Source organism: Capricornis sumatraensis, chromosome 5 (genome assembly GCF_032405125.1).
Source record: "Capricornis sumatraensis isolate serow.1 chromosome 5, serow.2, whole genome shotgun sequence".
In the NCBI taxonomy this organism is placed as follows: Eukaryota; Metazoa; Chordata; class Mammalia; order Artiodactyla; family Bovidae; genus Capricornis; species Capricornis sumatraensis.
The window spans coordinates 28,928,226-29,072,404 of record NC_091073.1 but is presented as its reverse complement, the minus strand read 5'-3'; positions in this window follow the sequence as shown (position 1 = coordinate 29,072,404).

Here is a 144,179-nt window from a genome sequence, read left to right as displayed (position 1 = left end):
CTGCGGCCTGCTGGGCTCCTTTCCCCGTGGGATTTCCCAGGCAAGCACACTAGAGTGGGCTCCCAATTCCTTCTCTATCTTCTCAACCCAGGGTTTGAGCCCGTGTCTCCTGCATCTCCTGTAATGGCAGGATGATTCTTTACCACTGAGTCACCTGGGAAGCTAACATTTATCCCTAATTAGTAATAAATATATTGTCTACAATACAGTCATATTGAATTCATACAGTGTCAGTGAGGTATTCCTCAAATCTGTAGTCACAGAAATCACTAATGCCTAATCACTACATAATGAAAACTAAGATTTTTTTGACTCATGTGTTTATTAGAAGATAAAAATAATCTCATTGAAACAAACTATAGTTAGAAGGGAAATTTAATTTAAAAAAAACTTGGCATTGCTTTAACTCCTATGATAACAGAAATAATCAAGAAAGAGCATAAGGTTAATTGCTAACTGCTAGTTAACAGCATAGCCTTCCTTTCATTGTACTGCACTCCATCAGCTCTCTTCAGCCTAAAGACATTGTCTCTACTACAGAATAAAATACAAAGCCTTTACTTTGAATATTTTACTGTTAATATTAAAAGAGAGTTTGTGCATAATACTCATTTTGGAGGCTTGAATTCTTCATTAATATATCATTTGGAATTTAATTAAATTTATTATTATATAGATTCACAAACTTGACAGAAATTCAGCTGTTTCACAGAGGTGGAAATACTTTAGTTTGGAAGACTTACCCTATTATATTGGCAGGAGGTATTCTGATAATTTAACACCTATGTATAATGAAAGTTAAATAAAAATCTCCAAATGGCTTGCCAGAAAGCATTAATATATGCTGTCCTCTTTCTTCAACTATTGCTAAAGCCAGTCAGATTGGTTTTACAGCTTTCTGGTGGCTTTGAAAATGCGCACCTTGATGTGCAATGAGCAATGTAATGCTTTGGCAGGGATGTTATTTGCATGTTTTCAAGATTCCCATGTAACTGCCGGCTGACCCTCAGAATACTCCTAAGCCACTCATCAAATTGGAGTCTAGGTAGAAACAGAGGCAGCTGCTTTCAGCTTGTTAATCACACCACTTATTGGCTATCATGGCATCACTGTTCAATGCACATGAGTTTGAGAAAACTCCAGGAGATGGTGAAGGACAGTGAAGCCTGGTGAGCTGCAGTCCCTAGGGTCGCAAAGAGCCGGACACGACTTAGGGACTGAACAAAAAGAAATCAAATATAATCTCTATAAAAACAAGTAGTCTAATTAGTCTGCCTTCCAAATGCTAAAGAAGTATGATAAGGTGATACCTGTAGAAAAGGAAAGTCAAGCATGAATTTGGCCTTTTCATGGACGTTTTCCAGTTCTCATCTTATTCTACCAACTAGTGGTGTTTGAAGCACTTGCTCATTTTTTCCTCATTAAAGCACATTCTTTATCGACCTCTGGATCATCCTTTTCTTTTTTAAACTCACTGGTCTCCTCTTTTAATCCCCTTCTGTCCTTTCCCGGGTGATGCTCATATTCCCTGACTGCTAAACACTGATGGGCTCAAGAATCGTCTTTATCTGCATTCATTCTCCAAATGATTTAATTTTGTCCCACAATTTTCAATACATTTGGATTCAGACAACTTTCAAATTTGGGTCTTTCATCTTAACTTTCTTTTCTGAATTTTAGTGCTGGATACCCAGCCTGTACTCAACATTTGTCTATGAAAGTCTATAAAAAATCTAATTTTTTTTCACCTATTCTGAATTTGAAAATTGCTACTGTGAACTTGTAACTCTACCCACCTCCACATGAGTAGTCTATCATGAGTTACCACCATCGTAGAAAAGAGATGATTCTATTTTTTCAGGTCAAAATCATGGAATAATTCTTGATGCCTTTTTTCCTCTCATACTATATAGTCAATCATTCAGTAATATTCAGAATATATTCAGAATCTGGCATTTCTTACTACCTTCATGTCGTCTTCCAAATTCAACTCATCATTTTTTCTCGTTTGAACTACTGCATTTGCCTCCTAACATGTCTCCCTACCCCCAGACCTCCTTAGAGCCTGTTTTCTCCCTGCAGTGAGAATGTGACACGCCACACAAAGCTCTTGAAAAAAAGAAAGTCTGAAGTCTTTATTGTGGCTAATGATGTCCTATGTCTGCCTACAAGTTCTGTGTCCCCTCTCTGTCCTCATCTTCTCCCACTCCCCTCATTCATTCTATGATAGCCAAATTGTTCTTCTTGAGAGTCTTCTAACACGCCTGGAATGGTCCTATTTCTGGCACTTTGTGTTTTCTGTTCTTGCTGCCTGGGAGACTTTTCCTCCAGATAACTCCATGACTGCTTCTCTCAGTCTTTGGGGTTTCTGCTTTCATGTTATTTCTTTGGAAGATTGACCCTTAGCTCCTTGTATCAAATAGCACTCCCCATGTGCACAGCCATTTTCTTTTACTTTTCTTCACAACACTTTCTAATATTTACTGAGAATCTTATTTTGCATTGGGATGAAAATATTCATGCTTTTTTGCACATTACATACTTATTGACTGATTTGTTGATTGGTTTTCTCCTTCTTTAAAACTGTGAGTAACTTGTTATTGGAGATTTTTCTTGCTTTTTGTTATATTTCTACAGCCTCAAAGAGTGACTGATACAGTGGAGATGTTCAACTAACTTCCTATTGTGTGATCCTAATTCTGGACATCAGTTTCCTGGAAATGATTTCCTTTGTACTCATTCTTTCTAAAGCAACACCTGAAAGGCAAGGTGGAACAGAAGGGCTTCCACTCAGTTCAGGTCAGTCGCTCAGTCGTGTCTGACTCTTTGTGACCCTATGGGCTGCAGCACACCAGGGCTCCCTGACCATCACCAGCTGTTGGAGTCAAACTCAGGTCCATTGAGTTGGTGATGCCATCCAACCCTCTCATCTTCTGTTGTCTCCTTCTCCTCCTGCCTTCAATCTTTCCCAGCATCAGTCTTTTCAAATGAATCAGTTCTTCGCATCAGGTAGCCAAAGTACTGGAGTTTCAGCTTCAGCATCAGTCCTTCCGATGAATAGTCAGGACTGATTTCCTTTAGGATGGACTGGTTGGATCTCCTCGCAGTCCAGGGGATTCTCAAGAGTCTTCAACACCACATTTCAAAAGCACCAATTCTTTGGCACTCAGCTTTCTTTATAGTCCAACTCTCACATCCATACATGACTACTGGGAAAACCATAGCTTTGACTAGATAGACCATTGTTGGCAAAGGAATGTCTCTGCTTTTTAATATGCTTTCTGCTGCTGCTGCTGCTGCTAAGTCACTTCAGTCGTGTCCAACTCTGTGTGATCCCATAGATGGCAACCCACCAGGCTCTGCCGTCCCTGGGATTCTCCAGGCAAGAACACTGGAGTGGGTTGCCATTTCCTTCTCCAATGCATGAAAGTGAAAAGTAAAAGTGAAGTCACTCAGTCATGTCCGACCCTCAGCGACCCCATGGACTACAGCCTTCCAGGCTCCTCCATCCATGGGATTTTCCAGGCAACAGTACTAGAGTGAGGTGCCATTGCCTTCTCCTTAATATGCTGTCTAGGTTGGTCATAAATTTCCTTCCAAGGACTAAGTGTCTTTTAATTTCATGGCTGCAGTCACCATCTGCTGTGATTTGGGAGCCCCAAAAATAAAGTCTGTCACTGTTTCTATTGTTCCCCCACCTATTTGCCATGAAGTGATGGGACCAGATGCCATGATCTTAGTTTCCTGAATGTTGAGTTTTAAGCCAACTTTTTCACTCTCCTCTTTCACTTTCATCAAGAGACTCTTTAGTAGGTTGGTGCAAAAGTAATTGTGGTTTTGCACTGTTGAACTTTGTGGTTTGATATAGGAATACAGTCTTAAATGAGTGTTATATTATACATCATTTTAATGTGCATTTCTTGTGATTTTTTTTTTTTTTTGGCTAATGACACTACTTGCTGTGTATTTTATATTTATTTTAGACTATGGAAACGATGTTAGACAAAAAGCACATTTGAACGATTTTCTTATTTGCGTTCAAAATGGGTTGTGAAGCAGTGAGACAACTCGCAACATCCACAACGTTTTTGTCCCTGGAACTACTAATGAACCTACAGTGCAGTGGTGGTTCAGGAAGTTTTGCAAAGGAGATGAGAGCCTTGAAGATGAGGAGTGCAATGGCCAGTCATCAGAAGTTGACAATGACCAACTGAAAGCATCACTGAAGCTGATCCTCTTACAACTGCATGAGAAGCTGCCAAAGAACTCAACCATTCTACGGTCAATTGGCGTTTGAAGCAAACTGGAAAGGTGAAAAAGCTCGGTAAGTGGGTGCCTTATGAGCGGACCAAAAACCAAAATTTCATTATTTTGAAATGTTGTCTTCTCTTATTCTATGCAATAACAATGAACTGTTTCTTGATCAGATTATGAGGTGTGATGAAAAGTGGGTTTTATATGATAATCAGTGATGATCAGCTCAGTGGCTTGACCAAGAAGAAGCTCCAAAGCACTTCTCAAAGCCAAACTTGCACCAAAAGAAGGTCAGGGTCACTGTTTGGTGGTCTGCTGCCAATCTGATCCAGTACAGCTTTCTGAATTGTGGCGAAACCATCACATCTGAGAAGTACACTCAGCAAATCAGTGAGATGCACAAAAACTGCAAAGCTTGCAGCTGTCATTGGTCAACACAATGGGCCCAATTCTTTTCCAAGACAATGCCCAACCACACATCACAAAATCAACACTTCAAAAGGTGAATGAATTGAGCTACACAGTTTTGCCTCATCCACCACATTCACCTGACCTCTCACCAACCAACTACCACTTCTTCAAGCATCTCAACAACTTTTACAGGGAAAATGCTTCCACAAACAGCAGGAGGCAGAAACTCTTTTCCAAGAGTTTGTCGAATTCCGAAGCATGGGTTTTTATGCTATAGAAATAAACAAACATCTTCCTAATTGGCAAAAATGTGTCAATGGTAGTGGTTTTTATTTTGACTAATAAAGATGTGCTTGAGGTTAGTTATAATGATTTAAAATTCATGGTCCAAAAACCATAATTTCATTTGCATAAATCTAACAAATAGTAGAAGTCCTGGATAAACACCAGAACCAGTGTTGTAGTAGGGTTCCTCTTAAGCCTTTTCCCACTTATCTAAAACTTCTGTATCAGGCGTGAGCTTTTGCAAAGAGCCAAATGTGCAATAGAAAAATCCAACTCGACCTGACTTACTGAGAGGACATCCAGAGTTTGGACATGCAGAGGTAGGACTGGTCGGCCCTTAGCCCCACTCTACCTTTAGTTCACGAGTGCTGTCTATCTGCTCTGTCCTAGGCAGAGCTGGTTTCGTCCTGAGATTTCTTTCCCTTGCATTCATGCAGTGGCTGCCTGATGCATTAAGGTCCGAAGTGTTCAACATGAGAGGTTTTCTGTATTCCTTTTAGCAGATCTATGAAAACTTCTCTAGAACCCTTCAGAAATCTTTATTTTGGTGTGTTTTGGGGGGGGGGTGTCAAGATAAAGCCACATACTCATACTTGACTCAATTACTAATCACGAAGAGCAGGACCTTTGATAATTCAGGCTCACTCATGAGCAGAGGGTGGTATGGTTACCTTTCTCTTGAGTCATGTAGGTTACACAAAGGAAGTAAGAAGGCTGAACTAAGACTCAGGCTTCTCTGGATGGTGGAAGAAAGAATGCCTGCCAATTAGGTGGTCAAGATGTTCACTATATTCTCAAACCCAAGACCTGAAGGGATAGTGACTAGAAAGACAAGGGACAGCAATAACCATGGCATGTGAAACAGGTCATCAGGTACAGTGTATATATTTAAATTTTTCTATATATTATAATGTTTTGATATCTTAGAAAAAACACTTTCCAGCTGGGGAGAAGTTGCCCCTCTTGGGGTCGGCCACTTCCTAGAGATGACAGCAAAGAGTTCAGCCCAGAGTGTGCCTTTAAAATGCACACTAACCAAGCCAGAACCAACACATCCTCTATTTGCCTTACTCTTTACTTCTTTGCCTTACTCTTTTTTCTGCTTTAATCACCTCAGGATCTTGTTGTTTAGCCGTTAAGTTGTATCCAACTCTTTGTGACCCATGGACTGCAGTGCACTGAGCTTCCCTGTCTTTCACCATCTTCCAGAGTTTGCTCAAACTTATCTCCATTGATGGGTGATGCCATCCAACTATCTCATACTCATCACCCCATTCTTCTCTTGCCTCTAATCTTTCCCAGCATCAGGGGCTTTTCCAATGAGTTGGCTCTTTGCATTGGGTGGCCAAAGTATTGAAGCTTCAGCATCAGTCCTTCCAATGAATATTCACGGTTGATGTCTTTTAGGATTGACAGGTTTGATTTCTTTGCTGTCCTGGGGACTCTCAAGAGTCTTCTCTAGCACCACAGTTTGAAAGCATCAATTCTTCAGCACTTGACCTTCTTTATTGTCCAACTCTCTCATCTGTACCTGACTACCAGGCAACTGGGAACCACCTCTATAGCTTTAGAAAGCCCACTGAGAGGATTCAAACCAACTAACTTTAAACTGTACTTTCTACTCTGCCTTGCTGTCCCCAGTCAAGGCTCAGGCTTCACGTCTTCCCCTCACTCCATCTTCTGGCTCCTGACCATCCTGTGTCTTTCCCATGTGGTCTGCCTACCTCCTATCTCTCAGACCTGTGAGCATAAGAAACTTTGTTTGCCGGAGCCTCTCCTTTGTCTCCTCTTGTGACCATACCTGCCAGCCCACCACGCAAGGAAAACCATACAAAAGCACCCAGCTCTTCCAGAGAGCGAGGATGTGTAGAGAAGGCTCAGGCACATGTGGCGGTTCTTTGCTCCAGCCGTGGTCATTCACTGCTTCGAACTACTCTCACTGAATGAATAAAATGTGAATGAAGCAGGGTTGTTTTTTTTTTTTTCCCCATTGATTTTTTTTTTCATTCCCATGGTACTAATGATAAAAATACAGGTTTTTAAAATGTTTAATTGGTTTCCACTTCCAGCTTGCCAGTGAAGTAAATCAAACATAAATTTGTGGATAGATCTGGTTCAAAATTTGAACTTCATCACTTACTAACAATAGTGGATTTATTTTTTTTCCCTCTGAGGTTCATGTTTTTTTATTCATTAAAAAGATGACTGTAAAGCTTCCCTGAGTGGCATTTAATCCAGAGGGTGTGAGATAGTGCGTGTAAAACACCTGACTTAAAGCAGACAGTCTGCAAACACTGGTCTCTTTTGCTTCTCTTTACAGAAAGGAGCACAGCCTTACAGAATCTGAAAGGAACAACTGGTTAATTTTCTTTGCTACTAGATTATCATCATAGGACTTGTTTAATTCCTAAATTTTCTATCAACAAAGTACTGTTTGATAAATAATTGTTTTTAGTTCATTAGTTTATTTTTCTCCTTCTCCTAACTCTCAAAAACAAAATAGCCTGCTAATTATTTGGCAGTAAGTCAGCTTTTAATTCTAAATTTCAAATATGCTAATATATTTTTTATGTAATTATAAAGATTTTTGAGGACAAAATAATGCATTTAAGATGTTAATTTACATGATTGACTTTTTTTCATATCCACCACACTGTGTCTGAGGACTGAACTAGCTTATGGCTATAGCGATAGGAAAAATGTTAGAGTGGGTGGGGTCTTTTGTTATTTTAAATAAATTTTTAACATAATATCTCTATGCCCCATGCCTCTACCCAGATTTCTTGCTGCTTATTCACTGTGGACCCAATCTCCTGGTGACTATTATGACCCAGGGATGTAAATTCAGCGGTCAGCAGTGTTTTCACAACCACTTTGTAAAATTACAACGCTATCCAAAAAATAAATGAAATACAGGGAAATGGAAAAACCAAAACTTGACATGATCCACCCAGGTAAGAGCTAAATTTCCTATGTCTTTCCAAGTCATTCCTTTTTCTTCTTGTTACCAAAGCAAAGGGCAATAATGCCAGAAACCCCACAGTTCCCTTTGATATTACCTACTTGCTTTCATTGTCAGGACATGAGAAGAGAAAACTTTTCAACTTTTTAGGCTCTTAAAACACTGAAATGAGATTTGACCTTCTGCCAGGATAAATGAATTGCTTCAAGATAGTCGCTATTCCACAAAAATAATTAATTATAATTCCCAGACCAGATGACAGTTGTGCCAGGGAATCCAAATAACTGAACCTGGTTAGAGATCAACTACTGATCACGACAAGGAGGAGAAGGAAAAACAAAAACAAAAAAGCAGGTCCAAAGACTAAAGACAACACTCTTTATTAGATAACTCCTCATCTTTTAGCATATTTCATACCGTCCAATGATTTCACTGTTCATGCCTCCATCTGCCCTAGCAGCAACAACTCTGCTTTTCTTGGCATCCTTTACAAACTAGTCTAATCTCAGCACAAGTTTCCTAGTGGAATCCTGTCTAGCACCCAGTTACACTGAGCGAGCCAAAGTTTTCAATTCCTCAGTCACTTACAGCACCAGGGGCTCCTTTGACTGGCACACGTGTTTTTCCCACCAGAGCCATGACTCTTTGCAGATTTGTGCTGATTCTACACACACTTCTGGTTGCAAGTTCATATGCTAATCCAAGAAATGAGATCAATTCAGACTCCAGGGCCCATTAAACTTCATCATCTTGAAGTTCACTGGCATTGTGATTATTTTCAAGAACACATAAAGTATGAAGCACACATTCCACATTTGCTCAGTATAACTTTCATCACCAAGAGAATTTCCATATTCAAAATATGAGCTTAGATTTGATCTATGCTTTATGAAAGAAATCCTTCTAAAGAAAGCCTCCATTTCAATTGAATAAAAACTCTGTAATTTGTATTTGCTCCAAAGACTAACCATAAAGGAGAAACATAAAAATGTGAAATTGGAAGATTCATTTATAGAGGTAACTTTAAAAATAAACACTATCTTGTGTTATCCTGGCCTTTTATTGATTTTTAACTGAAGTTCTGTAGAAAAGTGAAGCCACTCTGAAAATGCTTTTTGTAAAGGCTGTTAGGTTGGTTTGTTTTTCTTTTTAACGTATAAAGAGGAATCAAGTGAATAAATGCAACCAGCAATGTTTATACTTGAGGCATTACTTCCTTGGGGATTTGTGAATCTTCAAACTACAATATTGTTTTTATTACAGATATGAACCTTGTTTTACACCATCAAAGTTCACAGATTAACCCAAAGAAAAAGTAGTTCCTGAACTTGCGCCAAATGGGCAGAGGGCTAAGCCAACACTGACAGGTCCTTGTGGCCTTTCTCGTGACATCATGGAGGTGTACTGGCAACAGGCTGGACTCAGCTACATCTTATACTCCTAGATCTGGGCTAAAGCACACAGAGATGCACTGAAGACTGGATTCAAAGCAAACGCGAGAAGACTTCTGCCAGCAACATTAAAAAAAGTCATAAAGGAGTCATCTATGCTCACTATAGTTTGAAATGCTGCAAGTTCAAGGTGGAGATGGGTTAGCACATGTTATGGCAGATTGAAAACACCCTCTCTTCACGGAAAATTAAAAAAACAAAAACAAAGAAACTGTCTTGTTCATAGATTGACAATGCCAAGAAATGATAGTTCAAAAATATTTTTATTCATTTTCTATATACAATTCACTAAGAAGTGCTAAAGTGATGGAAACAAGTAGGATGACAAACTGCAAAGGAGTTTCTTAAATATGATTTATTTCCATTTTCATGGGTTTTTTTTGTTTGACTGTTAGGCAATCAGTTCAGTTCAGTCATTCAGTTGTGTCCTACTCTTTGCGACCCCATGGACTGCAGAACACCAGGCCTCCCTGTCCATCACCAACTCCCAGAGTTTACTCAAACTCATGTCCACCAAGTTGGCAATGCCATCCAATCATCTCATCCTCTGTTGTCCCCTTCTCATGCCTTCAATCTTTCCCAGCATCAGTGTCTTTTCAAATGAGTCAGCTCTTCTCATCAGGTGGCCAAAGTATTGGAGTTTCAGCTTCAACATCAGTCTTCCAATGAACATTCAGGACTGATCTCCTTTAGAATGGACTGGTTGGATCTCCTTGCAGTCCAAGGGACTCTCTAGAGTCTTCTCCAACATCACAGTTCAAAAGCATCAATTCTTTGGCACTCAGCTTTCTTTACAGTCCAACTCTCACATCCATACATGACTACTGGGAAAACCATAGCTTTGACTAGACAGATCTTTGTTGGCAAAGTAACGTCTCTGCTTTTTAATATGCTGTCTAGTTGGTCATAACTTTTCTTCCAAGGAGTAAGCGTCTTTTAATTTCATGGCTGCAGTCACCATCTGCAGCGATTTTGGAGCCCCCCAAAATAAAGTCTGCCACTGTTTCCACTGTTTCACCATCTCTTTGCCATTAACTGATTGTTAACTGATTATCATTCATAATCAGTTACTTAATCAATTACATAATCAGTTAATCATAAATGATTAACAATCATTATTAATTGATTGTTAGGCAATCAGTCCCTGACATATTCTCCAGGATCAGACCTACACCTAGAGATCCGAAAAAAGTCACAAAAAGACTCTAAAGGGGAAATGATTGTAATAAACAGCAAAACAGCAGCAGCAACAACAAACTATGGTAGTAGGTAAGAGCCCAAACATGTTTAGGGGAGCTGTGGCAGGCACAAGGTTCTTTGACTGGGTAGGATAAGTAAATACATAAATGGATACAGAAACGTTTAACACTAAAATACATCAATCTATTTTTAAATTTCTTAGCTACTTTCAATTATTATTAATTTGGGTCTGTTCAAAGTATATAAACAATTGATTAACTCAGTCCAAGCATCCACTGTGACTCTGATGCGCTGATCTATGATAGAGCATTCCATGAGAGAGTCTCATTCTTTTCTGTATTCTAGACAGTATTTCCAAAAAATTGTGAATAGAAGCAATAAACACAAGTCGTAGCCATTTTATCCTAATCCACAAAGTCAGAGGATTCTGCTCGCTATTCTCCACAGCCCTCCTCCCCCGGAAACCACTAGAGATGACGTCTACACTGGCCTAGTGTCTTTTATTGTCACTCACAATGGACAAGGACCCTGATGTGATGCTGCATTTCTTCAGAGTCTTTTGAACAAATAGTTTCCCAATAGACTCCAGAAGAAAAAACATATCTGGGGCATATGGCTCATTTACGCTAGTTTTGAGAAGTGGGTTTTATAGTAGTACTGAAATCATAAATTACCTATAAATGCCAGGTGAATGCTAGTTCTGAGTGTCTTAAGGAGCAAAAAAGAGAAAATTTCACTATGCTTGTCTCACCATGTGACAAAAATGTTTCTACACAGGCAAAGATATTTTTTATTCTTATTCATTACCAAGCTGTGTAATTTGGTGCCAGAGTCACCAGTGTTTTTTCAATCTGAAAATTCTCAGTAGCAATTCTTATATTTATTTGTAGCTGAAAAATCACTTTTGTAGCTAATACGATTCTGTGCCATCTTGTAATATATTCACATTAAGGAGATATTATGGATCATGTAATGCATGTTATTGTTATACCACCTTTATATGATCTAGTTTGGAGATTCTAATCTAATTATTACAAAATAAATTATAGGGAAGCATATTATAAGAGTTCTAAGAGTCAAGATGTTATATATTAACTTTCTTCAATGTTTTAAGATGTGTTCTCTCATGTTAAACCAATCTGGAACATTTCATATTTTACTCAGAATTGTTAGGATTTTTTTTTTTTTACCAAGTAGCAATCTAATTTTAAAAAGGACTTTTTAGGGAATACTAAAATACTTAATAATTATGGCCTCAAACTTAACCATACGAATAATTAGTAAAAAGTCACACACCCAAAACTGTAGCAGAATCTATCCACCTGAGACAACAGAAAGCAGTGAAAACTCTGGTTAAAATCAGTGAAAGAAATAAATGCACATCCTGATGGGTCAATCAGATAAATAGTCCAGAGGGATTCTTTTATCCTTGGTAAAGACAGAGGTTGGCTCTCGGTGGAAACACCTGCATTGTTAAAAGACAATTCTTAGAAACATATGTCAAGGCACTCATTCAATAAAGTGTGGCTGGGGACAAACCATGTTATTAAAACTAGTATGCCAAGGGCTTTTGTGACTTCCAGTTCTTTTATCACTTTGCAGTTTTCCTACTGATCAACTGCCTGTTCAAATGCTCCTTTTTGTTTTTCCCTAGAGAAGGCAATTTCATTTCTCCTGGAAACCTCTCCATTTCCTGTTCTGCGGCTGTGGGCCCTGAAGCCAGGACCCTCTTGTGCTTCTATCAAAATGTGTCGTTTATTCTAGGGCACTTGACAACTACGTTCTTCTTCACAGACACTGCAGAAGTGGAGAGAGATCATGGCCCCACTTCCCAGTTCCTAGAAATAGATTTTTCTATTTCATCTCTGGATGAAAGTTTCTACACAATAAGTACATTATATACCTTTTAAGTTTAGTCCCATGGAGGTGCTGCTGCTGCTGCTAAGTCACTTCAGTCCTGTCCGACTCTGTGCGACCCCATCCATGGGATTCTCCAGGCAAGAACACTGGAGTGGGTTGCCATTTCCTTCTCCAATGCATGAAAGTGAAAACTGAAAGTGAAGTCACTTAGTCGTGTCCGACTCTTAGTGACCTCATGGACTGCAGCCTACCAGGCTCCTCCGCCCATGGGATTTTCCAGGCAAGAGTACTGGAGTGGGGTGCCATTGCCTTCTCCGCTATGGAGGTGAGGCCAACTTTTTCTTTGGAATGGTGGCTTCATCAGAGGCAATGAATATGGGTATCAGAACCAGACACAGCTGAATCATCTCGCAGCTCTGTCCCAATGAGCTTCATGACTTAGAGAAGGCTTCTTAACTTCTCTCAGCCTTTCTTTGGGATAGCTGGAATAATTAAAACAGATAACATTTTAGATATTTAGCCTAATGAGCAGCATATATTAGGAACTTAATAAACAGTACCAGTTCCCGTCCCTCTTTCTGTTCACATAGTTAAAATGTTCACATTATTACAGTGACTCAGACGGTAAAGAATCTACCTGCCAATGCAGAAGACCTGGGTTCTCTCCTTGGGTAGGAAAGATCCTCTGGAGAAGGAACTTGCTACCCATTCCAGTATTCTTGCCTGGAGAATTCCATGGACAGAGGAGCCTTGTGGGCTACAGTCCATAAGGTCGCAGAGTCGGACACAACTGAGTGACTAACACACCCAACACACCAGAAAGGAAATCCTAATTTTGAGGAGACAGTATGTATTAGGGGAATAGAATAGGTTATGGAATCATAAAGATCTGAACACTCTTACAACTTAGGTGACTTAGGGAAAGTTAATTCTCTGAAGCTATTTCTTCATTTGCTAAAGCAAGCAGCATCTACTGAGCCTAGTGAAGCTGCTCAGTCGTGTCCGACTCTTTGTGATCCCATGGACTGTAGTCTACCAGGCTTCTCTGTCCATGGGATTTTCCAGGCAAGAGTACTGGAGTGGGTTGCCATTTCCTTCTCCAGGGGATCTTCCTGACCCAGGGATCGAACCCAGGCCTCCTACATTGCAGGCAGACGCTTTACCCTCTGAGCCACCAGGGAAGAACCTAGTAGTTATTAAATTAAATGCTCTACTCTATAGTTCTGGCTACAATGCCTGGACAAATGCCAGATAGTATGCATTTAACAAATGGTTGTTTTTCTTCTTGGTCTCACTTTTCTTAAACTACCTAAATAGCAGTAAATTGCCAATTAGGGCAGTCATATATTATAAAATATATAATTTGGTATCATGATCAGTTTGCAATAGGTTTTTAACACTCTTCCTTCTTTCTTTTATTTCCTTCTATCCCTTTTACATGCTAGACAGTAGAGCAGAAGCAATGGTGTAAACAGTGGAAGACACATGTGGTATGAAAGTTCAGGGGTTAAAATAATTCCAGAAATTCCTGTGGATGGGATCAGAAAAGCATGAAGTAGGGGATCTCGGCCAAGTGGAAACTAGGAATGGACAGATGGCGATGGAAGGAAAATGAGATGCTGATCAGATCATGATATTCCTTGATATATAAGATTCCAAGGGCTTCTTTACACTGGACACAAAGTCAAACTTTACTTCATGCAAGATCAGGTTCCACCTGCTTCTCTGCTCTCTTTTCATGTTGTTTTCCGCTTCTTCACTAAGCCAGCTGCACCAGCTTTCTTTCCAATCCCGATACCCGCCAAACTCAGTCTCATCTTTGGAATTTTTCACTAGCTGCACTCTAGAAGAGGCATAGGGGGATTTTTTACGGGGATAAAACTATTCTGTATCTTGCTTGGATTGGAAGCTCTATGGCTTCATATGTCTTTATGAAAATTCATTAAACTGCATTTAAAATAAGTGCATTCTATTCCAGGAAAATGTACCTCAACAAAGTTGATTTAAAGAAAACAGAACCTCTAATTCAGTCATGGAAGTCAATAATAAGGTAGAATTGATCTCAAAATATTTGTTTCAAGAGGGAATTTTGCAGGCATTTGCCTGTTCTTTAAGGTGAATTGATAATATTCAAATTCTTTAGTGTTTAGAAGCTGATTTTCCCAGACATACAAAATAAATCAATGGATATGGGTTATAGTCTCAAGGAAGTGGAATTTGGCAAGAAACAGATAGCATGAACTAAAACTGGGTGGTGGACTGAAAATTCAGTAGGGAGATATCACAGACTTCATCTATGATTTCCATTCAGGAACAGATCCAGACAGCTGTAGACTGTGTAGGGGGCCTTTAGAATACAGTTACAAATCCTTTTCTTTAAAACCTGATTTGAACTAAATTTCTTAAGTCAGGTCCCAGTTCATCATAGCAAAACAAAACAAAACAAAACAAAAAATCCTTGGCTTCTGCTCTTCTGACTTGGGGAGGTGTACTTGAAACAGTTTCCAAGATAGAACTTAAGTAAACCTCTTACAAGCCACTCTGTATACAAGTGAAAAACATCCTGAAGGAAACAAGCTAAGATGTGACAAGCACATACTACTAAGTAGAAACTATGAGCTGTAAGATAAATGAAATTTTTAGGATGTGTGTGTGTGTGTTTCTTTTTGCTGTGGCCTTGATGAAAAGGAAAGGAAAGAATTTGTGCAGTTGGTCCACCCCCTCACCCCCCAGGTTTTTAGAATTATGTAAGGATAATAGTATTTCCCCACCCATCCCCTGAGGAGCTTTTAAGACCAGCATCTGTGAGGTGCATTTCCTAGATAAATGCAAACTGCCCTTTGACTCTCTTCAAGATAAGAAAACATTGACCCTTTCAACCAAGTTATTTATGACATTCACATAATGTGAAACAGCGCTTAGACCTGATGGGAACGCCCAGAAGTGCAGATACTAAAGGCAGTTAAGATTCTCCTCTGCTACTATCCAGGAGGGACTGCCACACAAGTTGAACAATGCCCAAGGCTCATTAAGAAGTTTGATGAATTTAATACAATTCAAATTAAAGACGATCTCAGGGGAACACGTTTAGAAAAGGAAACCAGATGGAGCGCCAGTGTAGAACATCCACGGAGCAAGTGTGGGATGCCCCATAATCCTTGAGATTCTGGAAATGTAAGAACATGTGATTTATCTTCTTGGCAAATTAACATGCAAAATGTGTTGGTGGCGTAAATATTAAGTTTCAGATTTCATAAAGAAATTTTCCAGATTGTAAAGGAAAAACATAACAAAGCCTCACTGGATACTAGAAGAAGTCATCTCTTCTTCCTGGAAGACTTGCCCAAGTAAAGGAAAGTAAAAGAAAACTGCACACAGTCTATCAACCCACGGTATCAAATTGGAAATGTCAGGATACATGCCACCAAGAAAATAAATACAGAACTGAATGTCAACTTGCCCAGCACTGTCCTTTCCTTTTCTAAGAATGGAATAATAATGCCAAATTGTGCCCTGGTATGCTGGACTGGCGAGCGGCGGAGCTGAGATCCTTTCAACAAAGAGCACGGGAAAAACAAAACCAAACAAAAAACTTGGTTTTCTAAAAAAAATAAATGTATGTAAATTTAATATATAAAATGCTCTTTCTCTCTCTCTCTATATATATATATATACATATATAAAGTTTAAATATCATCCCAGAAATAGTGAATCTGGAGTTGTCAATTTGGTTTTAGTCATGGCGGCATTATCATCTGTGAAATTAACGCTGACTGGGCTTAAGCAGAGGGGAGACCCAGTGTCTCTCTCTACTCAGACAAGGACTACTAACTCAGAGGAAATGACACAAGGGTTTTTGGTTTACTGTATTTTGTTTAGCGACATCTGACAAAAACGTTCTTAAAATATGCCGCGGATCATTTGTATTACCAAGAATTACTAATAATTTTATTCTGAAAATGTTAGCAAACCTCAAACAGAGGACAAGCATTCCTAAATAAAGACAGCAAGTATTCGGAATCTGCAAGGGGCTCCCTTCACCAGAAAATATAAAACAGTAAAAATTAAATCAAATTCAACTGAAATTCTATTACCCAAATTGTATCATATAAAAAGAAACCTATCACAAGATCAAATCATATGCCATATCTAATTATGCAATGTGTTTTTCTTTATTATATACTATACTATAGTTTTTCATGTCAAAATACCAGATTAAAATAACCATTTTTAAATGGCTACTTAGTACATTATCTAGATATACCATAACTGAGTCATTAAATATAATATTTTAGTCCGCTGCGATTATTTCCAATTTTTTTTCTGTGCTTAAAAACACTAACAGGATGAATATATGGAATAAGTAGAACAACTGGTACATACCTTAATTAAATTTCTGGGATTACAAGAAATAAAATAATTTAAGACCCAACAGTTTTAATTTCATGGTAAAGGATACATAATGTATCAGAATTCCATTCTGTCCCATCTTTCTTTATCCTCATTTATTGGCATACAGTGGTAAAGAAAATAAAGAGCATTTAGAGAGGAATTGGAACACAGGAAGCCTGGAGTCACCTATGACGATCTTACTGAAAACCTCAGGGAAGATGTGTGTCACATATTTTGAAAAGTAACTCAACCACAGCTCCCGCTAGCAAGCTAGAATGAGAAATGAGGGATGAGCAGAGATTACTGAAGGGAGGGATAAGATCTTCATCTTTAAAGGAAAGCAAGGGATGCATAACGATGGCAAGTTAAAAATCTAAAAACAAAGTTGTACTGAGTAAGTCAAAAGTATGTTTTATATTTAATTGACGGGCTAGATACAAATAAGTCATCAGGGATCCTGGTGAAAGTTCTGGCTAGAAAGTGCAAACTGTCATGCTAAACTGACTTGTGGTAGTAAAGACTAATGGTTTCCAGTACATAGTGTTCATTGGGAGGAAACTGGAAGCAAACTTGCGAACCTCAAACTGGTGATTCGTATCCTCATACTTGTCAGGATGGCAGCACCTGGAAAGAATGATAATATCATGGATTCCTAGAAAAATATAACTTTGGGAGAAATATGTAATGTGGCTTCTACAAGGGGAAAATAATGCCTTACTAATGAATTGATGCTTTTGAACTGTGGTGTTGGAGAAGACTCTTGAGAGTCCCTTGGACTGCAAGGAGATCCAACCAATCCTTCCTAAAGGAAATCAGTCCTGAATATTCATTGAAAGGACTGATGCTGAAGCTGAAACTCCAATACTTTGGCCACCTGATGCGAAGAACTGACTCACTGGAAAAGACCCTGATGCTGGGGACAACAGAGGACGAGATGGTTGGATGCCATCAGCGACTGAATGGACATGAGTTTGAGTAAACTCTGGGAGTTGGTGATGGACAGGGAGCCCTGGCGTGCTGCAGTCCATGGGCTCGCAAAGAGTCAGACACGACTATGCAAGTTAAGCTGAACTGAACTGAACTGAATGAACTCGTTATAATTGTATATTTCATTTGATTAAACCTCCAAAACAATATAGCTTATCTCCTTCTCTCCTCATTGTTGCTGCTCTAACAGCTTAGAGCATCGAACTAAAGTTTTCAAATAATCTGCAAAGAGCCTCACTTTCCAATATACACCTTTTATCCCAGCATTCACAGTACTCTCTAGGATATATCTTATCTGATCTCTTCCTTGCTTGCAAACATTTGACTGTTTAGATTACAGGATAAAACAGGGACTCTCCACCACAGTTCTCATGGAAAATGAGTTCACAGACTCATTAGTAAAGACCCTGATCCTGGGAAAGATTGGAGACAAAAGGAGAAAGGGGTGGCAGAGGATGAGATGGTTGGATAACATCACTGACTCAATGGACATGCATTTGAGTAAGCTCCAAAGGAGCCTGAGGACAGAGGAGCGTGGCGTGCTGCAGTCCATGGGGTCACAGAGTTGAACACAACTAGCAACTGAACAACCACAGTGCAGAAGGCTTTCTGCAACAGGCCTCTTCTGGTCTTATCTGCTCTAAGGCTTCTCTCCAGAAGAGCTTGACAGACTGCATGCAGATCATCACGCTGGGGGCTGGTGTCTGCCACCATGATTCAACTTGTGCTGTTCCATTTTCTCAGGATGTACCTCCTGATCCTTGACCATGAAGTAAATTGTCTTTGAAGACTTGGCTTAAGTGTCCACCTCAGTTAAACCTTCATGGGCCTCCCTACCAGATAGAATTACTCCTTTGTACTCATACGAAAGCAGGTAGCCAACTGCAAAGGTAAAGCATCTCAAGGGCTAAATGGGATTTCCTTTCATGCGTCTCATAGTGCCTGGCACTTAGCAGGTTTTCAATAGAGACATTAAATAGATGGATCTCCCAGATTTCTCAGAGCTGATATTGACAAAAGAGAATTTCTACTTTCAGAAAACTTTGAAAGTGTGTGTATGCTATAGGTGGTCAAACAACAATTTAGGAAAAACACTTGGTTTCCTTGTTATTATGGAAAATGTTTTGTCTTAAGTACGGAAATGGCTTAATGACAGGAAGCAATGTGTAGGAATAAATGATCATTTCTCTACTTAGAAAAGTTAGTGTCAGGGTTCTCTGGGGGCTGAGGCTGGAACATAGTCTCAACCAACATGTTAAATATATTGCTTAAAAAAAAAGAGAGAATTCTTTAAGTTTTCTTTTTCCTAATTGCCAAGGTCTTAAGTGTAGGTTAACTACAGTTAAGGTTCGGTTAACAGGTATAACATGCAAGAATATAATGAAAGCAATTAAAATAAAGAATAACACAACTTTGATGTAGGAAAATAAAGGTAATAAAATTAAAGAGAAATCCACTTATCCAATTTATTTTGAGTACCTATTATATACAAACTCCTATTTTAAGAGTTGTAAGAGTTATAAAAGTGAACAAGACTGAATCATTGTACTTACTGTGATACATGAATAAATATTTATCAAAGTGAACTGCACTAAGGTTTAAATTAATAAAGTTATATAAATGTTTGGAAGAGATAACTTTTCATTGGAAGAATTGGGAACTTAAAGAAAAACATTTTATTTGAGCAGCTAAAAATGTCTTAATGTGATTTTTAAAGATAAGGATTAACAAGGGAGGTATTTTTAAATGAATAACAAATGAGGAAGAGTGATTAAATATGACAAATACAACTGGAGTGACTCAAAAGAGATAACTGACAACAGAAAGATAATTAGAATCTGATTTGAAGGCAGAAAAGGGATGTGATGAGCTAGGTTGAGGGCAAAATGAATTTATAAACTACTACACTGTTAATTATAAATTACGACCTAAGAAAAAGTTCAAAGAGTCTGGAAAACATCTCAGAATGTTGCTGTGATGGCAGGAGCAACAACAAAACCATGTAATTATGCATTCTAAGTTTTATAGGATATAAAGAATTTTATTGGCAATAAAGCACTCTATTAGAAATAAAGTATTCAGTGGGACTCAACAGCTCTACTAAGCTATGATGTTATTCCATTTGAATAAGTCTTACATTTTAAGCAATTTATAGTTTGTACAGTCTTTCAAGTACATGGCCTCACATAAGAGAAAAGAATTAGCCCTGTCATTCTCATTCTACGCATCCAAAGGCATAGATCTAAGTATCAATACCTTAAATGACTGTGTTCAAGCTTGCACAACTAGTGAGACACTAGTGGAGCTGAGATGTTCTTTATGCAAATTCAGTATTTTTCACCTATTTCACTTAAATACTCAAAAAAGATATGAATGCCATGAACTAGAAAGGTCTAAAAGAATTCATTAAATGAATTAAGGGAATACGGAGAATCCTTTAGAAGGAGAAAGTTGAAAACTATGTGCATGAGAAACCTAGTTTGGAAATGGAGGATTTTATTAATAATTTTATAAACGTTACAAATACCAATAAATGAAAATGGCTTCGGTTATGAAATTCAGATAACTAGAATTGAAAGATACTTTAAACCGGACATTAGAAACACAGGGCAAGCTGACCACATCTGTCTTCTCCATATGCTTTGCATGATCTTCACAGTGTATTTTAACACATTTTAAGTAGTCGCCACAATTCTGAAATTGGGAGAATTTATAGAAAGATCCATATTCGCCACTTCTTTTGAAAATTAGAATGTCTGGAAAAAAGTGGACTTTGGCCCAATACAGCACTCAGCCAGACTAAAAAAGGGGCTTCACCCTTTAAAAAGGAAATTTGTTCTCTGCTTCGATACACTCTCCCCTAAAGCACAGCACTAGGGTACACTGCTCTCTAGTGGATCACATCCAGTTGGCTTCACACATTTATATTACTTGGTAAGTGTCTGAGTGTTGGCTACTTCTCCAGAATCTAAGCAGAAATGTTTGAGGTGCCATTTGACATAATAGCAGGCAAGTCAGTCATACCCTCCTTCAAATGAATTCTTTGGTTTGCTAACAGAGAATGAACACAGAATGACATGTTAGAAGACACATTCTATCCATAAAAGTGGACTTCCATGTTAATGGCAGTGCTTCAAAGGAAAAAATCTAAAGACTCCTGCTTCTAAAAAACATGACTGGCTTTTTCTGAAGCCAATTTTTTAAAAAATTCTTTCTCAGATTCCATGAGATTCAGAATCACTTAGTCAATAAATATTTACTGAGTTCTCACTGTATGCCAGGCACCATTTTAGTTGCTAAGGCAAAAGCAATAAATAAAATATTTAGCAATAAATTTCTACTGTGGTGGACCTTATATTTAGTGACAGTAGACATGAAATAAACGATATAAATAAATCCATATACAGTAGGATCCAGAAGGGGCATTGGGGATGAAAAGGGGATTGCACTTTTATTACGGAAGGTCATGGACAGCATCACTGAGAAAGTAACATTTGAATAACAGCATGAGGAAGAAAAGTAAAAATGAAGTATCTGAGGGAAGAGTATTTCAAGGAAATATATTCCCCACATTATTCCTGTAAGTTGCCCTCTGTGCTTGTTAATTCAAGTTGTTTCCTGCTACTGGCAACTAAGAGACTTTACCATTTTGATCCATGAGTATGATATGTCTGATGATTCTAATGTTATTAATATTTTTAAGGTATATTTTAATGTGTCATGGGCAAGAGCATCATGGAATACTGAGGATTTAAAAAGTTTAGTATCTAAAATTCTTTTAACTGCTTTTGCCAACTGTATAATGAATGCCAAGGTTTCTTTTTCTTCTTTCTTTTAAAAAGCAGTATCAAAGAACTGTGTACTCAGAAGCACACTATTGCTACCAGAAAAATATAGAATTAATTTGGGCTTTTTTCTTAAAATGAGACAGGGAGAGACATTTTCACATTTATCCCCTGTTTTGGGGATTCTTCCAGGTCTCCTAGATTAATTACTTTTTTAAAAAAAAAGGAAGAAAATAATCTATTATTTATTTTGCATTTAGCATGGGCCAGATATTTTAACATATACTTTGCCTTATTAAAAAAAAAATTATTGCACAAATGACTAGATTGAGACTGTAGCTAAATAACTCATGCAAGTTTACACAGTTAAGGGAAAAGCAAGCCAGGATTCCACTTCACCTGACATTAAATTTGGGTTTTTGTATTAAGGAAAAATCAGAAGGTTCTTCTGGCCTTCATGTGTCCATAATCTTCTAAACACAGTGGCACTTACTTAAGGTGGTTCTTTAATAATTTAATACTAAGAAAGAAATTCACACCACATTTTTGGCAGCATTGTGTGAAGTTGATGGAAATATATGAAGGGGAAGAGTCAGAAATAAATTTCTGGTGAAAAGATACCTATTACTGACCTATGTCCTTCTGTATATTATTACTCCTATCTTTCAGGAGGTTTTGGTGGGGGGGGGGGGTTGGAAAAACCTGAAAGAATAGCTCTTATGTGTAGAAAACCAGAATAAAAAAGAAAGCGAGAGAGAGAGAGAGAGAGAGAAAAAGGCAGTGGTGGGGGGCAGGGAGGGGGCGGCAAGTTCCCAATGGGTTCCATTGTGCTCACAGCAACCAAACACTGCTCTCTGCTTAAAAAAAAAAAAATGTCAGGCCATGAAGCTGGGAAGACCATAGAGCGCTCTCACGTAACCGTTCTGATGAGGTGTCACCTATTTCCATCCAAAAGCTGTTGTAATATGATAACACCTTTGGGATAAGGCACTTTTCTGTCTATGAAATTTTTGAATGCAGGCCTTATTCACCTTTCCACATTAGACTTGGATGCTCAAAATTTGACTTTACCCCTCGCAGAAACGAGAGGAGGCATCCAGTGTACCCATCTGGAAAACTCCTTAATGGGAAAGAGATGGAGGAGATGATCCAGTGAAGTCCTCCACATCTTTAATTTCCATGATTCTGCTAGGAAGTATTTTGGAACTTTCCTAACCCAAGGCAGATTCCACTGATTTCTAAAGAGGGGAGGCACGGGTGAGGGGTGATTGGCGTTGAAACATGGAAAGGAACTGTCCTTGATTGCTACAGAAAGATGGAAAGCCCAGGACAAGAGGAAGGGGGTAACCGATCTCGCACCACCTTATCTTGCTGAAATACCAGAGGAGAGGAATGGAAGAACCCGGCTGCCAATTTGCTGAATCTTCTGGCAGTGGAATGGTCACTGAAACCATCCTCCCGGTAATTATCTGTTAGGAAACAGACTCACTTTCCTCTTTAGGGCCCAAGGCCTGCTTTGACATAAAGTAAGCAATTAAGCAAATCCTATTTGGTTCTGTCACTTCTTTAACTTCAGTTAACTTCTTTAACTTCATTTTCTATCTGTTTTTTGTTAACTGTCCTTGTCTTTAAGAAAAATAACAACTGGCTGTAGAAAATCTCAGTGAAGGGAAACCAGACAAAGGATTTGCAGGATTGGGTGAATAATGCATCCTGCCTAATTGAAGGAGATATAGATGGTATCATTTCTAAGATGTTGCTTAAAGTTAAATGAAAAATTTGCACTTTCAAGGATAGTTGGATTTAGGAATATAAAACATAAAACTTTGCTACCTCATCTTCACAGTTTCTAATGTTTTCAAATCTTATTGAAACTATGACAGAACAAGCATTTCAAACTGGATCTGTTTTCCCCAGCACCTGTACCACTTAGATTTAGAAATCAGAGTCGCTTTGTCTTCTATGTTTAGTTAACTGGATGTATCATGAGTAAGGCAACCTTCTATTTGAAACTAACCATATTTTCTATTCATTTTTATCTCCAGGATACTTAATCCTTCCTACCTGAGATATGCCAAAAGTCTGAGTGCTCACTATTTTTCAGCGTTTTTTATGCCTTTATGTGTGCTTCCCAGGTGGTTCAGTGGGTAAAGAGTCTGCCTGCCAAGTAGGAGATGCAGGTTCCATCTCTGGGTAGGGAAAATCCCCTGGAGAAGGATTCCCACTCCAATATTCTTGCCTGGGAAATCCCATGGACAGAGGAACCCAGTGGGGCTATCACCCATGGGGTCGCAGAGAGTCAGGCATGACTGAGCGACTCAACAGCATGACCTTTCACACAGATATCCTAGACACTTCCCCTACCTTCTAGGAATGTATTTCTGATTCTTCCATTCTGTGTAACTCTGTTACAGAAAAAAAAAAAAAAAAATCACTCAAATTACGTGTTTCAATTTTTAAAAATAGTTCAGTGATAAAAATGTTTTCTACAAAAGATGAAGTGAAATAGTTCCTGAAATAGAAGTTTTAACTGAAAGGGACACTGGCTTTTACGTAGTCTGATTTTCTTAAAGGAGTGTAATTTTTTTGGCATTTTGTTTTAAACTTCTTGAGAACATTTACCAAAGGGAAGAAAGTTCTAATCTCTTGATCTCTATTCCAGAGCTTAAAAGAGTATCTTAAAAATGATTTTAGAGCATAGGAAGACTAAGGAAAACTGCAATTTAACAATCAGCGATGTTCATGAATTAGTGTCCTAGCATCAACTCTATTTTTGCCCTCATGTATTATCTTTCATGACTGCATTACTTACAGAAAGGGGCAGCTGTTACTAATTTTGGAAATATTAATGTACCACCCCTTGAATTCTCTTACTCTGCGTGTTAGAAGCCATTACCTTTAAGCCATACCCATATGCTGTGAAGAGTCCTCAATGGCCTTTGCTTATTATAGAAAAACTTTTGATTGTCGCCTATGGAAGCAGAGAACTGCTTTTGTCTCCTGGGATCTCAGCTTGTATGTTCAGCTCTGGATCCCCAGTATTTAGCATGCCAGAAGGCTCAATAAATATTTGCTAAAAATTGAATAAATGAAGTTTGTGTATGTGGCAGCAGTGCTATTTTTTTCCCCTTTCCTGTCACAGAGCCACCAGCTGCTTGTAGAACAGTGAAGGGTGAATTGTATTAATATAAATAAACATGGTCTGCCCCTAATTATATGTGTGACCTTGTGCAGGGGACTTCCCTCTCCAGACCTTGGTTTCCTCCTCTATAAAGTAAGGGAATTAAATCAGGTAATCGCCAAAGTCCCTTCCTGTTATTCCATACAGTGATTAGTGTGTGATGACATAGCACACGTTACAGTATTATTTACAATGGTGGGGGCTGCAAACTTGGCCACTCACTCCTCCTCAAAAAGGACATGAGTAAAGTTTTACAGGCAAGTGGAGAAAAATTCAAAAGCAAGGGTTTTCTCTCATTTATAGCCTCATAGGCTTTTATTTTCAAGTTTCCAGAGGTTAAGAGGATAAGAAGTAAAATTAAGAGCATTAGAAAATATTTTTTTTAATGCTGAAAAAGCTTTTATTTAGATCAACTAACTGGATAATGGTTGTTTTTATTCAAAGGAAGGACAGTGCTTTTCATATTCATAAAATATCAGTGACTCCAGACCCATTTAGTTCCTACACATCTGTTAAGTACAGAAAAAAGAAACCTAATGATCTAACAGAAAAATACACTCTTCAAGGCTAACATTTGGTTCACAGACCTATCATTCTGTTTGCCAAAATGAAGTTACAGAAGCTTTCACAGTAATTGTTGTGACTGAGCAGAGCAAAGGGACTTATGTACATTCATGCTGGTATGTATACACATGTATTTGCACCTCCCAAGGCCCTATTAGAACCTGCTATTTATTTCCTGAATGGAGCCTAAATTAGGTAGTGATATTCTGTGATGCTGCTGAGAAATGTTTGTGCCATGTGTTCTTGTTTAGGAGAGAGACAATGAGCAGACAGCAACACCAGAGCATTCAATTACGATGCCCCAATTTATTTTTTAGCACAGTTCTTGCTGAAAGGTCTTTCAGGAAAACAAGAACATTCAGGAAGCAACCCTCAGTCTCTGTGGACGAATGTGTTTATTGAGAGCCTACTTGGTGAGTAGCGCACAGACTCCTGGACTGAGAGTCCCTGGTTCCAGCTTCATTTGCTTCTAGTACTACTGAGTGAAATCTTTTCAGTTTCGTCATCCATAATTTGGGGCTAACACAGAATCATTGTGGGAATCAAATAGGGTAACATGAGTGTGCAAAGAAACAGTGGGGAAGGGCAGGGAAGGTCATGTTAAGTCCATGCTAAAAAAGTTACCTTATTCTGTATTACTGTTTTCACTTCTCACAAATTTCATAATCCCATTTGCTAGCTGTCACTAGGCAAATATGAAAATTAACTTGTCAAAAAATTATAGTAGCTCACAATGTTCCTTTACCCATATTATAGCATAATCATAATTATAAATTTATCACCACCAACCAGGGCACCTGCCCCTATGCCCACCTTCAGGTAATACTTTTATAATGGATATCCCATGTGCAGAAGAAACTGTATGTTTGAATACATGAAACACAATATGTACATGAAATAAGCTGGATAAACTAAAATATACGCACAATTTAACTTGTTTTATAATAGCCTAAATATTGCAAGTGTTAAATAAGTATGAATATGTGCGTGTGTGCATTACTTCAGTCTTGTCTAACTCTTTGCAACCCCATGGACTGTAGCCCACCAGCCTCCTCCATCCATGGGACTGCCCAGGCAATAATACTGGAGTGGATTGCCATGCCCACCTCCAGGGGATCTTCCCGACCCAGGGACCAAACCCACATCTCTTACCTCTCTTGCATTGGCAGGCAGGTTCTTTACCTTTAGTGCCACCTGGGAAGCCTTAAAACAAAGATGAGTGTGATTTTTTGGAGAAATCCATCACTACCACATCAGATTACAGCCTTACAGATTACAATCAGATTACATCAGATTACACATCAGATTTCAACACCTCTCCTTCTGACTTAAAAAAAGCATTATAATGTATGCATTGTGGGGGGGAGCTTGTCATTTACTCCCAACCCAGCTCCACATGCCACTTCTGAATGGTGCTACCTGGCTGGGATAAAACCACTCTGGGACAGCAAGATTGATCTGAGCCAGAAAGAAGGGAAATAAATCCCCATATTCCAAACATCTCCCTTTCATCTTTATGCTCCCGCCAATATAGGATGTTTTCCTGCGAAGCTCTTGGTAGAACTAGCCATTAGAAAATGAAAACTGGGTATCGGTTACTTCTTGAAAGCTCTGAATGACTGCTTTCATTAATAACCAATTGAAGCTTCAAAACTACTCATCTGCACCTCCCAAAGAAGAGTCATATATTTTTCCCCCCCACAAATTACTTGCTGTTACCTTGTTTATGGCCATGCTGCACAGCCTGTGAGATCTTAGTTTCCCAATCAGGGACTGAACACCCCAACCAGGAATTGAAGTGTGGGGCCCCGGCAATGAGAGCTAGAAGTCCTAACCACTGGACCATCAGGGAATTCCTTGCTGTTACCCTTTACCAAACATATGTGATCAGAAGCCAGCAGTGAGTCCTGCTACTTCGGTTCTCAACCTCCTCTGCTCTGTGTGCCTTGTATGAAAGCATCTTCTATTAATATATCTGCTGAACTTCCACAGAGACGAAAGCTTTACCATACAAGCCATAAAGACATTGATCGTTCTCCTAGAGAAGCTGTTTCTAAGCACACATGAATGTGTAAAGAAACACCAAAGTGGGAGAGATGTAAAGTGTGTCTTCTCTAAATGTCCCCAGCCTGGTTAAGATAGGCTGGGGACTGGATAAATGTGTTCACTCTAAAACTAAAGCCCCCAATTGGAAGGTTTTCCTCTCACATGCATGACCGCAGGAACTTGAGTCGACCTTTAAAATTTTTTTACCTGGTTATTTCTTGGGGCTTCTGGGGACTCCTGATTTGGGTGTAAAATTGTGACATCTAAGGTTCTTTCTCTTCAGTTTTCTATTTGAAATTCAAGGTCCCTACAGCTACCTAAGAAAGGCTGCTGGCACTGGCACCAGGGGTTTCCTGAAAAACCTAGGCAGTACACCACACAGACTTTGCTGACTTCTAAATATGTAACAACGTGTGTCTGTGTGTGTGTGTGTGTGTGTGTGTGTGGTTGTGTCCAACTCTTTACAACCCTGTGGATTGCAGCCTGCCAGGCTCCTCTGTCCATGGAATTCTCCAGGCAAGAATAATGGAGTGGGTGGCCATTCCCATCTCCATGGGATCTTCCCAAGCCAGGGACTGGACCCAGGTCTCCTGTCCTGCAGGCAGATCCTGTACGATCTGAGCCACAAGGGCAATCCCAAACAACATGTCCCACAACTAAAAGCATGCTTCAGGATCTGAATCTCTGCTGCTCCACATCCTTAACGGTGCCTTTAATTAAATTCTTTGATACATGAGTTTATATAATTACATAATTAGTCACAGAAGAAAAAATTCAGAGTGAGAGAACTTTACTGACCTCATTAAACAGTTTAGAGCAAAAACCACGAAAGATCTTTTTAAACCATAAATGAGTAAATTTGACAACTACCACTTGCAAACACTTGTAAAAGAATGCAATATTCAAATTTTCTCAATTAATTTATAGTGCTATACTTTAGACATTCTAATTCAATGTTAGAAACTTGGATTATACAAATTTTTTAAAAAGTCTGTACAATATGCATAACTTTAAATTTCAGAATTTTTATTTTTATAAAAATACATATTTAAATATATCCATGTTTGTCATAATTGTATTCCCTCCTACTTACTCAGGGCTAATATAGCAAATGTCATCAATAATATTTGCTAAATGAATTTTAAAAATACATATTTTAATGGGTGGATGAATAGATAAAGAATCATCTGGACCATAGAAGCTTTATTGCTCAGAGGCTAAAATTCCAAAATCAATTCACAGAATCCATATAATGTGGAGCAAGAGACCACATAAGAGATCATATAAATTTGGATTTATATAATCCAAATTTCTAACATTGAATTAGAATGTCTAAAATATAGCACTATTATTAACTGCTGCTGTCTTTTTAGGCCTGTGCTTTAATCAATAATTTAAAATTTTTGGCTAATAAATAATTCATGTTACGGTGGTACTGTTTTTTTTTTAAGGAACTGGATATTCTTATAATTCTTGGTTTTCTTAAGACTCCTTGGCAATATTTTCCTCTGAATACCTAAGCTCTGGCTCTATAAAACTCTCTGAGAATAAATTGGTGATTTTAATTTGAAAGATGCCAGATTCACTTAAATAATTAATGGAGGTCCACAGAGCTTCATCTTTTTCCTCATAATAAAAAAGTACAGTTAATTATTAAAACTACAATACAAAATAAAAAGTTCTAAAAAAAAATTCAGCTATATTAAAATGTGTGTGTGTGTGTGTGTGTGTGCGCACACACGTGCTCTCAGTTGTATCCGAGTCTACAACCCCATGCACTGTAGCCCACCAGGCTCCTCTGTCCATGTAATTTTTCAGGCAAGTACACTGGAGTGAGTTGCCATTTCCTGCTCCAGGGGATCTTCTGACCCAGGAATCAAACCCTCATCTCCTCTGTCTCCTGCACTGGCAGGTGGATTCTTTGCCACTGTGCCACCTGGGAAGCCCCTATATTAATCATAACATAATAAAACATGAGAGAGGTAATGCTGAGTAGAACCCAAAAGGGGCTTCTACATATGCACCAATGTCGTTTTCCCTAATCATATTGTTTTCCAAAATGTTTCCCTGTGGTAGAATACAGAAAATTTAAAATTTACTCTCTTAGCCATTTTTAAGTGTAAAGTGCATGGATACAAAGTACATTCATATAGCTGTGCAACCATCACCACCATCCATCTTCAAAACTCATTTCATCTTGTAAAACTGAAACTCTGTACCCATTCAATAGTAACTCCACATTCCACCTTCCCCATACATCCCCTGGCAACTACCATTCTGCTTTCTGTAAGTGGAATCACACATTATTTGTCTTTTGGTGGCTGCTTTATTTCACTTTGCATAATGTCCCTAAGTTTCTTCCATGTTTTACCACATGTCAAACTTCCTTCCTGTTTGAGGCTGAATAATATTCCATTGTATGTATATGGCACACTTTGCTTATCCATTTGTCTGTTGATGGACAGTTGGGATGATTATATGTTTTAGCTATTATGAATAATGCTGCTATGAACATGGATGTACGGATATCTCTTTGAGAGTGCTTTCAACTTTCTGTGCATATACCCAGAATTAGAATTGCTACATCATATGGTAATGTTATTTTTAATTTTTTGAGGAAACCTCATACTGTTTTCCATAGCAGCTGTGACATTTTACATTCTGAACAATAGTATACAGAGGTTCCAATTCTCCCACATCCTCAGCAACACTTGTTATTTTGTCTTTTGTTTTAATAGTAGCCATTTTAATGCATGTGGCATGCTATCTCACTGCAGCTTTGATTTGTACTTCTTTAATTAGTGATGTTGAGCTCTGATTATATTTTTAAATTATATAGATAAAAAGTCTTTTTCCTTAACCTTATCAATTCTAAGGAATAGAGCTAAATAAGATGAAAATTCCAAAATTGTCAGTGCAAAGAGTTGGATACAACTGAGCAGCTTTCACTTTAAACCCAATAAATGTATCTTTCAAAGATGAGTATAAATTGGAAGGAAATAGCTTAATGAAATGCAAGTCAGTTTACAGCTTTTCAACATGGCAATTAAACCCTTTATTGAGTTTGTTTCGTTGACTCATTCAGCAAATACGAACTGAGGGTCTTATTTGTGTTTCACTGTGCTAGTTTCTGGGAATGTATAAATCAAACCCCAGGGTTCTTGGTCTCTAGGAACCTGTTGCCAGTTTATGGAGCATTATCTTTCTTTAGCCAAGGATAGGTCAAAATAGAGAAGTGCCTGTAGCCCTTCTGAGAAGTCAGAGAGAAGCAGTTCAAGTTGTGTTTACTAGAGGAATGACTAGAAAATGTTGTGTAAGTTGAGTTTCCTCATCAGAAAAATAGGGATGATTATCCTGACTCAAGGGTTTTGTGTATTAACCACAGGGGCAGTGTAAAATGGTTAAGCAGGTGTAGACGTCTCCATAACAACTTTCACAGCCTTTTATTGGCACCTATATAGCTAAGGTTCAAGAACATCTTGCTGTAGCCCAGAAAAATGTGGGCTGTCATTAATTTAGAGATTTTCACAACAATATTTCTCTTGAAGAGCCGTTAAAAACAGTCAATACAGGGAAGAAAACTCTGCTGTCATTACTAATGAGTCATATAAAATAAAAAGTGCCTGGGAAATGTAGACCCGACAAAGGTGAAACTGTTCACTGAGACTAGTACTTTAGAACTGTATAACATTCAACATATTTATATTTTCCCTGAAGAGGCAAAATGGCTCCCAGGACCTCCTATCCAGACTGTAATATTATTCAACGTATTAATTCATTTAAAAAAGGAACATCTACCTTAATGGAGAAAACATGCTGGTCGCAAGAATTTGGACCATGCTTATCCTGGACAGTATGTTCTCATTGCCAATTCATCAGCTAGTTGGATTCCTAGGTGGTTTACCGACAGGTAAGAAACACTGGTTGTATGAATCAGGGGAGCCTCCTTTTTACAGTAATGATTTGTCGTAAAATCGGTAATCATTTGTTTTTTTCTGGTATGCTATAGCAGTCTCACACTCTTGATGATGGAACTGGCTTTTTCCTTTGTAATATTAAAAAGAAAAAAGAGTTCTGAGACATTTAAACTCCAAGCTTAATGCTGGATACTGACATTAGGATGACTGGACACAAGAAAGGGATTAAAGCAGTGGCTCTCCCACCCCATCCCCCCAACAAGGGCATTCTAACTCTATAAGCACTAACTCTATGCACTTGGAAGCAATTCACTTATTTTCTAAAACTTAAACTTTTCTACAGATCTGATTCTGCAGTTTTAAATAAGTTTTGTTACAGTATTCTGTCAAGATGTATTCTTTCTCCAAATACTGATTTGGAAATTTTTTTCTCATCTAAACAATGGCTAAGTCTAGGGGAAAAAAAAAGATTTAAATTATTTAATTTTAATTTAAATTATTTAAATTTGAATTTTTGTGTTTTCAAATTTTGATGCAATATTTTTATAAATTAGCCTACACTACCATAAGACTGTCACTTACAGACTGACATAAGACTGAGATTCAAAAATAAAAAGACCAGATGGGCATATTTACTGATGCTTTCTTTAAGGTATAAAAAATGTGAAAAAAGTGAGGTAGAAAAACTATGTTGAAATGTATCTACTATTTTTTTTAGTAAAACTGTAGTAGATATTCATTATGATTTATTTTCGCTTGAAGCATATTTTATCTTTAAGTTATTTTGGTGTATAAAGATAGGGTACTTTCATATGTGTACATTTTTTTCCTCAATAACACTATGGCTACATCGCTCATCCTAATATCTATCTTTGGATCGGAATGCTTCTTCTTGAAGTATTTGTTTTTTTATAAGTGTTATATTCTACAGTAGAATTTTCTACCTTCTCTAGACTGTTGCCAGGAATCTAAATATAATAGTAAAACTTTATTGACAAGTGGAAAACAGGAAAATTTGAAAATTGGAATCCTTGTGCCTTAGTTCTGAGAAAATATTTTTGTACCTATGTGCTTTGGGGACTTGACATTAGTCATTTGGCTGACCCCAGGAAAGGATGTGAATGGAATCTTCTTAAATAAGATCGTTTTCACTGTTAAATTGTAATGTATTCTTTGTAAAAAACTGATGATTAAAAATATCCACCTATTCCTTTTATTTTTGCTTCTATAAGGAAGCACATATATTTTTTACTTTATCAATTCCTGTACCTATTTGTTAACATTTCCTTAAATGCATTTTCTCCAGATGTTGAAAGTTAAAAAGCCCTTGTTATTTTTTCCATTGTCACTCTTTACTACTTTCCATAGGCAGCATATTGTGCATGCCAAGGACTGGAGGAAATAACAGACGTGTGAGCCCCAAATTATAGGCACAAAAATAACTTTCATAAAATAGGTTTTAAACGACACCACTTTCCAAAAAGTCAGCTCTAATTGACTCAAGCCTAGAAAGCAGTAACTTTAGGGAACATCAGACGCACGTCCACTAAACCCAGAAAGAGTTCCACAGTGTGACATTAGCTGAATGATGACATTGCCAGCTTGCTGCCAGCACATTCCAGGAGGCAGGCTGGGTATTTTGATACCAGTCTCCTCAACAGTTCTGGTCTGACATTGCTGAGATGCTATTTTATTTATACGAGCAACTCCTAATAAAGCCAGCTCCACTGTTTGCCAGCAACAGGTAAAAGAAAAGAGGCAGAGAGAATTTGAGAAATAAGGGGGGAAACTCCTTTAGGCTTTTCTTTGCATGCAGACAGAATCCTCACCCTGGCTTACTGACTGGAGCAGCCCCGGGTTCCTGCTGTTCACAGAATGTTACAGATGGCTGCCTGGGCAGGAAGCCCTCCCCCTTCCGTAACGGGGCTCCGGGGAATGCTGGGGGCCAGCAACCAGCCCTCTCCTTCCCTTCCAAACATCTTCTCTAAACCCCTACTGAGTAAAAAAAGAGAGAGAGAGAGAGATGAGAGAAAGAGCAAGAGAGGAGAGAGTAGAGGGGGAAAAAGGAGAACAAACCCAAAACGAATGCATTTCGCTGGAAACCTTTCTGTTAGTCGGTTTTTTAGTGGAATCTTGTATTATTAACCTCTTCACTTCCGATTGGAATAGCGATTTATAACTTTGCAGGCATCTCTTTAATGTTTTGAATCAGTTCCACCAGCTGACTGAAGTACTATACCATTTGGGTTGAATTATAAAGGCACTTTTGATTTATGCAATTTCAAGTAAGCAAAATAAGTAAGTTTGAATTCTGAAATAATTAAAAGTATTTTAGTACTTCAAATATTGTATTAATATTGTTCACTAGTTCGAAAGCACATTTTGAAAGTTTTGCTTTTCCTATCTTTTGGTGCAGTTTTTTTTTTTTTTTTTTTAAGTATAAATTTTAAAAGTACCCTGACTTTTTTTGGACCGATTGAACAAGGAATTGATTTCATAATCACAGTCTTTCATATATATACATGATTTTAAGATAATATTATTATCATAATCTTCCCTTTGTATGTATTTTAAGATACACAATATTTGCATGTTTAGGCAAAGTACTTCTTAAAGATAACTTATATTTTGCACTTTGCAAAATTAGGAAATTCACCTAATATATATCTCTGCCCAAAGAAGAAGCATAAACCAAATAATTTGTGCTAAAACATAAAATGCAGTATTATTTCTAACCTCATAATCACCATGATAGTGGAAACAAAATATGTCACAGGAAGAATATACCTACTTTGAAACAATTATAATACATTTATTTGATTCAGAAATAACATTTAGGAGAGGAAAAGTAATTTTCCTCTACCCTTCCAGGTTCTCAGCTGAGGCATGCCTTGTAAGAACATCAAAATAACATGAGAAAAACAAAAATATACCAGCATGTATTCTTCCTGTACACACTAGAAAGTGTCAAGACTCAACGTGGTAACTCCCCCAAATGACCCATCTCCTTAAATACCATCTGCAGCTAAAGACAAAACAAGCTGTTGGGAGGTAGGGAACCAGTCATGGAAGACTTTCAAGCAAAGCACAGCAAATAAGGATAAGGTCTTTATACAGATTTAGGCCCTTGCCCTCTCCTTTGATAAGAGTTTCTAGAGATATAGTCATCTTCCTCTTCCTAGTAATTGGAAGGACCCAGGTTTCCCCACATTGCAGGTGCATTCTTTACCAGCTGAGCCATGAAGGAAGACAAATTGGAAGGACACACCCTTACAAATGAAGATTTCCCTTATAAATGTAAATATCTCTTACAAAAGTAGTAACTTCTATTCATTTTTCAGGGTTTTTTCTAGGTCTGCTGTTTCTTTAAAAAGATCAGCCTAAAATAATCCTTATCCCAGGGAGACATATTTTCGGGTAGCAAATTCTACTTCCTTTCAAAAATTACAGAGTAACTAAATTCTATTATATCAGCAATAAAATGGTTAGGCATTTCATCATATCAAGAATAAAATATTCAAACCAACTATACTCCATAAAAACACAGAAAGAGCTTAAAGAAAGGAAACTTGAAAATTAAATAAGAATGTAACAGAAGAGTTAAAAAAAAAAAAAGAACTGCAACTTCATAGTAAGCATATCCAGATATTCTGTGACTGGACTACATCTAGTCATTGATTATTAAAAATTCCCCAGATAGCTGAGTGCCTTCTGAGTTTTAAGTGCCATGCTGAATATTAGGGATTCAGTAATAAGTAAAACACACTATCTGCCCTCAATAAACTGACAGTCCTTATGATTATACAACTGAAGTGACAGATTCAAGGCATTAGATCTGATAAATAGAGTGCATGAAGAACCATGGGCAGAGATTCACAACATTGTACAGGAGGCAGTGACCAAAACCATCCCAAAGAAATGCAAGAATGCAAATAGTTATCAGCCAAGAAAATGAGGGAAGTGAAAGGCAAAGGAGAAAGGCAAAGATATACTCAGTTGAATGAAGAATTCCAAAGAATACCATGCAGAGACAAGAAAGCCTTCTTAAGTGAACAATGCAAAGAATTAGAGGGGAAAAAATAGAATGGGAAAGATTAGAGATCTCTTCAAGAAAATTAGAGATATCAACAGAACATTTCATGCAAAGATGGGCTCAATAAAGGACAGAAATCGTACAGACCTAACAGAAGCAAAAGAGATTAAGAAGAGCAGTCCAGGTTTGATGCATGAAGCAGGGTGCTCAGGGCTGGTGCACTGGGATGACCCTGAGTGAAGGGGTGGGGAGGGAGGTGGGAGAGTCAGGATGGGAAACACATATACACCCATGGCTGATTCATGTGAATGTATGGAAAAAACTACCACAATATTGTAAAGTAGTTAGCCTCTAATTAAAAGTTAAAAGAAAGAAGAGATAGCAAAAAAAAAAAAAAAATCCACAAAAAAAATACAAAAAAAAGATCTTAATGACCCCGATAACCACGATTGTGTGGCCACTTACCTAGAGCCAGACATCCTCGAGTGTGAAGCCAAGTGGGTCTTAGGAAGCATTACTACAAACAAAGCTAGTGGAGGTGATGGAATTCCAGCTGAGTTATTTCAAATCCTAAAAGATGATGTTGTGAAAGTGCTGCACTCAATATGCCAGCAAATTTGGAAAACTCAGCAGTGGCCACAGGACTGGAAGAGGTCAGTTTTCATTCCAATCCCAAAAAGGACAATGCCAAAGAATGCTCAAACTACCATACAGTTGTGCTTATTTCACAGGCTAGCAAGGTAATCCTCAAAATTCTTCAAGCTAAGCTTCAACAGAACTTCCAGATGTACAAGCTGGATTTAGAAAAGGCAGAGGAACCAGAGATCAAATTGCCAACATCCGTTGGATCATTGAAAAAGCAAGGGAGTTCCAGAAAAACATCTACTTCTGCATCGTTGACTATATTAAAGTCTTTGACTGTGTGGATCACAACAAACTGTGGAAAATTCTGAAAGAGATGGGAATACAGACCACCTGACCTGCCTCCTGAGAAACCTGCATGCAGGTCAAGAAGCAACAGTTAGAATTGGACATGGAACTACAGACTGGCTACAAATTGGGAAAGGAGTACATCAAGGCTGTATATTGTCATCTTGCTTATTTAACTTATATGCAGGGTTCAGTTCAGTTCAGTCGCTCAGTCATGTCTGACTCTTTGCGACCCCATGAATCGCAGCATGCCAGGCCTCCCTGGCCATCACCAGCTCCCGGAGTTCACTCAGACTCATGTCCATCGAGTCAGTGATGCCATCCAGCCATCTCGTCCTCTGTCGTCCCCTTCTCCTCCTGCCCCCAATCCCTCCCAGCATCAGAGTCTTTTCCAATGAGTCAGCTCTTCGCATGAGGTGGCCAAAGTACTGGAGTTTCAGCTTTAGCATCATACATCATGCAAAATGCCAGGCTGGATGAAACATAAGCTAGAATCAAGATTGCTGGGAGAAACATCAACAACCTCAGATATGCTAATGAAACCACACTTATGGCAGAACGCAAAGAGGAACTAAAGAACCTCTTGATGAGGTGAAAGAAAAGAGTGAAATAGTTGGCTTAAAATTCAACATTCAAAAGACTGAGATCATGGCATCCAATCCTATCACTTCATGGCAAGTAGATGTGGAAACAGTGGCAGATTTAATTTTCTTGGGCTCCAAAATCCTGCAGATGGGGACTGCAGCCATGAAATTAAAGGATGCCTGCTCCTTGGAAGAAAAGCTATGACAAACCTTGCTGACGAAGGTCCATATAATCAAAACTATGGTTTTTACAGTAGTCATGTGTGGATGTTGAGACCTGGACCATTTTGAAGGCTGAGCACCAAAGAATTGATGATTTTGAACTGTGGTGCTGGAGAAGACTCTTCAGAGTCCCTTGGACAGCAAAGAGATCAAACCAATCAATCCTAAAAGAAATCAACCGTGAGTAATCATTGGAAGGACTGATGCTGAGAATGAAGTTCCAATAGTTTGTCTACCTGATGCAAAGAGCTGACTCATTGGAAAAGATCCTGATGCTGGGAAAGATTGACGGTGAAAGGAGAAGGGGACAGCAGAGAATGAGATCATTAGAGCGCATCACTGAATAAATGGACATGAATTTGAGCAAACTCCATGAGATAGTGAAGGACAGGGAAGCCTGGCATGCTGCAGTCCATGGAGTCACAAAGGTCGGACGGGATTTAGTGAGTGAACAACAACAAAAAATCGACAGCCTGGTGGAGGTAATGACAGCATGGGTTTCCATCACCTTCTATTTTAAAGCCCTTTAATCTAAACATTTAGTAAGGCAAAATAAAGACAACTCAATTCAGCCAGTTCTCAGTTGAATAGGCCCCGAGTCACTACACCTGACCATTCTGATTGGTCACTGTATCTATTCTGGTTAGTCCCCAGGAAAAGTAATTTATTTAATAGTGTAATAGCATGTCTGTTTAGACACAATTTATTAAATAGTGTCATAGCATTTATTAAATAGCATTTTATTAAATAGCGATTTATTAAATAGTGTAATAGCATGTCTGTTTAGACACAATAGATATTTGAATCACTGGAGCTTCCTTCAAACAACTTTTAAAATATTTGCATCTACCTTACATAAGTGCTATAACTTGCTAAACACAAACATAAACAAAACCTTAAAGGGAAATCTATTCAGTTTTGAGAAATATTTTTTCTTTGAGATAAAAGAAACGTAAGTAGAAAGCCTCAATTACTTTTGTTTTAGCTTTGAATATTGTTGTGTGAGGAAGTGATACTTGGAGCTACAATAGTCTTGGAAGTAAGAGAAAAGCCACTGGCAGAAGTACTGACCAGACCCCTGCAAACTTGAGTTGCTCAGTTACCCACCTGGGATGGACGACATTTTATTCTTCAGTTGAGTTACGCTGTGAAAAACTGTTACTTGCATTCAGCAGCATCTGAACTGAAATGCTATATTTAGAGCAAGTGGGTTGATTTTTCCTTCCTAGGAATAAAAACTGAATAGCTATACTTATATTCCAAATAAAGGATTTTGTAATAGGTATTTAATTCATGCTGGTTTCCGAATCATAAAACTTCTTGGGAGGCATATTAAACTCAATAAAACCTAGATTTCTAGAATTAAGCATTATTTCCTGGATAAATGGCCGTCTTCCACACATTCTTGGAGTTCAGAAGTTTATCTGACTTTGAGCACTAACTTCAGGTGACTCTCAGCTTGCTGGTTTCAGAGTCAGCAGTGTGGTGTATAGCCATATCTTACAGTTTGATTGACCATATCATAAAACACTCAACAGACATTCAGGCCAACACAGTCAAGTGAGAACCCACACCAAAAGCTAAAATTTACATCTCTGGGTGTCACTGACTCTGAATATGTATTTGAGAGATTAGAAATTAGAGCAAATTAGAGTCTATCGGCAATGGCACCCCACTCCAGTACTCTTGCCTGGAGAATCCCATGGACAGAGGAGCCTGGTGCGCTGCATTCCATGGGGTCACTAACAGTTGGACATGACTGAGCAACCTCCCTTTCACTTTTCACTTTCATGCTTTGGAGAGGGAAATGGCAGCCCACTCCAGTTTTCTTGCCTGGAGAATCCCAGGGATGGTGGAGCCTGGTGGGCTGCCGTCTATGGGGTCACATAGAGTCGGACATGACTGAAGTGACTTAGCAGCAGCAGAGTCTATCAGCAGCTCAGTGGCTGTATCATAAGCATTTTCACATCACATATTTTCAAAACTTGGCCAAATGGAAGGTCCATTCTGCTTTCATAGCACCTTTTGTCATCTAGGCTATAGACTTCCTTTGCCATGGTACAGTCACTTCCAATTCACATCCAGACAATGAGGTAAGAGAGCATATATATTTGGGGAATCTGAACTATTGATGTCAGGTTGTCCGTTGCTAAAAAATTATTGGGGCTGAAGGTTGTTAAAGATGCACTTATTTCCTAAACATAGAAGAAAACTCTACAGATAGATATTCTTAGTTTAAAAAAAGAAACAAAAAAAGAGCTCTGTGGGTGTATGCATGATTTATTATATTTTTTTACAGGACATTTGAACAGAAAGAATCATAATAAAGATACATAAAAGTAGAAAAAGAACCTATGATGCTTAAGCATAATAGATAAAACATGAAGTGTGCTTCAAGGGAAAAAATGAAGTCACACTGGAAATGCCTTAAATGTCTACATGTGTAATGATTCAGCAAGGCCCAACACGCTAATGATGGCCATCGTCGAATGCCGCCGTGCTGCAAAGCAGAGCCATTCCTTTATGTTGCCCCATCCAAGTCCATTAAGAAATAATGGTTCTAAGATGAAAGTCTTGTTAGGGTTTCAATGAAAATGTTTGGCACACCATGATGAAAAGTCAACAATCTGCTTTTAACGAGAGACACTGGAAAAACGTTGGTTAACATACCACTGAAAATATTAATTCTCCTTAATGGCAGGATGCAACATAGCTTTTTATAGTTTTTGATCCATGTCATAAATTTGGCTATGACAAAGGGGATATTCCGGCTTTAACTCACTGGCAAGAACATAAGCTATTTTCCAGCCCTAAGAGGTTTGGCCCTTAGTATTCTTTGTAATGCTCAAAGGAACAGATTTCTATTCTCAGAGGGACAGGCTGTGTGTGTTTGCAAGGCGCGTGCACTCGTGCATATGCACACACTCACATGTGCAAGTTTGTAGTCAGTGTGTGTATGTCAGCAGTGTGACTAGTTTTCTTTGAGCTTTTGGAGAGAGAATAGAAGGGAAAAAAAAGTCCCCTGTCCTGGCATCATTGCCAGAATCCCAAAATTAACAAAGTCAAATCAATGAGGCAGAAAACAGCCTTAAAAACCACAATAACTTGATCTCTAATGTCCAATAATATACTGTCCATTTCAACGGACTGTGGTTAGAAAATGTGTGGATTTTTCCTATGTTTTTTCCCCTTAGCATAAAGTGTAAATTTTCAGATTTTTACAAAAGAGAGAATGACAAAGGGAAAGTGGTCCTCTTATTACCACACAGCAAAAAATTTTGGCTTCAGAAGTCAGATTTCAAAACAGTGTTACTCTTGTTCAAAATCCTTAAGTAGTAGTCTCTTTTAGTAAGAGACATGTATATGTGACAAATACAACTTCAGTGCCAAATCTTATTTTATCCCTAATGCCTTCTTTCAATTCTGCCAGTGAATGAGTGTTTGTTTGTTTCACTTTGATATTATTGAAAGGAAAAGGACTTTTTGGATAGGATAACTATAGGGATATTCAAGACAGAAGAACATAAGTTTAATCATGTTTTAAGTTTATTCCTGATGGCTTTGCATTCCTCTTCAACAATAACAAGACAATGATTTTAAAATGCTAATAAATTCTTTTCCTCTATTTTAAAATTGATTGCAAATTTGATGTCTTAGAAAATTAAAAAGAAGAAGAACAAAGTGTGAACTTGGTATGCAGGGAAAATACAAAGTAGCTCACCACTAGACATCTTAAATGTTTTTTATGAATAGGAACAAGGGCTTCCCTTGTGGCTCAGTGGTAAAGAGTGCACCTACATGGCCGGAGACGCAGGAGATGTGGGTTTGATCCATGGGTTGGGAAGATCCCCTGGAGGAGGGCATGGCAACCCACTCCAATATTCTTGCCAAGAAAATCCCTTGAACAAAGGAGACTGGTAGCCTACAGTCCATGGGGTCACAGAGTCAGACATGATTGAAACGACAGAGCGTGTACACAAGCATGAATATGAACATGAGTGGAGTGAAGCATACTTTATCGTTGCTTCATTATTGAGTAGTTCTTAAATTTTCATGAGCATAAGAATCACTTGGTGGATATGGAGGTAAGAAGCTTGTTAAAAATTCAAATTTTCAAGGTGTTCAACATCAGTAATCATTTCAGTCAGTTCAGTAGCTCAGTCGTGTCCGACTCTTTGCGACCCCATGAATCACAGCATGCCAGGCCTCCCTGTCCATCACCAACTCCCGGAGTTCACCCAGACTCACGTCCATCGAGTCAGTGATGCCATCCAGCCATTTCAACCTTTGTCGTCCCCTTTTCCTCCTGCCACCAATCCCTCCCAGCATCAGACTCTTTTCCAATGAGTCAACTCTTTGCATGAGGTGGCCAAAGTATTGGAGTTTCAGCTTTAGCATCATTCCTTCCAAAGAAATCCCAGGACTGATCTCCTTTAGAATGGACTGGTTGGATCTCCTTGCAGTCCAAGGGACTCTCAAGAGTCTTCTCCAACACCACAGTTCAAAAGCATCAATTCTTCGGCACTCAGCTTTCTTCACAGTCCAACTCTCACATCCATACATGACCACTGGAAAAACCATAGCCTTGACTAGACGGACCTTTGTTGGCAAAGTAATGTCTCTGCTTTTGAATATGCTGTCTAGGTTGGTCATAACTTTTCTTCCAAGGAGTAAGTGTCTTTTAATTTCATGGCTGCAGTCACCATCTGCAGTGATTTTGGAGTGCCAAAAAATAAAGTCTGACACTGATTCCACTGTTTCCCCATCTATTTCCCATGAAGTGATGGGACCAGATGCTGTGATCTTAGCTTTCTGAATGTTGAGCTCTAAGCCAACTTTTTCACTCTGCTGTTTTACTTTCATCAAGAGGCTTTTTAGTTCCTCTTCACTTTCTGCCCTGATTATGCCAAAGCCTTTGACTGTGTGGATTACGATAAACTGTGGAAAATTCTTTGAGAGATGGGAATACCAGATCACCTGACCTGCCTCTTGAGAAACCTATATGGAGGTCAGGAAGCAACAGTTAGAACTGGACATGGAACAACAGACTGGTTCCAAATAGGAAAAGGAGTATGTCAAACCTGTATATTGTCACCCTGCTTATTTAACTTATATGCAGAGTACATCATAAGAAATGATGGGCTGGAAGAAACACAAGCTGCGATCAAGATTGCCGGGAGAAATATCAATAACCTCAGATATGCAGATGACACCACCCTTATAGTAATCATTTAAGAAATGCAAATTAAAGCTACAGCGAGGTACCACCTAACACCAGTCAAAACAGACTTCATTAAGTCTACAAATAACAAATGCTGGAGAAGGTATGGAAGAAAGGGAACTCTCCTACACAGCTGGTAGGAATGTAGGTTGGTGCAGACACCAGGGAAAATAGTATGGAGATTCCTCAGAAAACTAAAAATAGAATTATTGTAAGATCCAGCAATCTCTCTCCTGGGCATTTACCCAGACAAAACTAGTCCAAAAAGATTCACGCATCTTTATGTTCATGGCACACTATTCATAATAGCCAAGAGCTGGAAACAAATGTCCACCAACTGATGAATGGATAAAGATGTGGCTGTTGTTATTATTTAGTTGCTAAGTCATTTCCAACTCTTTTGCAGCCCATGGACTGTAACCCACCAGGTTCTTCTGTCCATGGGATTTCTCAGGGAAGAATACTGGAGTAGGTTGTCATTTCCTTCTCCAGGATATCTTCCCAAACCAGGGATGGAACTTTCATCTGCCGCACTGGGAAGTAGATTCTTTATCACCGAGTCCCTGGGAAGCCCAATGATGTGGTGCATATATATATAGTGGAACATTATTCAGCCATTAAAAAGAACAAAATAATGCCATTTGCAGCAACATGGATGAACCTAGAGATTATCAAACTGAAGTGAAGTCAGAAAGAGAAAGACAAATACTATCTGATATCACTCATGTGTGGAGTCTACATATGACACAAGATGCACTGACATAGAGAGCAGACAGGTGGTTGCCTTAAAGGAGGGTTGTTGGAAAAGGGATGGAGTGGGAGGTTAGGGGTAGCAGATGTAAGCTTTCATATATAGAGTGGGTAAACAACAAGGTCCTACTGCATAGCACAGAGAATTATTTTCAATGTTTTAAGATAAACCACAATGGAAAAAGAATATTAAAAAATGAATGTATGTATATGTAACTCAATCACTTTGCCATACAGTAGTAATTAACGCTGGAGAAGGAAATGGCAACCCACTCCAGTGTTCTTGCCTGGAGAATCCCAGGGATGGGGGAGCCTGGTGGGCTGCCGTCTATGGGGTCGCACAGAGTTGGACACGACTGAAGCAACTTAGCAGCAGCAGCAGTAATTAACACAACACTGTAAATCAATGATATTTCAATAAAAAAATACTAAACCAAAAAGAAAATCAAATTTTTAGATCCTGAGATACTAATTCAGATTATTCTTATTCATTCTGCTATTGGTTTTCCTATTAATGGAATAAATTTGCACATTCCAAAAAAGCGTGCTCCTTCAAAAATGAAGAGGACTCTGGACAAGCACTTGAAAGCAATGCTATAAAGAGAATTTTAATATCAGAAATAATGATTAAATTAACTTCAAGATAGCTAATAATCCTGACCTTTTTATGAGTCCTGTAAACACTATTAATTCTTGTAAAAAATTATATGCAAGAAAGGGAAAAAACATAACAGAGCATTAAGTTGTCTGCTTCTTTCCCTTATATTTCTCTTTTTTATTGCTTTGGCCACAGTACATAGTATGTGGGGTCTTAGTTCCCTAACCAGAGATTGAACCTGAGCCCCCACGTTGGAAGGGCAGAGCCCTAACCAGGGGATAGCCCTGGAAGTCCCTCTTTGTATTTCTTAACATATGATGGAAGGCTAACATCATAAACCCTTTTTCAGTGGCCTGTGGTTGCACAAGATTGAATGAAATAATCTTACTTTTCAATCAATCCACATTTTGGGGGCGCCATTTATGTGTACTTTTGCGAAATACATATTGTGTTTTAGGGTGCAGAGACATTTAGTTTACATACGTAGTTACATAGTACTACATTATGCGTCACACTCTCTTCTGTCCTTGGCACTGACCATTACTACATCTGCTATGGGACTCCCCCTGTGTCTCAGTGGTAAAGAATCTGCCTGCCAGTGCCGCAGATCCAAGAGACTCGGCTTAGATCCCTGGGTCGAGAAGATCCCCTGGAGGAGAAAAAGGCAACCCAATCCAGTATTCTTGCCTGGAAAATTTCCATGGACAGAGAAAGAAGTCTGGGGGGCTACAGTCCATGGGGCTGCAGAGTCAGACACGACTGTGTGACTGAGTGTGAGAGCACACACATCTTTAAGGTCAGTTTACATTGCATCACGTTATCTGATCCATAGTATTTAACTGCTCTATAATCTCCCATTGTGCATCCTCCACATTTTCGCTAGCCTTTCTCCTGGATGGAGTCCCAGTTTGCCTTCAAACCATTACCGCTAAAAAAGATGCTACAGTGGGTATCTTCTTACATATCCCTGAAGGAACCTCACATATCTATTTCCAATCAGATCCTTCCAATTTACACTTCATAACAAACTTTAGCAAAGGGGAGATATTAGGGTTTCAAAATGTTTTTCATTAATTTGGTAACCTCAGTTCAGTTCAGTTCAGTCGCTCAGTCGTGTCCGACTCTTTGCGACCCCATGAATCGCAGCACACCAGGCCTCCCTGTCCATCACCAACTCCCAGAGTTCACGCAGACTCACGTCCATGGAGTCAGTGATGCCATCCAGCCATCTCATCTCTGTCGTCCCCTTCTCCTCCTGCCCTCAATCCCTCCCAGCATCAAAGTCTTTTCCAATGAGTCAACTCTTCGCATGAGGTGGCCAATAACCTCAGTAACACTGAAAAAATCTGTTTATGATAGCCTATGGAAAAAGTACAATTTACTTCCTGAAATAACTGATAGACTTTATTCATTCTCCTCTAGCTCTCTCTAGAGTGAAGAACAAATTTAGGCCAAAAAGAAAGAAAGAAAAGAGAGAAAAGAAAAATATTTTCTCTCTCCATTGCTTTTAATGAAAGAGAAATAAATCATACCTTCTCCCAAACCTACTTAGATTGACTTGACAACAAACATAATCTTTTTCACCTGTGATTATCTGGGAAATCAGTCCAAATATCTATACATTGATCTGAATCAAATTTAGTGAATTGAATTCTTTTGAAATAAAGCATCAGTAGTGCCTGGATTTTACATTTAAACTGTAGTATTTGAGATTCATATACCTTTCAGTAGGGCACATGTCTAATAGGTCAGTTCATTGTATTCATATTTATTAAATTAACTTTCACATCCTTGCATTGAATGAAGTGCTACTGGAGTCCAGTTTGTTTATTTGAGTGTCTCTCTGTATTTGGAATTATTCTGATAGCAAATATGAAAAAAACTGCTATGCAGAAATAATCTTTAAAAGATTAACAACAATTTAAAAATAAAAAACTTTCAGAGCACATATTAAAGACTCCATGTGCAACCCTATGAAAATGTACCAGGTAGTCATATCTGTTGCTGATCTGACTTCTGCACGTTTTAAAGTGTTGAATGTCCAGAGCGATGGCTTGAATATCATGTTCCAATAAAATGACATTTAACATACTGTATTTTAACCAAATTGACAAAGTCATTTTTTATTGATTAAGTATTTTAATGAGATAGGAAAACAAAGAACATTTTTTTAGTGAAAACAACCATCTGAAAGCACATAGGAGGTAAATGGAAACAAAATTTAACATACGTATTGCCATTTAACATACCCCTTCAATATGGGAGGTCAGGTCACTTAATCACTTATCATTTTGGATGGAGGAAGGTTCATTTTAGGCAATGCTCCATCTCCTGTGATTCCTTAAGCAATGGTCACCTTGTTTATTGAGCTAAAGAACTCTTTCCTTTCCAGAAATCTTATTCCGGCCAAGTAATTATAAGAGAGTAGGAGTAAAGCTGCTCTAATGGGAAGTGGAAGCATCTGTTTGAACCCGCAATCATTCCTTCTCTGTCCCCGCCAATACTTTTTTTTTTTTTAACTTTACAATACTGTATTGGTTTTGCCATACATCAACATGAATATGCCACGGGTGTACACATGTTCCCAATCCTGAACCCCCCTCCCTCCTCCCTCCCCATACCATCTCTCTGGATCATCCCAGTGCACCAGCCCCAAGCATCCTGTATCCTGCATCGAACCTAGACTGGTGATTCGTTTCTTTTATGATATTATACATGTTTCCCCGCCAATACTTCTGAGGAAGTGTTTGGGCTCTGGAAGAACTAGTTTGGAAAGCACTGATTCGAAAAAGCGAAGACCTAAAAGAGCTTCCCTGGTGGCTCAGATGGTAAATGCCTGTAATGCAGGAGACGCAGGTTTGATTCCTGGGTCAGGAAGATCTCCTGAAGGACAAAATGGCAACTCACTCCAGTATTCTTGCCTGGAGAATTCCATGGACAGAGGAGCCTGGCAGGCTACAGTGCATAGGGTCACAAAGAATCATACATGACTGAGCAACTAACACTTTCACTTTCAAAGACCTAAAAGGAGAAAGAAACACAACCCTTCGTACCTGTTTGCACTAATTAAAAGCAGAATGAATCTCAATGAGCTTGAGAGTAAATGAAGCTGAAAGGGTATCTCTGCCCTTGAGTCTAATGCAGACTCAAGAAGCTCCTATTTTAAGCTTAATTGCACTACTTTGTGTGTGTGTGTGTGTGTGTACTGCAATCTCCCCCTCCCCCCCCCAGTGGGGTCATGCACAAACTGAATGTAGGACAGGACAGACTTGACTTTGTCGAGCACCAAGTAGCAAACCATTGACAGAGGATGGCTTTCAAAGCTGTTAAATAGAGTGAATATTTTCTCACTTTATCCTCACTACCACAAAGGTAGGTGTGATCCACTCCATTTTACTAATAAGGAAACTAAAATTTGACAGGAGGGGAATACTTTGAGGTCATATTTATTAATAGTAATATTCAATGTGGTAATGTTGAATATTTCATTATGCAGAATAGCCCTTTTTGTACTCGTACTCTCATTCATAGGCAAAATACGAAATGTTTTTCCAATTTGGGGAAACGTCAAAAGTAGGTTTTACTGATGGAATTCGTATAAACAAATATGTCAGGAATCACAAAGAAAAACAGTATTTTATTGGCTTATTCAAAAAACACAATACTTATTTTCAAAGGGAAATAACAGATAAACATTGTTTATATAAGGGCAATTCAGAATGACTTGGCAGCACTCATGTTTGTTGATAAAGCTGAAATGAACTTTCACTTAGATATACTTTGAAGCCCAGTTTCTGGCCTGGCTCCAAGGGTGGAGTGAGGGAGAAATCTGTCAGCAGTCGGTGCTGATTGTATGCAGAGTCCCACACTGCAGACAGAAGACACCACTTTTCCTTCCTTGCACAGATCCAAGGAGAGCCAAGGTCTATTTCTACTATTTATAACATTTCTGAAATTTTCTCTTCCCTTCAGATCGACAAGCGAGGGGAACAGCTGTGATGGTGTTATTTAAAGATCCTAATGTGCTTTCCACTGACACAAACTTGATACCCATGTCCTTAATTAGGCCCGGGAGACTCTGTCACCCATGCTATTCTCAGTGTCATCTCTAGAGATTAGTTCATTTTTTGGTAGGGCAGGTTTTAAACACATCCTGCTGCTGCTGCTGCTGCTAAGTCGCTTCAGTCGTGTCCAACTCTGTGCGACCCCATAGACTGCAGCCCCCCAGGCTCCCCCGTCCCTGAGATTCTCCAGGCAAGAACACCAGAGTGGGTTGCCATTTCCTTCTCCAATGCATGAAAGTGAAAAGGGAAAGTGAAGTCACTCAGTCGTGTCCGAATCTTGGCAACCCCATGGACTGCAGCCCACCAGGCTCCTCCACCCGTGGGATTTTCCAGACAAGAGCACTGGAGTGGGTGCCATTGCCTTAAACACATCCTATAGACATGTAAGTCTACACATTTGTCTGCCCAAAGTCCATTTCCCATCAGCCTGCTGACAGCCCCACAGTTCTGGGATTTTGCTCATATTCAACAGAAAATCTGAGAACCTGTAGTTTTAATAAATGCACAGTGATTCTTTAAGAAAGGGCTAAGAAGAAGGTGCGTGTGTACTAAGTTGCTTCAGTCCTGTCCAACTCTGGGTGACCCTACAGACTGTAGCTCACCAGGCACCTCTGTCCACGGGATTCTCCAGGCAAGAATACTGGAGTGGGGTGCCACACTCTCCTTCAGGGGGATCTTCCCGACCCAGGGACTGAACCTACTTCCCTTATACCTCCTGCATTTGGCAGGCAAGTTCTTTATCACTAGCGCTCTCTGGGAGATCTCTAAGAAGTACAGTAGACCGCATTTCTCAAACATATTTGATTTCAGAATCCTAGAGGCTAGACGCCACTCATTTTGTTTTGCCTCAGAACTTAGTACCATTTGGGGTATGTGAGAAATCTAACTAATGAAAAAGCTAAAGGAAAAAGGCATTAATTAAGCTCATCTACTTCTACAGTGGTTCTCAATCTTGGTTGCATGATAGAATCATCTAGAAAGATTAAAAAAATACTAATTCCCCTATCTTGGGCTTCCCTTGTGGCTCAGTTAGTAAAGAATCCACCTGCAACGTGGGACACCTGGGTTCGACCTCTGGGTTGGGAAGATCCCCTGGGGAAGGGAAAGGCTACCTACTCCAGTATTCTGGCCTGGAGAATTCCATAGACTGTATAGTCATGGGGTTGCAAAAAGTAGGACACAACTGAGCGACTTTCACACTTTAGAATGCAAGAGTTTATTACCCAGTGGTAGACAGAACTGCTGGCCTTTATTGAGTTCAAATGCCATGTGCAGGCATAATGTAGTGTATCTCCTTTATAACTTTATACAACCAAGTGTGGTTCAAAGGTCTAGAAGTTTGTTAGAGATGCACATTCAAGACTGGGGGAAATCGATGTATAATTTCAGTTATAGGAAAATCTTTTGAAGTTAGAAGTTCACTGCTCTTGTGATCTGGTTTTACACTAGAAGATGAGATGAGTACCATGTTAAGAAGAAGAGAGGGACATTGTCCCCCAGATTTATGTTGTGAGCTTCTCAAGATGATTCACAGATACTCATCTTAGTTAATTCTTTTCATCTGACACTTAGTTTCATTTCATGGGGTAGTTTTTCACATATGCTTTCTTTCTTCGGTACTACACAGAATTTTTCATCCTATGGAAGGAAATTGTAACAGAAGGCAATACAGCCAAATATTGAGGGGTAAGGGAATCTGGTGATTGGCAGCTGGTGACTGAGAAATTTAGGCAGCAGAATACTGAGTTTCCAACATGGAGCTTCACACAGTTCAACCAGTCACACCAGATCCATTCTAAGCAGAATATCCCTAACTTGTTTGTGGGATTAATGTGCTTCACTTCAATGCTTAGTTTAATTTTTCTCAGTGTTTCTTCTTTTCAATCTTATCTAACACTTCTTGGTAACTGGGGACAGGTTGGAGAGAAGCAGGCTGATAGATTCTTCTTGGAAGATATAAGGATACTTGCTGACCTTAAAAACCACATCCCTGATAATACTTTGCTATACAGACTTCTGATGTAGAAAGGCAGGAACCCTTTAGTCTGACTACTGGTTCTTTCCACACTATAAACAGATTCCCAATAAAAAACATTTCCTTCTCTACCAAAAGCACTCTCTTTTCCACCCAGGGATTGGACTCGGGGCTCCTGCATTGCAGGCAGATTCTTTACCAACTGAGCTATGAGGGAAGCCTTTTCCTAAACATCTCCCCCAAATAGCTAACGCTAAAAAATAGTTAACACTTATTTGCATATTCTCACTCACCAGGAACTAAGTACTGTATATGTATTTAATTCATCAAATTATCATAAGAAAACCAAGAGGAGATGCACAACATTTTTAAAAACAAATTTTACATTTTAGAACACTTACATTTACATAAAAACTGTGAGAGTTCCCATATACCCTAAGACCGGAAGTAATATGAACATTAAAATTAGCATCTTACATTAGTATGGTTACAGTTAAGGAACGAATACATTATTCTCAACCAAAGTCCACATTTCATTCAAATTTCCTTAGTTCTTAATGTCCTTTCACTGTTCTGAACATGAGAATTTTATTAAAGTAATTTTCAAGATTATACCATAGTTGTTGACAGAACTTGTCTTTAAACTCAGACTAACTCCAGAGGCCCAAACTTTTAAGTACTTCTTTATAATGGCTTGGGAGAGAAAGTTTTCCTCATTAAATCAGGCATTTTGAGAAGAAACTACACCAATTAAATAGAAAAAAGGATCTTTGCTATAGTTATATGAAAGTCAGTACCATTGGAGAAAGATCCTGATGTTGTGGAAAGCTTGTCTGTGTCATTTGTGGTCAAATACACCAGGTCAAGCTCCATCATTTGTAAGTGGTGGGATTTAGTTTCCTTTTTGGAAAATGGGTATAACATTCATATTTAAGGGTTATTGAGAGGACTTTTGTAAAGGAGAAGGGACTAGTATTCATTGACATCTTCTCTGTGCCTGATGTTAAAGTACTTAAAAGGCAATTTTTTCCCACTTCTTTCCTCTCTTTTATATCTCAACCCACATGTGTCTACATTCACTATTTGTAAAGAGACATTTCATCACTGAAAGGTGATAAAATGTAGGAATGGCCTCACAAGTGAAAAATTGTGATATTTCTCTTTGCATTCAGGAAGCTGATTGGCCACCATCCTGCATGATTTTCTTATTGTTGGCTTTCTGACAGTATCACAAGACTTGGTCCAAATGAGCATTTAAGGTCATTTCAGTTCGGTTTTTTTAATGTGCTATCTCCCTACCTCAGTTTCAGGATATTTAAATAAATGATATACAAACCAGAGAAAAATGATTTTCTTCGCAAAGATTAACTTAATATTTTGAGGCTTCCTTCCAAGAGCTGGTCTGGTTTTCCAAATAGGAGTTGGCTCCCAGTGTGTTCCTACTGCTTCCTGGTGGAGCATCAGAAACAGGGACTTCATCTTGCACACAAACAACAAGGCTTTGGCAACAGAAGAAAAATGTCTGTCCAGCTAGGAAAAAACATTCACACACCCACTCATGCTCATGCCATCCACTTCCAAAAGTCTGGCAGATCTGGGGAGCTGCCTTTAGAACTGTCATCATCTTCTGATATGGATACTGAGGCGAGGATACATACATATTCAGCAGCATCTCAAGCCCAGCAAGCTGCTCTTCCATTGCTACCCTATCTCTTCACTTTTCTTCCCTACTCTGTTACTGCTTCTATCTCTCCTAATATGTCTACGCTATGAATGTTCTAAGATGACCATTTAATTACTTTAGCTAAAATGTACAGAATCTGCCATAGCCATGAAAGAGATTTTGCAGCTTGAATGTTTTAAAATCTTGTTGGAATGCAGTTATCTCATTAACTACAAAAAATGTAATGTCTAATTTAAATGTATATATAATAAAACTAATTTTTTTTTCAAAAAATACATATAAACAGAAGCCTAATTTAGAAATATGAGTTCTTTCCCACTTAGGATACTAGCTATTTCATTTCCACATGAAGGAAAACTTATCTGTACCATATATCAATGGATTTATAAAATCAAATTATATGAATATAAGGCTCAAAAGGGACCATGAAATGTGAAATTCATCCAGAAATAGCTTAACTATTCCAAATAATATTGTTAAAAATTACCAGAAAAGAGATTTTATGACTCTCTGTACCAATGTGATATATTTTCTAAAATCCCTTCATCTCGTGTTCACATCTCAAGAGAAATAGAGGATTATCATTTCTCATTAACATCCCAACAGGCTTACACCAGCTCTGCAAAAGTAGGCATGTAACTTACATGAAATTTGACTGCCAACGTGAGTTAATATGGGTAGGAATAGATACCAAGAATCTCTATACATCTTGGTAACAGATTAGCCTGTGTGTGTGCATGCTCAGTTCATGTCTGACTCTCTGCAACCCCACAGACTGTAACCTGCCAGCCTCCTCTATCCATGGAATTTTCCAGGCAAGAATACTGGAGTGGGTTGCCATGCCCTCCTCCAGGGGATCTTCCTGACCCAGGGATCAAACACACATCTCCTCTGTTTCCTGCATTGGCAGGCAGATTCTTTACAACCAGTGCCTCCTGGGAAGCCCCCTTTACAGATTAGCCTAGCAGTCAAGATTATGAGCTCTGGACATACCCAACATGAATTGTCTGGTACTACTACTTTTTTTAAGGGACTTCCCTGGTGGCTCAGACAATAAAGAATCTGCCTGCAATGTGGGAGACCTGGGTTTGATCCCTGGGTTGGGAAGATCTCCTGGAGAAGGAAATGACAACCCACTCCAGTATTCTTGCCTAGAGAGCTCCATGGACAGAGGAACCTGGCAGGTTGTAGTCCATGGGTTCGCAAAGATTTGGACGACCCCATGGCGCTACTTTTTAAAAACTATATGATCTTGGACAATTACTTATCCTGTCTCTCTGTTTTTGCATCTTTGTTTGAGGTAATAATATGACTTATCAAGTTACAATAGATGAATTAATGTATTTTAGGGTGATAGAAATGTAATAAATAAATAAGATTTTTATTATTTCCTATGTGGTAGACAATGTACTTCTAGAAATAATCTGAAAGTCTTCACTTAATTTCCTGATATATCACTCATGAACCATTATTCTTGCCATTTTATGGATGAAAAAATTGTGAAGTGGAATTAGAAGACTGCCTAAGAGGACTCAAGTGGAATTAGAAAACTGCCCACGAGGACTTCATCAGACAGTGAAAGAGTAGAGAGCTGAACAAGGTTCTCTCACTTCAGAGCCTATTTCAACAGTCTTCCTCCATGATAGATAATACTACCTCTCCCTAGTAATGACAGCATTGACAGTTATTCGAAATACCATCTGACCGTGGCTTAATTTTCTTCTATACCAATTTAAATGTTTTTGTGGAAACTACTGAATAAACTCTAATTCAGCTGAATTTTTCAATGAGAATTTTAGACTTTTTCCCAAGATGTGTAAAGTACCTTAAAATGAACACCAGTTATTAGGTCTTTCTTCTTTTGTTTTCCCTGTTTACACATTTACATAGCAAGCATTTGTTAAGTGCTATTATCTAAATAATGTTGGCAGTAAAATGAAGATAAAACAGTATTACTGCTGAGTGCCACTTCTAAGGTATTATCGAAGTAGAAGAGATGAGACAATTCCTCATTCTGTGTATGATAAAATAATCAACACAATTAACCACTAACATGAGTAACACAGGAAAGAAAATGCTAAACAAGCTACTATGGTTTTAGAGGGCTCAATGAAGAAGGAAGTCTTAAGCTAGGAATAAAGTAATACAATTTACTGCAAAGATACAAGGCCTTTCAGACCAGTGATACAGTGTGAAAGGCATGTGTGGGTAGAATCTTATATAGCTTAACTGGAAAAAAATGAGAAAACAATCTCATTGAAGAAAAAACTGAGTTGAGGAGATATGTGAGGTGGAACTGGAGAGACTATTTAAAAAGCATATTATGACCAACCTTGGATGATAAGTTGCAACATTTACATTTTATCCAATAGGCATCTTGGGTGCACTGACAGTTTTTGAGCCAGGAAAATTAAGTGATGAAATCAATAATTTAGAGAGGTTTCTAAATGAATGTGGGTTTAATATTAAACTACTTTAATCCCTTTTCTCTCATCTAAACTTGGAGGAGGGAAATGGGAATAGGATTCTGCAAATACCACCAGTCTCAGGGGAATAAGAAAATGCCAGCTTCCAATCTAAAGTTTTAGTGCATAATGGTGTAGGAGAAGAGGTAATGGAGCTCACCGAAGCATTTCTGTTGGCAGGTGACAGAAGGCTAAAGCACTGTGTGCACTGGAAATGTCCTGAAGGAACAGCAAAATCTGTGGAGGCAAATGTCAGAAACAGTCACACAAATGTCACCAAAAGGCTACTTTTCCAATGAGTGAAATTATTAGATTGCTTTGATGATAAACATTCTGGGCTTCCCAGGTGGCTCAGTGGTAAAGAATCTCCTACAAATACAGGAGACCCAAGAGATGCAGGTTCAATCCCTGGGTTGGGAAGATCCCCCTGGAGAAGGAAATAGCAACCCACTCCAATATTCTTGCCTGGGAAATCACACAGATAGAGGAGCCTGGCAGGCTATAGTCCATGGGGTCGTAAAGAATCGGACACATTGAGTACACACACACGCACACACGATAAATTTTTCAATACTACAAGCATCCAGATACAAAAAAAAAGTTCATCTGCCAGAAAACAATGGTGTCATGTTTTTGACTTGTGGCAAAATTCTATGAGCAGCCAAATTCATTTATGCGCAAGGTGAAGAAGCAGACATCACCAGACATACAAGGGATGAGGAAGGCTGCCACTCACACATTTATCTGGTAAAGATGGTCCAAATACCTGCTATGGTAGTTTGGAAAATAATGCAATTACCCAATATGCAATATATTACAGAACTGTAGTAATCAATATAGTATAGTAATGGCATAAAAGCAGACACACAGAAAGGAGCCCAGAAATAAGCCATTACATATATAGTCAGTTTTTGACAAAGGAACCAAGACTATGCAATGGGGAACCTTTATTAAATGGTTATGGAGAAATAGGATAGTGCCACATGCAAAAGAAACCAGACCCTATCTTATACCATACATAAAAATCAACTCAAAATAGATTATAGTGTTGAAATAAAGACATGAAACCTTGAAACTCCTACAAGAAAACATATGGGTTAATAAGCTAACTGACACTGGTCTTGGGAATGATTGGGGGGGGGGGTGGGATTTGGCATGAAAATCAAAGCCAAAAAACAGTAAAAATAAGCAAATCGTACTACATTAAAACAAAAAATTTCTGCACAGCAAAAAAAGAGAAAAACATCAACAAAATGAAAAGACAACCTATGGTATGAGAGAAAACATTTGTGAACCACATATCTGATAAGGAGTTAATATCTAAAGTATAAAATGAACACATACAACGCAATAGCAAAAAAAATCACTTAACACGTGGGTAAAGGGCCTGAATAAACATTTTTCCAAAGAAGGCATACATATGGCCAACAGGTACATGAAAAGGTGCTTGACATCATTAATCACCAGTGAAATGTAAATCAAAAGCACACTGAGATATCACCTTATATCTATTAGGATGACTATCTTCAAACGAACAAGAGTTAAGAAATACTTATGAGGATGTGGAGAAAAAGGAACCCCTGTACGCTGTTGGTGAGAATGTAAACTGCTACAGCCATTGTGGAAAACAGTATGGAGTTTCTTTAAGAAAATAAAAATAGATCCTTCTATCTATAGGATTCAGAAATCCCTCTCCTGGGTATATATTCAAAGGGAACGAAACCACTTCTCCAAAAGATATCTGTAGCCCCATATTAAGTGCAGGACTGTTCACACACTAGAAATATTGTTCAGCCATTAAAAAGATGGAAATTCTGTCTTGGCAACATGGACGAATCTAGAGGATATTATGCTTAGTAAAATAAGGTAGAAAAAGACAAGTACTGCATGGTATCACTTCTCACCTGTGTGGAAAATGACGGAAAATAAGTCAAACTCCCAGAAAGTAGAAACATGGATGCCAGGGGCTGTGGGCTGGGGGGAAGTAAGGATAAGTAAGTAAAATGGTAAAGACGTTCAGCTATAAGATTAATAAAGTATAATGGGTCTAATATATAGCATGGCAACTGTAGTTGATACCACTGTATTGATAAATTAAAATTTGTTAAGAAAGTTAAAACATAAATGTTCTCACCAGAAGAAAAGGTAAATATGTAATGTGATGGATTTGATAATTAAACTTGAAGTGTGAAATCCTTTCACAATGTATACGTAATATATCAAGTCATAGTATCATACACTTTAAATATCTTAAAAATGTATTTATCATTTAAATTTCAATAAAGCTAGAAATAAAATATCCATATTATTAAAAAACTGTGCAGAGAAAACATAACATGCTTAAATAGCAAAAGACAAGAGGGGAAAAAGCCTACATCAAAAACAAAAAACCCCAGAAAGCAAAGAGGATGACATAATTAAGTTCAAACTTAGACACTAATTGTAAAAATACCTGAATAAGTTTTAAATTTTTGGTTGAAATTTGAGGAAAATAAAAACCTGGCATTTGTTACTTTACAAATATATTTATAAGATAATGATAGACAAAGTTTAAAATAAAAGAATGAACCAAACAAAAGAACAGGCAGGCGTTACTAACATCACTGAAATAATTATAGTGTAAGTAATTACAACAATTTAACATGCTAGTAAGATTATGCTCAAAATCCTTCGAGCTAGGCTTTAAAGAAATGTGGTGATGATAACATATCAAAATTCCAATGGATATGCTTTTCATAGCTCTCCTGACATCATATACTTAACTTATTTCCCTTCACCCAAGACTGAGAAATTAACACTCTTGCCTCACTGAGTGTTGTAGCACTTGCCCAGCTCTATCTCCATTTCCCCTCCTATAACCAAATTTAGATGGGAAGAAAGGGGTGAAAGTAATTTGTATTAAACCTAAAACCATTCAGAAATTCTTGAATTTCAATGAGACTACTAGGAAATATATGTATTTATTCTTCATCAGCCAAATAATTTGCTTGCATGCAGAAAATAAACCGGGCTAAAGTTTACAAAGTTGGATTTCTTACATATCTACATTTTTCATGGATAAATTAACACTTGCAGCAATAAAACATACCTACTGGCAGCTATTCTGAAAAATAACCATGTATGAAACATTTTGGTGAAATGTGTGGCACTGTTTTCCATTTATAGAAATCTCTTTGATATCATTATCAAAGATAGTTGTATTCTTACTTTTTTTTTCGGCAGCCAATTTATAGAGTATTTTTTTGTTGTTGAAGTATATGAAGAAAATCTGGTATTTTCCACAGACAATAACTGGAAAAGGGAGGAGAATTTCCAGATAATTGCAAATATTCTTCTTTGATACTATACCAAAACCAGACAAGTATTAGTTTCTTAAAAGTTATTTGAAACATAAAACCTGAAATCATACCAATCAACTTTTCTTACCTCATCACATTAAAATCACTAGTTTTTCTTACATTTTACTTATATGTGATTTTGATTTCCTAATCATATATTCATCATTCAGGAGATCATTGACGTAGGCTGCTCCTCCAAAAGCTGGCATATTTCATCATGCATTATCAAAAAGTCACATTCATTAATGTCCTCACCAATTTCATCACCAAAGTGTTTAAAGTACTGGGAAATGACAGAATTCATGGTGGTAGATGAAAGTTTTCCAAAACCCTCATTTTCTTTTGACAGCTCTAATTTTATCACAGTTATTGTTAGTTGTTTTTCTCAAAATGCCAGGTTCATTTTATTCCTTTTCCAGGAAACATTTGCCCAATGTCCAGGTCTGAAGGATCATAGTTTGTCAGTCAATCATTATTTTGAGTAAAGATAATGTTCCATGGTGGCATTTAAGGTCATTCTAGAAGGAACACTAGAATTATAATCAGCCTTAAACCCTGGTGGCTCACAGGTTAAAGCGTCTGCCTCCAATGCAGGAAGACCTGAGTTCGATCCCTGGATCGGGAAGATCCCCTGGAGAAGGAAATGGCAACCCAGTCCAGTATTCTTGCCTGGAGAATCCCATGGACGGAGGAGCCTGGTAGGGTAAGTCCACGGGGTCGCAAAGAGTTGGACACGACTGAGCGACTTCACCTTCACCTTAAAGAGCGAAAAGAGCATCCGAGGTAGAGGGCTGTGAAAGACAGAAATGCACTGAAGTGTTTGGTATCCTGTGGGGCCTGTATTTATACTATTTTATCTGAAGCACAGGATAATTAATAAGAATAAAGTTGGAAGGAGGTGGAGGTAGAGGAGATTTTGTGAACAATTATAGAATCTTGAATGCTACATGAAAAATATAATGTGCTCTTCTAGAAGTCTAAAAGTCTTTTTGATAATTAGAAACATTTTTTCCCCTTTGGCTCAGTTACTGGCTTCTTTAAACAGAGATAAACAGAATCAGCACACATCTCACCTATCGTCTTTTCAGACTTTTCAGGTAGTTTTCAGAAACAGCTATCTAGACTCAACTTCCTTCAGTTACTTATAATGGAACACTGAGCCTTTCCCGTCTATAGCTTGTTCTGGAAATCAGTGCCTACATTCTTACTTAAATGCTAAGAAGCTTTCTCAATAGTTTTTCAACATTAATATTTAGCTCTTACATTGCCTTAACAAGATGAGTTGAAGATAAAGGAAATATCAAAGTGTGCAAAAAAAATTCTTCACTGTTTAAAGTATTTCTAACTCAATCTAAACTCCCAACAGCTAAAATGCTTTCTTTTTGTGATTGTTGGATCAGATAGGAGTTTTATCCAAACTATTTATTCTAATCAGCAGTTGGAGGAGAAGAATGTTAAATAAACGATCTTATTTTGATTCTTTCGCTGGATGTTTACCAGGCTGTTGACAAAACCCAGAGAATGTTTAATGACTTGATGGGGGAACTTGAAACAGAAGTGGGAAGTGCGCTCAAGGAGACTCACTCACTCTTTTTTTTTTTCAGTGCAACAAAAGGAAAATGATGACAGGCCACCTCTTGGTACCCAGTTTGAATTAGAAAATTCATCATGCTCCTTGTCGAGAGTTCAATTCTCTCACATGGAATTGAGTAAACATTCTCAATGAAAGCCAGAAAGACACAGATAAAATTCAGATGTCTTTAAAAAGAAACTTTACAGGGTATCGAAAGGGCTAGGCTCTCCAAAGTCTCACACATGGACTTATGCAAGGTTGCTCATGTTGTGCCAAGAATTAAGGCCTGTGGCTTCAGCACTGCATTATGCCTGAAACACTATGGTCACAAACTTAAGAGAGTTATCTCCTAGGAATGCGGTGATAAATAAGCTGCTATAATATTAACCAAGGAAACAGTTTAGATGCATATCCATTAAAGGAATTACCAGGGTTATTTAACTTTAAATCCTTATTAATCTTTTTATATCTTGGGTAATACTAATTCCCTAAAGTATGCTATTTAAAGCTTAGGGAAAATGCATCCTCAAGGACCTAGTGCCAGCAAAGAAGCTGTTTTCAACATCTGGGAATAAAAATCACCACTAAATATAGATCATTGGGTCAACTTGCTTTGGGAAATGGTGAAACTCAAGAACGTGAGTTACAACATTTGCATGGGCTTGCTGGCTTCAGGATAACTAATTAGGAGTCTACTCCCGGATCTGTAGGCTGACTGAAAAAGTACAGATGTGACTGGTACATCATTTTCCTAATCGCCAGCAGAAGTATGAAAATATATTAGTGGACCAATCATTTGCCTCATTGTCTTCCTGATTTATTTCATTTTCTCTCACTGATACAAAATCCAACCAAAATTTAGTTATTCAGAGAATGAGATGGTTAGATAGCATCACCGACTCAATGGACATGAATTCAAGCAAACTCTGGGAGTCAGTGAAGGACACGGGAGCCTGGCGTGAGGCAGTCCATACAGCAGCATAGAGCTGGAAATGATTTAGCAACTGAACAACAGCAACAACTTGAATATCTAGTATTTCCAATCTAATAATCTCATCCATTACCACACAGAACTTAAAATGTACATTGAGATACTGCTCTCTTTTTAAAGCAATTAAAGCCAAGACTATTTCTTTAGACCAAGAGCATTATTTTGATTCCACTCCAAATGTTCTTGTCAATTATTTACTAATGACACGTCCATCCTCTTATTTTTTTAAATCAGCTGTCATTTTGTTGCTGTTCATTTGCTAAGTCACATCCAACTCTTTGCAACCCCATGGACTATAGTGTGTCAGGCTCCTCTGTCCTTCACTATTCCCTGGAATTTGTTCAAATTCATGTCCATTTAGTCAGTGATGCTATGTTTGATAGCATCACTATTTAATAATAATTTAATCTTTCCTAGCACCAGGGTCTTTTCCAATGAGTCAGCTCTTTGCATCAAATGGTCAAAGTACTGGAGTTTTAGCTTCAGCAACAGTTCTTCCAATGAATATTCAGGGTTGGTTTCCTTTAGGATTAACTGGTTTGATCTCCTTGCAATCCAAGGGACTCCCAAGAGTCTTCTCTAGCACCACAATTCAAAAGCATTAATAAAGAGTTGGACACAACTTAGCAACTAAACAACAGCTATCATTTAATCACCTTCTAATGTATCATAGGACTTCCCTGGTGGCTCAGATGGTAAAGCGTCTGTCTACAATGCGGGAGACTTGGGTTCAATCCCTGGGTTGGGAACATCCCCTGGAGAAGGAAATGGCAATCCACTCCAGTACTATTGCCTGGAAAATCCCATGGACAGAGGAGCCTGGAAGGCTACAGTCCATGGGGTCACAAAAAGTTGGACACGACTGAGCAACTTCACTCACTCACTCAATGTATCATAGATTTTGTTCACTATTACTGAATGTTTCCTTTTACTATTCATCTAAGCTTCTCTAAGATCATGGCATCTGGTCCCATCACTTCATGGAAAAAAGATGGAGAAACAGTGGAAATAGTGCCAGACTTTATTTTTGGGGGCTCCAAAATCACTGCAGATGGTGATTGCAGCCATGAAATTAAAAGACACTTACTCCTTTGAAGGAAAGTTATGACCAACCTAGATAGCATATTCAAAAGCAGAGCCATTACTTTGCTGACTAAGGTCCGTCTAGTCAAGGCTATGGTTTTTCCAGTAGTCATGTATGGATGTGAGAGCTGGACTATGAAAAAAGCTGAGTGCCGAAGAATTAATGCTTTTGAACTGTGGTGTTGGAGAAGAGTCTTGAGAGTCCCTTGGACTGCAAGGAGATCCAACCAGTCCATTCTAAAGGAAATCAGTTCTGGTTGTTCTTTGGAAGGAATGATGCTGAAGCTGAAACTCCAGTACTCTGGCCACCTCATGTGAAGAACTGACTCATTGGAAAAGACTCTGCTGCTGGGAGGGATTGGGGGCAGGAGGAGAAGGGGATGACAGAGGATGAGATGGCTGAATGGCATCACTGACTCGATGAACGTGAGTTTGAGTGAACTCCAGGAGTTGGTGATGGACAGGGAGGCCTGATGTGCTGTGATTCATGGGGTCGCAACGAGTCAGACACAACTGAGCGACTGAACTCGACTGAAGTGAACTGAAGCTTCTCTAAAGAATGGTCAACTATTCTTACTTACCATTCATTCCTAATCTACTGTAATATTGCCGCAACCCAACAACAACTCAACCAAAATTGTGCTCATTAACAATAATGACTTCCTCACTGCCCAATCCAATGATGATCTGCTATACTGTGCATATTTTATTATTCACTCCATCTTGACATTTCTTGAAATGATTTTTGGATACATTTGTTTCTCATTTACTTTTTCTTCTCTGTCTCCCCTATGGGACACTTGTTTTACTCCACCAACCTCTCAATCCTGAGAACCTCCTGGGTTATACTATCTGCTCACTAATTTTCCCACTCTGTATCTGTTCTCTAGTTGATAATCTGTGTTCTCATCCCTGCCCCCTCCATCTCTCACCTCACCACACACTGCCAGTCAAAATTCCTCTGTTAAACAATAGCAACGTTTTCTTATCCAGTGGCATCCTGCGTCTATCCTTTGGGCTTTAACATAAATAACTAATATTCAACATTTGGAAAGTCAACTTTTCCACTGACATATCTTCTTCCAATGTGCACTGGCTCTATTGATTGCACCTCTAGTTTCAGAAACTCAAAGAGGTTTTAGTTTCTACCATCCCGATTCCAACCAATCTTACACTCCTGACAGTTTTATATCTTAAGTATTTGTTTAATCTCTCCTTTTCCTCCTATTCCAACCACAACTTTCCTAGATTGGGCTTCATTATCTTTTTTTTTTTTTTGGATGATACTAACAGTCTCCCATTTGGTTTTCTGCCTCCAGTACCGGGTTTTTGTTTGTTTGTTTGTTTTACTTCCAAATTATCCCCTATATTGTAGTCACCAAAGTCTGAAACAAAAAAATCTCATCTCCTTCTACCGCGCCTAACAGCTCTTACTTTGTCTGTAGAGATGATGGTAAAACAAGGTAGTAGCACCTAAATCATATAGATTCTTTATGTACTTAAAGTTAGGAGTTTGGATTTATTTCTATATAACAGAAAAAACAAAAATGATACCACACAGTTGCTTACAAGAGGGAGAATCACATTTCTTTTCCACGTGGAAAATGTCTGGATTAGGGAGATTTAGGCTGGTATGGAAGTTTCACAATGTCATTAATAACCAGCAATTCTTTTTTTCTTGCTCTACCATGTTTAGCACAAGATTCCCATTCCCAAGATCTCTTAATGATAAAAGATGGTTGCTAGAACTCCAGCCATACTATCTGTTCCAGAAGGCAGAAAGAGAAGATACAGTGTAAGGTGGGGAAAGGAAAAGCATCTCAAACAACTTTTAAGTATTTTTTTTCTCAAAGTGACACCCAACAGTAACAGAAACAAAATAAGTATTTTATAAAATGGGCCCCAAATGCTTAGATATTCTTATTTATTTTATTATTTAGATTCATTCTATCATATTATTTCTGTTCTAGTAGCTTATTTAATTATAACATAATATTTTATTTATATTCTATCACAGATTTTTCAATAGTAATCTTTTCTCAGTTATTGGCTATATGACTCCCTTGGAGAATCATTTTGAAGATTAAACTGCTTTCTGTAAAATGACAAAACAATGCATGACTCTTAGAAGACACTAAACTAATCATATTTTATGTGTTAATCATGTGTTAATTCTCATTTATGAGAAATGAATAGGCAAATCTTAACATGGAAGTTACTTTAAGAATGATCTACTCTGGGTTATTTAAAAGATTTAATAATTTTGCAGTTATTTGACCCTCTGAGTTCTTTTTTTCTCCTAGATCCAAAGGCTTCCCTAGACATACAGTATCAGGAAAAGAAAATGGAACAAACAGTAAGATGGAAATGAACACTGGGGCATCAGAAGAGCAGTGAACAAGCAGTCAACTATAACATTCAAGGATAAAAAGCTACTAATGTTCAAGGAAAAAAAAAAGCTTCTTCAGTGGTACCCAGTGAAGAAGCCAAGAACAAAGTAAAGGAAATATAAAAACAAAGCAACCCCAACTCCCTGCTCAAAGTGAACACTTTCAATAAGAACTTGAGAATCTATTTGATACAGTCTTCTGCAATTTGTACATGCTTTACATCACTTAATGATATTTTCTATTAATAGGATATAAATGTATCCTTTCTAACATAAAAGAGCATAAATTACATTTATCAAATATTAATTTATAGCATTTCCAGTTTTCTTTACTCAGTGAACTAATATTTGTGTCTACTTTGTCCAAATAGAGCCTCCATTGTAAGTTTATTGTGAAGAATAGCATGATTAGAAATATATCATGAGAGTAACAAATTACAAATACAAAATGACTAATACATGGCCAAGTACATTTTAAAATCTCAATAAGTAGCTGTTATAACAAATCTGCCTCACATTATTTATCTATTTGATTTCTAAGAAAAATGTTTCATAGAATGCTTTTATAATAAGATCTTGAGTGGGACTTTTTCAGTTGGTCTGGATTTTATCACTAGAATTGAAAATTAGGACAAATTGCTGGTCCTGACACATTCTAAAAAGAACCAGATGTCTTAGAAAATGTACATACAGTGCAGTATTTAAGGGTTAAATGATTCATTATCTCCAACTTTCAGGTGATAGATGATGATGATAAAATAAAATGTAAACAACATGTAAATTGTGGACAGTTAGGAGTTTCCTTCTAATATTGTTTAAATTGTCAGGAAGTTAGGAAGTATATCTAAGTTAAAAATCATCAAAAATGTGAAACTACTTTAAAATTTTAAATTGCTTTAAAAATTCAGATCTCTTACAATCTTCTTAGGAAAATACCAGATTCTCTCTGCCACCTCTAAACCACCTTTCATCACTATCTTCCCAGTAAGACTTTATGAGCAGACAGGAAGAGGCATGTTTTGTGGTGACAGGCTGGGAGTAGGAGCCGTTGCTTAAACAAGCTTTACTGTCTGAAGCTGTGTCTAAGCACAAACTGTTTATACTCTCTTTGTCTCCTGATAGAAGCCAATTCCAGAGCAATCATAAAGTCTCACTGACCATCTTATACTACCTGTTAAACACAAAACACAAGAAATAACAATCTGGCTGTGACTTAATATGACACATAAGTAACTTTACCCTTTGAGGAATGGAATTCATAATTTATGGAATTAAGGCTTTATTTATGTCTAGATATTACAATTATATTCTAATGCTATTGCTGAAAAATAAGGGGAAATACTTATTTCACTATTAATATCCTTTAAACACTCTTATGCTCATGTTCAAAAAAATTTTTGGCTCCTCACTACTTACGATATCCAGAGCCCTAAGCTTGCATTAAAACGTCTGAGCACCCAAGGCAGTTACTCTTGCCTAATATTTCAGTATTCCCCACATGAATATCTACCCTAGTCTCTGATATCCCTCTTCTTACTGTCTCTGGTATTTGTCTTTCCCTTTATATTCCCATAGGTAACACTGTAGCCTATTCCATTATAATCTCACATCTGGATTATTACAACAGCCTACTTAGGTAGTCTTGTCAAAGCTTTTTTCAAACCATACTGCAAGCAACTACCAGATAATTCTTCCTAAAACATGATTTTTATCATGTCCCCTGTTCCAAACCCATCAGTGACTCCTAATTCTTAAGGACGGACTCATTAAGATTTTCCCATATTCCACTCAGCAACAACTTGCCAATTTTCTCTACTGTCCAATTAAACTCCATATATAGTTTTTTCTCCCCCTTGTCGCTTTCCCCTACAATGTGTATTACACTTCCCCGACTTCTTTGTACTGTTCCCTAGTTTATTTTGCTCTTTGTTTTTACATATAGAAATCCTCCGCATTTTTAAAGCTCAAGTTTTTGTTTGTTTGTTTTTCTCTCTTTCTTTCTTTATGTAGACTTCCAGTGAATACCTACTTAGCTAGTAGCTTACATTTATGAAGTTTATCAAACGTAGTTATTTTTCTGCCCACTTGAAAGACAGTATATATAAAAGGAGTATGGACTCTGGAATAACAGAAGCCCAGGTTTGAGTTCCAGGTCCAACACCCATGAAACAGGACATCCTACATTACTTTTCTGAGCTTCATCTGTCTCATTTATAAAAAAGAATAGTATATTTATAGAGTTAACTGTGTAGTCTTTTGCTTTCAAATAAAGTAGTCTTATAGGAAAGAGAAATAAAGATCTTACGTTCTATATTGTACAATGTCTAGAATGCACACACCCAGAGTCTTCTGGTCCTGTGACCCGTGACCACATAGGGTACATAAAGATTTTCCAAGTAAATACATTGAAATAGATGGATACATTCAAAAAAACAGTGCCTATTTCCATATCCTGAACTTCAATCTATGGTCTTCCCTAAAGTCATCTTTTAAGAAAATGACTCATACTTCCTTTTTTGTTTCACCACAGAAAGATTGAATCTTTCTTTTACTCACAACTAATGCTTTAATTCACAACTAATGCTTTACTTTTCTGGTGGTTCAGAAGATAGAGCATCTGCCTGCAACGTGGGAGACCTGGGTTTGATACCTGGGTCAGGAAGATCCCCTGGAGAAGGAAATGGCAATCCACTCCAGTACTATTGCCTGGAAAATCCCATGGACAGGGAAGCCCAGTAGGCTACAGTCCATGGAGTCAAAAAGACACTGGACACGGCTGAGCGATTTCATTTTGACTTTCACTTTCAATGCTGTTCAAACATTTAGGGAGTTGAAAAAAATTCAAAATATTCTACATATTGGAGTTATGATATCAATGAAGATGAATAACAGTTTGTTGTTCAGTCACTCAGCCATGTCTGACTCTTTGCAACCTCATGGACTGCAGCACGCTAGGCCTCCCTGTCCATCACCATCTCCTGGAGCTTGCTCAAACTCCTGTCCATTGAGTTGGTGATGTCACCCAACCATCTTGTCCTCTGTCGTCTCTTTCTCCTCCTGCCTTCAATATTTCCCAGCATCAGGGACTCTTCCAAGAGTTGGCTCTTGGCATCAGGTAGCCAAAGTATAGGAGCTTCAGCTTCAGCATCAGTCCTTCCAACAAGTACTCAGGCTTGATTTCCTTTAGGCTTGACTGGTTGAATCTCCTTGCTGTCCAAGGGACTCTCAAGGGCCTTCTCCAACACCATAGTTCAAAAGGATTAAAGCTTTCTTTATGGTCCAACTCTCACATCCATACCTGACTACAGGAAAAACTTTGACTAGACATAACTTTGTCAGCAAAATAATGTCTCTGCTTTTTAATATGTTGTCTAGGTTTGTCATATCTTTTCTTCCAAGGAGCAAGCGTCTTTTAATTTCATGGCTGCAGTCACCATCTGCAATGATTTGAAAGTGAAAGTTACTCAGCTGTGTCTGACTCCTTGCGACCCCATGGACTATAGTCCATGGAATTCTCCAGGCCAAAATACTGGAGTGGGTAGCATTTCCCTTCTCCAGGGGATCTTCCCAATCCATGGATCAAACCCAGGTCTCCTGCATTGCAGGTGGATTCTTTATCAATTGAGCTTTGAGGGAAGCCCCATAGACAGGACAGGACAGGCTTCTGCATCCTTCACCATCTCCCAGAGCATGCTCACCATCTCCTGGAGCTTGGAATGATATTAGAGCCCAAGAAAAGGAAGTTTGTCACTGTTTCCATTGTTTCCCCATCTATTTGCCATGAAGTGATGGGATCGGGGGTCATGTTCTTCGTTTTTTGAACACTGAGTTTTAAACCAGCATTTTCCATTCTCCTCTTAACTTTCATCAAGAGGCTCTTTAGTTCTTCTTTGCTTTCTGCTATAAGGGTGGTATCATCTGCATATCTGAGGTTATTGATATTTCTCCCTGCAATCTTGACTCTAGCTTGTGCTTCATACAGCCTGGCATTTCACATGATGTATTCTGCATATAAGTTAAATAAGCAGGGTGACAATATACAGCCTTGACATAATCCTTTCCCTATTTGGAACTGCTGTTCCATGTCCAGTTCTAACTGTTGCTCCCTGACCTGTATACAGGTTTCTCAGAGGAGGCAGGAAAGGTGGTCTGTTATTCTCATCTCTTGAAGAGTTTTCCATAGTTTCTTGTGATCCACACAGTCAAAGGTTGTAGATGTTTTTCTGGATTTCTGGATTTCTCTTGCTTTTTCTATGATCTAATGGACGCTGGCAATTTAATCTGTAGTTTCTCTGCCTTTTCTAAATCCAGCGTGTACATATGGAAGTTCTCAGTTCATGCACTGTTGAAGTGCAGCTTGGAGGATTTTGAGTATGACCTTGCTAGCATGTGAAATGAGTGCAGCTGTGCAGTAGTTTGAACATTCTTTGGCATTTCCCTTCTTTGGGACTAGAATGAAAACTGACGTTTTCAAGTCTTTCTTTGCAGACCAGATGGCTCCACATTCTTTATAATTAGGAACACTGAAGTAGACTATAATTTGTGTGTGCATGCTCAGTTGCTCAGTCAAGACTGACTCTTTGGCAACTCCCATGGAGTGTAGCTCACCAGGCTCCTCTGTCCATGGGATTATCCTGGCAAGAATACTGGAGTGGGTTGCCATTTTTTCCTCCTTGGGCTAACTTCTCAACCCAGGAATCAAACCCACATCTCCTATGGATCTTGCTTTGACGGGTGGATTCTTTACACTGAGCCACCTGTGAAACCATAGACTATAATCTAGTTATACACTTATGAATCATTAAAAGTAACTTTTAATGATAAATCACCATGTCATGTTTGACACGTGACTCAGAAGATGTACAAAGAATTGAATGACATGGTTAAAATAAAATTCCCTCCATTTCACTTTTCTTATTTATGAGTATGTGATTCCTCAGGCCTTAGTTCTATAAAAATAAGAAATGGGTGGCTAATAAATGTTGAGACTCTTTATATTCTAATAGAAATGTTCATCCAAGGATACAAAAACAACCTAAAACAAAACAAACAAAATCTATCGGTCTCATTAAGAAATGCATTTCATAAAAACTTCATTGTAAATGTTTAATAATTACTTAACAGAATGTGCATTTTATGCTACTTAGATAAATTTTTAGGATAATATCAATAATTCTAATAACATAAAAATACTTTAAAATGTAAGATATTTTGTTTAATAAAATGAAGGGAAAAGCTTAATTTTCAATATCAATGCTTATTATTGTGACAGAAAGGTATAACAGAGAAGTCAGCAAACTCATTCAAGGCTAAAAATACATTACATTATGACAAAACATATTACATCGACAGAGTCAGCTTTGAAAAAAACTCGTATACACATTTAAAAAATAGATTATAGAGGACATCAAAACTATGATATTTATTAATGCATTAAACATATAAACTAGTGAGGAGACTGTTTTAATGCCAATTTTTCCCATATATTAGAAATCCTATCTCTTGAAAAAATAATCAAATATTTGATAAAATTTTACACTAACTTGAAAATTGCAATGTATATATGTATTAAATTCTTGTTTATGTAAATGTTTTAAGAATTGGAGTATAGCTAATTTACAGTGTTGTGTTAGTTTCAAGTATACAGCAAAGTGATTCTTTTTCGCTACAGGTTATTACAAGGCATTGACTAAAGTTCCCCATGTTGTACAGTATGTCCTTCTTGCTTATCCATGTTACATACAGTGAGTGTGTGCATGCATGCTAAGTTGTTACAGTTGTGTCTGACTCTTTGCAGCCCTATGAACCATAGCCTGCCAGGCTCCACTGCCCATGGGAATCTCCAGGCAAAAATACTGGAGTGAGTCATCATTTCCTTCCCCAGGGTTTTCTCTCTAGAAGCACTTTCTGATGCATGATGTAGGGAGGGGAATCCTAGCTACATAATGGTAGCCTATCTGAAGAGGCAAAGATAAAACTTCAGAGAGGTGAAGGCAATGAAAACTGGAAAGTGGAGTTTAAGGAAAAAAAGTGAAAGTGAAAGTTGCTCAGTCGTGTCTGACTCTTTGTGACCCCAGGGACTGTGTAGCCTGCCAGGCTCCTCTGTTCATGGAATTCTCCAGACCAGAACACTGGATTGGGTAGCTGTTCCCTTATCCAAGGGATCTTCCCAACCCAGGAATCAAACCCAGGTCTCCCACATTGCAGGCAGATTCTTTACCATCTGTGCCACCAGGGAAGCCTGGAATTTAAGAAAGAGGGAACTATATTTTTTAAAAAAAGACCCAGAAATCTGCATATAATATTCTTGATTCTGATGCTGAATTCTAAGGTCCATGCACATAGGAAAAATCTGCACTAGTCTAGGAAAAGAGAGAGCTGAGACAATAAAATAAAAAGCATTTTGAGCTTGCACAAGGCTAGAAGACTTGAATTTTGGCCAGCCAGAATTGAGAGATTATATTGAATACTCAAGACAATCTAAAGACAGCAGAAGAACATATTTGCAGGACTTTTAAACATCCCTAGAGTAAAACTACTCTAAACTTGCACTAATAAAACTTAAAAGCAAGCCACAAAAGAAGTAAGACTATATGGCAGACCAGAGTTGCGTGTGTTTCTTTTGTAACACCATATACACTGTAGCTCGCCAGGTTCCTTTGTCCATGAGATTTCCCCGGCAAGATTACTGGAGTGGGTTGCCATTTCCTTCTCCAGGGGATTTTCCTAACTAAGGGCTCAAACCTGTGTCTCCTGCATTGGCAGGCAGATTCTTTACCATTGAGCCACCAGGGAAGCCTGACCAGAGTCTACCAATTTGAAAAGAATTTCTGAAGACCTATAATACTCAACAGTATAAAACTTAGATGTGCCTAACATCCAGTAAAAATGAGGAGACATGTGAAAAAACAGGAAATTATTACCCATAACCGGTAATAGAAACAAACTCCAAAATGACAGAAAAGATGAAATAACAGATAATGATTTTAAAAGGATTATCAGAAATATCTTCAAGTATTTAAAGGAAACCATAAACATATGAGAAAATAAATATAAGCTAGAAAAGAAACTAAAAACTACTTAAAAAAATACAATGCATGAGTTAAAAATGATCCTGGGTGAGATTGCCAGAAGATTAGCCACCACAAAAGAAAAGATCGTTTAGTATGCAAATACAACAATTGAAACTACAAGAAAAAAAACAAAACACCACTGTTACGTCCAGATAGGAAAAGGACTGAAAGAGGTATAGAACACTCAGGGATTTATGAGGTAGTATCAGTGTTATTTGAGTCCCAGAAGTGAGAAATGTAAGTAAGATGGAAAGAAATAACTATCATTTTCCAAGATTAATGAAAAAAAAGAAAAGAAAAAAAAACTCCACTAACACATGAAGATAAATAAACCATAAAGAGGACAGACACACACAAAGTTATACTCTGACATTTTTCTACTGTTGCTTTTACAAAGTATCACAAACTTAGTGGCTCAAAACAATACAAATTTATTATCTTAAAATTGTATATATCAAAAATCTAACACACACTTAACTTGGTTAAAATTAAGGTGTCAGCAGGCTGAATTTCTTTCTGAAAACTACACAGAATTTTTTTGTTGCCCTTTCCATCTCTGAGAGGCAACTCATATTTCTTGACTCATGGCCCCTTCTTTTCAGGCATCTTAAAGCAGTAAGTATATTCCTATAAACTTCTTTTATAATCACATCTTCCCATAATTCTCTAGTCTCTCTTAAACTTTAAAGAACCCCTGTGAAAACACTGAATCTTTCCAGATAATCCATGATAATTACCCTAGTTTAAGGTCAACTGATTAGAAACCTTAATTCCACTGGCTCTCTTAACTTCCCTTTGCCACAAAAGGCAACATATTCACAGATTCTGGGTATTATAGTGTGTCTATCTTTGGAGTGCCTTCATTCTGCCTATCACAAATATCAAAGTATATCGTAATCAAATAAATAACTAACAACAAAGGGAAATTTTTCAAGAGAAGAGAGTAAAAATGCACATATATACAAGGGAATAAAATGACTGCACACTACTCTTCAGAAATATAAGAAAGTAAACAATGATATCATATTAATAAAGTACTGAAAAAAATGTAGACACAATAAAAACATCTGAAAGTAGAGAAAAACAAAGGATGAAAGAGAGATAAGCTGTTGCCAAAAGACCTGTACTACATGCTACACTAAAGAAGGTTCTTTGGCAAGAGGAAATAAAGCATGAATATGTATCTAAAAATAAGAGTAAGATAATTAGAAATTGTGGTTTTGATATAAAATGCACTAATTTCTTAAAATGATAATTAACTCCTTAAATAAAATTTAATAACAATGAATTGTAGCACATGTAGGAAAAATGTATGAAAACAACTGAAAAATAGATGGAGGGAGTAATCAAAGTATATCATAGTAAGATTTCTATATGTGCATAAATTTGGAGATGTTAAATACATATAGATGAAGCCATAATACAAGGTAAAAAATTTTTAAATATGCTTTATATAACAAGATAATATGTAGAAAGAATATGAAAAAATACTGTTAATTTAGGGGAAAAAAACCACGAAGTGAATGTATCATGTTGAACACTAGTAAAAATATGCTGTTTATACAAAAAATATTGATAATTATATTAAATATCAATAGACAACAATCCAATTAAAAGAATAAGATGTCAGATTGTACATAAAAAGCAAAATATAACCATATGCTGTTTATAAGAAATCTAATTAGAACTGTTTTAAAACGATAAGAATGGAATGAGATATAACATTTAAACTCTAACCAACATGCTGGGCATACACACTGAGGAAACCAGAATTGAAAGAGACACGTGTACCCCAGTGTTCATCACAGCACTGTTTATAATAGCCAGGACACTGAAGCAATCTAGATGTCCATCAGCAGACGACTGGATAAGAAAGCTGTGGTACATATACACAGTGGAGTATTACTCAGCTATTAAAAAGAATACAATTGAATCAGTTCTAATGAGGTGGATGAAACTGGAGCCGATTATACAGAGTGAAGTAAGCCAGAAAGAAAAACACCAATACTGTATACTAACGCATATATATGGAATTTAGAAAGATGGTAACGATAACCCTATATGTGAGACAGCAAAAGAGACACAGATGTCTAGAACAGTCTTTTGGACTCTTTGGGAGAGGGCAGGGGTGGGATGATTTTGGAGAATGGCATTGAAACATGTATAATATCATATGTGAAATGAATTGCCAGTCCAGGTTCTATGCATGATACAGGATGCTTGGGGCTGGTGCACTGGGATGACTCAGAGGGATGGTATGGGGAGGGAGGTGAGAGGGGGTTTCAGGATGGGGAACAAGTGTACACCCATGGTGGATTCATGTTGATGTATGGCAAAACCAATACAATATTGTAAAGTAATTAGCCTCCAATTAAAATAAATAAATTTATATTAAAAAAGAATAAACTCTAACTAACAGAAAGTGGGAATAGCTATATTAATATCAGAAAAATTATATTTTGATTTATTATGATAAACAGGAAAACTTATTATAAAGTCATTACATCAAGTACATATATTACAGTGTATGATTATTAATATATTTGCTATTGCTATTAGTATTAAAACATAAATATATTTATAAGGTATCAATATATTTTATACTATTAATACATTATAACAATACATATATAATACTATAATATATACATGTTTATAAAATATATTGTTCTTATAGATTTATTTATGTTTCAAGGGAATTCCAGAAAAACATCTACTTCTGCTTCATTGACTATGCTAAAGCCTTTGACTCTGTACATTACAACAAACTGTGGAAAAATCTTCAAGAGATAGTAATGCCAGACCACCTTATCTGCCTCCTGAGAAACCTGTCGTGAAGACCAAGCAATAGTTAGATCACGATATGGAACAGCAGACTGGCTCAAAATTGGGGAAGGAGTACAACAAGGCTGTACGTTGTCACCCTGCTTATTTAACTTATATGCAGAGTACATCATGGGAAATGCTGGACTAGATGAATCACAAGCTGGAATCAAGCTGGAATCAAGGGAGAAGTCAGATATGCAGATGATACTACCCTAATGGCAGAAAGTGAAGAGGAACTCAATAGTCTTTTGATCAGAGTGAAAGAGGAGAGTAAAAAAGCTGGCATGGCATCCAGTCCCATCATTTCCCCAAATATATGGGGAAAAGTGGAAACAATGACAGATTTCATTTTCTCAGGCTCCAAAATCACTATAGATGGTGACTATCCATGAAGTTAAATGACACGTGCTCCTTGGAAGAAAAGCTATGGCAAACCCAGATAGTGTATTAAAAAGCAGAGACATCACTTTGCTGACAAGGGTTTGTATAGTCAAACTATGGTTTTCCAGTAGTCATGTATGGATGTGAGAGTTGGACCATAAAGAAGGCTGAACACCAAAGAATTGATGCTTTCAAATAGTGGTTCTGATAAGACTCTTGAGAGTCCCTTGGACAGCAAAGATAATCAAACCAGTTGATCTTAAATGAAATCAACCCTGAATATTAATTGTAAGGACTGATGCTGAAGCTCCAATACTTTGGCCACCTGATATGAAGAACCAACTTATTGGATAAGACTCTGATGTTCGGAAAGACTGAAGCCAGGGGGAGAAGAGGGGAACAGACAATGAGATGGTTGGATAGCATTACCAACTCAATGTACATAAGTCTGAGCAGACTCCAGGAAATCGTGAAGGACAGGGAAGCATGGAGAACTGCAGTTCATGAGGTTGGAAATAGTCTGACATGATTTAGCAACTAAACAACATCAACAATACATATTTATTTATATCAGTATATTGCTTTTTTAACATTAATGATCAATCACTTAATTCAGTATGTTCACAAACTAAAAAAATCACCTTAAAAGATGACATAATTCAATACTCACGGCAAAATCTTACAGAATTTTCCATCATTCTTTCTATATTTACTTGAAAATCTGAATGGAAGAGCTTTTTCTTCCCCTATACACATTTATAAAATTTTTATTTATATTAGTATGGGGACATAAATATTTATTTTATGGTTTAAAATTCAATGTTATAATCATTTAATTTTTTCTCAGTTCTTTCCTTCTTGGCTATTAGACATGAATGACTTCAAGTTTGCTCTTGTGAAATTCTGTTCTTTTTTTCAAACCAAAATAGTTTTGAAAAAGAACAAAGTTGAAGGACTTGTACTACCTAACTTCAAGTATAATAAATATATAAATCAAGGGAAAAAAATGGACTGCCCCCAAATGAACATACTTACATATGTGGTTAATCAATGTTAACAAATATGTTAAAGTAATAATAAGAGCAGATTTTCTTTCCAACATATGATGCTGATACAACTAGATGTCCATTTGAAAAAAACATATACCTCAATTCTTACATTATATTTGCACAATTAATTTTAAGTGGATTATAGATGCAACCATAGAAGTTAAGACTATAAAGCTTATAGAAAAACAAGATAGGAGAAACTGTTTGTTACCTTGGGGTAGGCAAAGGGTTTGTTGATACTGGAAAAGTATGAATCATAAAAGAAGAAAATCAATAATTGGACTTTATTGAAACTAAAAACTTTTACCCTTCAAAAGACATGATTAAGAATGACAAAGACCTAGAGAAAATATTTACAATATATATTTATGACAAGAGCATCTTGAATGTATAAAAAATCTTACTACCTAATAAGACAAGTGAACAAAATATTTGAAAAACTTTTCATAAATGAAGATATGTGAAAGAACAATCAGCACATGACAATTTGCTCAAGATCATGAGCTATTAAAATCACAGTAAGGTAAATTACACATCCACTGGAAGGGATAAAATTAAAGTGACTGACAGGAATTCTGCTTCTGCCCATGAAGGATTAACTGCTGCAGGCAGTGCCTTCTCAATGTAAACAGAAAACCGGGTGAAATATCTGCAACAAATGTTTCCAGACATTGAACAACAGACAGCAGAGACCTGAGACTCCTGAGAGAAAGGAAACAAACAAGGTCAGTCCTGTAAACTCTCCAGCGTACTTCCTGGAAGCAATTTCCAGGCCTCAGGGTAGGAAGGATGAGCCCAAAAGGAGTCTGGTGGCCTTGTGGATTGCAGATTTTAAAAGACAGACATCAGAGTCTGGAGAAACCAAGGTGGCTGGAATTTGTGAATCAGAGTAAGAAAGAAAAGGAAGTTGAATAAAAGGACAGCATTTTCTTTAGAAATGTGCAGCTGAACTAAAAGTTACATGGAAATCAAAGGACAAAGAATATGCTAATCAATTCAGCTGGTGTAAAAGCCAAAGTTATCACACCAGAATTCAAGAATTTAATAAAGCTTGGCTCTGTGGTAAAGAAAGAAGGGAAAACCACTAGGTCATGCAGATATGACCTAAATCAAATCCCTTAGGATTTTACAGTGGAGGTGATGAATAGATTCAAGGGATTAGATCTGGTAGATAGAATGCCTGAAGAATTATGGACAGAGGTTCATAACATTGTACAGGAGGCAGTGACCAAAACCATCCCCAAGAAAAAGAAATGCAAGAAGGCAAAGTCATTGTCTGAAGAGGCTTTACAAACAGCTGAGAAAAGAAGAGATGTGAAAGACAGGAGAAAGGGAAAGATACACCCAACTAAAAGCAGAATTCCAGAGAATAGCAAGGAGAGATACGAAAGCCTTCTTAAGTGAACAATGCAAAGAAATAGAGAAAAACAACAGAATGGGAAACACTAGCCATCTCTTGAAGAAAATTAGAGATTCCAAGGGAACATTTCATGAAAAGACAGATGCAATAAAGGACAGAAACAGTAAGCACCTTCAGAAGCAGAAGAGATTAGGAAGAGGGGGGTAGAATACACAGAACTGTATAAAAAAAGATCTTAATGACACCGATAAACATGATGGTATTGTCACTCACCTAGAGCCAGACATTCTGGAGTGTGGAGTCAAGTGGGCCTCAGGAAGCATTACTACAAACAAACAAACAAAAAAACAAACAAAAAAACTATTGGAGGTGATGGAATTTCAGCCTAACTATTTCAAATCCAAAAAGATGATGCTGTTAAAGTGCTGCACTCAATATGCCAGCAAATTTGGGAAACTTAGCAGTGGCCACAGGACTGAGAAGGGTCAGTTTTAATTCCAACTCCAAAGAAGGGCAACACCAAAGAATGTTCAGACTACCACAGTCACACTCACTTCACATGCTAGCAAGGTCATGCTCAAAATCCTTCCAGCTAGGCTCCAGCAGTACGTGAGCTGAGAACTTTTGGATACAAAGCTGGATTTAGAAAAAGCAGAAGAACCAGAGATCAAATTGCCAATATCCACTGGATCATAGAAAAGCAAGAAAATTCCAGAAAAACATCTACTTCTGCTTCATTGGCTATGCTAAAGCCATTGACTGTGTGGATCACACAAACTGCGGAAAATTCTTCAAGAGACGAGAATACCAAACCACCTTAACTGCTTCCTGAGAAACATATATGCAGGTCAAGAAGCAACGGTTAGAACTGGACATAGAACAACAGACTGGTTCCAAATTGGGAAAGGATTATATCAAGGCTGTATTATTGTCACCCTGCTTATTTAACTTATATGCAGAGTACACCATGTTAAATGCCGGGCTAGATGAAGCACAAGCTGGAATCAAGATTGCAGGGAGAAATATCAATAACCTCAGATATGCAGATGACACCACCTTTATGGGCAGAAAGCAAAGAGGAACTAAAGAGCCTCTTGATGAGAGTGAAAGATGAGATTTAAAAAAAGAAGAGAGAAAGAAAAAGCTGGCTTAAAACTCAACACTCAGAAAACGAAGATCATGGCATCCGGTCTCATCACTTCATGGGAAATAGATGGGGAAGCAATGGAAACCGTGTCAGACTTTATTTTCTTGGGCTCCAAAATCACATGTGACTGAAGCCATGAAATTAAAAGATGCTTGTTCCTTGGAAGAAAAGCTATGGCAAATCTAGTTAGCATATTAAAAAGCAGAGACATCACTTTGCCGATAAAGATCCGTATAGTCAAAGCCATGGTTTTTCCAGTGGTCATGTGTGGATATAAGAGTTGGATCTTCTTAAAGAAAATGAACACCAAAGAATTGATGCTTTTTAACTGTGGTGCTGGAGAAGACCCTTCAGAGTTCCTTGGACCACAAAGAGATCAGACTAGCCAATCCTAAAGAAAATCAACCCTGAATCCTCATTGGAAGGACTGATGCTGAAGCGCCAATATTTTGGCTGCCTGATGCAAAGAACTGTCTCATTGGAAAAGACCCTGATGCTGGGAAAGATTGAAGGCAGGAGAAGGGGGCGACAGAGGATGAGATAGTTGGATGTCATCATTGACTCAATGGACTCATATGAGTTTGAGCAAATGCAGGGAGATAGTGAAGGACAGGGAAGCCTGGTGTGCTGTAGTCCATGGAGTCACAAAGAGTTGGACAGGACTGAGTGACTGAACAACAACTGTGGTAAAGCGTGTGCCTGTAATGTAGGATATGCAGTTTTGATCCCTAGGCTGGGAAGATCCTCTGTAGAAGGAAATGGCTACCCAATCCAGTATTTTTGCCTGGGAAATCCCATGGACAGAGCAGCCTGAAAGGCTATAGTCCATGGGGTTGCAGCAGAGTCAGATGCAACTTAGAGACTAACCAACAAACAGACAGTAATCAAACTCGTGATATTGACATCAAGGGTACACAAACAAATCAATGAAACAGAACAGGGAGTCCAGAAATGCATATACATGAACCACCAATTTTTATCAAATATGTCAAGATAAGTGAAGAGTGGAAGGACAGTGTTTTTAGCAAACAGATGATGAGTCAACTGAATATCCATACAGAAAGGTAAATCTCTAACTTTTAGAAGAAAACAGTAGAAAATTATCATGACCTTGTGGGAAGTAAAGGTTTCTTAGTCTATATAAAGTTGAACCCTAAAATAAAGCCAATTCGTCATTTTTAGTTTTGGAGGGAAATTGTTTTTGTGTTTTTTTTTAATGCAAAGGCAAGCCACAAACTGAGAAAAATATTTACAAAACAATGATCTGATGTCTTGTATCTAGAATATAAGAACATACAACTCAAGACAAAATAAAACATAAATGGGATAAAAATGAACAAACATTTCATTTAAGAATGACAAATAAGCACATGAAAAGATACTTAACATTCCATATCAATAAGGAAATGAAAGTTAAAATCTCAATGAAATACTATTACCCATCCACTGCAATAGTGTCATATCTAAGAAACAATAGCTTGATGCAATGTCATAAAGCTTTTCTTCTATGCTTTCTTCTCTAGTTTTATATTTTTCAGTTCAAATTTAGTTCTATGATCCATATTGAGCCTATATATCCATATCTATAGAGAAATATCTGTTGGCTGCATTGAGTATTCATTGCTTAGGGCAGGCTTTTTTAGCTGCAGTGAGCAGGGGGTACTCTTCATTGGAGTGAACATGCTTCTCACTGTAGCAGCTTCTCTTGTTGTGGATCACAGGCTCTAGGTGCTCGGGGTTCAGTAGTTGCAGCATGCAGTCTAAATAATTTTTAAAATCAGTTTACCATTTACTACAAAAATAGTTTTCTGAGATTTTGGTTGTTGGTTTGAGTCTGTAAATTAATTTGGGGAGAATTTATGTATTAAAATATTGAATTCTCCAATTTTTGTTCAATGTATGTTTCTCCATTTATTTAGGCTTTCTTTAATTACTTCCAGTAAAATTTTATAGTTTTTGTACAGGTCTGGCACACCTTTTGTCTGATTTATCCCTAGTTTTTTCCTACCCTTACTGGGTTTACAGGGCATCATCAATCTAGACATCTAAACTCAGTTTTATTGGGGGTCCATTCTGTTTCTGTGGAGTGGCCACAATCAGAGGGAACATGACTACTCCCTTCAGACAAAACACTGAAAAGAGTATAATCTTTCTGATTCAAGCAGAAAAATGTTGAGGAAGGTTTCCAACTGGCCAGCTGATTTTATGACCGCACCTCTGACTTTATATGTCTGTAGCACTTCTGTCAGTAAAACAGAAGATATCTTCATAATAATGGCTTAAAATGCAAGTTATTACATATGTAATAGATAAATAAGATCCTACTGTATAGCACAGGGAACTATATTCAGTAGCTTGTAATAAGCCATAACAGAAAAGAATTTTTTAAAAGTAGTGGCTTGGCAACCCACTCCAGTGCTCTTGCCTGGCAAACCCCATGGACGGAGAAGCCTGGTAGGCTGCAGTCCATGGGGTCGCTAGGAGTCGGACACGACTGAGTGACTTCACTTTCACTTTTCACTTTCATACGTTGGAGAGGGAGGTGGCAACCCACTCCAGTGTTCTTGCCTGGAGAATCCCAGGGTTGGGGGAGCCTGGTGGGCTGCCGTCTATGGGGTCGCACAGTGTCGGACAGTACTGAAGTGACTTAGCAGCAGCAGTGGCTAAAACAATCAGACGATCATGAATTTTCCCCGTAACAAAACTAAGGGAACATAATCAATAGCCAGCCAAGTGACTCAAAATCCCAACCTCTCTCCATTTTTCTGTCCCAATACCCTCAAAGTTGGCTCATGTCCTCACTGCTTGTTGGTTACAGAATTGTTGTTGCATCTCCAGGTATTACAACCAAATTTCACATTGGAAAGAGAACAAATAGGCAAAAGAAATAAGCCAACATAGTCTGTTCTTTCTCACTGAGAAAGCAACATTTTTCATAGAATTATTATTTACTATTATTATTATTATCTATTATTTTTTTTCATAGAATTACTATTTAGCAAATAAACATCTCATTGAGCAGAAAAGGACTGCATGACTACTTTTAGCTCACAGGAGATTGGGATAAAGATTAGTTCACCTTTTCCAAATTCTGTGATAGAGTCAGGAAGAGAAGAATGGATTATGTTTGAGTACTGGAACCAAATCACAATGTCTGACATATTGATCAATACTGTGCCACAGAACAGAAACTGATTCTCCAGGCGTAGTATTCCAGCCTGGTTTATGAGCCTACGTCTATAGTTAGGGGACTGACAATCTGTTTTCACAAGAAAAAGGTCAGTGTATGACTAGATTAATAGAAATAATGGTATCAAAGAGCTAAAGCAAATCTCTGGAATTTTTCTCCTAGAATCATGGCAATTGTGTTGAATTCTCAAGAGTATTCCCCTTAGTTTAAATTAGATTAGAGGCAGAGGTTATTCTAGAATGACACATCTTAGCCACTGATAAGGCCTAGTGAGAAGAAGCACTGTGTATGGAAAAATTCGGAGCATGAGTCTGAAGCCAGTGACCTGTGTCAAAATTCTAGCACATCTGTTAACTGGATTTGTCACAGTAAATTACTTAACTCTTGGAGACCTCAGTTTCCACATCTACACAATGTAGATAGTTATATTCAACGTCCACAGTATATCAGTTCAGTTCAGTTCCATTCAGTCGCTCAGTCGTGTCCGACTCTTTGCGACCCCATGAATCGCAGCACACCAGGCCTCCCTGTCCATCACCATCTCCCGGAGTTCACTCAGACTCACGTCCATCGAGTCCATGATGCCATCCAGCCATCTCATCCTCTGTCATCCCCTTCTCCTCCTGCCCTCAATCTCTCCCAGCATCAGAGTCTTTTCCAATGAGTCAACTCTTCGCATGAGGTGGCCGAAGTACTGGAGTTTCAGCATTAGCATCATTCGAGACTAAATGGGATAATTTATATAGAGCACCTAGTTTCTTAAAAACGTCCATTTTCTCTCTTTGCATCTTTCCTCTGTTTTTCCCTTTTACCTATTCTGGTGAGTTTAAAGCATCATCCTCAGCCCCTAAGCTTTTGTGCTCTTCCACAAAGGACTCCTAAAATACCAAATTTGGTCCAGATTTTCAAAAGTTTGCATAATATTTGTGAAAGAGCCACGAAAGCATACATGTCTCACCAAATGACCCTAACTTTCTCAGGTGTAACCTAGATACAGTGTTGGAAAACCCTTCTCAGCCTGGCTGTGTTTAGGATATAAAAGTCTTAACGAGTCTGAAACTGATTGGCACACAGTATAGGGCAACTCCTTTACAATTTCAGAAAAGTCTTCCCTGATTCCCTAGTCAAGTCACACATTTTATACACCCTCATATTAATATGTCTCTCTTTTTTAGTATTCACAACAATTCTAATTTTGGATCTGTGTAGCCATTTTTAAATTTACATCTGCCTCTCTGAAGGAAGGACAATCCTTCTGCTTACTGCTATACCCTAAGTGCCTAGGCAAGTTCTGGGAGATGGTGAGGGACAGGGAAGCCTGGCTTGCTGCAGTCCATGGGGTCACAAAAAGTCAGGCACGGCTGAGTCTTGTTGTTGAAAACGACAAGTGCCTAGGCCAGACACAAATGATGGAGAATATTACAGAAACAATCAAGTACCTTTTCTGATTTTGCCCTAAAATATACCATCACTCATCCTTCCCACAATTTGATTTATCAACACTGACTTGGATTCTAGGACTTAGAAAGCAGCCTTTGTGTCCAAGATATCAGATGTTTCTCTGACACTACCAACTTAAGGTTTTCTTTCCAATTATTCACTCCCTAATTTATTCATTCACTTGCTGAAATAGTCTTAAAGAAAAAATATTCCATGTAGCCCTCATTTTTATTTTCATAAATGTTAGGATCGATTCACACAAAGTGGGAACTGGGGTGAAAGGCTCTCAGTAGGCTTTCCCACTGAGGCTGATGGACTCTGCAGCTGAATGGACATTTCCTGCTCTACAGTGGTAATGCAAACTCATGCCTGTGTTGGGGCCTTGGATTCAAAGTGTACTCCTCATAAGAGCTGTGCTAGGACGTTTCTGCACTGTCTACCACGTCCCATTTGGAAACCCATTTGACTTTTTCCATTAGTGTTTTTCTTCTTTTTGAAGTGTTGTAATTCAGCCTCAGTGTGTGGTCTGGCTTCATTCTCAACTAGAGCAGAGACTTGAAGAACTGAGCCAAACTGTGGTGGGCCAATGATAAAAATTGCTTCTATTTTCCACTTTAACAACAATTGTTTTTACTTTAACAACTCTAAGGCTGGAACTTTCTTAGTGGAAGGAGAGCAGAATTTGGGATACCCATGAATAAAAAATAGCTAAAAGTAAAGACATAAATCTCGAGGAAGTGACACACAAGGGGAAAAATGATCACATACCACTAATAGTATTTGTAAATCCTGATATAATTTTTTGAGAAACTTCTTCTATGTGATTTGTCAGGAGTCATCAAATTGGTATGTGCTACAATTTTGCCACCACAAACCCATTTTCTCTGCTTGGTGGGGCACTATACTTTGGGCTTGAATTAATGTCCTTCCATAGTCAGTCCATTCTTGAACCTGAACCAATTCCCTGACCATGAATGCAGCACTCTTTGAATAAATTGATGGGGGGGAATGCCCACATTTAAGACCTAGTGCTGTATCCATGGCCTTTCTGGTTACCCATAATTGGATGATTACAGAAGAGAAATCTATTGTAGGACACGGAGTGAGATGCTTCTCTCACCATGTGGAAGTGTATGTTCACAGTATAAGTTTGGTAATAATTTTGATTATGTGATCATAAATATAGTAGACACAGGAACAGACATGCAGTTATGAACTGAAATTCCACATAATACTCTAAAATTGATGTTGAAATGTTAGACAAACATTTGTTTTCACTGCCTCAATTTTTAAGATCTGCTAAATGAGATAATGATTTCTGTCTCCACCTGTGTCAAATAATTAAAGAGTTATTGTCTATAATGTGTTCTAATGTCATTTGGCCTCCCAGATGCACTGCTTTTTTACAATAAAATTAGACATAAACAGTCAACTTTATTAATTTTTTTTTTACCATGTAGCTCAATATTTGATATAGGCTGAATTCAGAGATTTAAAAACACTACCATTTATCCTATCATTTGGAAGAAAAATTTGCCCACAACTCACATTCACCCTATTTTTATTGATTATATCCACATATTCTAAGGTTGTGCCTTTTTCCTGGATGGTTGATCTACTACTTTGTCCCTCAGGATCTTCTGCTTTAATTCACTCTGAATTTAATTTGATTCACTTTAATTCACTCTGAATTACAATTTCTGATTCAATCATAATTGTAGGTGTTTATTTCATTTGTTCATTTCTTCATATATTTATTCAACTCACATTTATTAACCATATTGTATTGCAAGGCTTGGAGATATACCAAAAATAAGAAACTCAAAGTCTCTGCCTTTGGTAGTTTACATTTGGGGTGAGAGCAGGTAAAGTTATGAAGAAAAACAAAAGAAAATACTTAATAGGGAGTGTTACCTTACCTAAGAAGGTAACATTTATGAAAATTAGGCACTGTAAGGACCTGGGGAGGAGCATTTCCAGGCCAAGAGAAGAGTAAGATTAAAGGCTGAGAAGGAGTGTACATGTCCATCCCAAACACTGCTCTATTTGAAATGGATAACCAGCAAGGACCTATTGTATAGCACAGGAAACTCTGCTCAATGTCATGTGGAAGCCTGGATGGGAGGAGAGTTTGGGGAAGAATGGACATGTGTGTATATATTTCTATATATATGTATATGTATATATATATGGCTGAGTCCTTTTGCAGTGCACTTGAAACTATTAACTGGCTATATTCTATAAAAAGTTTTAAAAAAAAAAAAACTGAGAAGCAGCAAGAGGAGAGATGCAAAGACAGAAATGCCTGAGAGCAAGGCAAGGCCTAGATCCTATACAGCCTGCAAAAATAATGGAGAGTTAGGATTTTAGGCAGAAGGTGAGTGGACTGGAAGATTTTAATAAAGGAAAATTCTGTGGTGTATCCATAACCTAATAGCCTATCTGTTTCTTTGAAAGAATCAGGAAAAAACAATTAATGAGTATGTATTGAAGGTTTTCTTTATGCAAGACATTAGGCTCATCTTTTGAGAAAATAAAGTGTATAATTAGAAATCTGGCCTCTAGAATCTTACTGAGTATTCAAGCAGAAGAATCATACACAGATAAAAGAGGTGGGAAGAGGAGTTAGGGACAGGTGGTCAAAAGGCACAAACTTCAGTTATAAGGTAAATAAACACTAGGGATGCAATGTACAACTTTATGATAGTTAACACTTCTGTATGAAAGTGTATGTATTAAAGTTGTTAAGAGAATATGAGTTTTGGTTACAAGGAAAAAAAGATTTGTTTTGGGCTTTTTTTTGTATCTATGTGAGATGATGGGTGGTCATTAAAATTAATGTGATAATCATTTCTTGATACATGTATGTCAAATCATTACACTGTATACCCTAAACTTATGTAGGGCTATATGTCAATCACACTTCAGAAATGGGGAAAATGCCTTACATCAGGAGACCACACATGCCAAATTAATAATATGGAATGAAGACCCATATTTCCTCTCCTTAAAGAGCTGATGCCTTCTTGGGAGGCTATAATGGTCACAGGTAGAGCAAATTATGGCAGCATAAGGTTACACCATTCTATCTGTAAAGTATTTGAAAATAGGCACACCAATGAGGGATGTTTATTGGAGAAAGAAGGCTTGACTGGGGCCATGAACAGTAAGCAGTGATCAGAGAGACAGAGAGAGGGAGAGAAAGAAGACACTGAGGATTCTGGACCAGCAGATAGGACAGGTGGATGTTCTTAAGAGCTCCCAGACATAGGAGTGGACAGGCAGAGAACAGTTTCTGCCTTCAAAACCAAGCATATATTTTAAAATTTATTGTTGACAATATTGTCACAATTTTTGTTTAGAGGAGTAATGAAAATGATATTAAGGAAGAATAGAGTGGCAGTAGTTTGAGAAAAGGTTTAAGAAAATGAAAGAAAGTTTGAAGCAAAGTAGCATAAACTTTATATTTTAAATATACAGAATCAGGAGCCCTAAAAGTATAAATTTTTTTTTCAGGTTTTTATGGCCTGTGAGGATCAAGGAAGGGAAGAGAAAGAAAGATGTGCATAGGAAGGTGACACCAAAGACAGGGCAAGTTTATACGGCTTAGTTTAGGATGATAGCAGTACACTCACCCAAAAGAGAATGGTTTAAGTATATGTATAATAAACTGTATACAACTTCTGTACACTATGCATAAAGATATATTTACATTGTTACTGAAATGTCACCCACATAAAGCACACACATTTGACAGGCACAGCTCGATGAATATTTTTCAAAAGTAATCTATGTAAGTAACAACAAGAAGGAAAAAACACAGCATATAGACAATCCAAAAAGCCTCCCTAACAGTCTATCCATTAAAATATCCCTAAATATTAACCATTATCCTTATTTATATCAACTAAATTTGTTTTGCCAGTTTTGAGCTTTAAATAATAGAGTTAGCCTGGTGGGCTATAGCCCATGGAGTCGCAAAGAGTTGGACGACACTTGGCAACCAAACAACAAACGAAAAAATAAATAAATAAAACAACAACAAAAACTCATTTAGGTCTACAATTTATTGTGACTGAATTCTGCATATGAGGTATGAGGTAGGAATAAATTACTTTTCATAAAAAAACTCATCTAATACTACTAACTGCAAAGATTATCCTTTCCTTACTGAATTTTAACAGCAATTTGGTCATAAATCAGATGAGTATATTTCAATGGGTCTGCTTCTAGACTCTCTATTCTGTTCATTGGTCAAATTATCTATTCGTGTACCAGAGATTTCACATACTTTTCAGTATGGTAGTTTTATAAAATAACTGGTATTTGGTAATATAAATCTTCCAAACATGTTCTTCAAGTTTATCATGATTATTCCTGAAGCTTTGCATGCTGCTGCTGCTGCTGCGGCACTTCAGTCGTGTCCAACTCTGTGCGACCCCATAGACAGCAGCCCACCAGGCTCTGCCGCCCCTGGGATTCTCCAGGCAAGAACACTGGAGTAGGTTGCCATTTCCTTCTCCAATACATGAAAGTGAAAAGTGAAAGTGAAGTCGCTGAGCCGTGTCCAACTCTCAGCGACCCCGTGGACTGCAGCCTACCAGGCTCCTCCGTCCATGGGATTTTCCAGGCAAGAGTACTGGAGTGGGGTGCCATTGCCTTCTCCTGAAGCTTTGCATACTTATATAAATTTAAATTGTTGATTGTTTTAAAAGTTGGGATTTTAACTGAAATTATGTTGAAACTGCAGATAAATTTAGAGAGAATTAGCATCTTAGTAATGCTGAATCCACCAGTCTTTGACCATAGTCTTTTTCTGCATTTATTTTGGTTTACTTTGATTTCTCTTACACTATTTTATAGATTTCGGTACCATCACTTCATGGAAAATAGAAGGGGAAAAAATGGGAACGGTAGGAGACTTTATTTTGGGAGGCTCCAAAATCACAGCAGATGGTGACTGCAACCATGGAATTAGAAGATGCTTGCTCCTTGGAAGAAAAGCTGTGATAAACCTAGACAGCATATTAAAAAGCAGAGACATTACCTTGCCAACAAATGTCCATCTAGTCAAAGTCATGGTTTTTCCAGTAGTCATGTATGGATGTGAGAGTTGGACTATAAAGCTGAGTGCCAAAGAATTGATGCTTTTGAAATGTGGTATTGGAGAAGACCCTTTTAGAGTCCCTTGGACTGCAAGGAGATCCAACCAGTCCATCCTAAATGAAATCAGTCCTGAATATTCGTTGGAAGAACTGATGCTGATGCTAAAATTCCAATACTTTGGCCACCTGATATCAAGAGCTGACTCATTTGAAAAGACTATACTTTCCTTATGCTGGGGTAGATTGAAGACGGGAAGAGAAGGGGATAACAGAGGATGAGATGGTTGGATGGCATCACTGACTCGATGGACATGAGTTTGAGTAAGCTCCAGGAGTTGGTGATGGACAGGGAGGCCTGGTGTGCTGCAGTCCATGGGGTTGCAAAGAGTTAGACACGGCTGAGTGATTGAAATGAACTGAATTGATTTTGTAGATTTCGGTTCCAAAGTATTACAGTTTTCATTAGATCTATTCATCCAGGAAGAACTAGCCTATTTTTAGTTTGTTCTTACTCCTTATATGTAATGTTTGCGGAAATTTCAGTGGAAAAGACTTGAGTAAATGGGATCATTCTTATTTGGGGGTCTAACACTGCTTTTTGTCTCTCTATAACCATTAGATTCTCAAAATCTCCACTATATTTTTTAACTTCTGAGCAGAATCTCAGTGTTCTCCACAGATCAAAATCAGTAAATGCTTAGAGTAGAAATTATATGTAGATTGTCAGAGGTCTCCTGACTTTCACTCCTCAAATTATTACTCTTCTGGTAATCCTAAAGTCCAATTTGTTGTCTTTCTGCAACTTCTAGGCTGCTGATTTGAGATCAGTTTCTATTTTCAGGGCTATTTATTGGCAGCCAAAGTGAAAAAGTGGAGACAAATGTAGTGTTCACTTTAAAGAATTTCCTTTCTCTTTAGGAATTTGCTTCCTTGTTTTCTTGTTGCCTTAGTTATTGGAGAACAGTTTTTCTGGCTGAACCATACAGCATGCGATATCTTAGTTTCCTGACCAGGTATTGAACCCATGCCCTCTGCATTGGACCACCAGGGAAGTCCCAAGAATAATTTTAAACAGTTGTTCTTTTATCTTTTATTTTATTTCATTTTATTCAGTTCTCATAGTTAATTTCTACGGGAGGCTTTGTATAACATCAACTGCATCACAGTAAGAAACCCTAAGTTATAAATGTAGGTTTAAATATACAGAATGATTGAGGGAAAAAAATCAGGTAAAATAAAAGCTTTTTTTCATTATTGCACTATTTTAGCTTTCTGTATATTTATTATGATTTTATAACCCTAATACACGGCATATAAGAGTCTTCATAATCTGACTCTAAACTACTCCTCCAAAATCATCTCCCACCATATCTCTTAAACCAAGCTGAACATCTCAAGATCTAAAAAATACCTTACGCATTTCTCAGCTCATGTCGTAAGCTGGTCAGAGTCATGGGTGGCCAGGGCACTCCAGCTGACAATTATTTCCTCACTTCCCACAGTATGCTATAAAAATATTATATGATACAAACAAATCTGGAAGCAGTGGCCAAGAATACTTCCTTCAACACTCTTCCACATCCCCATAAAGAATCAATTCTTGTTCCATGAAAGGTTTTCATTATTATTTAAGATTCTGCACAAGTGAAATCTCCTTTCCAGTTGTTTTATTCATTTCTGTAATAACATATTTCTGTAATTTTGTGGCTTTTGATATTATACCAAATGTATGGTTTTTGAAGTTAGAAAAACTAAATTTGAATCCTACATGAGGTCTTGTGGTCTTTGGTAAGTTTTCTCTGGGAGTCAGTTGTCACATCTGCAAAATGAGGGAAATACCACCTACCTCATTATTTTAGAAATACTTCTTCAATGTATATTTTATGCTAACCACTGAGCAGGGCAATTAGATTAAGAGAGAGAACGTGTGTGAATGAATACAAACCAATAGCATGGGAAACAACATATTGTAGACATTTAATTTAAAATTTTACTTTTCATTGTTTTAGTATCAGTAGATTGCTAACAGCTGGCAACAGAGTAGGGCTAGTTCGTAGAGGTTACAAATTTTACAATGTGAATAAATACGAAAAGTGTAATGTTATGTCCTCTAAGCGCTTGCTGACCTATAGGTGGGTTCCAAATAGTCTTTGACATCTTTTACTCATAAGATTCATTACTTTGAGTAAAGAACCATACACATCATATATGTAATAAGTTTGTTTCCCAGTTCATGATTACCTTTATTGCAGTGGCTCATTCATCCAGTTCTGTAGGTTGCCAATAATACAGGTGCTAAGTCAGGCAGTTAAGGGTTTGGTCCTGGCTTTATCACTTAATAGCTGTTCATTTTATGATCATAGCATGCTTTCTGGTTCATCTGTTAGGTAATCAATCTAGGCTCAAGGTTCTTCATTTATAAAAATTAATATAATAATTTAATATAATAATTGCATATGCCTAGTAGGAGTTTTGTGAGGATGAGAGCAGATGCTACATTTAAAACTACATGATCGCTCAATAACTGCTGGTCAATGTTATTTTCCCAACATTGCACTCTTTTCCAAGAGTCCTAATGCATTAGCCAAGGAGTAATTCAATCTTTGCCCTTCTTCTTCTACCCCCATTTTCCACAGTTTTCAGTCCCAGGTGAGGGTGATGGAAAAGGTTTTCTTTCTGAAATATATTTGGGCAAGCCAATTATTCCACATAAATCAAGTACCCCCTTGAGGTTCCTCAGTTTTTAAAAGCATGGGAATGTGGGTAGTCTTGGCTTCACTATCTCTGTCCGGTGTGTAGGATGTCCTGGCAGTCCAACCTCTTGAAATTTGGCCTTGGGGCAAAAGGCTCTGTTCACTTCCTCCTAAGAAGGCTTTCAGGCCAGGAAAATGTTGTAATAGAATTTCTTCTCTCCAGAAAATCCCTAGAGGTTCCTCCTCTTGGACTTGAGGGCAGACACTCAAATACTGCCTTCCTTGGATGTTTTTCAGTTTAGCATAGGATTAAAATTTTCAAATCATCTGCCTTAATAAATATGTCCAACCATTCTATTCATTCTGTATTTGAACCCAAAGTCAGGGGGCTGTTTATATTTAAGCCTCTTTCAGAAACCCATATTCTTTTCCTTTCTAACCTTTTGCCCTACTTCAGTTGGGTATTAGGCTCTTTAGTTGCTTGCTGAGTTTTCCATTTACACATTTAATCTTCTCTTATTTTAAAATTTAACATGTTCACTAAGGCACAATAGGGTTTTTAGAATACTGACATGAAAGGTAGATAAAAAATATTTTGGATTGAGAACAAAATATGCAGGAAATGGACATGGAAGAAACCCATTTTAAGTTTAGCTGGTAAAACCATAAGCTCTTTAGGGAGGGGAGAAAGTGCTTCCAGAGGACAGACCTAGTAAAAGAAGACTCCCTTGGCTATGAGTCACCTTTGTTTTAGTTTAAGCTGTGTTTCTGAGTGCAGTGTGAAAAATGGATGAAAAGTGTTATCAGAACAATTTGTTTTGAAACCCATAGACCATGAAGCGAAAAAAATTTAAATATATTGACAGATGCATGACCTGTTTTAAATAAATACATGCCCTTCCAAAGGTTTACCTACACAAAGCACCAAAGCTTCAAAACTCTTCATTCACCTGTATCCAGAATTTGGTCTTTTCTCAATAAAGACACAGAGAGAAATGGGATATCCGCAAAGGATTATTTCAAGTACACAGAAGTGACACAGAAGTAAGAAAAGTTCAAAAAAGCATTAGAGCTGATGTTTACAAAAGAGAATGTTTCTTTCTTTAACTAAGTGAGACATGCATTTCTTAGGGGAAAGGAAAAAATCAATCTACTTATGCCAGAGGTATTTTCCTTCCTGCCTTTTATAGGGAACATTCTAATATACTATTTCAATCACCTTCACAGATGCTGGTCCTAAAGATTAATACACTGAGAACTGTATTCCTTAACGTGTGGTCAGCACCTTCTAGAATAGGACTTATGAAGGCTCATGGATGGACATACGTCTTACGTGGGCTTCCCAGGTGGAGCTAGTAGTAAAGAACTTGCCTGCCAATGTAGGCGATGTAACAGATGCAGGTTCAATCTCTGAGTCAGGAAGATCCCCTGGAGGAGGGCATGGCAACCCACTCCAGCATTCTTGCCTGGAGAATCCCATGGACAGGGCAGCCTGTAGGGCTATAGTCCATAGGGTCACAAAGACTTGGACGCACGACTGAAGCGACTTAGCGAGCATGTGAAGCTGCAACAGCTCTGCTTGCATCACTCCACTTCCTCTGTACTTCCATTCATTCTTTCAGTTATCAGGTCTGGCAAGAGCTCTATCATGTATTCCATTCTTACAAAATATGTGAGAAGGATTAGTTAATTAAATGAGATGGATCCATATTCAGGGGCAGTAGTTGATCAAAATACATCTGTCAGAAACTTCAGATCCAACTTTGCCTCCCGTATGACCCACACCTCCTACCACCTCTTTTTTTCTCTACTGTGTACAAAGAAAGGCCTGATTTGTCACATGGGAAGGTTACTGAATCCTTCTTCTAAAATGTTCTTATGTGAGGTTTTATATCCTCTGAAGTTTGATATTTCCTGCATTTTCATTAATTCTAATAGCTGAGAAATCATCACCTAGTAAAATTTGAAAAATCAAAGTAGCCACCTGCCTCTTTTAAATACCAGCTTTAAAACACTTATGGAGCCTGGCAAGCTAATTGGCTTTTCTAAATGCCCCTTCTTATAGAACAGCAACCACCAAATACTAGGAAGACTTCCAGAAGAATTTCATCAAATGATGAGCAGGTTATTCAGATATCTAAATGATATATTCAGAATCAAGTACATACGCACTTTCTTGGAATGACTGTAATGGAAGAGTAATTTAAAACTGACAACAGTTTTATAATTTACAATAAGAGTACCATAGTATTATGTTGACTAGTTAACGGTACTTTATATTTTCATTGTGTGTGTGTGTGTGTGTGTGTGTGTGTGTGTGTGTGTGTGCTCAGTGATAGTCAATCATGTCACATTCTTTGGGATCCCAGGGACTGTAGCCTGCCAGGCTCCTCTGTCCACGGAATTTTCCAGGCAAGAGTACTGGAATGGGTTGCCATGCCTTCCTCCATGGTATCTTCCCAACTCACAGACTGAACCCGTGTCTCTTGTGTCTTCTGCATGGGCAGGAGGATTCACTGGCCACCTGGGAAGCCCAGTATTTTGACTAAAAAATGTATGAATGTGTTAGTTAAACATATAACAAATGTCACTAGTACTGAAACATCTTTATGGTAACCACGCTATGACAGATCACATTGCTTTACTCTGATCCTGTTAAAGAAAACTAAGCTCAGAATTTTACTGCTCGGCCTCACGTTGTTTACTGTTGTCAATAACTGAAGTAAAGAAGTAACTTTTCGTCATTCTGAGCTTCATTTGGTACAAATATTTTGAACATAAAGACATAGCTAGACAATGAAGTCCATTCACACTGACTTATTTGCTATCAAACCTTTCCTGTGCTAATATTAGTAAAATACATAATAATTTCAATGTGAAGTCACTATGCTGCTGCTGCTAAGTCGCGTCAGTCGTGTCCGACTCTGTGCGACCCCATAGATGGCAGTCCACCAGGCTCCCCCGTCCCTGGGATTCTCCAGGCACAAACATGCATTTCCTTCTCCAATGCATGAAAGTGAAAAGTGAGAGGGAAGTCGCTCAGTCATGTCCGACTCTTCGCGACCCCATGGACTGCAGCCTACCAGGCTCCTCCATCCATGGGGTTTTCCAGGCAAGAGTACTGGAGTGGGGTGCCATTGCCTTCTCTGTGAAGTCACTATAGCACTCTTTTAAAAATATGATTCCGACATTTAATAACAAAACTTATTTTGGATTGAAACTAGCAAGCTAAAAGAATGAAAAATCCTTGCATTAGCTACAAGTTCAGTGCCAAAAATACAGTAAATGATAGATGCTTCCTTGAGTGAATATCATGAACTGATACAAAATAATTGACCTTTTCAGATGTTAGTTTTGTTCATTATTCATAAATTCATAAAAAATGTTAAATAGGTTAACAGTTCGTTCTGTAGCCTTCTCTGGTCTCAGGACACCTAATCTATGGACAATTCTGCTTTTAACTCAATTATCTATTAGCAGATTATCCATACTGAATCTAAGATAAATGGAAATTAGGCCAAGAGCTACCAAGCACTTGTTACCAAGTAATATGTGGAAGCTACTGATGATGGTCACAGATGCTCCAGAGAATAGGAAGAAATAGGAGAGTCACATACTTCTGAAGGGGCTGAGTGACTAAGCAGGTATAAAACATGACAGGTCCCCGGGATGATGGCTTAGTTTCATCTTTCATGAACAACACAGACTGCATGCGCAACACAAATGTGAAATATTAGGAAACTGAAAACTGTGCCTGGGAGTTCTATGCTATTGCTTTCATGCTATATTTCTTCCTGTAATATGTTCCTTCTTAAAGCTAAGCCAACTTGGTGTTGGGTGAAGTTGACTGTATATCTTGACTCTGTTTGCCAATCCAAATTCAAGACTAATCTGAAAACAGTATACAGTGTTTAAATCACTAATAGCACTCCTATATCTTTCCCTCAGATAGGTTTGGGTTCATCTTTTTAAATGGAAGTTTGGTTTTTTAGGCTATGGTGTGGTCCAGGCATCTTTTAAAAGCTGGAGAAGAAAAGCTTCTATGGAAAATGTTAGGTAATTATTATCCCATATTGGTAAAAGCTTCATATAGGCACTTACTGGAATTATAGAGGGAGCCTAAGAAGAAAATGTGAACTTGAGCCCTCTGTGGAAAGAACCTGAAAGCAAGGAAGATCTGAACAAGCTCAAATGTAGATAATATAGGATGCTCCAATGCCTACACAGAGTTCATCAGAAGTTGTTACTGTTGTTTAGTCGCTTAGTCACACCACTCTTTGTGACCCCCTGGACTGTATCCCACCAGGCTCGTCTGTTAATGGGATTTCTTAGGCAATAATAATACTGGAGTTGGCTGCCATTTCCTTCTCCAGGGGGTCTGTCCAACCCTGGGATTCAACTCGAATATTCTGCATTAGCAAATGGATTCTTTACCACTGAGCCACCAGAAAAGCCTTTATCAAAAGTAGACTTAGACAAAGAACTGAGACAGAGCAAGATCAAGTTCTGTTTCAGGTAAGTCTCTTAGTTTAACAAGCCAGGCCTTTCTTAAGAATGGTCTAATGGACCAAGGCAGCTAAGAGGCCTTTAAAGAGAGGCTTTCATAGTTTATGCCTTCCTGGAATTATCTCTTACCAAAGAGCCTGGATATTTTAATCATAAAATCAAACTGTTAAGATCAATTGTTTTCAAGTAACAAAAGACTTTAATGCAACTTTTATAGTGCAATGGCTCTCATATGTTAGTACAGGCTAATGGTTTTTATTATAAGACATAATTGGTTTCTGAAATTAATAAATATGTAATTTGGAGTATTTTCTACCTTTTGAATATATGAAAAAAATGATCTCTTTTACTAGACTTAACATTTTACATCTTCTGGGTGATCAAAGAGCACAGAAATATTTTCTTGAAAGCACAGACTTAAAAACCATGAATTCCAGTACATTTTTGCAACTTTTTAAACTGAAATGGAAATCTCTTTCTCTAGTTTCTTTCTTTCAACTCATACCCCAACTAAATTCAACGAATAATTACTGAACGGCAACGATGTGCTCTATACTCTGCTCATGGGAGTATTATCAACAGTAACAGCAAAATTCCTCGTTTCCATCAGGGACGTAAAATTGTATTAGAGAGAAAACATAAATACAAGCTAAACAGACAACAGTATAAAACTTATGCCAATCGGAGTCCAAATAAACACAGACAATATACTATTACTCCACGTAATACTAGAGAATTTTTTTGCAGAACAACTGAGGTGCCACAGGACAGGAAGGAGATAGAAAAAAGATTTTAAAAAGAAAAAAAATTAAATATAACTTAGTAAACTTTGCAACAATATCTGAATAGATTCTGCTAAGCACTGGCAAGAGTTAATTTAAAAAGCAATGTGACATCTCTACTCTGCTGAGTGATATCTTCAGAGCAGAACCTGATATTCATGTTTGTAACTTGTCTTTGTGCTTCACAAGTGCCACGCTCGATGCTTATTAACACATTGAGTATATAACTCTTATACAGTTATCCCTTCATATCTGCAGGGGGGTTGGCTTCAGGATAACCCCCTGCCACTACCCTACATATGCCAAAATCTATAGATGCTCAAGTTCCTTATGTAAAATAGCATAGTATCTGCATGTAACCTATATGCATCGCCCTGCATATTTAAATCATCTCTATATAATTGATAATACCTATCACAATGTTGATGTTATATAACAAACAGTTGCGAGTGTGCGGTAAATTCAAGTTTTGCAGTCTGGAACTTTCAGGATTTTTTTTCTGAATATTTTTGATCTGCAACTGAATCTGTGGATATAGAACCTATGCATACAGAACACCGACTATGCTTTCTCACAATTCTGTGATGTTGCAACTCTGTCATCTTCATTTTACATATGAAGAAACTCAGGCTAACTTGCTTATAGTTGGGAGTCAGAAAAGTAGTAAACTTGATCTTCTTAATCTAACTCATAAACCTGTAATCCAAATTTTAAAATATATTAAAAAAATATTGGAATGCTTCTTACTGTAACAACGTAGGTTTTATCTGACGAAGGCAGCTGCTAAGGCTAATTACTGAAAAAAGGCTGAATAAAATGTAAAATGTGAAAATGCAAATGTAAAACACAGCCAACAGAGGAACTGGCAAACAAACCAGGGGACCTAGGAGAGAAAGGAAATGCATCAGAGTAAGATATATATTTGCCACTGCTACTTTCCCCTTGGGACAACTGGTAATTCAAAGCACTGCACAAAGAGGCAGAAAATAACAGGCTAAAGATTTTGGCAATCAACTTAGGTGGCATGCATGAATGCTCAGTTGCCCAGTCATGTCTGACTCTTTGCGACCCCATGGACTATAGCCCGCCAGGCTTCTCTGTCCATGGGATTTTCCCAGCAAGAATACTTAGGTTAAGGAGATAAAAATTTGGAATTCTAGACCACCAAGGCAGCCAAAATTCAAGATTCCAAGATCTGAGATAATAAAGAGAATCATAAAGAAATGAGCCTAACAGTCTCTGTACTATTTCCCTTAAGGGAATTCCTAGCTCCTAAGCTACTCCTGTGTGGGCCATATTTACAAAAAAAAGACATTTAGAAAGCAGATGATAAGGAGTTAAAAAATGAAACAGATTTTGTCAAACTCCCAATGTTACAGAGAGAAAAAATTACTTTACTGCCCTCTAAGGAAAAGAGGCCCTCATAAACTGAGGACCTAGTAATAGATCCTTCCTGAGTTTAAGAGCACAGCAGAAGTAAACCAGCTTTCAAACACACAGAAAACTAAATAAAAATTATTTAAAATTTGTAGCTGAAACAAATTAACCCACTCATATTCTAATTTTTGGTGGATAAAAATTAAATCTCTGGTAAGAAAAGACTCCACAATATTTTTTCAGCAAAGTTTAGCATGTAATAAAAAAATTACCAGGTATCTCAGAGATAGAACCAAATGACTAAAAATCAGGAGGAAAAAAATCAGACGAGAGAAACAAATGCATAGGTGACCTAGATACTGTACCGAACCAGACACAAATTTTAAAAGAATTATGATTAATATGATCAAGAAAAAACAGGCACAAAATGGAGAACTTCAATATAAATGTAGAATTTATAAAAAGAATTAAATGGAAATTCTACAACTAAGAAAATGAAACAACCGAAGTTAGGTATTAAATAGTATGAGCTCTAAGCAGGATATATACAATAAAAACCACTTCTCTCGATGAGCTAGAAAAACTGTTTAACACCAAAATCTGAGATTATTTTAAAAGCAGCCAGGAAAAAAACCTCGCGGCTTTCAGCATAAAATCGCAGACTTACAGTCAGACTTTGCAGCAGACAAAAAATAGTGAAATTATATCTGTAAAGTTTTGAAAGCAATCGTTAACAACCTGCAACTCTACAAAAGCAGCAAAAGCTAGCTTCACAAATGAAGGGAAAATACATATAATTTTCAGACCAAAAAATGCAATACCAATAAATTGGCATTAAAATAAACATTAAAAGGGATTTTTCTGGCAGAAGGAAAATGATCCAAGACTAAATCATGGTCATGCAAGAAGGACTGAAAAACAATAGAAAGGTTAAATATAAGGGTAAATATAAGTGAATATTGTCTGTAGAAAGCAATGGCAACAATATCTTATACAGCGTAAAAAATATATATATACATACATTCTATACATATGTATGTATATATATACATATATCTGTGTGTATGTATATGCATATATGTGTGTGTGTGTGTGTATATATATATATTACAGATTTAAAATGTTACCAAAGTAGAAATAAATAATGGGAGATAGTTAAACAGGTTAAAATAAACAAGATCCTTGTATTTCTGGAAAGTGGCAAATGCATTACTTTGAAAAAGAGGCTAATAAATCAATGACAATGAAATAGTTTTTGTAATCATAAAATAGTAAGCATCTAAAATTAGATTAAGCTTCTATGCTGGGAGTAAGAAGCTATATTAGATAATTTCTGTGTTCTCTTCTATTGCTAACACTAGATAATTCTATTAGTGTTATAAGCAATCATTACTATAAGAAATTATAAAGTGGAGAGTTAGAATACAAGGCATATATGAGATATATGGAAGAATCCTGCCTCCAAATGGTTCAGACATGATAGAATGATTTTTTTTATGAGTTAATATACAGAAATGGGTCATTTGGATATAATTTATCATGACTATGGTATGTGTCTGCACATGTGTGCACACTGAAAAAACTGTATGAACAGTTTAAACTAATTTCTTACATTCAAATTGATATACTTGGTAGAATAAGGATAAGTTTCAAAAGAGATATAATTCTTTTCAGTTGAAGTGGGTTCTTTTGATGGTTTTTTTGAGATGGACATATGAAAATTCAGTTTTCCCTTGGTGAATGGTTAGCAGTGAAGCAAAATTGTTATATATATTTTATCTCAGCGGAATAGGCGGGTTTGACATCTGGAGGGAAGAGGTTAGAGCTCATCACTTGGGTAGAGTAGGAGGAAATGACAACTCAGAGGAGGGTCAGAATATCTTTAAGAAGGAGGAGGATTTTGGCTAAGGACTAGATAAAGTTCCAGATGGACTTATTAGTGGTCAAATGGTACAGAATAATGAAATGTGTATGGGGGGAAGTTCACTTCAGTAATTCATTGTGTGGAGCAAAAGTTCTCTAATAATCTAGAAAACCATGTTTATGTTTCCTAAAATATTGTACCCAGGATGAAACTATTGACAGGGCATAAGCCAGGTAAAGTCTTTGATGTCTAACTAATCATTTTAGACATCAGACAAGCCATGGCTTTTCTGAAAAGACTAGGAGTGTCAATTACTTTCCTTTATTGCTTCTCTTGAATAACTTTCATAATAATTTTCTGCTAATTTTTAGACAAAGTTACAGAACATAATTATTTGATTAGAGTCAACATATTCCGAATTTCCTCAGAAACAGTGGACTGCCATCACTTACACACACACCCCCACAAAAGAGAGAGAAGTGGGAAATTTATGTTATCTGATTACATGTAGTAATAGTCTTATGTTCATGACAAGGAAAGATCTTTCTTTACTACTCAAAAAAAAAAAAAAAAGAAAACTTTAGGTTATAGTGCACAGATGACAGCAACAGTCAAATGATAAAGTCAATAAAGAGGTCTGTCAGAAGACCTCAAACTAATCAAATACTTCTGGCTTGCTTCCTACGTTAATCTTTTAATAGAGAAGAAAACAATTTCTAATTTGATAAATTAATTTCAACAAGTTGGAAAATGAAAATAATGCCTGCCTGGCCCAATGATACATGTATTAACAGGCTATGCAGGGCATGACTCAAAGATACCATGCATAATACAGAAAACCTACACTGGCGGGTTAGAAATCAGTTTTTCTATAAATTAGGATTTCTACAAAAACAGAAAGCAGGCAGAATCAGGTTGAGAGGGAAGCTATTGCTCAGTATGGTATAAAACACTTACAGACAAGCTGTCATGGAAGACAGTAAAGTAACTGAATGTTAAGGAGCAGAATGATAACCACTGTTGTCTAATGAACCACTATGCAGATAACTAACTGTAAACTGTAATTCATGCAAATTATCTTTCCTCTGTCTCCTGATTTGGTTACTCCAGAGGAAGCAAAGGTATCTGGACAATATTTTTAAAAGGAGACGGAGCCCCACGTTCAGAGGACAAACTACAATTACACTTCTTACTGGTATATAGATTTATTTTTATTCATTTATCATATAAATTCATACAATCAGAAATAGTTCTAATAAAATCTGAACAAGTATTATCAAATAAAACAATGAGTTTACAATAATGAACTTACAAATGTATGAAGGAAAACCAATAATCAGTAACGTAAAAGAAAATTTCCTCCATAAAATTTGGCATATTACACTTAAATGTACATACAACAAAATCCTAACATGAATGGATAAAGAAAGAACTGCACATTGAAATGCATGGTAAAATGTAAAACTATGAGAATGAACAGAAAAGTTAAAAGCTTCTTGAGAGACCAAAAAAAAAACAAAACATCTTGCCTACAAAAGAATAAGAATTAGACCTGAATCCGACTTCTTTCTCAAAGGCAGATGCTATAGCATAAGAAGCAATATTCATCAAGTTCGGAAAATACGACTATGAATTTGTGAATTTAAGTCTTAATCTTATATCCACCCAAACCATTAATCAACAGAAGAAAAAATAAATACATTATAAAACATAAATACTCAAAAATTCCTAATTACAGATCTTCCAAAAGAGAACTAGTAGATTATTCCCAACAAAATGCAAAATAAATCCAATAAATAGGACTGAAGTCGTAATAAATGTTAAGAAAAAACACTTTAAAAATAGTCTTAAAAATACAAGAACAGCTTAAAAATGTATAGAGAAATTTTAAGGCACAATGAAACATGATTGTGTGTATATAATTTTAAAAAGTGTGTGTCTATATTCTACAAACAAAAAATTTTTTTTAAAGTTGGGGAATTCACAAATTAGTTAGGAACTAGGAGATAAACAAAATCTCTATCGATTCCAAAAAGAAGAGACTATGTAGCTCGCATTATTTTTTAAGTCACAATAAAAAACTAAAAATAAGTTTTAAACAATAAATGGAATTTAATGGAATTTGCTAGTTAGACTGAGATAGAAAGAAATTTTCTTAACTTGATAAATGTTATCTAATAATCACAATCAGTATGTCTACATGCAGACACAGCTGAGCAATTGAACTGAACTGACTGATTTCATCTCTTGGGATAATAAAGAAACCAAGATGAAAATAATCTCTTTATAAATAAAGACAGGAATGCCTAATATCAAAATCTTTGGGAGGTGACCAAAGTCAAGCTCTAAAAAAAACATTTATCCATAAATGGATTACTAAAAAAAAAAATGTAAAAATGAAGTTATCCAAGCTTCATCTGAAGAAAGTAAAAATAAAACCTGTATAAAACAGTTTAAAAAAGGATTAAATAGATAGGCACAATTTTTAAGATAGACTTTGCTATATGACAGAAACTAACAACATGGTAAATCAACTATATTCTAATAATTTTTTTTAATTAAAGAAAGAGTAGTCATGATCAAAATGTTGAACACTATCATTTAAAGACTACATTAAATAGATATAATGTGGAATACTAAAAGTAAAAGAAAAAAGGCAAGAACATCACTAAATGTTTTCAGGAATAAGAAATAAAGTTGGAAATAGATATAAAACTTCCCAATTCATTTAACAAAACTAGTATAATCCTGGAGAAGGAAATGGCGATCCACTCCAGTACTATTGCTTGGAAAATCCCATGGACGGAGGAGCCTGGTAGGCTACAGTCCACGGGGTCGCAAAGAGTCGGAAATAAACCAAAAGAACACAAAAAGATAAAATTAACTATCAGTCAATTATATTTATAAACTTCTATGAAAAATCCTATATAAAATGTTAATAAATTGAATCAAGTAATAAAATAACAATGCATTATAAATAACTCTTTCAAGAACATAAAAATGTTACCGCATGAAGGAATATTATAAATCAAGTCACTGCAGAAAAAGATTGAAGGAAAAAATATATGATTTTCATCCTTCTCCAATGCATGAAAGTGAAAAGGTAAAGTGAAGTTGCTCAGTCGTGTCCGACTCTTCATGACCCCATGGACTGCAGCCTACCAGACTCCTCCATCCATGGGACTTTCCAGGCAAGAGTACTGGAGTAGGGTGCCATTGCCTTCTCCAATTTTAATAAGCGGTTTCCCTCAAATTTCCAAAATCAATTAATGGAATTTGCCAGGCAGACTGCAATAGAAGGAAACTTTCTTTACTTGATAAATGTTATCTAATAAAAGTTCCAGAAAGCAACATACTATTAGTAAATTAGTAACAAGAATCTCACTGAATTCAAGAGAGAGATTATTGTCCATTATCTCCACTCCCCTTTAGCACTGCGGGGAGATCTCAAGCAATGTAATCACACAATAAAAAAGAACTGATGTATAAATAGAAAAGGTTAAAACTCTATTTGTTTGTCATATGTCTTCATAAATGTATCTGTTTTCTAAAGCTGTCGTAAAGAAGTACCACAAACTAGAGAATCATGTATCATAGTAAGAATTGATTCTCCCACAATTCTGCAGACTACAAGGGAAAAATCAATGTGTTGGCAGGGACACGCTTCTCGGGGCTTCTTATCTCTTCCTAGTTTCTGGTGGTGACTTTCTATCCTTATTTTCCTTCTCTAAATCACTCTCAGCTTATCCTCTGTAGTGGCACAGAATCCCCGGTCTTCACCTGGTATCTTGCTTTTCTTGTAAGAAAAGCAATCATACTTCATACAGTCACACCCCTGAAAAAATAGGGATACAAAGAATCAACTGAAAAATCAATAGAATTAATAAGGAAGCTGAAAAGGTGAACTTACATAATATCAATATCAATTATTTATTTTCCTTTAAGCCAAAAATTAAAAGTTAAAAACTAAGGAGAGAGAGAATGAGAGGAGGAGAGTGGCTTCCATAAACAACAACAAAATAATAATAGTCTTACAATAAGCACAAAAAGGGTCATCACTATATGGAGAAAAATTTACCAATGGGCATAAATAGCTGAATAACAGTGAAGAATTTCACTGTTTCAGTAGGGAAAGATACAATACATTGACAACACTCATTCGATATAAATTTAAAACACTCATTCAATACAAGTTAACATACACATTCAATTGTAACCTGTTACAAAAGAAATCAAGACAGCAAATTTTATCTTTTTTATGATCAACAAATTTTTTTTCCAAAATCGTACTGAATACAGAACTTCAAATTAAAACTTAACTTCAATTAAAAGAACAAACGTTTATTGAAAACTAAGAACAGTAAAGGGGAGTCCTTGTGCTATCACATGAGAGATACAATCACAGAATCAGTAAACACTGTAATAAATGTCACTTCTGTCAGGCATTTGTCTAAAAGCTTTATATATATATTATTGAATATAATTAAAACTCCTAAAATGGCAACCCACTCCAGTACTCTTGCCTAGAAAATCCCATGGACGGGAGGATCCTGGTGTCCATGGGGTCACAAAGAGTTGGACATGACTGACCGACTTCACTTCACTTTCACTCACAATATATCTTAATTTGACAGATGAGTTATTTTAGACACTAGATGACTAAGCATATTGCCCAAATTATATATACCATTAGTAACTGTGTGGTCTCATTCTCGGAGAAGGCAATGGCACCCCACTCCAGTACTCTTGCCTGGAAAATCCCATGGATGGAGGAGCCTGGTGGGCTGCGGTCCATGGAGTCGCTAAGAGTCAGACATGACTGAAGTGACTTAGCAGCAGCAGCAGCAGCAGCAGGTCTCATTCTAGAGTCCACATCCTTGACCTATACCATATGCATCGTGATGTTGAAATATAAAGTCAAAGTAATGAAAACTACTTGGCATTGTCATAAGTATGGACATGTAAGTAATGGGATAGTACAGAGTCCATATACTGACCCATGTGAATGTGAGACTTCAAAAGCTCTCCAAATGATTATGAAACTAAACATGTGGAAACTCATCCATTTAACAAATTTAAGTTAGAACTTGAAGGAGTGAAAGTGAAATCGTTCAGTCGTGTCTGACTTTTTGTGACTCCACGGATTGTAGCCTGCCAGGCTCTTCCATCCATGGGATTTTCCAGGCAAGAATACTGCAGTGAGTTGTCATTTCCTTCTCCAGGAGATCTTCCTGACCCAGGGACCCCGCATTACAGGCAGACTCTTTACCATCTGAGCCACCAGGATACTCTTACCTCATAGTATTTAGTGTATATAATAATGCAAAATTACAAATAAAATAGAAGAAATATAAAACCTGTTATAATGTGTATGTATATTATATAAATGTATATAATATAAATGTAATATTTATAATATGAATTTATCATATAATATCTATATAAATATATAACCTATTATAATTTGTTATAATAGACTATTATTTTAGAGTAGTTTTTGGTTCATGGCAAAACTGAGCTCTAAGTATAGAGTTTCCATAGACCCTCTGTCCCTACACAGGCACAGCCTTTCTTACTATCAAAATCCCACACCTGAGTGGTGGCACAGTCACTACAATGGTACAACTTATGATGATATCACTATCACCCAAAGTCCAGACTTTACATAATGGTTTAACCTTGATGTTGTATACTGCTGCTGCTGCTGCTGCTAAGTCGCTTCAGTCGTGTCTGACTGTGCAACCTCATAGATGGCAGCCCACCAGGCTCCGCCGTCCCTGGGATTCTCCAGGCAAGAACACTGGAGTGGGTTGCCATTTCCTTCTCCAACGCATGAAAGTGAAAAGTGAAAGTGAAGTTGCTCAGTCACGACCCCATGGACTGCAGCCCACCAGGCTCCTCCGTCCATGGGATTTTCCAGGCAAGAGTACTGGAGTGGGGTGCCATTGCCTTCTCCCGATGTTGTATACTAGGTTTTGACAAATGTGTAATGACAAGTTTCCACAGTTATGGTATCAGACAGAATAGTTCCACTAGCCTCCAAACAGGCTGTGTCCTCCCTAGTCATCCCTACCCCTCCTCCCCTCCCCACACAGCTCCTGACAACCAGTGATCTTTTTAACAGCACTATAGTTTTGCCTTTTCTATTATGTCACATAGTAGTAATGATACAGGATGTATGCTTTTCAGCTTCTTTCATTTAATAATATAAATTGAAATTTCCTCCATGTCTTCTCATGGCTTGATAATTCATTTCTTTTTTGCACTGAATAATATTCTACTTTCTGAACGTATCATAGTTTATGTATCCATTCACCAATTAAGGACATCTTGATTGCTTCTAAGTTCTGGAAATTATGAATAAAGTTGCTATAAACATCCATCCTTTTGTGTGGACATGCATTTTCAATTAATTTTTGTATATATCAAAGATCATTATTGTGGAATCACATTGGTAAGAGTATGTTTAGTTTTGTAAAAAGCTGCCAGACTATCTTAAAAGTGGCTGTCCCATTTTCTGTTGCCACAAGCAATGAGAGTTTCTGGTATAATTTTCTTTTATAATCTACTTTCTTCACAGTAATTATCTTATGTATGCATTTGTTTGTTTATTCTTAAATCTGTCTTCCCTTACTGGATTGTCTTGTTTATTACTGCTTTCCTAAGACATAAAACAGTGACTGACAAGTTATAGTAAATGCCCTTAGTAAATATATGTTGAACAAATAAACCATTTAATGCAACTATCTCAAGTTGAGACTATATAATGAGCTCTGATAAAAGTAAATGGAAAATACAAACAATCTAAAGGACACAAGTATACAAAAAAAGAAATTAAAAGTAATATATAATCAATAATAAATTGAAAGAAGCTCAAATTCACTTAGAGAAAAGCAAATCAAAAGAACAGTAAAAATATTTTTGTCCATAATACTGAAAACAATGTAATGGATAATATTGAATCTTAATATAGTTATAAAAAGCAGGCACTCTCACATATACTTGGTGAAATTGTAAATTGGTAATCTGTAGTATATTACACAATAAATGTAGAAAAAATAAGAGAGTGAAAAATAGATATCCTCTTTTCCAAAAATTCTACTACTGGTAATTTATTTTTCAGAACTGGTTGCCCACATATCTTGTGTATAGTGTGAATCCTTTATAAGAGATATGTCTTTACGAATTACTTCTGTAATTTTAAAAAAAAGGCTTTAAAAAGCTAAATGAATGATTAATTATTTCAATTCTACCCCCAAATGTGCATTCTTTATCAACTGACCCAGTAAGTGCCTCAATTCCAGGAGCTGACTGAAAAAAGTCTTATTTAAGAGTAAGACACTTTTACCATAGGAGATATGGTGTTTGTGCGTGTGTGTGTGTGTGTGTGAAAACTGGCAAGTTCTTAATGTTGAATTTTGTAATATATTCATATATTAATACACCATTTTATATGTTATTCCTGAATGATCAAATATTTTATTAAAGAATATCTTCCCTTGTGAAGATCAAGTATAGATTTTACGTGCTTAAATCTTGTTCAAGAAATATCTAATATTATCTGAATAAAAGCTTAATTAACTATTAGAATCACCATCCCACCCCCTGTCCCATTCTCTCTCTCTTATTCACTTGTGTAGCGGGGAGTAGGAAATGACAAAGAACACAGAGGATTTCCCCATCATACTTCCAAACCAAATTTCTTTAACTCACCATACTAGCACACAGTTTGAAGTTTCCTAGAAAGCTCTGTTAAATGCATTCCCATCAATCTCCAGAAAGCAATGTATTTAATTCAAACAGTGTAGGAACATAGACCCTCACTCTGCCAACATATTGTTGGCATCTCTTTTGTTAACGAAGACAATGATTGTTACAGATGGATACTGTGTGGTTTCTAAATTCACAATTAAGTTACGCAAGTGGGAGGAAGGTGAAAAAGGTCTGGTAGAAGTCTAAAATTCAACTAGACAGGCACTTGTTTTTCTTCTTTCCAATGGGTCTAATAATAGGAAATAATCTAGAGGATCAACAAAAAATACACAAATTTAAATTAAAAGTTATGTTATTTTGAATATATGCTATCTTTACTAAGATAAAACACAAAGTTATGTCTTCTCAGCTATCCAAACAATTCACAGCTGCTCAGTTTTGTTATCCTGAGTTGGTTTCATAGCTAAAATAATTTCTTAAATCTGCTTTCTGAGATTAGCAGTGCCCTCTCCCCCAATTTGAACAAAAATAATTGGAAAGGCACATGTACAAGCTTCCAGTTTATACAAGCTCATTTATTTGAAATCCCTTGAGCTCCTCCAATTAGAAAACAAGTTTTTGAGTTAATATCCTTCAATTGTTAAAAACTTGCGTCACTGCAAGAGCACAGTGAAACGTAAAGGTCCCAGCACACTGGCAGTTGATTGTGAGGGGATGTGATTGTTCCACATTTAGACTGGAAAGGGTTAGGAACTCTGCTTCCCAATGTAGTTAATGAATGAAAGGAAAATTGGACCCCTGAGCCAGAGTCAGTGACCTATGGGAGTGAAAAATGTTCACAGGTTAACAAGGGCAACTGTTCCTTGCCGTAATTCCCAAAGGAGGTAAATGACAAAAGGGGCCAATAAACTTCTTTCTTGTTACTATTTGTTAATCCATTTTCTTCCAAGAAAAAAATACTTGGTGTAGCTCTGGAAGATATTGGCCTTGAACACCTTAAACTTTCTATGGTTCTTTTTGTTAATGATCATTTATTAGCATATTTTAATAATTCATTTTTATAAGCTCAATTTAGATGTAGTAAGACACTTATCATCCTATAAAATTTTAAATATTAAAGATATAATACACATTAATGTAAAAGGCAAGGTTGAAATCAGAGCTGCTAACTTTATAGTGACAAAGTAACAGTTTCTTTGTTACCTAAATGGTGTTATCAAGTGGCTATGGAGATTTCTCCTTCCTTAAGTGGGAATTATTTCAAACTTTTGTTTAAAAATATTGTTTTCTCCTGGACTGAAGGGAGTTTTCATAGCCATGACCAGGCCAAACCCCCTGGTCATGTTCAGATACAGAACCCCTGATTGGCTGTTGATGAGTCATTCCTAGTGAGGAATTTTATCTTAACACCTGCCTTATCTTTAACATCCTTTTCAACTTCCAGAAAAACAATAACCAAAAAGAAAAAAAAAAGTCTGGGACCCATCCAGTTTTGAAACACCTGCCTTAGAGATAAAGAGAGTAATTTTAGGCATTTATAATGTCTTTAGTCGTGGCCTGGAATTTGTTCCTCCTATTGTGAGCATCCGCTGACTTTCTCTTCACTTGGGTCTTACTTCAGTCTAATAAATTAAAAAATGACAAGATATTCTCTGTTACCATAGAAAAATCTGTATTCAGAAAATCCCTGAAACTCTGACTTCACAGTAAATGCACTGTATGAGCTGAAGAAGTGTTACAGCACCGGTTCTAGTGAATCAGTCAACAATCCTTCATGATGTAATTCCAGTCTGATATTGATCATCTTCAACTGAAAGTTAAAAAAGGATATCCCACAGTGACCACTGTGAACCAAAACAACACCATTAAAAAATTACAGACAAGGACTACACAGCTGGACACCAGAAGCACCAGTTTCACTTGGGCTATTAAGAAAATTCACAGTTAACTGAATACAAAATATTTATTCTACCTCATTTATTTTTCCCTTGGTATTTAGATGTGTCCCATATTGGTGCCTGTGAAAAGGTTATTACAAGGGCATAAATTTGTTTTAAAACTATGGACTAATTTGCTACATAAACAGCACAAATTACTGAGCAATTACCTAATTTATGCTATTATATCAATTAGTTATATTGATTTTTTAAAATGTACGTTTCTCTAATGTGTACCTACATGGTCTGACATTAGACAGTCCTTGCCTGAGGCTCACTTACCTAAATTCTAGGCAATCAGAAACTGTCTGGATGGAAACTGTACAGAGAGTCAGCAAAAACTAACCAGCTTCAGAGAGCTTGCCTTGCAAAACCATAGTAACTAAGTGATGGCAAATGTCATACTACCAAAAACAAAGTTTAAATAAATAAATAAATAAAAACCTTAAATAGCTTCATAAGGTCCCTTTCATGTTTTGCTTTCTGGGAGTCTGCTGGCATAAGCTTGATGAGAAAGAACGATAGAGAAAGGAAAACAAGTCAGCAAAGGGCAGAGGAAAGAATGTTAGGGAGGCTTGTGGTTAAAACTATGATGGCAGTGAGTGTGCTCAAGAGCTCCTTTAAAATGACAAGCTTCAGACAGTAACAAGGATTGCAGAAGATGGGGAGAAATTAGAATCCTCATTCAGTGCTGAGGATATACAATAGTTCTACCACTTTGGAAAAAAGGTCTAGCAATTTCCCAAAAAGTTAAACACAGTGTTACCATATGATCCAATAATTCCTCTCCTAGCTATATACCTGCTAAGGACTGATTTATAATTAGTTCAGTGTCACGACAAACCCAGAGTGCAAAGGCCTGGAGTGGGCAAGGCTGTCTCCTCTAGGTTACTGAAGCTGAGGCTGCCTTTTTGGTTTCAGTAGGCCAGGCTGTTCCTGCCTGGGGCCGCAAGGGCAAGGCCATAGGCCATGCCTGAGAGGGCAGGGCTACCAGTCAGAGCCAATGGGATGGGACTGCTGCCTTGTGTGCCCTGATAGCCAGGCCCCATTCCAGCAGGCCTGGGAGGAGAGGTCACCCCTGTGGTGGAGCCAAAGGGCAGAGCATCTAGTCAAAGAGGATTATTCTGAAATCCTAAGATCTAATGGAATTTGCCTAGCAGGACTTTTAGACTTGCAAGAGACCTCTTATCCCTTTCTGCTTTATAGTTTCTCCCAGTTTCCCATCGGAATGGGAATATTCATGCTATGCCTGTCCTATCACTGTAATTCTAAGAGCACGTAACTTTTCTAATTTTATAGCTTCATACCTGGAGAGGAATTTTGCCTCAGGATGAGGCACACCTTGAGCTTCACTTACACTTGACTTTGATGATATTTAGATAAAACTTCGGACTTGGAGTTGATGCTTTGGAGGCTGCTAGGATGAGGTGAATATATTCTGCATACAAGAAGATTATGAACTTGGAGGGGGCAAGAGTATAGAAAGCTATGGACTAAGTTGTGTCCTCCACCCCAATCCGTATGTTGAAGCCCCAGTCATCAGCAGGTCTCAATTTGAAGGTAAGGCTTTTAATGAAGTAATTAAAGCTAAATGAGGTCATAGGAATGAAGCCCTCATCTAAATAACTTGCTGTCTTATAAGAAGGGGAAGAGACACCAGGAATATACGTGCACAGAAAGAAGTTCCAATGCAGGGAGAGAAAGGGCAGAGTGAGTAGTGTGTTCTTGAAGAGGGACAGCCTAGTGTGAGACAGCAGAGCCCATGAAGGACAAGGAGCATGTCCAGTAGAGTGGGCAGTTAGAATCCAAGCAAGGTGAGGAGGACATGTATGTAGAAGCACAGCCCAGCAAAAGTTGCTGGAGCCCAAGTGGGCTAACAAGGGTTTCTACGCAAGAAGGTAGGTGGCCCTGAGTCAGAGCCTGAGCAAGGTGAGAAGTATGTCCATACAGAGCGGGTGTCTAGCATAAGGTGTTGAAGCCCAAGAAAGCTAAACAGAGCATTGGTGTGGAAGAGGGTAGACGATGCCTTGGAAGTCACAGCTCAATAGGGTGATGAGGTAGCCACAAGCATGATGTGACCGCAAGAGGGATGAAAAACTGTTCACATCCAGGGAAAATGTTTAAGTAAATAAACAAATAAATGATAATGTGTACATTATTCACTGCATGTGAAAGGATTTATAAATATCACAATTGAGAAAGCTAATTAAACTGTTCTGTTACATATGAATTAGAGGTTTTGATGTGAACTCATAACTTTATCTCCGTATACCATATAGCCATAGAAAAGGAAAATGGATGGTATACAAATGGGTCTCATTTGTTCTAAAACTTCAATGTGATTAAGATTTTTAAATGATTTTCATATTCCAGGAAAATCAGAAAATGGATCATGATCTTAGGAAAACAAGGCTGGTTTAACATTTGAAAATCAGTGTAATTCACTATGTTGATAGTGAAAGTGAAAGTCACTCAGTCATGTCTGATTCTTTGTGACTCCTTGGACTGTATCCTGGAGTGGGTAACCTTTCCCTTCTCCAGAGGATCTTACCAACCCAGGGATTAAACCCAGGTCTCCCACATTGCTGGTGGATTCTTTTACCAGCTGAACCACAAGGGAAGCCCAAGAATACCAGAGTGGGTAGCATATCTCTTCTCCAGGGGATCTTCCCAACCCAGGAATCAAACCAGGGTCTCCTGCACTGCAAGCAATTCTTTACCAGCTGAGCAACCAGGGAAGCTAAAATAAAGAGAAACGACTATATGATTATTTTAGTTGACACAAAAATTCAACTGATAAAATTTAATGCCTTTCATGATAAGAAAATATCAGCAAATAAAGACTACAAAGCAACTTCACTAATATGACTTATGACATTAACAAATTTGGCCTACATTAACTCAGCCAAAGCTTTATTAGAACAGCATGCAGCTTGACACAGTTCCTTAGCAATCATCCTTCCTTCCTCTCCTGTCAGATCTGAACTGTGGTCTGAAATCTATTCCATCTTCTCTGATTCTCCCCTTTATCCTTCATAATCACTTCTGCAAATAAATCTTTTTCACACTTAATCCCATTTTAATGTATGAGTTTCAGAAGAACTGAATTATGAGCACAGAGTTCCAAAAGCAAGTATATATATATGTTAATAACAACTCTATTCATAATAGCTCTTGAATGGAAGCAACCCTGATGCTTGTTGATAAGTTGATAAATTATGGTATGTGTGATGTCATACAAGTTTTAATTACTCATTATCCTAATTTCCTTAGCTTTAAAATGGAAATATAATAATGTTATCTCTTCTATCATAGGTTTTACAAAAGATAAAATATATTCATGAATATGATGTGCTTAGAATAATTCTTGAATTTGGTCAATCTAATATGATTATGTAAATTACCAATTATCATTATGAATATGATTATACAGTTTCTTCTACTGAATATTAGACTTTTAAATTAATTTCCCTTAAAAGCAAATGTTCATAATTTTTCTTTCTGCTTAAAAAATGACTTCATATTTTGATCATATCAGATTTGAACTCATCATTCTTCTATTAATGACCTGTCATTTGTGGTCAGAAAACATATTTTGTTTCAATCCTTTTAAGTTTTTGGAAATGTTTTTTAGGGGCTTAACATATTATCTGTCCTGGAGAATGTCCCATGTGCACTAGAGAACAACATGTCTTCTGTTATGTTGGACTGTGACCAACAGATGTGTGTAATGTTAACTGGGTTATACTATTTTTCCTTTTTGATGGGCTGCCTAGTTACTGTAATCACTATTGAAAGCGGGGTATGGAAGTCTCCAAATATATCATTGAAATGTATGTCTCTTCCTTTAATTCTGTGTGTATTTCATTTTTGGAGGGGGTTCTTCTTTCTTAAGTGGATATATAAATTCATAACTGTTTTATCATCTTGACTGAATAGACTCTTTTGTCAACAAAAAAATATTTCCCCTTGTCTTTAGTAACAAATTTTGTCTTGAAGTGTATTTTGTCTGATTTTAGTATAACCATTCAAGCTCTCTTGTGGTTTCTGTTTGAATGGTACTTATTTTTTTCATCATGTACTTTCAATGTATTTTTGCCTCTGAATTAATGTCTCTGTATCTTATTGACTGCATACAGCTGGATTTTTTTTTAAAACCCATTCTGCAAATATCTGTTCTTTGATTTAAAGCTTAGCCTATCTACAGTTAATGTAATCATGAACAAAGAAGCATTCGCAGTTGCCTGTTTTCTACTTGTTTTCCACACATCTTATGTTGTTTATTTGGTTCTTGCTGTCATTCCTCTATCTCTCCATGCTTCCTCTGTGTTAGAGATTTTCTATTGTAACATACCATTTTAGGGCATCCTTGATAGCTCAGTTGGTAAAGAATCCACCTGCAGTGCAGGAGACCCCGGTTTAATTTATGGGTCGGTAAGATCCCCTGCATTTCGGACTCTTTTGTTGACCATGATGGCTACTCCATTTCTTCTGAGGGACTCCTGCCCGCAGTAGTAGATGTAACGGTCATCTGAGTTAAATTCACCCAGTCCAGTCCATTTTAGTTCGCTGATTCCTAGAATGTCGACGTTCAACCTTGCCATCTCTTGTTTGACCACTTCCAATTTGCCTTGATTCGTGGACTTGACATTCCAGGTTCCTATGCAATATTGCTCTTTACAGCATTGGACCTTGCTTCTATCACCAGTCACATCCACAACTGGGTATTGTTTTTGCTTTGGCTCCATCCCTTCATTTTTTCTGGAGTTATTTCTCCACTGATCTCCAGTAGCATATTGGGCACCTAATGACCTGGAGAGTTCCTTTTAATGCAGTACTTGGATGCAATCTCAAAAATGACAGAATGATCTCTGTTCGTCTCCAAGGCAAACCATTCAATATCACAGTAATCCAAGTCTATGCCCCAACCAGTAATGCTGAAGAAACTAAAGTTGAACAGTTTTATGAAGACCTACAAGATCTTTTAGAAGTAACACCAAAAAAAGATGTCCTTTTCATTACAGGGGACAGGAATGCAAAAGTAGGAAGTCAAGAAACACCTGGAGTAACAGGCAAATTTGGCCTTGGAATGCGGAATGAAGCAGGGCAAAGACTAATACAGTTTTGCCAAGAAAATGCACTGGTCATAGCAAACACCCTCTTCCAACAACACAAGAGAAGACTCTACACATGGACATCACCAGATGGTCAACACTGAAATCAGATTGATTATATTCTTTGCAGCCAAAGATGGAGAAGCTCTATACAGTCAACAAAAACAAGACCAGGAGCTGACTGTGGCTCAGATCATGAACTCCTTATTGCCAAATTCAGACTCAAATTGAAGAAAGTAGGGAAAACCACTAGACCATTCAGGTATAACCCAAATCAAATCCCTTATGATTACACAGTGGAAGTGAGAAATAGATTTAAGGGTCTAGATCTGATAGATAGAGTGCCTGATGAACTATGGAATGAGGTTCGTGACATTGTACAGGAGACAGGGATCAAGACCATACCCATGGAAAAGAAATGCAAAAAAGCAAAATGGCTGTCTGGGGAGGCCTTACAAATAGCTGTGAAAAGAAGAGAGGCGAAAAGCAAAGGAGAAAAGGAAAGATATAAGCATCTGAATGCAGAGTTCCAAAGAATAGCAAGAAGAGATAAGAATGCCTTCTTCAGCAATCAATGCAAAGAAATAGAGGAAAACAACAGATTGGGAAAGACTAGAGATCTCTTCAAGAAAAATAGAGATACCAAGGGAACGTTTCATGCAAAGATGGGCTGGATAAAGGACAGAAATGGTCTGGACCTAACAGAAGCAGAAGATATTGAGAAGACGTGGCAAGAATACACAGAAGAACTGCACAAAAAAGATCTTCACAACCAAGATAATCATGATGATGTGATCACTAATCTAGAGCCAGACATCTTGGAATGTGAAGTCAAGTGGGCCTTAGAAAGCATCACTATGAACAAACTAGTGGAGGTGATGGAATTCCAGTTGAGCTATTTCAAATCCTGAAAGATGATGCTGTGAAAGTGCTGCACTCAACATGCCAGCAAATTTGGAAAACTCAGCAGTGGCCACAGGACTGGACAAGGTCAGTTTTCATTCTAATTCCAAAGAAAGGCAATGCCAAAGAATGCTCAAACTACCGCACAATTGCACTCATCTCACATGCTAGTAAAGTAATGCTCAAAATTCTCCAAGCCAGGCTTCAGCAACACGTGAACAGCAAATTCCCTGATGTTCAATCTGGTTTTAGAAAAGGCAGAGGAACCAGAGATCAAATTGCCAACATCCGCTGGATCATGGAAAAAGCAAGAGAGTTCCAGAAAAACATCTATTTCTGCTTTATTGACTATGCCAAAGCCTTTGACTGTGTGGATCACAATAAACTGTGGAAAATTCTTCAAGAGATGGGAATACCAGACCACCTGACCTGCCTCTTGAGAAATCTGTATGCAGGTCAGGAAGCAACAGTTAGAACTGGACATGGAACAACAGACTGGTTCCAAATAGGAAAAGGAGTACGTCAAGGCCGTATATTGTCACCCTGCTTATTTAACTTCTATGCAGAGTACATCATGAGAAATGCTGGACTGGAAGAAGCACAAGCTGGAATCAAGATTGCCGGGAGAAATATCAATCACCTCAGATATGCAGATGACACCACCCTTATGGCAGAAAGTGAAGAGGAGCTAAAAAGCCTCTTGATGAAAGTGAAAGAGGAGAGTGAAAAAGTTGGCTTAAAGCTCAACGTTCAGAAAACGAAGATCATGGCATCTGATCCCCTCACTTCATGGGAAATAGATGGGGAAACAGTGGAAACAGTGTCAGACTTTATGTTTTTGGGCTCCAAAATCACTGCAGATGGTGACTGCAGCCATGAAATTAGAAGAGGCTTACTCCTTGGGAAAAAAGTTATGACCAATCTAGATAGTATATTCAAAAGCAGAGACATTACTTTGCCAACAAAGGTCCATCTAGTCAAGGCTATCGTTTTTCCTGTGGTCATGTATAGATGTGAGAGTTGGACTGTGAAGAAGGCTGAGTGCCGAAGAATTAATGCTTTTGAACTGTGGTGTTGGAGAAGACTCTTGACAGTCCCTTGGACTGCAGGGAGATCCAACCAGTCCATTCTGAAGGAGATCAACCCTGGGATTTCTTTGGAAGGAATGATGCTAAAGCTGAAGCTCCAGTACTTTGGCCACCTCATGCAAAGAGTTGACTCATTGGAAAGGACTCTGATGCTGGGAGGGATTGGGGGCAGGAGGAGCAGGGGAAGACAGAGGATGAAATGGCTGGATGGCATCACGGACTCGATGGACATGAGTCTGAGTGAACTCTGGGAGATGGTGATTGACAGGGAGGCCTGGTGTGCTGTGATTCTTGGGGTTGCAAAGAGTCGGACATGACTGAGTGTGAACTGAACTGAAGATCCCCTGGAGAAGAGAAAGCCTGCCCAATCCAGTATTTTGGCCTGGAGAGTTCCATGGACTCTCTAGTCCACAGGGTCACAAAGAGTTGGATACAACTGAGCCACTTTATTTACTTTTTGATGTATTCTCTGACTGACTGCCCTTGAATTATAATTAACATCTTAACTAAAACAAGCTAGCTCAAATAAGTATCTACTTTATTTTAATATTATATAAAGGTTTTGCTCCAATATAGTTCCACCCCCGTTCCACTCCTTTGTGATACTATCATCCTACAAATCACATCTTTGTACATTATAATCTCTATAAGCTATAAACATAACTTTTAATTACTGATTTATACATATGTCTTTTGTATCAGACAAAAGATTTATGAAAAAGATAAATATACTGTAATCTGTATTAATTTATGTAATGACCTTTATTAGGGTTTTTACTCCTTCACGTTGAAGCCAGTTATTATCTAGTTTCATTTTAGCCTGAAGGACTTCCTTTACTATTTCTTGTAAAGCAGGTCTGCTTAATGATAGTCTTTTAGTTTTAGTGTCTGAAAATGAATTAATTTTTCCTTGATTTTTCAAGGGTGTTTTTGTAAAATACTTCATTCTTGGGTAAGTCTTTTTCAGAAATATGAAAATATCATCTCATTGCTTTCTGGTTTCCACTGTTTCTGATGAAAAGTCAGCCGTTGATCTTATTGCGGTCCCTCCCTGACCTGAGGACTGAGGTCAGTTTTCTGCTCACTAGTTCTCTACCAAAGCTCACTTATGCCACCATTTGGAGTATGCACAAGGAGTGGACCACAAATGTGTGGGTGAGGTACACAGAGCCACAGGTGCCATCAGCCATGAGGATGTCTACAGATGAGGCATCCCCGGTGGCTCACAGGTACTTCCTCACAAAGTTCGTGGTGGGACCCGTTCATGCTCTCTGAGAGTCCTACCTGTCATTCTCCCAGCCTCTTTTTGTCTGCAACTGCTGTAGCTCACACTTGGTGCTTTGGATGGAGAGAGAAATGGTCCTCTGTGGCAGCATTCCACTCACCCTGCTGGGAAAACTGGGCACTCACTCAACTGTTCTTCCTTTCCTCCTTGGGAAAAATCTCTGGCCAGATTCTCTCTTGGCACTGGACTAGGTCACCTTGGAATGGGGTGATATAGATAAAATCAAATGATTCCTCTCACCCTCTTGAATGGTTTCAAACTTGGTTTTGTTGTTGTTGTTCCAATTAAGTGCCAGAAGTTCTCCTGGACTTCCATAAAAGCTCACCTATCCATGAATAACTGTCTAAAATACTGTTCCCTAGGAGAGAACACAGAGAAGGGTACAGAGTACCTGGAGCCAGTTCACATACCACTACAGGGGCCAGCACCAAGATGAAGCCTGTATGCCTAAGACCCACTGCTGGGGTGGGTCCTCTCAGATGCCCTGGTGTATGGTGCTGGATCCCCAGGTCCCTCAGGGGTACTGCTGTCTGTGGATGGATGCCAAATTGTTGTTCAGGGGGGTTACAATGAGGAATGTTTTATACAGCCTCTTGCTGACATCACTCCCACATCATCCATTTCTCATAAATAAATGCTCCTAGTATTGTTGTAAGATTTCTGGTCAATTTTTAGAGTTTTGAAAAGGAAATTTTCATTATTTTATGGAAGCAAGGATTTTCAGAATTCCTTACATGGCCATTCCATGGTGCTTTTCCTGCCTTTCTTTTCACCAGAGAATATGGTTACCACCATCTAAACATTTTAAATAGATCTTTGCAGGAGATCTATACCAATAAGATGGATAAAGTTTTAGAAATGCAAACTTGATTGACATACCCCTTATTATTTAAACCGTCCAAACTCTTGGATCAAATTTTTTTTGAATAAAAATCAAAGATATCATGACGTTTGGTTCCAAATTCACTATTTGCTTCCAGGCATCCTATGACTCAGAACTGTGTGCCAAGTGTGCTGCGTTCACTCACAGCTTTCAATTTTTACATGCTCTGTTCCCTTTGTTTGGCCAGCTTGTCTAATGAATTCCTTCTAGTCATTCTTCAAGTCAAAACCGATCATTCCTCCTCTGAAGCTCTTTCTGTAACCCCAGAGGCAATGTCTTTTTATGTCTTCACCACTTCTGGCGCATTCCTCCATTAAATCACTTTACATATAGTGTGTAATTGTGGTGTGCCATCTCTTTTCCCATCACTTGAAGGGTTAGAATTACAGAATTTCAATTTTTTAAACCCTATGCTTAGGAAAATGCTTGCCATATGGTATGAACTACTTGAATGTTGCCTGAATAATTGGTTAAGAGTGTTGAGAGTCATAGATAGGGCACTTTGGAAGAGGGAGATAGCAATTAAGAGGATCATGGTGCTAGCCATCTTTAACCAGAGAAGAGATCTGGATACTTTTTGTTTATCCCTTCTCCAGTAAATGATAAATAGCTTTCTTCCTTGGTGAAGAGAATCCCCTTTAGCTTAGTAATGGCTCTGAGTACACTGAGAGTTAACAGTTCAGGGCTCAAAGGAAAAGACTTGGCATGGGCAGGGATGGGAGGAGAATCATGCGGCCAAAATATTTCTCTTCATTTTTTCCTTCAACTCTGGGAAGGGAGAAAACATAAAACTGAGTATTACACTAAGCATTAAACAAGAAAAATGTTCTCACTTTATGATTAAAGGATAACGGTGCTCTTGTGATGGTGTCAGGTATAATAAAACAAACAAAATAAATTATAAGTAGTAATCTCGTTTGTAGGAAGTTATACTGGTTGACATGTCATATCTTTTCCATTTGTAGTTTTCCTAACTTTCTGATTTGTTTCCAACAAAAACTGGTGTTAGTAAGATGAATAAAAACCTAACCATGGGAAGAAGCTGATGGATAGCTTTATGTGGTGTGCATGGAAAAATCCTCCTCAGGAAAGAATCCAAATTACTAACTGGAAAAGAGCGGGAAGAATAACTCATGTCAATAAATAAAAGTTATGAAAAATCAAAAGGTCAGGACTTTGGATATTTGTAAGTTAAGGTGTATTTTGACTTGTCCTGGAGAGACTCAAAAACTACTATTGAACTGAATTACTTCCAGTGAAATTACTTGGCTCAAATAATTTCCTATTTCAATACCTTGCTTGCTGTGAGGACAAGTGAAATAGACCAGTGCAACTAATAAGCGAAATTACATAACATTTTGGGGAGACCTTGAAACATGACAGTGTAAAATATATTGCATCCATACTTCTATCATGCATTGTTATTGTAATCAAGAATTAGTTGTTCAAAGTAACTGAAACTTTTCTCAAACTTTTTTATATTCCTTCTTCTATACTTAGAAAAGTAGTATAACTTATTGCACAGAAAGAGAAATTAATGTGTGACAGATATAAATTGCATTGATTAGTTTAAAATTAAGAATTAAAAAAATAAAAATAGTAAATACTGGCTTTCCTGTCACTTCATTTAAAATACTATTAACTGATTAAAAATAATGTTACTAATATATACATTACTTTGGGCAAGTTATCATCTATCAGTTTTCTGGTATTTAAGAAAACAAATGTACTAAATACATTGATCTGAAACATATTAAATTTCCATATTAGCTGCTATCCCAGTAATTACATATATCATATACACATACAATTATATATGATATAAATCACATGCAATTACATATGATATGTACATCTTTTTAATTCAGTTTATTTATTCCAATACTTAAACAATATTCTACTCTGTTTTTAAAGGCAAAAACAATTACCTCTTCCTAATTTACATGAAATGTATTATTAGTCCCCCATTATAGAGAGGAATATATGTTACACATAGCTTAATTTACTCATTCACATTCACACAACTAAGACGAGGTTAAGTTGAAGTTGGAACACAAGAACGTTTGACTTCACGTTCTTCCCACCTCTTTTCTTCCCCTTTTCAACACATATTTTTGAGTATCCACTATACACCAAGTAATGTACTAAACACCACAGGTTTAATCACAAAAAGACCCTCAAAAAGGAAATTAGTGAATCAGGCATCAAATAATGTATCATGGTTGACTGAAAATAGAATTTGTGTTTCTAATATGTAAAGGAGCATAAAGACAGAGACCATCAGAAATAATAGCTGTTCTAGGTTGGGCTTATGGCCTAAGGATAGGGCAAAGGGTGAGGGATGTCAATGAAGTTATGGGTCAGAAAAATAGTCTCCATGACAACGGGACACAAATAGTGGCTGAAAAGGCAGTAGTATTAGGAGATTCTGGATAGAGGTCAAAGTGAGAATGAGCCCAAATGAGTGGATAGAGGTCAAAGTGAGAATGAGCCCAAATGAGTTTAAAAAGACAATTTCTCTAGGGCAGGTCAATATTTGGAATAGTCAGAAATTTAAATCTTTTGGTTATAATAATTTAAGTCTAAGATAGAAGTCTAATAGGTTTTAGGCTAGAAAGAGAGACAATCAAGGAATGACATATTGCTGCCATGGATAATGGGATGGCGAAGCTTGTAAAAACAAAATTAAGATGTAGGAGCATGTATCTATAAGGAGAGAGAAGTCCTAGGTTATCAGGACTACCTTCTCTGCTTTCCAACTTCTTATATTGTCACTGACTAACCTCAGGACTGCTTCTACACCCAGGAAATGCAATAACATGCACATGCCTCTTAAGTGATCTTAGCTACATCAAGAGAGAATGGAACTATCCAAAAATCAGACAGATCATTACAATAAACAGAGACAACAGGAAAGAAAAAAGAAGAAAAATATGATTTGGAGAAACACCCATGGGGTTTTTCTTCCTTTCTTAAATTTCTGAATGACTAATTTGTCCCTGGATACCACAAACATCAATTACTCATTTTAAAACTGCTCAGAACATTTTTTTTTTTGAGTTTTTTAAAAACATTTTTCAATCATTAGTCCAAGTTTATATAAGCAGAGCTTAGATACAGCCCCTCTGAGCATTCTTATTTATGATATACGGGATGCTGTTCTTTTGAATTGGGTAAATTTCCATTCACCTTATATTTAGGCCTCCCAGGACCTTGTTCTACAATATAGAAGAAAAGCAACTTGGTTCCACCAGAGGCTACATGTAAGTTATGGCATTCTCCTAAATATTACTTGGGCTAGACCCTAGAGAAGAAGCAAAAAGAGATTCTCCATGGGCAGCAGTAGTGAATGAGAAACTTTTAGTTAGATTCAAGAAGGAGAGTATGGCATGTATGATAGCCAAGTGGTTTCAGTATAGCTGTCACAGTTTATAGTACAGTATATAGTGGTTAAGAGACAGACTCTAAAGAAGAGACAACTGGGTTTCGATATCTGCTACTTACTAGCTGCGTGAGGCAGTAAAGCCATCCAACCCCCTGGCATCTCTGCTTGCTTATTAGTAAAATGAATATAATAGGATCTATTTCAAAGTCTATTATGACAGTTACAGGAGTTGATATATAAAGTTGTCTTATAAGAACACTGCAATTATTATAATTGCTATTATTATTATTATTATTTGTGGTTGGTGATACACCGTACAGGTTTTGGCAGTAAATAGTCTTAGCATGACCAAACCAGAAGTGTGCCTCATTTTTATTCATGCAACTGGAATCTGACAGAAACTAAACTGAGATTCAAAAAATACAATGACTACTCCTTACTGAAAATTCAGATACAGATGACCACAGGCAGAAGTCATACAACTGATATTCTGAACTAAAATAGAACTACCTAACCTAGTATTATTGGTTAATTGTCTTGAATAAAAGATCTCCTATGCTTTCTAGAACATGTTCTTGTAACATACCCTCCTTTGCCATCATTATCTCAACTGTTGTGCTGAGCAGAACATATCTCATCAACTTTGATCTGATCAAGGAAGCAATTAGGTTTTTGCTCTTCTTCTGCAGACATCATATTTAGCATTAGGTTTTCTAGAAGTTTTATCATACCTTCACTCGTATTCTTTGAATTCAGAGTTAACTAAATCCCTGTGCTGTCCTCAATATTCTGCAAGTTACTGGTTGATAGGCAAGATAAGCTCTACTTTATTGCTTCTCTTACTTAATAAACTACCTATTTTAGTTTTATTATTTCCAGTGAATAGTGACCTCACGCTTGCTGACATGTGTTCAGTGGTTATACAAGAGATGTTGATATTTTGTCTTTCATGCATCAAGTCAGTCTTCTTTTCTCACTCTCTTGCACGTCCGCTTTCCAATTTATTTGAAGCCACTGTCCATTTGACATGAAAAATGCACTTACAGTCTTGTGGCTAATTATTTCAAGGAGAGGTGAAAAAAAATCTCGATTATGGCATGATTAACTCCATGTGCTTCAGCTAAAGCAATTGCATACTACAGAATTTCTCTGCAAAGACAATTTTCAGCAATTGGCTTGTGTTAAACTTTGCATTCCGTTCCTCCAATGCTGGACTGATTTTTCTATGTATCTTCAGAGAATCATCCCTATTCCATAGCAAATCTTAAAGATCATATACTTCTTCTATGAAATTTTATGCAACTGAATTATCTTTGTTAGTTTTTACCAAATAACTATCAATCACCTCTCATGTCATTACTCAGGTTTTTAGCATCTGGCTTTTTAACTTCTCATCACAAAAATGGGATGGAGGTCCAGAAAGGAGGGGACATGGGTGTACCTATGGCTTATTTTTGTTGATGTATGACATAAAACCAAAAAATTCTATAAAGCAATTATTCAATTAAATTTGTTTTAAAAAGTGAATGGTCACATGGTGATTGACTGTTCCATTCAAGATTTGAGGTGAAGAGCTAAAGTTGGGGCTTGAGACCAGATTGAGGAGTGCTATTCATATCATTGATATATAACTACTATCTCTGATACTCAATTTCATATCAGGATTGTTTCTCCTGTTGCCATTAGACAGGATTATTTGCAATAAAGCTCTCATGACTTTTGCAATTATCCCCAAGGATGGGACTGGATCTTCAATGTGCTTAGTACCTGATAATCTTAGATAGATTATTTAGAGGCTCTAACTCTCAGATTCCTCATATATTAATGAAGATAATTAAGACTGGAATATTTTTGGTAGGGATGTTATAGGATTAATTAAGATAGTTAAAATGTTCCACATAATGCTTGACACACAGAAATTACTCAATAAATATAGCTATTACTCTTTGTGAAAACATACACTCATGAAGTCTTTATGAAATAACTATTAATTTAGATTAAATTACCTTGTATCAGGTTGTGATTAAATGTAAAAGAACTAGAATTTGTTGAAGGCTTGAAATAAACAGAACTTTATACATATGACTTTATCATCTTTTTGCTTAAATCATAAAGGACTTGAGAAAAAAAGAAAACAAAACAACAGTATTATTTTTGACCAAGTCTAAGAATTAAAAAGATGGCAAATGCCCAAGTAAAAACCTATCTACTCCTTGATTTCTTCCACCATATTACTATTATACTTTCTGAATTCTTACACACATATTTTGTACCTAAAAAGTTAGCACTAAAGTATTCTACTTATGTTTATTATGATATTTGTTTCACTTTTTTAAACCTATGTTAGGTAATATAGCCCTAATGACTTAAGATCCTTTAGTAGATAGAAGTACACATCTACAGATTTAAAACAAAAACGGTCCCAATATGGTTTGACCATATTGGGACTTAAACACCTAAACATACACATATATATATAACAGTTGATGAATGATTCATTCTGTAATTCCATAGTTTGAAAATACTGGACTATAAGATGGGCCTGGATCTCTCTTCAGGAAAGGACTAGTCAACGTAGCGGAGACTGCTGTTGGTGAGTAGTGTTTAGCTGTTAGCCACTGTGGTGACTGACTCAGATATAGAGATATGCCTCATCTAAGGTTGTGTCCCTTCCTATGAGACAGGCTGGGACCTGGGACCATTTGCTGAAGTGCCTGCACCTGGACAAAGGTCTCCTACATCAGCAAAACCCAAAGAAAGTAATGGCGAACTACAAATAACTGCATGCATGTGCGGTTGGGATTAATTACAAAAAACAAGATACAAAAAGACCCAAAACCCAGCAGAAGCAAGGTGTTAGCAGCAAAAGCAGGGTACGGCACCAAGCACACAGAATCACCAAGAAGGTGGGAAGCCCAACTAAGCTCCCCCTCTAGCCCAACCCCTGGACTCACCCCTACATGGATGCACGCATGCTAAGTCGCTTCAGTCGTGTCCGACTCTGTGTGAGCCCATAGACGGCAGCCCATCAGGCTCCTCTGTCCACAGGAGTCTCTAGGCAAGAACACTGGAGTGGGCTGCCGTTTCCTTCTCCACTCACCTCTGCACTCATCCCATATAAGGAACTAGCTCACCCCACCCCCACACCCACCACCAGGGAGTGAACAAGGGAATCTTGTTTTCATTCCCTCCTGCTGAAGCAGGAGTCCCAGTAAAGCCTTGCCCGAATTTCTTGTCTGGCCTCTTATCAATTTTTACTAATTAAGGAAGCCAAGAACCCTGGTCAGCAACACCTGAAGTGGCCCCCACTTTCTCTCTGCAGTATCCCTGACCACCCTAACTATGACTGCAGCTCACTTCCCATAGCAGTACACAGGCCCTTCTACATTTACGTCTTCCAACAGCATTAGCATATGACATACCTGACATATTTACTTCTGTGCTATTGCTTTTCTTCCCCTTTCAGAGTTCAAGCTCAACGAAGGCGACATTTGAGGTCTGTTTTGTTTACTGCTGTATCCCAAGAGCTTAGAAGATTACCTGAAGCATTATACTGGCTTGATTATTGTTATTTTTAAATAGCTCTGAGCCATTATCCTACCATCTGTTAAGGGAGAAAGGTGAAATATATGCAGCTGCCTTATTCTATGTGTCTACTTGTTTTTCGCCTGTCTTCCTCAACTAGAATGTGAGCTCCACGAGGGCGAGGATCTGTATCTGTTTTGTTCACCATTGTATCCCCAGCAACTAGCACAGTGCCCAGCACACAATAAATGCTTAATAAATCTTTATTGAACAAATGCCTGAACAGATACAATGGGGCCACGTAATAGGACCTCAGTAGTTTCTCTAGGAGAAGGACTATGGAACCTCTGCCCTCCCGATACTCTTGGTATGGGAATCAGTAGTATTCAATAAACAAATGTTGCAATTGTAACTTGGATTTTCCTCAAATCCAGCTTCAATGATAAAAGATGCTTATTTATAACAATGAAGTTCTACTTTGTTTTTTTCCTTGGTTACCTATCCATGTTTATTTCCTTAGACAAAATCTAGGAAGAGAGGGACTATGAGCTCGATTTTACACACAGCTGCCCAAGGCCACTTAGCTATCTCTTTGTTTTTAAAAAAGTGTGTCTGAGTTCTGATTCTTAAATTTGGCCTCAAATCTTCTTTCACATAGTAGACTCTCTCTCACCCGGCAATTTAAATTCACGTTCAAAACCCCCTTTCTATGGGGGAAGGGTTAGATTGGGAGTTTGGGACTGACATGTACACACTGCTATTTTTAAAATAGATAATCAACAAGGACCTACTGATAACACAAAGAACTCTGCTCAATATTTTGTAATAACCTAAATGGGAAAAGAATTTGAAAAAGGATACATGTATATGGATAACTGAATCATTTTACTATATACCTGCAACTAACACAACATTGTTAATCAACTGTGTCCCAATATAAAATAAAAATCCAAAATAAAATTAAAATATAATTTCTTTTTTAAAGAATTTTTTATTCTCTTTTTTTATTTATAAGGGTTTTTCATCCAAAGGTTTTCCAAGAAACTGTTTCATACACTCTCCTCTCTATCCCTGCTTTCAGTACCAGGCACAGCAAATTATTAGCAATTGAAACTCTGGCTCTTTGTCCAATCAGACTTCCAGGCCATTGGTCCCAGAGTATATACCCAGCAAAGTACTCCCTGATTGCTGAGAGGAAAAGCTGGCCTAAAATATTCTTGCAAAAATTCTACTGAGCTATATTTTACATATCATACAATTCATCCATTTGAAGTATAAATTTTAAAGATTATTAATATTACCGACTGGTGGAATCATCACCATGGATCATTTTGAGAATATTTTTATTCCTCCAATAAGATTGTTCTTATCTACTTATGGCTAATTCCTGTTCTCAGCTTTAGGCAACCATTAATTTATTTCTTTAAAAATTGGTATTTTCTGGATATTTCATACAAATAGAAGTAGACAATATATCCTCTCTTGTGTTTGGCTTCTGTCATTTAGCATACTACTTTAAAGTTCTTCATGTTATCAGTTCAGTTCAGTTCAGTTCAGTCGCTCAGTCATGTCCGACTCTTTGCGACCCCATGAATCGCAGCACGCCAGGCCTCCCTGTTCATCACCATCTCCCGGAGTTCACTCAGACTCACGTCCATCGAGTCCGTGATGCCATCCAGCCATCTCATCCTCTGTCGTCCCCTTCTCCTCCTGCCCCCAATCCCTCCCAGCATCAGAGTCTTTTCCAATGAGTCAACTCTTCGCATGAGGTGGCCAAAGTACTGGAGTTTCAGCTTTAGCATCAATCCTTCCAAAGAAATCCCAGGGTTGATCTCCTTCATGTTATAGCAAATGTCAATTCTTTTTACTGCTGAATAGTATTTCATCGTATGGATATGTCACATTTGACAGATAGATAATAACTAAGACAATAAATACATGAGATAATTCATGTGAATTTATTCTGAAGGAATAAATGAGGCAAATACCATAGAAGAAATAAGTAATAAAGTTATTTCAGTAAAGAGTAACTGAATGTGGTGGTAGAGGGTAAGTAGAGATGATTCCCTAGGGAAGGAGGCATTTGAGCCTCCTTCTGCTCAAATCTAAATGAGCAGAAGTTATGGCAGGAGGGAGATGGGAGCAAAGGGGGTCCTAGGCACAGCTGTTGTGAAGAACAACTGGGGGAATGCAAAGCACTGGGTGGTGGGCAACCACTCAATACACAGCTGCTGTTTTGCCTCATCCCTTTAACCACTCTCAGCTCCTTCTGTTCAAACAAGGAGAAGCTGGCCAAACCATAGATCACAGGGAGTAAAACTATACCTTTGAAAAGTAAAGGCCCCCGAGAGAGATTCAGGCTCTGGCATCACAGATTCCATAGCTCTGAATCATACGCCCAAGTCAGGAAGAAGCACTAACCCAGCCTCCCTCCTGTTGCCAATGCAACTTCTTCCTCAAGAGTGACACCAGGTTTTCAGTTTGGGGACATGATGAGTAATTTAACAATGAGCATGTTCCTATGTCCTTCTATACAGTTCATGAGGTTCTCACAGCAAGTATACTGGGGTGGTTTGCCATTCCCTCCTCAAAAATAGATCTTAATGAATTGGATTACTACGATGGTGTGGTCAGTCACCCAGAGCCAGACATTCTGGAGTGTGAAGTCAAGTGTGCCTTTCGAAGCACTGCTGTTAATAAAGCTAGTGGATGCAATGGAATTCCAGCAGAGCTATTCAAAACCCTTAAGGATGATGCCATCAAGGTGTTGCATTCAATATGTCAGCAAGGCTGAAAGACGCAGCAGCGGCCGTAGACTAGAAAAGGTCAATCCTCATCCCAAATCCCAAGAAGGGTAGTCTTAAAGAATGTGCTAACCATCAGACAACTGAACTCATCCCCCATGCCAGTAAGACCATGCTTAAAATCTTGTGTGCTATGCAAACCAAGAACTTCCAGATATCCAAGCTGGGTTCAGAAAAGAAAGAGGAACCAGAGATCAAACTGCCAACATTCACTGGATCATAGAGAAAGCAAGGGAATTCCAGAAAAACACCTACCTCTGTTTCACTGACTATGCCAAAGTCTTGGACTGTGTGTATCATAACAAACAGTGGGAAGCTCTTAAAGAGATGGGAATACCAGGCCAACTTACCTGTCTCCTGAGAAACCTGTATGAGGGTCAAGAAGCAACAGTTAGAACTCTGTATAGAACAACTGATTGGTTGATTGGTTCAAAATTGAGAAAGGACTATGACAGGGCTGTTTGCTATCATACTGTTTGGTTAACCTATATGCTGAGCGTATCATGAGAAATGGTGGGCTGGCTGAGTTACAAGCTAGAATCAAGACAGGCGGGAGAAACATCAACAACCTCAGATATGCGGATGATACCACTCTAATGGCAGAAAGCAAAGAGAAACTCTTGATGAGTGTGAAGGAGGAGAGTGAAAGAGCTGGCTTAAAACTAAATATTAAAAGAAAAAAAAAACTAAGATAATGGCATCTGGCTGTGTTACTTCATGGCAAACAGAAGGGGAAAAGGTAGTAGTGACAAATTTCCTCTTCTTAGGCTCTAAAATCGCTGTGGATGGTGACTGTAGCCATGAAATCAGAAGATGATTGTTTCTTGGCAGGAAAGCTATCATAAACCTACAGTGTGTTTGAGAGCAGGACCTTAAAGAAGGCAGAGAACCAAAGAATTGATGCCTTCAAACTGTGGTGCTGGAAACGACTCCTGAGAGTCCCTGGACAGCAAGGAGATCAAACCAGTCAATCTTAAGGGATATCAACCCAGAATACTCATTGGAAGGACTGATACCGATGCTGAAGCTGAGTCTTCAGTATTTTAGTCATCTGATGCAAATAGCTGACTCACTGGAAAAAAAGTCCCTGATGCTGGGAAAGATTGAGGGCAGAGGGAGAACAGGGCATCAGAGGATGAGATGGCTGGATGGCATCACCAATGCAATGGACATGAACTTGGGCAAACTTCGGGAGATGGTGAGGGACAGGGAGGCCTGGTGTGCTGCAGTCCATGAGGTCACAAAGAACTGGACATGACTGGGCAACTGAACAATAACGTCCCTGTGGGGACAAATGCGCTCAATTCTCTTGTGAAGATACTTTAACTTTTTGAAAAACTGACAAACCACTGTCCAAAGTGGCTGTACAAATTTCATTCCCACCAGCATGTTTCTTCACATTCCTATCAACATTTGTTCCTGTCGGTCTCATTTATTACAGGCATTCTAGGCGATACGAAGTGACATCTTATTGCGGTTTTAAATTGCATTTCTGTGGACAGGGAAATGGGAGTAGGCCAACTTAAACATCAAAGACTCCAGTGTTTTCACTGAAGTTTGGTAGCTTTTCTTGAATAATTCCTCTTCAGATTGTTGGAAGCCTTTGGTTAATCTTGAGAGTTCTGAAGGACTTGGTTTTGCTGATATTTGTTGTTTTTGTGGAGAACTTTACCAAACTTCTCACTTCACCACGCCATTAGTCCTGTTCAAATCTCAAATGTTACTGCGATAAGTTTTAACTTTATAAAATTCATCTTTATTCAGGATTTCTTAATTCTCCCTCTATATTTTCTTTTTTTACTTGACATCTCAACATTTAAAATTTCCTGCATTAGAAATTTACTTTGATAGAAGCTATTCTTGCCTGGAGAATCCCAGGGATGGTGGAGCCTGGTGGGCTGCCGTCTATGAGGTCGCAGAGAGTTGGACACGACTGAAGCAACTTAGCAGTAGTAGCAGTAGCAGCAGCCAATTGTCTAACAACCGCAAGGTAAATAATTTTTCCCTTTTCTTCTTTGCATGGCTTTATTCCTCTTTATCAGTTATGAGCTTTTTTCAAGTTTGTACTTTTTTAAATGATACATTTATTTATACATTTTTTGAACATAGAAAAGTTAGAAAAACATAACAGCCCATTGAAAATACTGAAATGTCACTTAAATACTAATATCTATAATATATGCTACATTACTTAACTATTTCTCTATCTACTTATGTTTTCTGAAGTTTCACCTGTATGTAAGATTTACATGATCACACTGGCCAACAAATCCACTGACATCTAATCATCATGTCAAAAACTCTCCAACCTTCCATTATCTGAAAAACGTCACGATGATGATGGAACAGTAATAATAACATTTATACAGTGTCTATTATGTGCCAGCTTCTAAGTACTTATACTCATTTAACTTTCGTATCAACTCCATGAGGTAGCTACTACTATGATCCCCATTTTCCAGATGAAAAAACTGAGGCACAGAAGGGTTACATAATTTGCTAATGATGATTAAGCCAGAAAGTAGAGCTGGGAATTCCAATTCCAGAATCTTTATTGTCAAGTTTGATTGCTCTGCTTGCTTTACATGAGTTAACTAAGGCCCACAAGGGTTAAGAGTTGCTCAGCCAGTAACTGGTAAAGCTAACACTTTGATTCAATCAGACTCTACAGGTTGGCAGAGGGCAACCATTAGGGCTATAACATCCACATTCCTCCAGGTTTAAGATGGGAAGAGAGTTTGGGGAGGAAGAGATTCCCACTGTCTGGATTACGTAAGACTTCAGTTATCTTCCAGAGATCCATTCTCTTACTTCTTGCCTAGTCGGGAGTGTGACAGATGGTTCCGATATATCTAGCCAGAAGAAAATTGTTGGAGCAAGAAAAGGTTGAATTCCAAAACTGCTGTTAGAACAATCCACTCCAGCAGCAATCTGTCTGTAGCAATATCCCAGCTACAAGGGCAGAATCACTCCAACCCCAACAAAACTGAAAAGTGAAAGTTGCTCAGTTGTGTCTGACTCTGTGACTCCATGGACTGTAGCCTGCCAGGCTCCTCTGTCCATGGAATTCTCCAAGCAAGAATACTGGAGTGAGTAGTCATTCCCTTCTCCAGAGGATCTTCCCAACCCAGGAACAGAACCCAGGTCTTCCACATTACAGGCAGATTCTTTACCAGCTGAGCCACCAGGAAAGCTCAAAAATTCTGGCATGAGTAGCCTATCCCTTCTCCAGAGGATCTTCCTGACCCAGGAATCAAACTAGGATCCCCTGCATTAAAGGCGGATTCTTTACTAGCTGAGCTACCAGGGAAGTGACAGCCAATCCACCTTACCAACCACCTGCTGGAATATTTGCACCATTCTGTGTAAACTGGCAGCCAAAGCTGACTGATACAATACTCCAGAATCTAGATACATTGATGGCTCTTATATCCTGACAACTCTCGGCATACTGGCAACATACACATCTGCTGTGCCACATATATTGGCCAGTTCAGAAAAAGAGACTAGATTACCATCCCAGGCAGAAACCCCCTCTCCCTCCTCAGAACCCAGGATGGCTCCTAGCCATCCTATACAAGCAGCAAACAAAGCAGGAAAAGGGTCAGTTGAGATCTCTCTAAATTTTAGTAGACTATCTCCTTTTATCTTCTTTCACCTGCATGATATTTTTATGTTCATTTCCTCAGACTTTTTCTGGGCACGGTTTTCACGGGATCGCTCCAGCCAGTGAGTGAATTCCTGTTAGTTTTAAAATGTTAACACTGACAGGTGACAGTTAGGTAGTGACAGTTTATAAGAATTTTCTATGTTTCTAAGCATCTGCTTACTTTAACTATTGAAAGTAAACTTGGAATTTCTTCAACAGGTAATGTTAAACATATGTCACTGATTTTGAACTCAATATAATGCAAGAAAGTATTTATAAAAATCACATGCAACTCAGAGTGTCACAGGGAAATACTTTGGTGGGATCTGTTCATGCTTTGTGTAATATGTATTCAATCAGAGAACATTATATATTATTTTCTCGAGAGTTTTAAAACTGACCTTATTTAGTGGTGACTATGGAATAAATGTTTCATTATATTTACCATAAATACATATGACTAAATTAGATATGATTAACATCACTGATCTGCTAGAATATGTATTACATAACTGTGTTATAGTAGACATAAGTTGCTTTTTTAAAACTCAGTTATAATATTTCACTGGACTTCAGAATCTGGTAGCAAATCTACCAGACGATTTGCGAACAATACAGATAAAGAAATTGTTTCTCTTGGCTCATCAGCCATCCTGCCTATAAAAGGCCATACTGCCTGACACACACATCGACTTTGCACCCACATACAGGGATGTGATTCATACCCAGTAACAAGTTCAAATCAGTCTTTTACGAAAGGATTCAGGCAATCTTTTCCTCTATCTTCTATAAGAACATTAAGTAGGTCTTCCCAAGTACATACTGTTCTAGAATAAATCATTCTCAGATATTTGTGTTCCCATACCTTCGCCCAAAAGTATTTTCTCTCTTGTGTTATGCAACTGTTGGGAAGCCTATAAACTGTGTATTCCCAGCTAAACACACTTAGAGGAAAACTACTCTGTTCAGTAACTTTAATATTCAGATCTGAGATACTCTCTCTATTAGGCCTAGATAAAATCATTTACCTTACTTGTCTGGATTTTTGTCTCTGACACACCTCCTAACAAATTTACACATTAATATCCCCATTTTATGAAATAGTTTTAAAGATTTTATCTGTTTTTTTTCCTTTTTATATTCAACAACCTTTTAAAAATGAAGTGTAGTTGATTTACACAATTGTGTTAGTTTTAGGTGTACAGCAGTGATTCAGTTCACTCCAGCACTCTTGCCTGGAAAATCCCATGGACAGAGGAGCCTGGTAGGCTGCAATCCGTGGGGTCATGAAGAGTCAGACATGACTGAGTGACTTCACTTTCACTTTTCACTTTCCTGCATTGGAGAAGTAAATGGCAACTCACTCCAGTGTTCTTGCCTGGAGAATCCCAGGGACGGGGGAGCCTGGTGGGCTGCCGTCTATGAGGTCGCATAGTTGGACACAACTGAAGCGACTTAGCAGCAGCAGCAGCAGTGATTCAGTTATACATATATATATATATATACACACATACATATTTTCAGATTATTTTCCATTATCGGTTATTAAAAAATTATGAATATAGCTCCCTGTGCTACACAGCAAATGCTCACTGCTTATCTCTTTTATGTGTAGCAGTTTATATCTGTTAAGCATGTACTACTAATTTATCCCTAGCCTCATCTCTTTCTCTTTGGTAGCCATAAATTTGCTTTCTACATGTTTGTTTCTGTTTTGTATATCAATTTATTTATATTATTTTTAGATTTGATATGTAAGTGATAATCATATAATATTTGTTTTTTTAATGACTTACTTCACTTAGTATTCTCTATGTCTATGTTGCTGCAAATTGCAATATTTCATTCTTTTATATGGCTGTGTAATATTCCATTATATGCACATATATTACATCTTATTAAGCCAAATGTCTGTTCAAGGGCACTTGGGTTGTTTCCATATCTTGGCTATTGCAAATAGTGCTGTTAAGAACACTGGGGTGCACAAGACTTTATTATTTTAACTTTTTACAAATTTTTCAACCTGAAGCTTTGACTGATAAATTCATGATACAATAAAAACTATTTGGGCATTTAGTCATACTATCCCATACCCAAAAGAATTAATCATATTTATTAGTTGCAAGAAGTAAATTATGACTTTAATGTCAATCTAAATAAATCTATGATATTATAAGAAATATCTATTTTTCAAAATAATATTTATTCTGATAGCTTCCATGAGAAATGACTATATTAGAAGATTGTTTTTTTGATACTTTGTCATTTTTAATGTTATACATAACTTTGCTTTGTTATTCAATCCAAATCCTAATACCATCTTGACACAGTTCAAAATAAATGCAAACCAACAAAAAACTAAATAACTTAACTCTAGTCACACCTCTTTCAAGATGCTTATAAATGATGCCTCTTGCAATCATATATTCTAAGAACCACAGACTCTGACAGTAGAATTCAATTACAACCTACCCTTGGCAGTATATAGTCTTCTAACAAAATGTCAAAATGGAAACCTTTCTGTTTCAGTTCTGGCTGAGATTTCAAATTCCAAGAAGAAAACAATAATGAGCAAGTGCTTCCGTATTCCACGCTGAGGTGAAATACTGCCTATAACAGACTGGCAAAGAAAACAAAAATGAAAACTGTTTTACAAGCCCTAGTTAAATACTCACAAACATTTCAAGGATTAAGAAGCTAAGAAGGGGACTTCCCTGGTGGTCCCACTCCATTGCAGGGGTCATGGGTTCGATCCCTGCTCAGAGACCTAAGATTCTGCATGTCACTTACCTTAGCCAAAAAATAAAAAAGTAAAAAAATTTTTTAAAAAGAAGAAGCTAAGAGAAAATAACCATTTTTCCTTGGATATAGTTGTTAAACTGCTATGGCATTTTTTTTTTCCCCTGCCTTCCACTCAAAGTGTCAGAAAAGTAAGGATGGTATTCTATTCTTAACTGAATTCACTAAGAGGGGGATTAATCTAACCATTTGGAGACCTTGATATATGTGCTCTGGAGTGAAGGAAGAGCACTCAAGTGCTTGAGAAATATAGGAGGATGGAGAGACAGAGGTGGAAGGAAGTGAGGCAGCTATCACACACACCCCTGCAATAAAATGGGCTGTGTCCTGTACCTAGAGTTGTACCAAACAAGAAAGAGCTGGTGGCCAGCAATGGATTTAAAAAGGACCATCTGCAGGTTTGATACTACCCAACCAAATGAGTATATCTTCAGAAGGCTGAGAGAAGAATCCTGAGCTGAGGGCAAGGGACAAACAAAAACATACACTACCTGAGTAACCAGAAGCGCAGTAGAACACTCCATAAGGTAAAGAGTTAAATGCTTTTAAAACAAGATCGTGACAGTACTAGGTATTTCCTTCCCCTAACTCTTTTCTCCCAGCATCATTGGAGAGGGCAGAAATGTGGGTTGGCAAGCTGGCAGCTTGTAGGGGGAGGGGTTGGAGAGAAAGAAGCAACGACTTGGAAAAATGCATGAACTGAAGGCTTATTTCTTTTTTTTACTAAAGACCCCACACCTGAACAGGTACAAGGGGAAGTGGAGAGAGGAGATCATTGATTCTAAGTGAAATGGGCTTGCCAGTTACATGAGTCTAGACATTTTAATTACTGAAATAAGACTAGACAAGACATGAGGGCTTCCCTACATGTAACCGAAGACAGGAAATAACGAGCCCCACAGAAAAGTTTGAATAGGCAAAGGGGAAATAGAATACAATTGTTTTCTACTTGTACCATATGGAGACATTCCTTCTGTGTAAAGTTACAGGAAATTGCTCATGTTTAGCACTATTGAAAATCAGGGTCCATTTTAACCATAAACTCCCTTCATGAACATAACCATTAACTTCAAGACAAAGTTTAACTCATACTTTCTAAAATACCACCAGTAACTGTCCCAGTCTCAATGATGATCAATTCTTGGAACCCTTAAAATTCAGATTTCCTCCACTTTCTACTTTGAATTTAGTATGAAATACCTTGTGTTGATTTTTCTCACTACTTTAATATAGTTGGCTCACAATATTTAGTGTTTAATATTTATCTATCTATCTATGGATCCATCATCACCATCAAATTGTTAAACCGATCCATCAACTCCAGGTGTTTTTCCACTGGCCTTTTCATAATTCCAACCAACCACTGTGCACCATTCCTGATTCTAGGAAATCACTAATCTAGTTTCTCTCACTAGGCTTCCCTGTCCATCACCAACTCCCAGAGCTTGCTCAAAATCACGTCCATCAAGTCAGTGATGTCATCTAACCATCTCATCCTCTGTCGTCCCTTTTTAATCTTTAATCTTTCCCACCTTTAATCTTTCCCAGCATCCGGGTCTTTTCCAATCAATGAGTCAGTTCTTCGCATGAAGTGGCCAAAGAATTGGAGTTTCAGCTTCAATATCAGTCTTTCCAGTGAACACCCAGGACTAATCTCCTTTAGGGTGGACTGGTTGGATCTCCTTGCAGTCCAAGGGACTCTTAAGAGTCTTTCCCAACACCACAGTTCAAAAGCATCAATTTTTTGGCACTCAGCTTTCTTTATAGTCCAACTCTCACATCCATACGTGACTACTGGAAAAACGATAGCTTTGACTATGCGGACCTTTGTTAGCAAAGTAATCTCTCTGCTTTTTAATATACTGTCTAGGTTGGTCATAGCATTTCTTCCAAGGAGTAAGCGTCTTTTAATTTCATGGCTGCAGTCACCATCTGAAGTTATTTTGGAGCCCCCAGAATAGAGTCTGTCACTGTTTCCACTGTTTCCCCATCTATTTCCCATGAAGTGATGGGACAGGTTGTCATGATCTTAGTTTTTTGAATGTTGAGTTTCAGCTTCAGCATCCTTAAGAATATCCTTAAGGATATAGAAACTATGGACAAAATGACCAATCAACATGAACTAATTGATGTTAATGAAATTCTCCATTTAACAACAACAGATCACACATTTATTTCAAGCGCACACAGAATATTTCCCAAGAAAGGCTTTATTCAGGGCCATAAAAGAAGTCTCAATTTAGAAGGTCTCAAATTATATGATGTATGCTCTCATACCAAAATTGAATTAGTAATAGTAAAATACTAGGAAAGCCCCAAAATATTTGGAAACTATAAGACCAAATTTTAAATGATCCATAAGTCAAAGAATATATGAAAAAAGAAAGTTTTCTGAACTGAAGAAAAATGAAAACACAACCTATCAAAAAGTCTGAGATACAGCTGAAACTGCACTAAAAGACAAAATCACAGCACTACCTACCTATGTTATAAAAGAAAATTATCAACTCAGTAGTCTGTTCTTCTATGGGTTTCCCAGGTGGCTTAGTGGTAAAAATGCCACAATTGCAGGAGATGCAAAAAATGTGGGTTCAATTCCTGGATTGGGAAGATCCACTGGAAGAGGAAGAAATGGCAACCGACTCCAGTATTCTTGTCATAGAAATCTCATGGACAGAGGAGCCTGGAGGGCTACAGTTGGAGGGGGTCACAAAGAGGGAGACACAACTGAGCATTTCTTCTATATTCAGAAATTATCAAATCTAACAAAGTTAACCACAGTGAAAACAGAAGAAATGAAACAGTAATTGTGAAAAACAGAAATAAATGGAAATAGAAAAGTACAAAATAAATAAAAGTAAAAACTGCTTCTTTGAGAAGACCAATAAAACTGATAAGACTTCTAACTAGATTGATAAGTGAGAAGGTACAAATCACCAAATTTTAAACAAGAGCAGTGATGTCACTACAAATTTTAAACATACTGAAACAATAAGGGAATATAATAAATTCTAAAACAATAAATATGAGATTTTGCAAGAACTGAAAAACTTCCTTTAAAGACTCAAACCAATAAAGCTCATTCAAAAAGAAACAGGTCATCTGAATAGCCCTAAGTGGAATCAAACTACTAGTTAAAAATCTTCCTGTAACAAAAATTCCAGATCAAACAGCTTCACTGGAAAGTTCTACCAAACATTTAAGGAGAATATAAGATCAATTCTGCAGAAGATTTTCAAGAAAATTGAAAAAGGAACATTTCCAAATTCTATATGACCATAATGATCCTGACCCAAAACCAAGTAAAAATATTATAACAAGAAAGCTAGAGATGAATATCCTTTATTATCATAGATGTAAACATTTCTAAAAAATTTAGCAACTCAATCCAACAATATGAAAAAAAAAAAAACATCATGAGCAATATGGTTTATCCCAGGAGTGCCTATGTAATTTCACTCGAAAATTAACCAATGTGATTCTCCCTGTTAATATCTTTAAAAGGCAAAACCATGTGATCATCTGAACAGCTGCTGAGAAAAGTGTTTGAGAAAATACACTATCAATCAATTCCTGATAAAAACTCTCAGGGAACTAAGGACAGAAGTGAACTTCCAAGGATAAGAAGACAATGAGTTGGTTTATCATTGGACTGGAAAAGCTCTTTATCTCACCAGACTGCCTGGGTGCTTGCTTTGTGCCTTTAGGACCAGATAAAGGAAGCAGACTCTATGATGTGCTGTTTAAGGTCTGAAACTCTTCTGATGATCTCAGTCAGTTTCTTTGCTGATGATTGCCACTAGCATATCCACTTTGACAAGCTTGCTTGACAGATTAAATGGCCAATGAAAGCTTCTCAGGGAACTCCCCTGGAGCCAACAACCCTTGCACACATCAACCAATTCAAGCTGGAGACACAGCATGGCACACATGTGGTACATGCATATGAACCAGAACTCCCTTGTGGAATTCCGCTCAGATAATGCTGCCTGCCTGCATTTTCTGTTTCATTCTGTACCATATCCTTTGCCTCTAAACACTACCCTCGAATGTGTGTGCTCTGTGGAGTCTGATGAATTTCAAATGTAAATTTCAAATTTACATTTATTTCAAATGTGAAGAGAAGTCGCTCAGTCATGTCCGACTCTTTGTGACCCCATGGATTGTAGCCTACCCTCCGTCCATGGGATTTCCAGGCAAGAATACTGGAGTGGGTTACCATTTCCTTCTCCAGGGGATCTTCTCAACCCAGGGGTCGAACCCGGGTCTCCCACATTGGAGGCAGGCGCTTTAACCTCTGAGCCACCAGGGAAACCCATAAAAATCTTTGCAATCTGAAAATGACATCTACGAAAAACTACCAGCTTATACTTAACGGTGAAAGACAAAATATTTTCCTTTAAAGTTAGGAACAAAGCAATGTGGTTATAATTTTCATTATTACCAACATTGTACTTGAGATTCTAGCTGATGCATTCAGATAGAAAAAAGAAATAAAAGGCAATCATCTCAATCATCTGCACATAAAACCCTATAAAATCAACAAAAAAGCTATCAGAACTAGTGAATGGATTTACAAGACTGCAAGGGTATAAGATCAATTTACAAAATTAATCATAGTTCTATTATGTTAGCAGTGAGTAACTGGAAATTAAATTATGAAAATAATGTCATTTTCAGTAACATCAAATATACGAAACATTTACGTATAAAATTGACAGAAGAGATGTAAGACCTATACTGAAAATTATAAAACTTAACTGAGATAAAATGAAGACTAGAGTAAACGGAGAAATATCTTGAATCTGTAACTTGGATGACTCAGTATTACTAAGACATTAATTCTCTACAAATGTATCTCCTATTTTCTGATGGCACTGTGCACCTTGTAGGATCATAGTTCCCCAACCAAAGATTGAACCTGGGCCACTGCAGTGAAAACTCCAGGTCCTAACCAATGGACCACCAAGGAATTCCCACAAATTTATCTTTAGATTCAATTCAATCCCAATCAAAATCTCAGTAGACTGTATTTTAGGAACCTACAATTTGTTTCCCAAATTTATGTGGAAATACTAAACTTTTCCAAATACTAAACTTTTGTTTTTGCTTTTCAAAAACAAAAAGACAAAGGACTAGGATGAAATATTTCTAAGACATGTATCTGAGAAAGAACTTGTGTCTCGAATACATGAAGATGGCCCTCAATTCAATAATTAGAAAATATTACAATTTAAAAATGGGCAAAATACTTTAAGATGCTCTTATTTCTGTGTTTAGCTTTTGTGTGTGTGTAAGCATGGCATAGCCTACATTTCTTTAGACTACCAGCCCCAATCATAATTAACAAAGATGTTTTACATGCATCCAAATTTATAGAGAAGGATTTAAATGAAATCTGCTGCCATAAAATTTGTATTTTCTTCTTAGCGTCTATATGAAAGTTATAAATGGAATAAATTACTGTGAATATTCAAACTCCTGAACACAGCAGTTCAGCAATGCTCCAACACGCTTCCTGTTCGATTTTGGTGCCTTTTTTTGTTTGGTAGTCTAGACATAGCCTGTTTCTTAGACATGTTTATAAATGGATTGGAAAGGAGGTCTAAATAAAGGCATTACTGAAATACAAAGCGTCTTTTTGTTATACATTGTTGTTATTAAGAAAAGATTCCAGAAGAGGGCTTCTGGCAATGAGTCATGTATTCTGACATGTTTTCTACAGATGAGAGTTCAGCTCCACCTTTCCCAAAAATGTAAGTTTTAGAAGGAGAGGTCTGTCTTTTGGAGCCCTTGGGAAATAAGTTATAGTGTAGACTGCGTTTCTTAAAACCACTCCTATCGTTGTTTGAAATCCAATGGCAAAGGTCTTTTCTCGTAAATAAATGATTTTGAAACTTGAAAACTTTCAACATACTTTGTTCCTTGCTTCAAAACTACAGTCTTGCAAGAGGACTTGAAAACCAAAGGAATGGAGAAACTCTAGGAAAGCTAATCGTACCTCATGAATGTGAAATTAACTGTGAAGACAGGTTCCTTGCATCCTAAAATACGGAGATGCTTAAGAAAGCTTCCTTAAGACGCTCAAGAAGTAGCTTACCTGATCCAATTTTCTTCTCTCACAGATAAGGAAGCCGAGGCCCCGAGTGAGTAGGAGAAAGGAGGCAGGAGTACACGCCAACAAGCCAAGACTCTGCTTCTAATTCAGTGTTCTTCCTATTATACCTTCTGGAATGACAGGAGGAAATAATCTCTGACAAAATAATTAAGACCACTTAGAGAGGTCAAATAAACTGTCCAAGGTCATATAGCTATTAAGCGACAATGCTGGGACAAGACTACATATCTGAGACTCCAAAGACCATGATTTATACCATACCACTATTTTCTTTATATAGTATTACATATTTGAGTTTCACAAAAGAAACTTGCTGGTTTGACTCACCATTGTCCTCTTTAGCATATCATAAATACACAAGAAATACCGGATAACTCATTCACCAATCCACACATACTGATTGATTTTAATGTATATAGTGTTTAAACTGACTGCACGCTTATTACATGCTTAGGAGACAATGGACATTTGTGCTGGTTATAATTCTCTGACAGCAAGAATTTTTCTCCTCTGAAATTCTCTTAAGAGATGTCTTTTTCGTAACCCAAGATCATCTGGAGTGGTGAAGGAAGTTTCCAGTTGATTTAGTCATAGGGAAAAAAATTACAGAAGAATGATATAGATGTCTACTGATACATGGGTATAGGTATATACTCAATTCTACCACTGATTTCCTTTTCCTAGAGGAATTAAAAGAGACTGAGCTGAAAGAAAGGTGAGAAAATGAATGAAGGAAAGTTTCCCTAGTCTGATATCTTTATCTTGATTCCCATAGTAATCTGGGATTTGCTCCTTGAGCATCTCTCTCCAGATCCAGAAATGATCATTTCTCATCTTCTATTTCTCTTTCAAGGCCTCAGTCTTCATCTTTTAAAAACACATTCGCTGAAATCCTATTGTTGCCTGTAAATCTAGCCCTAAATTGCCACTGTAATCACTATTATATTCATAATCAATATGAAGTCATAAAACAGTACTTTGCAAGGAAATAACATAGTAAATTTGTTTATACATGTCTCTCACAAATATGCTAAAAACTGGCTGTGCCTTAAAAATGTAGCATATGAAGAACATAAAGAGATCCTCATCTTCATTACTTTAATTAAAATAATATTATATTTTTTTACACACCTAACTAAATCAAACCATTGATAGCATTCAATGTTGGCAAGTCTGTGGTAAAAGGGCACTCAAATATTTGGTGCAAAAAGATAGGAATTTTAAAGCATACTCTGGGAATGTGTATGTAATTTTAAAATTTGCCTATTCTTTGCCCCAATTTAGCCTTTAAGAATCTAATCTTCAGTTATACTAGCCTAAGTAGCACACACACACACAATTCACACTCTCACACAGAACAATACTGGTTGCAAACATTACATGCAGTTTCAACATCAGTAAAATAATAACAACAACCACAAAAATACGGTACCTTCATTCAAGGAGTACTATAAAATGATTAAATGAAATGAGATATTGACTTGTAAGCTTACATATAATAATTAAGTGGATAAAAATGCCCAAACCTATATACATACCATGATTCTAGTTTTATAAACAAAGAAACTAATTAATTAATATAATAAATGTATCAGAGTGCATATGCAGATATGTATCAATGTACAGAAATTAGAAAAGATTCACTTAGCAAATTCTGTAGTGGTTACATTTGGGAGACAGAACTGGTCAAGTCAAACATAAGAATGACTTTCACTGTATAAGATAAAAAAGAAAAGAATTTAAGGTTATTGGTGGTTTCCTTTTTCTGTGACTACAAGTTTAAAAAGAGGAAGGAAACACTGGTACACTGGCTACTAACCTATAGATTTAGAGCAACACATTATATCTGATCTGTTAAATAAAATCAAGGAATCCTGCACCAATGAGAGAACAGAAATATTTGGACTGTGACCCAAGTAGAATTAGCCCCACTAGAAACAGTTGCTTTCTGGAAACTAGATAGGTATCTATGATATTCAGGCTTATCTAGGAACAGTTACCAAGTTAATATAGTGGATGGTAAGAAAAATACAACATCATGAGAACTAGGCATATCAGTCAGTAAGAGAGGATCCAGCAATATATAAAGTCAGCACCAAAGAGCTACTGCTGGTTAGAAACTCCAACCACTGTATTGAGCTACAGATCTCCATAACCTTGGATCCTTGTGAGAAACAGAACAGGATATCAGGGCATACAATAGTATACTATCCAGCTATCGAAATATAGATAAGGGAGGAAAAAATCACAGTCCCAGAGAACAAGACAAAGAACACAGTAAGACCAGATAAAATACTGAAGTGAGCCACTGAGCTCCACACTCAGGAGGCTTATTTAGAACAGAAGAGAAAAACAATTCACCCGAACAAAAGAAAGGTCTGTCTCACATCTTTGCTTGCAATTTGACTGAACAACCAGTAAAATTATTTTTCCTTCCCTCATAGAGAAGAATGGACACTTTCAAATATTCCTATTGCTCCCCAGGGCACCATAATATTTTAGTCCACTAGTCTCGAAATTTAAAATTGTCAATAACTCTTTTTCTCCTTGACCAACTTCCACAAACCTGGACAACCATAACCCAAGCCCATATCTTTATTTTGTTCTAATTACTGAAGTGGTCCTCTGACTTACCTTTCTTTTCCTGATCAAGTTCCTGAGACGTGTGAAGATAATCTTTTTTTCAAATTAAATCTTACAAAGTCTCTATGCATGCCAAGAACACCATTTGTAACAAAATGTTACAGCTTTTTGTGTGGTCAGACAGCCACACTTCCAGCCTCTCCCTTTCTAGATGGTTTGCTTTGCCACTACCCCGGATAATGTTCCAACTCAAGACATTAAGGAAAGTTACCCTCCAAGTATAAAAGCAGAGTGGTTAAGATCACAGCCTCTTAGACTCAATTCCTTCAGAATTTGCATAACCACATTCCAGCGACATGACTTTAAACGCAGGATTTAATCTAAGCTTAGTTTCGTGGTGTGCTGTGTTTAGTCGCTCAGGCACGTTGGACTCTTTGTGACTTCAGCTTTACTTACCCATAAAATAGGCATGATATTCATAAAATTTTTATTTAATAAAACTGTTGTTAGAATTCAACATTATCTTCTATATGAAGTTCCTTGTGGTTTTGGCTCAGAGCCTGGCATATAATTAATAATTGTTATCATCACCATCATCACCATTCTTTCCAATGACAACATTTTTCTTTTCTTTTCTTTTCTTTTTACACATTTCTTAGCAGTGTTACCCACGTAGCCTTTTAAAAGTATCCAAAAATATTTCTAGACATGCAAAAAATATTATGATGTTTTATATAAGAAAGATCTTACTGATATGAAGTAACCAGTAACTTTCAAAATGCCTTTCTCATTTTTCAAGTTCTCCTGCTTTTTCCTCCATCCATAAGCCTATGGTTCATTCCACGCTGATCTTCTGGTGAAAAACCTTCCTTGAATATTTGTCAATCCAAACTTAATCTTTTTGTGCCAAAAGAAAATCAAAGTACAGATATTTACCTTCTTGAACTCATTATTTTCCTAATTAAGGGCTGCGGCTGCTAAGTCGCTTCAGTCATGTTCGACCCCATAGACGGCAGCCTACCAGGCTCCTCCGTCCCTGGGATTCTCCAGGCAAGAACACTGGAGTGGGTTGCCATTTCCTTCTCCAATGCATGCATGCATGCTAAGTCGCTTCAGTTGTGTCCGACTCTGTGCGACCCCATGGACAGCAGCCCACCAGGCTCCTCTGTCCACAGGATTCTCTAGGCAAGAATACTGGAGTGGGTTGCCACTGCCTTCTCCGTAATTAAGGGCAGTGTTACTTTAATGAACCAAAAGTAGCTGAGGTAAAAATGAATACAGGAATTTCTCGAATTAATTCAAAGGAAACACAGAAGGATTCCCAGCAACCAAAAAGTCATCCAAGCCCCAGGAGCGGCTCTAAAAGTTTCTGTTCATTAAGGCTGGTTCATCGAACCGAACATCTTTATTACAAGCCAAGGATCCAGGAGGACCCTTCCACCGAGGCCTGTGCTTGATGACGTTCCAGAAGCAAGAATCCCAGCAGTCAAGGGTCTGCCCCTTCTCTGTATGCCTATGAGCAAGCCAGCCCGCAGCTGGAGAGACAAGTGGGCTGTGCATATGGCACACCACTCCACCCTGTGGCGCCTGGCTCGTTTCATGTGCTCCATGGCACGCGAGAACCAGTAATACTTCTCGTGGGCGATGAAGGTGGATGGGGTACTGAACCTGATGGTGCACAGACCACAGTACCCGTGGCTGCCAGGGGTCTGGAATGCACTAGTCCCTCTGAGTGGGAAGAGGACGTGGGAGGAGACAGCAGAGTTTCTGGTGCCGGCGACGGGCTGCGGGCTGGCCTGGTGGCTGGGAACAGGAGTGGCTGTTTCAGCTCCGTTGAGGCTGTCTGCAGAGAAGAGACGATGAGACAGAGGCTGCGAGGAGGTGGCAAGTGAAAGCTGGCAGCATTCGACCGCTAACCAGATATCCACTTGGGGGTGGCCTGGCGCTTGCCTACTAGCAGAACCCGCACCAAGCCGGGGGACGTAGAGACTCAAGGTGGGGGCCTCGGGCCCAGGTGGCCCGAGGGTGCTCAGGCGCAGAGGCACGAGGGCTGCTTGTTTGCCATGTAGCGGCCTGGAGAGTGTGGAAACTCGCGGTTTGGATAATGAGCTTGAAGTCGTTGGCCAGGAGGTGCGGGCGCCAGGAAGGCTCGGCAGGCGTGGGGTCCTGGTGCCCCGGATCGCTCAGGCCGATGGGGTTATGGGGGCAGTGAGCTGGGTGAACTTCCCCTCTTGCCCCTGGTCATGTCAAGGGAGCGTTACACTGGATGATTTTCTGTCACTCTTTAATCCAAATACCCAATTCATTGTACATTTAATTTGGAACCACATTTTTCTGTTTAATGACCAGCCTGCACATTGGTGAAAGTGGTCATTAGCCCACAGAATGTATAACCTTAAGGTTTC